Genomic DNA, 111,677 nt, shown 5'->3' with positions numbered 1-111,677 from the left:
AGGACTGCCTCCCAAGGGACTCTGCTAACCAGACTCCTAAACAATCCAAAGTCCACCCTTCTGAAGTTCAGGGTAGTGGTTTTGCTGGCCCCCCTCCTTACTTCTCCAAGAACTGAAAACTCTGTCATTTCATGGTCGCTGAGCCCAAGACAGCCTCCGACCACCACATCGCCCACCAGGCCTTCTCTGTTCGTAAACAGCAGGTCCAGCAGGGTACCTCCCATGGTCGGCTCGCTTACCAGCTGCGTCAGGAAGCTATCTTCCACACACTCCAGGAACCTCCGTGACTGCTTCCTCTCTGCTGTGTTGTATTTCTAGCAGATATCTGGTAAGCTGAAGTCTCCCATGAGAACAAGGGCTAGAGATTGTGAGACTTCAGCCAACCGCTTGTAGAATACATCGTCTGTTTCCTCATCCTGGTTGGGTGGTCGATAACAGACTCCCACCAGGATATCTGCCTTGTTGGCCTTCCCCCTGATCTTTACCCATAAGCACTCAACCTTATCATTACCTTCGTTGAGCTCTAGACAATCAAAACACTCTCTAACATACAGGGCTACCCCACCACCTCTCCTTCCTTGCCTGTCCCTTCTAAAGAGCTTGTAGCCATCCATTGCAGCACTCCAGTTGTGTGAGTCATCCCACCATGTTTCTGTGATGGCGACCACATCATAGTTTTCCTGCCACGCAATGGCTTCCAGCTCCTCCTGCTTATTGCCAAGTTGTAATACCAATTTAGGATGTGTCAAAATGCATCACTGTATTTAACATGTGCTATGTGCAAAACTGTCTCGAGTCACTTAAGTACATATCATAACCTCACTAAACGACAGAAAACACATCTGGAAGGTGATTACTGAAGACTGATGGGTACATCAGAATTTTTGCCTGTGGAGTTTTGAGCTGATGAATCTTCTCAAACTCCCTACAGGATTGTTCATCATTTTATCTTTAACCAGTGCTTGCTGGGGGGAATAAAAAGTGAAGTGGGACTGGGCAGGGAGAGTAATTTGAACTGCTAACTCCTTTTAATGTTTCATTATGGAAGTTGAAGGTGCAGAGGGTATCAGTCAGCTAGGCTATCCAGTGTAATGGGGAGTGGAAGAGTTACCTGAAGAAGAAAAATATTTGCAAAGGAAAAGAAGAAGAAAAATACATGCAAATGAGACTATTATAATAGAGCATATTTGACCTATTTACCTTTGAAAAGGAAAATAAGAGGCTAATGACTACAAAGGGGAAAGAAAGGGGTGTTGCATAGCATGGTGTGGCATATCTGCACCCCGGATACCTTGCAGGTGTGCGTTTCAGCAGAATACTCACTATAGGGTCTGTTGTGCTCTATGCAGTGTACACATACCGGTATTGCTGATGGATTCATCAGCTGTCTTCTCCACCTAAGGTACCAAGGGATGTGTTGATATGTACCTCCAGCAGTAAGGAGAGCAGCATAAGCCACATTTCTCCACATTCCTAAACCCACAAAACTGGGTGTGGAAATGCCTCGGAGGTGCCCCCACAGGTGTGTGTTTCAGAGAGCTACTTCCACAGCGTCTGCTCTGAGTAACAAGGACCTGCGAGCCCCTGTCCTGTTCCAAAAGTCGGCGCAAATTGTCTCCTGCAACTGGTGATGAATACACTTCACAGCTGATGCCACCATATTGGAGATACCTGTGAAGCCACTTGCTGTTCCAGTGGATGCTTGATTTGGCTTTTGTCAGCAGCAGCATTAAAAAGTGTGTTAAAAACTAAATTAGCTCAGCAAAATGTAAATGTCGGTGTTATCTTGCCTGCTTATCGCCTCCATCAGCAGGGCTGGTTCTGATCAGGCCGGGGGTGTTGTGCTGCTACCATAGGTTTTTACGTGATCATTCAGCATCCTATTAACAAGCAGGTATCTGCAGAGTATTTTTATGCTCGTCTTTTCCCGAGAGCGTGTAAATGAATCTTTAAATGCTTTTACTGCAAGAAACCATGCAGAAACCATAACAGATCTTAGTCTGCTGCCCAGGAAAGCTCGTTTCAAGCACAGCTTGCTGCGAGGCCTTTCTATTTTTAGTGTCGGCCCATGCAGCAGCCTGGGGACCATCTGTGGTCCCTAGGGCCTGGGTGCAGTGGGGGCTGCAGCAGGGTGACCCCCTTCCCGCTGCTGATGGAAGAGGGACGCTCCTTTGGGAGAGGGTATCCTCTCATATTGTTTCTCAGGGCTGTGCCTTGTTGGGTTTCCACATACTGGTGGATTATTTTGCAGAGGCAGCGGTCAGATGGGACTCCTGGTCCTGCCGCCGCCAGCCTCAGCCCCCGCCGCCTTTCCCCTGGAGGCGGGAGGGCTTCCCCTGCCCGCCTGGGGACCCCGGCGTGAGCGACTTGGCACTGTCCTGGGGGAAGGAAGCAGCTGCCTGCTTCTCCTGGAAGAAATTTGTATTCCTGCTCCTGCAGGTCTCTGGTTTCTTCTCCGTGAGGCCACGTGCCCCAGGGCCACGTAGCAGGCGAGGAGCTGAAATGCAGTTCCTCAAGTGAGAGAAACGCAGGCCAGGCTGTGGAGTAATGAGAGTTTCAAGTTTGGTGTGTGGCACTTTGTAGGTCTGAAATTCAGCTTACGATAAAAAACAAAGAGGTTTTCCGTTGCCATTGCCGATGTCTTTCTAGCTACTCAGGAAAGGACTATTTTGTCAATGAGCCTACAAGATGATGAGAAAGCGTGAGTCGCACTTGGCGTGTCACTACTTGGGGTAGTAAAAACAGAATTGCCCAGCTAGGATTAAAACTTCAGCTATGCATAGCCAGAAACAGAAACTAACAACCCCTCACAAACCCCTTCTGGGAATACTTTATTAACCTGAGACCTCATGGATGTGAGAGAGAGGGGAGAGGGCTGCCCTGGGAGAGAGGGATCTTGTGCACTGGGAACCGCTGGTCCAGGGACCAGTTGTTGAAGCTGACGGATTACCAAATCCCTGCTCTCTCCCTTGGCTCGGGACTCTTTTCTGCCTTTAATCTGAACTGCTAATTCGGCAGCCAGGCCCTGAGCCTGTTGGGAAGCCAAAGGGGGCCTGTGCCCGGCGCCCCTGGGCCGGCCCCGCCGCCGCGGGCAAGCGCCGCTAGGGGGCGCCGGGGGCCCGCGGGGCCGGCGGCGGGAGGGGACGCCCGCCTGCCGCGGGGGCCGTTTGCTTTTGCTTCAGGCGTTAATGGCCGCAAACGGCTGCTCGGATCGTTTGCCTTCGGCAGCCTGGGGCTCCTGTGCGTTACTGCTTATCCGCCTGTCTTTCCGTGTCCCTCTCCCCCCCGAAAAGCTGCGTTTTCTCACATAGACTTGCCAGCAGACAGGCAGCAGCCGGGCTCCGGTACAGCTGGCTTGTCAGAGGGCTGAAGCTCCACTAGCCTTCTTCAAGTTGCCAGGTGGTTTTCTTCCTTTAAACGTGTTTCTATTTTGTACAGGTCCTTCCCATCCCACAAACCTCTTCCCCATCTCCAATTTCAGAGGGGACACTTCACCAGGTAACAGAAAAACTGCCTTTGGCCTCCTCAGCGCCGAGTGCACAAGAACGCTGCCGGCTCCTGTCCGCTGGCCCCAGCTCTCCCGATGCACCTCAGCAGGCCGCTCGCCTTTTCCGCGCGTTGTTGGCTCGTGCAGAGCCTCGTGTCCCCCGGAACCCCGACGTCCTTTGCTGCAGGGCTGCTGCTCAGCTACTTGGTTCCCAGACCGTCCTGATGCACCCACCCACCCATGACAAGAAACCCTACGGACATTCTTCGGGTGTAGTGTCGCTGGAGACTCCCCTGATGCATGACCTTTATGAAGTCACTTATACAAAACCTTCAGAATTTGTACTTATGCTATAATACCCAACTAGCTTTATGGCTGTCATGCAGAACAAGGGCCATTTGTCACAAAGAAATGCACCGGGAGCAGATCCTGTGTGTGCCTTTCTATATCATATGTAAAGTGGTGACTGTAAAACTCTCCTATCCCACAGGGCTGCATACAATTGAATCTTGACATTAAAATATTGTGAAAAGCTGCATATTATATTTCTGAATAAGTACCAGAATATTCTCCAAGGCACTTTCCACTCTTTATTTAAACAATTTTTTTGCAGGAAGATACTTGGAAATGTCACAAAATTTAGTATCTTTATTTGAACTGCAAAATAGCAGTAGAAGATGCAGAAAGTCAGACCTGTGCAGTGGGTGAATCATTATCAAATCCACTCATAGGTGAAGCTTTGAGACGTTTTTCTCTCATTTCCAGCTGACTTGTCTCCATTGATCCACAGACACATGAGCAGCACGAGAGAGGTGGGAAGAGTCATTCCTGATGAGAAATGGATTTTTTCCCCCCACGCTCATTATTGTAGAGGACTGTCAGTTTCCCTTGGCAGCCCGTACAATGGGCTTGCTCTCTAATAAATGCAGATAGCATTAAATTAATGTTTCATTCCCATGGTGACAAACAGTGGCATCCAGTTCCAGCACGGGATAATTCAATGACAATATGGCAGCAAACAAGTACCTTGCCTGTTATGGGCTAATCAGAGATGCAGAGTGTTTGAATTGGACTCAAAGCATCCGCGTAGCTTGGAGTGAGTTTATTAACCTGGAGACACACTGGTGAAAATGAGCTGGGAACTGGGAAATGAGAGAATGTGCATAAAAAAAAGAGCCAAAGCGCACAAAAATAAGCATTAAAGCACGGTCAATTTTAATAATCATTTTCCTTTTACTTTTCACCCAGCTCTAACCGGAACCTGTGCAGGAGCTGTCAGGGGAGGAGAACTGTATCCACACCCGAGTGCAGGTGCGTATATATGTGTGGAGATGAAGAAGAGGATCCTTGGTTCATCTGCTTGGTTGATGAAGCTGGTAGAGACCGGGCTGCCAGCCTGGAGAATGGTGGAGTTTGGCTTTGTCATGCTCTTTGGTCAGAGTTTGGCAACCTAGGATAAGACGAAGTTGTAGAGAACCAGACCCAGAGGTGTTTGGAAACTGTTGCATGAACGCGCTCCAACAGACAAGATCAGATACCCACAGCAGAGAGACTCTAAGGGTCGTTGAAGCCTGAAGGGTGACCTGAGCCCTTCAGCACCCTGCCACGCTGCTGGGAAGGGAGCTGCTGGCCCTTGGGCAAGACCTGGCTCTGAGGCTCCTCTCTCTGCTTCTCCTCTGCTGCTTTTGCTCCCTCCCGCTGGATGCATAGCTGGTGGGCCTTCATTAGGCCCAACAGTGAATGCATCTTTCTTTTGAATTTTTAATACATATGGGTAGATACTCTAGAGGGAACAAGATGATACTGAGATCTAGAGACAACTTGCAAAGACGGAGAGATTTTGCAAGGACAGGGAATTCAGCCTTCATTATTATGACTTGCCCCAGGGTTTTGTTCTGCACATCAGCAGTTCTGCAGGAGGGGAAGGACCGGCAGCAGCCTCTTAGAACAGAGGGTTCCCCTTTCACTTGCGCTCAGCTGTACGTGCTGCATGTTTCTGAGAGGCTATTTTGCTGCATGTATTCTCAGTGAGAGCAACGCTTCTGTTAGTGCCTGGGATAAAATTTTATGGGTGCTAGTTGCTTTTTTCTTTTCATCAGATTAGTTCTTTAAAAGCATCTCATTCGTGTCCCCTAGAATTATTCTACAGATTCTCATCACACTTGTTTTTTTATTAATGAAAGCTCTTGGAGCCACATCTGGCATGTTTTATTGATCATAATCTCATGCCTGGAAGCTCATCTTGGTAGCTATAGCAACGGAACTTCTTTTTTTCAAATGTCAACATAACTCCACAAAAAGTGGAATAAGGGGGAGCAGATCATTTAAATTACTGAGCAGCTAATAACTCTTTTTTCTGTAACCAATTCTGAGTTTTCTAATTTGATACAGTAATTAATGGATAGGAACAAAATCTTTTGACAGCTACATCTGCTGTGGAAGCTCATGAAAGAGAATAACATGGATGCACATGGTGTCTCGAGAGCTCTTTTTGCTGGTCATGCGTTGCTGCTGTCCTCCGCTGGGCTGTAGGCATCCAGGCAGGCTGAGGGCAGGGACCCCAGAGGAGCGGCACCACGGAGCACATATTTGCAGCCCTCCCTCTGCTACCCAGCCAGGCAGGGGTCTCAAACACTGCCCGTGGCAGCAGGGCTCGTTCCAGCTCTTGGAGGCAGGAGGTGCTCCCGAAATGTGCCGAAGGGTTAAGGTGAAATGTTATAGACTGAAAAGATAACTTTCTATAAGTGCACTCTGATGCCTAAAGACCCCTGTGAGGTTGGCACCACCAAGTTGTTCTTATCAGAGATTTTCTCAGGGACGTCTGCTCAGGCACAAGTCACCTCTGAACCAGGGGACCCGCAGGTAACCTGGCCTGTGTTGTGGGATGGCTTTTCCCTCTGCTTCCAGCTCCGATGTTTGGCTCTGAGAGCATTCGGAGTAGTGTTTCTTCATCCTGCCTAATAGCGGCATCCTGCTAGCACTTGAAAATGGTGATGCTGGGACAGTCAAATGAAGCAGTGGGTGGATGCTGTTGCCTCCCTTGCTTTCCCTTAGGGCTTTCCAGCAAGGCAAGTGGAGAACCGCCCTCAGCCTCCAGCCGGAGCAGAAAGTCAGATCCAGCTGTGGCTGCCTGTCTTTTTCAGGTCTGCAAGAAACTACATACAGGTGTAAACGGTATTTCTAAAAAATTTCTAGATTCAACCCTTGACATCATCTTTTCAGCAGCTGAAAAAAATAGCCCTTTGGAAGTGCTTGAGAGCACAGCCCTGAGAAAATCAGAGAGGGCCAAGGGCAGGCTCCTTCCCCGAGGCCCCCCACGGTCCCCTGGGTAGGTGCTGGAAACTGTTCCCATCAGCTCCCCAGTTGGTTGATCAGTGCAAAATGCTTTGGTGGCCTTGACGTGTTCCCCTAATTGGCGCTTGTGTTCCTCAAGTCCCACTTCTGGTGTGAGAGGTCTCCGTGGGGTGCACAGCCTCGGGCAGGGCTGAGGTTCTTGACAGCACCCCACAAAGGGCCTATATTTATTATTATTATTGAAATCAAGCTCACAAGTCATCTGGGGCCTGTGCTGCTCTAAATATCACCTGTTTGACTCCCGCTTCTGTGCAGCCCTCCTCCTCGCAGCCCCACCAGCTATGAGGTGCAAGGCTTCCCTGCAGATGTCCTTTCCACCCGAGAAACCCCATAGATCAGTCTCTGCTTTTCATCTTGCTCAAAACCCAGGGTGGGTTGAGTTTGGGGGTTTTTTTTTCAACTTCTTTCCTGGGTTATGTTAAATCTCCATCCATCCCACTGGATGGCTGCGGCCGGGCGTGAGTGGCCGGGGCAAAGGCTGCCTTTGCCCCGGCCACTCACGCCCGACCGCAGCCCTGGCATTTTTTCCCTGTGCAGATGGCGCAGCCGCTCATGTGTATTAATCCCAGCGCCAGGTCACTGAGCGGGAACAAGGCGAGGATTGTTCCTCTGGAGCCCGGGGGAAAGTGGGAACGCAAGGCACAGGGAGGGGAGAGGAATGACACGCCGCCCCGTCCCAGACAGTGGCAGAGGGTGAATTGTGTCTCCGTTTTGCTCTGGGTAATACCAAGGGCTGGTTGCTGGAAGAGATGCTGGAAGAGATGCTAAGACCTTGTTGCTGCTGTATAACAGGTTGAGCTGGCACGAGTTGGTGCTGACTTGGTGAAACATGTTTCCCCTGTGCTGCACCCACAGAGCACCCTGGGGAAGGAGATAACCATCAGGAAAATATGTAGCTATGGCGCTGCCAGGGATTTGACACAGCAAAATACTTCTGCCGTTATCGGTTTCTGCTGGTTGAAGCTCACCTCCCTGCCGGGGCAGATCCCTCGCTGCTTTAATGTTTAGAAATTTGGTGAGGCGAGGTGGTGGGTACAACGTCAGCGGGAAGGACCAGTCTGCTGCGGGGTTAAGGATGGGCTTCGTGATGCCCTGCTTTGAGTTCAGCCAGTCGAGTGCATCGCTGTGAGAAGTTTGCAATTTTATGTGGTGAGAGCAGAAATGGAAGAGTAAAGTACATCCATCAGAGTAGACAAAACCAATGGGGCCGGAGAGAAGTTCAAAGAGAAAGTGGCTCATGTGGTTGGGGGAAAGTCAAGGGGACTTCTTCAGAGAAGTGGGTGTTGTGTTGGGCTGGAAAGGAATAAAGGTTTGTAGAGCTTTTCTTTCCTCAATTTCATTTCTTCCCCTGTCCCCATATTTCCCGAATGCTATCCCAGGAAAAGCCTTTCACCTTAAGCAAATATTTTATTCTATTAGCATAGCTTAGGGCTTCTAGCAGAGCAGAGCTGCAAGAGTTTGCCTGCTGCTGTTACTAGCAATGGGCAGCATCATTGGCAGGATCATCAACACAAAATTCAGTGTCCGTGGGGAAGTTTTGGACCTTCATAGACCTTGGATATTTTAGACAAGATTAATGAGACCACCTTTTATTTTAATTCCTGTTGTCTCTCAACAGCAGTGCAGATCACACGTCACCAGACACATGTAAGTCGAGCCTGAGACAACTTCATAACCCAGCATTTAGGTGTACTCACAGCAACCTGCCTGAATCCTGTAAGGATCTAGTTCTGTTACCTCCTGCTTTTCCACACCCGAAGTCATCGGAGTCCCTACGCGTCTGTCGCTGCAGAAGTGCGTAGCTCCTCAGCACTCACGGGCAAAACCCAGTGCCTCCCCGCAGCCTGTGCCCTGGTGGATGTCACGGCGCAGGGGCACATCTGGCAGGTTGTCTCACAGCTGGGGCCAGGGAAGGTGCTGACCCCTCTTACACACAGATTAGGAAGTCTTGGTGGCAGGGAATGTGCTGCAGGGAACATTTCAGTATTTGGTATTCAATAATTATAGGAGCAAGGATGGGAAAAGGCTTTTCCACCTCTGCTGATGAGTGATGACCTCTCAACCAGACACTCATGCTGACTTGACCAAATAAATATTTCTGGACTCAGTAAAAAAAAGGGAGAGCTGAGAGGTGGAGAGAGGGCAGTGAAAGCCTGCAGCTGCTCTTGGGTGGAGGAAGGGTCTGGACCAGGGTTTCCCACATCTTGGCTGACTGTTTTAACCACTAAACCAGTGGGTGAAAGTAGCAGCAATGAAAACCAAACACAGCACCTAAATGAACCAAAACAGAGAGTCATGATTCGTGTATGGGTCTATAGAGAGGATTCCCTACTCCCACTTCCTATATACTTTCAAAAAGCTGAAAAAAATCCCTTTCTTTTTTTTTAAAGATGGGATTAGAAAAAATATTTGCAAAGAAGTGTTTAAGCCCTCGTGGGGAACAGGGCTGGGCTCTGCCCTCCCTGCCAGCTATTCCAGTGGCTGCCTGGGGCATGCTGCGCTCCCTGCACTGCCTTTTCCTCTTGCGGGTAGGTACCTACCTGTTCCATGTCCACTGTGTAATTGGGAGGTTATGAATGCTAGCCAAAAAGTTAAACAACACAGGGTGCTATTGCAGCCTAAATCATCCCCATGACTCTCGTCTGTGTTTGTCACTAGTTGTGTGTGATGATTGTAGCAGGATTGTTTTCTAAGCTTGGAGCCTGAAAATGCCGGATAGAGAAGGAGAGCAGGGCAAGGCATTTAGCTGAGGAGTTAGGTTTGTCTTCTATATATATATTACTGATATGATAATTTGTATTTGACTCAGTCAGCATTCATTTAATACACATGCATTAACAAATACTCCTTAAAGTCAGATAGAAGCTGACTGTTGTCTAATACACCAAATACCTCAAGCTACTCACAGCACTACACAATGTATGCAGTATTTATTCAGGTAAATATATATATATATTAAAAAAACATATGTATGTGCACATACATATGCGTGAATGTATGCATGTATATGTATGTTTGGATTTGTTATTGCTCGAGACATTTCTGTTCTGCTGATCCTTTGATACAGAGACAGCCTTGCAGATGCTCTCTGGTCGAAATGACCTAATTCCGTTTACACCATGAGTGTGGGGTTAGGCAGGGCGGTTCTCCGCTGCGCATGCAGCCCCAGCCCACGCAGCCTGAAGTCACCGGCAGCCCCACCGGTGCCCGGGGAGGCTGCGGCCAGAGATCCCCCTGCTCCAGGGAGCAGAGCAGCCGCGGCCGAGCATGCCTCCGGCCAGCGGGAAGGGAGCAGCTGCCCTGCTCCAGCAGGGCATTAGCTGCATAAACCAACTCAGCGCAGATTGGGCCTGGTGCCAAGTATGAGAAAAGCTCGCGTTTTATTTAATATGGCCACTTCCAAGGCAGAGCCTGAGTTGGCAACAGTCCTGCGTTGCGGGCTCCCTGCTGTGAACTTGCTGCCCACTCCACGGAGCACAGTGAGTGTTCACGAAGGAGCACAGAGCTCCCTGAAAACGCAGCGTGTCATGCTAACGCTGTGGCTGGTCGCACCGCCATTGCTGGCGGCAGCAACGCGCCAGCTGCTTGTGCCGGGGCAGGCGAGGGGGCAGCCAGCAATTCAGGCACCTCGCTGTCAGGCAGCACCGGTGGCTGCTGCCACTTCTGCACCAGGGGGCTGGTGGTAGGAAGCTGCTTGCTGCCACCTCTCTTTCTGCACAAGCATCCCCAGAGCATCAGTAAAGTGGAAGGTGTCCTGTACTCTGATATACTTGGAAAAAGATATGTCACTAAATATTGACTCACTCTGCAATGAGACTAATACTTTCCAAACAGCTGCAGGTCTCTCCTACCCTCTAAAATATTCTTGTGGGGGAGTGACGTGGAATATGTTCCCCTCTAAAATGTTATTTTCATTTGATGTGTGTGCGCTAATGCGTGTGCAATACTGTCACTGAAACTGTACAGTTTGTTTCTGTAATGACACTTCTTAATGCTAAACATTTTAAACTATCTATCTTTAAAAATGAAAAGCAGACAAACAAATATTGGGAAAGCCTTGCTTGAGACAGGGAAAACAGCTCCTGGGGGAAAACCATTTTTATTGCTCTTAGTTTATGAAACACTTCACAGAGGTCAGACTTCATTTCTGTGTAAAGATCGCATATGGAGGTAAAGAATGATTTTCTGAAAGTCTCATAGTATGTTAGTAGCAGCGGTAGAATATCTGTTATTAATTAGGCATTAAATAATTAATGTTAATAACTGAGTTGCTGATGGAGGGGATGAGGTGGTAGGGCTGTGTTCAGAATAAAGCACCTTGCTCTTAGTCTGCCTCTTAAACTGCTCTGAAACAGATTTACACAACGTGTTGCCTCTCCCTGTATGATTCAACTGTGCTAGCTGAGCGGTGTCCCAGCCTTCCCTATCTCGCCTTGCAAAGGAGGGCAGGCTTTTGCCCACAGGAGTGGGAATTTAAAAGAAAAAAAAAATAAGCCCATCCCCCAAACCCCAGGAAAGGTCATTGTGCTTTGGCGGGAGGCAGCCTGCTCACTCGCTCCCGGTGACTCACGTCCTTGGTGGCTGTGAGCAGCAGCCATGGCATGAGCCTGAATCAGGATGCTGATGGATGCCACGGGCAGCCGTGGGCATGTTGAGACCGAACAGGAGGTTTGGGTCTCGGGTAGCAGAGCTCGGGTGCACATCGCCATTCCTGTCGCCAAACAGGCACATACCAGACTCGACACAGGCGCTTAGGGACACTGCATTTGCTCTGCAGGCACTTTTTGAGTGCTCCTGGCTGTTTGCAACAGGGTGTCACCTGTGCGAGAGCCATAACTTTAATTGCCCGGTGGCTCAGTAACTCCAGAGGTGCAGGAGGAGGTTTGCGGAAGGAGGTGTTGAGCAGGGAGGAGCCCGTGGCATCGGGGTGCTACAAGGAGCGGTGACTCAGTGGAGCGTGCTGCCGGCCCCGCGGCGCCCGCCCGCCACCCAGCTGCCCCACGGCAGGCGTGGGCGCGCGCCGGCCGCCACGCTCCTTCCTGGAAGGAGTCCCTGCCGCCCTTCCTCTTTAAAAGTGATGAAACTAGGTTGTTTGGAGGAGTATTATTCATAGTCATATTTCACTAGATAAACCTCTAAGTTAGGTGTGATGCCAGGAAAGGCGCGAGCTTAACAAGTCAGGGTGTCAAAATCCGCTCTTCCTACTTGACGGAAGCACGTATGAATTTCACTCTCGCACCATGACATGGGTACGTACCTCCAGCTGGCCCTCAGCCCTTGGCTGGCACTACTTGCCTAAGATTCATCGTAATTTTATACTTCTTGAATGACTGACTTGGATAGATCAAATCTTTAATGTATTCCTACCAACCCTGTGTGTGCGAAAAGGAGGAAGTATAGAAGCACTCGTCAGGACAACAGTAATTAGTTGCAACTCCTGAATCGAAATGCACAATTAATGCTGTGTCACATGCCGAGTATCAGTCATGCAATGAGAGGGTTATGACGGCAATTAGGAATTCCAGAGTTTTAGGGCAATTGCTGCGCCAAAAATCTCGTTCAGCTTGTACAAATTGTCCTTTGCAGTATTAATCTATTGTGCAGCATCAGGCAGAGGGACTGTTTGCAACTCTCAGTAACTCTTGCAACTCTTGTCCTGGAGCACACATCTGGGTGATAAAGTAACCCTGAGCCCATGTGAGAGCCAGCTCTCTCCCTGCAAAAACCAGCCAGTGAATACTGGAGGTCCTCCTGTTCACCTTTCCTTGCTTGAAGTCTCCTCCTGTCCAACCTCCCAGAGCCCCCTCCTTCCCTCATCAGCCTCTCCCCTCCCACGGAGAGCAGGGAGCAGACGTGCAGCAGGCCAGGGCTCCAACCTGCCGACCCATTGAAGAGGAAGGGGATGGTGGCAGCAGCACCCGAGCAGCACTTCCCTCCACTGCAGTCACCCCCAGGTTATGCGAGTATTGCGCACACTGACAGTGAGTGTCTCTGCCTGACGGCACCTGGGAAGAGACCTCCTCACCTGTCCTTCAAACGCGGAGCATGGAGAGCCCTGCAGGTGCTGTGCTCTGCCATGCCTGGGGGGCTCAAAGCCTGAGAGCTTCACAAAATCATGTTTTCTTGCTCTTGGAGTCAAACACAGACAGGTTTACAAATGGCAGCAGCCCTTACCTGCCACCGACCAGTTTGGGGAAGAGATCTCAGACCTGCCTGTGCCATTGAAGATGTGTGAACAAAACTGATCTGTGCCTGCCTCGGCGCCCGCGGCTCAGCAATGCTGTCCACTGCAACCACTGGGTTACACAGTTTGTCCATGGCTATCCTACCTTCACTGTTGCACATCCAAAATACCTGTCCCAGATCTGAGGCACCTTTGCAATGACTAAGCTTGTGACTCGCCTACCAATAATATTTGCCATTGCAGACGACATCCCGAAGGACAGCACTGCCTGGCTGATGCCATCGCGTTCATCCTCTGATCCTGTCAAATGCTTCTGGCATCACAGGGGCGCTGCCAGACGTGTTTGGTTTGGGAACCCAGCCTGGGATTTTCTGGTGTTAGGGTTTTCTCAGTAATGGTGAATGTTGGGGCATTTTCATGGTCACCTCCGAATGCAGGGAAAGGCCAGACCAGCTGCCTACTGAAGAAGGGGGGGACAAACAAGTGGGGTCCCCACTGAAGCTGAAGTTTAAAATCACGCCGCTTTTAATATGCTAAGGCACTTAATAAAAGAGGGAGCGCGGTGCCGGTGCAGACAGTGCAGCGCCATGTGCCTGTCAGAGGGAGGAGAGGCAGGGGGACGGTGAGCTCCCCAGCTTCCCCATTAGCACTGCTCCTGATCTTTCTTTTTGATTTGCAAGAAAGCAAACTTGTTTTTTCACCAAATGTCTCCTGCCTCTATACCCCAGCTCCTCATGGCCTGTTACTGTTTTTCCTAAGCATTTCGAACTAAATGCTGCTTTCAAACCCGTCCCCAAGCCCTGCTGGTACTGCTGGATCAGCTTATTTAAACTTCCGCCCCAATGGTCCTTTTACAATATTTACTGCTTGCACTTTGAATAATGGGAGATTAATTTAATTCTGCATCTTTTTCACATAGTAATTGTTATTAAATCTCTGAATTCTGATGCAGTATTGTCAAGCAGCTTCTACCAGCTGCTACAGCAGTAGGGCCTGAGCCACAGACCACTGATTTCTCTCGTTTTGTGGAAGTAGTACAGGACTCATGAAGAACCAAATATTATTTTCAGTGCAGACTTTCCACAGGTCACTAAACCGATGCCTGCAAGTGCCGTTATTATTCTGAAGAGGGAGGCAGCCCCATCCCAGCATTATGAACTGGTTTGAAAAAATCACTGATTTTTTTCAGTTCAGCAGCTGAACCAAAATGTTAATTACAGAAACAAAGAAACAAAGATCAGAGTGAGCAGTTTTTAAAATTTGCAGGTGTTTCGTTTAGGTTAAAAAGCTTAGTCCACATAAACCATCCCATCTGACCCAAAGCAAAACATTTTCTTTCCTTGCATTTATAAAAACAAAAATAAGGAGAGGCTCCATACACAGATCTGTTCCTACACACCCAAATTTGTTCCTCACCAATAGTGCCTCACACAGCAGGTGGAAAAGATGGCAAAATAAGGGAAATTTAAACCATTTAGGGTCAGTAGAGACTTCCCTGGAGTGGGCTGGCCCAGAGGGGTTGAGGACAGCAATATATTTGGGGGCCACATGCCTTGGGAGAGACAGTTGTTCCTCCGGCTCTTCTCCTCCCGCCCGAGCAGGTTTCCAGGAAATCGTGTGAATAAAAGCCTTTGTAAGGAGAAGGAGGGAGGGTCACGGAGACAAGCTGGAGAGGACGGTGCCAGCCAGCGCCCGCTGACCAGTCCGCCCTCAGAAAGCAGCTGTGCCCCCATTGTGCCGGGTGAATGACAAGGCTCTGCCAGGATGTCACGCTGACCCAAAGCCTTGCCGCTGTATCCGATTGACCAATAAATCATGTCTTGTTTGGCGATTCTCTCCTGAATAGCTGGGTCATCACTGCTCCTTGACTAAACGCTCCCTAATGGGTGAGGTTTCATTTGGAGTAGATGTGGGTCTCCGATGCCTAGGGGTGAGCGTTTTTCAGTGGTGCAAACTGGAAGAGCCTCCGAATGAGCGAGGCCAAGAGCATCCTGCAGCATCCCCCCCCCAGTGAGAAGAACTGTCACCAACAATTAATCATGGTTTTGTCTGGTTTTTTTTTTTCCTAGAAATAACTATTTGGGTTAAATTTATGAACAGTTTTGGGATGACTGAATTACTTTTGGGTGAGAATTTGCAATTTCCTTCTAAGAAACTGCTGAGCTCTTACCTGTTAATTACTGTTAGCAGCTCTGAGGATTCTTTGGGCAGGTGGAGACCATGCAGAAGAGACAGAAGTGAGACAAAACATTTTCCAAGCAAAGATATAATTAGGGATTAGAGAGACTGATCCTACTGCATAGTATAATTAGGAGATTATGGCATGGCATTGGCCTGGATTAGACTCGACAGAAAAATCTCTACCCTGCTATATAAAACCTTTCAGGTTTTGAAATGGAAACCTGTCAACAAAAGGTCTTCACTGTCTGAAACCTGTGTCCGACAGCAGCCTCGCGCTGCTAAGGCTTGCATGTTGAGGAGTGAATAGAAACTTGTGCGGTCTCCTGGGTTAGAGGCAGCGAAACCACTGACAGGAGGTGACCGCCAGCTCTGTCTGCTGCTTCCCCTTCCCTGCAGGGAAACGGGTCCCAGCTGAGCCTCCTCTGGTGTCCCCAGCCCTCCCTGGCCAAGCCTTTCCCTGAGCCCCTCCTGGGTGTCAGCAGCACGGGGCAGTGGGCTCGAGGACCCTCTGCTCTGGCTTCTGGGCAGGTTCCTGCTGGGATCTCCCCTAGGGTTTGGGAAGAGGGTTGAAGGGCACCCGCCGCCCCCCCAGCCCTGGGCATCGCGTGGGAGGACAGGACTGCTCCCTGTGGGCAGGGTGAGAGGGAGAAACCCGCCTGCGCACAGCCCCGGTATCGCAGAGCTCCACATCAGCCAAGCCAGCCCCTAAATCAAACGAACACAAATAAAATTGTGAGAATCACCTACACGGGTTACATTCCCTTACCTCCTACCCTAAAGTATTTCTAAAATCAATAACTCCAAAAAAAAATGAAATCATACCTCTAAATGGACCACCAGCAGGATAGGCTTGGTGTGCTCTTGGTACATTAGTTGATTAATTCTTGCTGTAAGTCACTAAAACACTCCAGTGAAGCATCCCCCAAATCAAGCAGTAAGACCAACGCTGCCATTCAACTACAGAATTTTTTGTGGTGCCCAGAGCCGTAGATTCCCCAAGGAGAAGAGAGGAGCGGGAAGCGCAGTGCCCTCCCGTCCCTCCGAGCACTTTGCCATGGGTTTCTTTGTCACCCAATGTGGTTGCAGCAGCAAGGCTGCCCAGTTCCCACAGCATCTTCTTCTCCCCTGTACCACTTTTTCCTTTCATCCAGTATTAATTCTTCAGCACAGAAGCCATCTTTTTACTGTGTTATATCTATTACTTGGTCACGGCAGTATAGATTGTAAATGTGAAGAACTTTGAGTACTTCACTTCCCTCATTATGTACTCTCCAGCACACAGGTGGATAATAAAATAATAATCCGCATCTCATGGTCAATTAACACGAATAAATCCATGGATGAAGCACATGTGACAAAAGCCCGGTATGAGAAGGCCCTGCAGCCTCTGCAGATCCATTTTCCTGTTTCTCTTTCTGATGCTCAAAAATCAGGGTATAGTAAAGTTTCAACAGCCTTCACATGTAAGTGCCAGATAATGAGAGATGATCTTGACCAAATCAAAGGCTTCTTTTACTTTTGGGAGCATTGATTTTAACAAGGTCATTTGTCTTTCTCTTGCTGTGCAATCACAGAATGAAAAATTGCAGAATTTACAGAAAATAGATAGTCATCAGCACATCATCTTGTCAGACTGTGATTTGTCTGGAGACAAATGACTGTCAGATTTCCTCAGCCTAGGAAGCTAATCTGAACGCTGCCTGTGGTCTAGTAATTCTGCTAAACTTCCCAGCACTCACACCAAGCCAAATATTCAGGATACTAAAATGAAGATATTTAAACATGTGATTTTAATTAAAAATTATTGCAAAGCAAGTGCTTGAATTCTCAGATCCATCCTCTTTTAAGGTATTATTTGGAATTGTTTTGCAATTTTATCTATGACATGAACTAAATCTTTGTCATACACCATAGGCTTGTATAGTAAATGTAATTGTCTCCCCTCTACATTGTATTTTCCTTGGTCAGGGTTATTAACCCCCTGAGTACCTTACTTAGCCTTTTGCTATCTGACACCTCAATTAAAAAGTTATTTGAAGTTGTAAGTAAAGAAGTAGAGGAAGATTTAGAACTATAAAAAGTAATCTGTATACTTCTATAAAAGCACCTATCTGGGGGATATTAAATGACTGCAATGTACAGTCAGGAATAAAAGGTAACACAGCAAATTGGAGCTGTCATTTCATCTCCCATTAAGAGATTAATTAATTTTCCTTTGACAGTGATAGCAGTTGAGCTTCAACATAACGACACATGATACGAAAGCATAAAGGCTTCTTTTAAAAGCGCATATTGATAGTCATCTGCCTGGGATCCTACAAAGTACAGGAGATTTTTCCCCCCCCTTTTGGCCCAGCAGGACCATTAGGCGGTTCGTCAGAGGCCGCAGAAAGGCTCAGGAGCTCCTGAAATTGGAGTGCATCCCTAGTCCCAGAGTGGTTTTTTGGTTTTGTAAGATGTTGAAGATCTGTTCATAAAATAGTGTTGCTTGCTTAGGGGAATTTTAAATGTGAGTCTTCTCACCTGTGCTTGGGATTAATTAACCCTTGAGAGAAAAAATTCTTCTTGCATATCTAACAAAATGACCTGAAAAGATCTGTATTAAAAAGAAAGCCTGTCAACTGTGTGACAGCCTAGTTCTGCGTACTAATCCTGTCACTGCTGCACGGTGGTTGCTTTGGGGTTCACCCAGAGCCCCGGGGGCAACTTGTTGCCCCAACGCCCCTGAAGAAGCCCCTTGCGCCGCAGTGAGCCCCAGCTCACCGCTCAGCCACCCGATTCAAGGGGCCTGACTTCACTTCCAGGAACCGGGGTGAGTTTCTCTGTCCGTCCGTCCATCCACCCTGGTTTTCCAGCAGATGGCAATAACCCATAATGGGTGAGCGGGAGGAGCGGGGGCCTGCGCACCGGTGGGCCAGGAGCCTCCCCACCAGCCCTGCCAAATCCCGGCGGCGGGAAGAGAGGGGAAAAGCAGGGAAGAGAGAGCAAGCCAATGAATAATAGATTACTAAAATGTAGCCAGCTAGAAAGTGCATACACAGGAGAGGGGAAGAGTGCATAATTCATCTATAATTGCTTGGGGGGGGATTTTAAATAAAGAAGAGAGATGGGTTGCACATTCCCTTTGTTTCTTTTTCAAGTTTTCCAGCGGTGGAAGTGTGTTCTTGTTCACCTGCCTGGGCCTCAGGGCTGAAAGGTGACCCAGCTACCGTCCTGCCGTCTGCCAGGTGATGTGGCTGGTCACACACGGGATGCCAAGGGGTGACTGAAGCATGACCTAAAACTGACCGTCACCTGTAATACTGCGGGCACGAAGCAGTGAGCGTAGAGGATGCATCTTTAAAAAGACAGGGATAAAATCCTGGTACCATCTTGTCCATGGCTATTTCATAGCTCCTGAAAATACCATGGAGGAATTTCTGCCTTGTCATTCACGGTTAATCATCCTGCACACTTCGCAAACCATCGAATTTATGTGAGGTTGGCTTTTGTCACAGCAAATGGAAACCTGTTTAACTTGCTTGTGTTTCTCCAGAATAAACAAGGGAACAGGGTAGAACAACACAGGTTGGCTAACCTGGAGTCTATAAATGATGTTTCCTTGGGAATCGAGCATGTTTGTGTCTAGAAGTGATGATTTTATGTGATAAACTTACACCCTTCACTTGTCAAGATTAAACACCTCAAAATTCTTATTGGAGTTACAGAAAGCAACATAAATATAGGCCCATGCTGTCAGCTCAGTGGTCTGTTTGTGCCGATATCCCATCTCTAAAAGCCTAAAAAATCAAGCTCTTCTGGAGGAATAGCAAATGAGGTAACACACCCTGGTTTTCTGTTCACCGGGGAGAGGTACAAAAGGCTGGTCTACGCTGTAAAACCTGAGCGTTTATAACCGCCGCTGTTCCACGGCTACCTGCGTAAAGCTCCTTTTGTTTTCTCACCTTGGCCTCCGTGAAGGACTTTGGCAGCAAGTATCGTGTTCTAGTTTGTGTGAAAAACCCTCAGTTCCTACTTTGTAACATTTCTATATCGCTGAATGGTCCCTTCTTTTTTTTCTTTTGTTTTTATTGAAAGAGCACAATTAGAAACTTTTGATCTGTGTTCTCCTTACCATGACGTTACATTTTTCTTATCGTGCTTCCAAAAATAAATTTTGTCAATCTCTTAAAAAAAGGCATAATAAAGGGAGAAGAATGGGGAATACCCACTCATAAAACATGCAGAAAAATACTGAGCTACTCTTACAAGAAAAAGCAATTCTTCCGTTTTTACGTCTCCCTTGCCCTCTTCCAAGAAGCAAATTAAAAGGGCTGAGGAAGATAATTGTTTTGGGTGATTGAGATCCTAATAATAACGTAATTGAAAGAGCAATAGTCGAAGACCTACATCTATTAAAAAATAATAACTTTTTATCATTTACCTACCAGTGCATCAGCAGACCTGTTTTAACTTCTGCTGGCATGACAGCTTCTCAGCCTCCACAGCAATGACCTGTTTCATGATTATTTTTGAATTATTGCGTTCAGCACCTAATGAGACACTCAGTTTGTGGCATGCATGGAGTACGTGGCCCAGATTACCAGCTCCACGTTTATTTTACTATTCTGTTCTGACGAAGCTGATGCAGGGAGGCGAGTCCTAGCGCATCGTTCAGTGCCAGGTGGACTGGCACAGAAAACTGCAGTTTGAGACACCTGCTCGGAAGTAACTGTCTTCTGCTTTATTTTCTGACCAAGAGCCAAGATGCCTATAAATACCATGTTTGTTTTAATGATAACTTGTGGGTATTAATGCACTAAACAATTTCCATTAAACAAGGAAAGAGTAGGAATGGATGATATATTTCCCAGTGAATAGTAAAATCACAACAAATACAGTTTCACTCATTCCAAAACTTCATCAGTTTGATCTGAAGTCATTTGAACGATGTTGCCTAGGGAGAGCAAAGGAAAAGCAATGTCACCGCATTCCCATCACGGAGCAGGGGGAGGGAGCTGTCTCTTTGAACATTCACTCTCAGCGTGAAAGACGCAGGTTCGGTGTCTGCTTGAGGGGATTTAAGCCCCCTCCGCCACCTCTTTCTTAGTCCTTCATCGTTAACCGCCATGCCATTAAATATTCTGGGGTGCTTGCAGTCCTGTTGCTGCTGTTCCACTTAGCATTAATAATTAAATCTTCACTGGCAGAGGGACTGAGCTTCAGATATCTTCCATCCTCGAGGAGCGCTCCAGGCGGAGAAGCATTCACGTCCTTTGTTGAAATGACTGCTCATATATTTTCCGCACCCCGGAACGGTGCCAGCCAGAGGGACTGAGGGTGGCCCACTTTAGAGTGACTGTCTCATGGTTAGGATGCTAATCTGGAGGAGATGGTAAACATGATTTTAAATCCAGTTTCTGCTTCATTTGAACTAAACTACAAGGTCTTTGTTTTGCCATTAAAACTCTCACATTTAAATTTGTTGTGACCCAAGTCGAGGCCTGTTTTTAATTTTGTTTTCCCCCTTACTTTTTTTGTCTCGGCAGGAAGCCAGAGACCTCTCCCTCCCTTTTCATTAATTGCAAACATAACGATAACAAAACACTGAGCCAGTGAACACCTCTCACTTGGCTTTGGAGTTTATTCATCCCTAAGGTATAGCTATTATTTCGTAACTGGAAGCACCTTCTAGGTATTCTTTTATCAGTAGTATAATAGATACTTACAGCTCTGCTAGTACTTCCTTGTGAACCTGCCTTGGTGGCAACAGCTTTTACCCGGGCTCAGCTGTTTGCAGCAGCTCTGGGGCTCCTCCCTTCCAGGACACGGTTTCATCCTGACCGAAACCAGCATCCTACACAGCGTCCCTCTGTCGTCAGGGCAGACAGGTGCCGCGCCATATTTCTTCCCACTCTGCAGGAAGAGATCGTGACCTCAGTTATGTAAAACAGCAGATGGAGCTTACATATTATGTACTGCTAAAGTCATGACCTACTATGCAGAATGCTTCAAGACTTTCTAATTAGGGACTGAGCCAATTAGAACTGGCTAAAATGTCCATATATTGGACATGTTTTTATTTCACAGGCTTCAAAGGAGATACAAGCCTCTCCCCCTTCCAAAAATGTTTATATTTGCCATCAACAATTTTACTAAAAGGTTTAGCATTTATTAAATTGAAACCTGACTTTTCAAATGTAGTCTGTGATTACATGAATCAATGGTTTTGATGAAAAACAAGAGAGTTTGGGGACTGGCTTAATGACAGTGATGCAGGTAAGAAGTTTTCATGAACACTTTTGGGAGTGCCAGCACAGGGGATGGTTGAGGCTGGGGGAAAAGGCATTAGACAACAGCTATGGTGAAGAGGTGCGATGCAGTGCCACAGCTAACATAGCCTTTCTTTTCCCCCTTGCTTTTTGGTGGAGCAATCACAAAGTCACGCTATGATCTAGCCCAAGCATTCCAGGGCATCCTTCACATCAGCCTGGGCTGTAAATCTATGCTGGTCCAGGCAAAATACTACAAATTTCCATTCTTTCTAATGACACATCAATTTTACTATTTAAAAACCACATACAAATAACGAAGACCCTGCCAATCCCTTTTTATGAGTTTCTCCCATAGTTTGCTCTCCAGTGAAAAACCTGAATGACTCATTTCTGGCTAGAAGCAGCTGAGACAACAGAACTAATGGCAGCATTGACCGCGTCGCCTACAGCGTCATTGCTACGCCAGCCTCAGAGCAATGAATACCTTCTAAGGGCTTCTTTTCCTTTTTCAATGGAAAACAATTGGGCAACCAGAAAGAGCAAGGAAAACCAGCAGAGAAACTTGCAGGAAAGCAAACATAAGACAAAATGTGGACTTGGATTCCTGAAGATATCTCTATTTGAAGAAGGAGCGACAGGATTGGAAAGGGTTTGGTCCCTGAACTCCAGTGACTCTTTGGGAATGGCTATGATATGCTGAAATTACTAAGAACTCTGAGCCAGCACATAGTTTCCTTCATACCAGCCCACTCAGGGACTTGAAATAACTTTTTTTGTCAGAAGCAAAACACAGAACTGAAAGAAATACAGCATGTCATGGAAATGTCATAACCTTCTACCTGACTCCTCCTGCAGTAGCCACTGGCGCAGAAAGTTTTTTTTCTCTTTTATGAAGCAGAATTAGATAGAGAAGCGTTGGTGCAGTGGCTATAATGGAACAGAGGAACTAGAGAAGGAAGAATAAAAGGTGGCATCTGTACTAGTAAATTAAACATGGTCACAGGCACTGGAACTTGATCACCTATACTGTGAAATTGTTAGTACTGTCCTTCCCACGGTTTTGTTCAGAGGCTAGCTTGCCGTCTCCCACACACGTCCTGCGATGAGACCCTTCCCAATCGGTAGTTTAGACGTGAGCACCAGATTTTGAAGAGTGAGAGTGCTTAATAGTATGGCTGTGGGCCCTTCTGGGCTGGCTGGCCTCACTCTCCAAGAGATGCTCAGGCCTCTTTAACTCACCGGTATAGGCACAGCCATAGAGAATTAGGGACCTTCATATCCTCCTTCCTTCAACAAAAGCAACCAAGTCACATCTTTTCTCTAAATGTATCTAACAGCATCTTGAAACAAGTTAGATTTTTCCTACTTCTAGTGCTCTCTCTGAAGCCATTCAAAATCTCCACCCTCCTGATGGCAAAGAGCTTTACAAAAAGGCCAATTTGCATCCATTTCGCTTAGAGAGAAAAGCTTCTGTTGATGTTTCCCCTGATATATTTACAGAGAGGGATCAAAATCCCTCTTCACCTTTGTTATGTTCAACTAAATGTGAAATATGGAAATGGTTAGGGACCTCGCAGAAGATGGAGTGCACTGCTCACGTATTTAAAATAGTCTCTCCCATGCTAAATGATAAAAAAAAAAAAGTATGTTTTACCCTTGCTACTACTGGCTATTCCTATTCCTATTTCTATTATGGGTAGAAAGCACCTCCCAATTTCCAACTCACATCTGTTCACAGCTCAAATAGGAGAGCCACGCTGCACATACAGTATTTCATGCAGCAATAGCTTGCCCAGTCACATAGGCAGCCCTGGACGCTAAAGCTGTGCCTGTATTAGCAAATAAAACAGGCTAAGGCTGTCCTCTGGCCCTGGTGAACTGCCAGCATTTGTCAGTTAAACTCTTGCACCCTCAAAACCAGAGTGGGTGCATCCAAAGTGCCTGATGGGAACAGCCTCTGGGCCGTGCGAAGTCTCAAACTGCTTGAACACGGAGAGATTCAGTTTGGCCAGAACCATGTGCCCATGCCACGCCAGGGAGCACGCTAACCATCTATCAGGGTGGGTGGCCCCGTTTGTTTACCAGCACAGCCACAGCCCTAGGCTGTGATTTGCGAGAATGTTTACTGGTCTGGTAACTTTATCACAGTTACCAGATGAAATACTTTTCTGAATCGCTGGGATCCATAGGGTGAAAACTCTTCCATCAGGATTGCTCTCTAGCTCTGTTCTCTTCAAGGCCAACCCCATGGTGACCAAGAAACATCTTTAAGAGAAAATATCATGCTTATAGAACAAAAGATTTCAGAGAAAAACTGAAATATAACACATGCATGTCTATTTTTCTGAGGATAGGTAGGATTAAATTCACTTCAGGCAGCTGAAAATTACAATTCTAAGTCACTCAAATTTTTCTCATGAATTTGTCTAATTCTTTTTGAACATGAAAACTTTTGGCATTCACCAGTTCCAGTAGCAATGATTTCCACTCTTTAACTACATCAACAGCCTCTAGAGTGCAGTTGATCTGATCACAGATGCCTACTTTAAGATGAGATGAATTGTTCTCCAGGCTCCTTCGTAATGAATACAACTCTGCCTAATATCAAGGGAGCTTAGACATCTGCCTTAGATGCAGATACGTACTAATAGACACCTAAAAAACTTAGGCAGGATGAATCTCTTCCCTGCCTTTTAGCTATGCCTGTTAAGCAGAGATGAATCCTGCCCAGTCTATCAATTTCTGCTGTTTCTCAGAAATACATTCAGTATAAACTGGACAACCTCACATAGCTTCACTTTGACCATCTGCCGGGAACCTTATTGGACCTTGAGAAGCCTCGGGGGTTGCATGGGATCAGCAACGCGCAGGGCGAGTTTGCACTTTCCGGAGCGGCTGGGAGCGAGCACGTTGCTCGCTGAGCCACGCTGGGCCCTTGCGCTGGAGCGAATTCTGAACTTGTGTGAGCTGGGGAACCAGAAACTCCCTCGTCTATCTTCTCTAAGCCTGAATTTTGTGCAGTATAACAAAATGAACTTCAATACAAATAAAACATGTAACATACAAGGTTTTATTTCATTCTTTTTGCACAGGTATATAATATCATAGAATCATAGAATCGTCAAGGTTGGAAAAGACCCTTAAGATCATCGAGTCCCAACTGTTAACACTGCCAAGTCCATCTATACCATGTCCTATATCTCTACATTTCTTTCGATTCTGCTCATCCATGGTTCATAAACACAATTTTTTCCTTTTCATTAGACAAAAAGTAAGCTACTTAGAAATTAAAGACACTGGTGCAGGACCCTCCTTGATTCTCCAAGGTATAAATGGACATTTACATTCTGCTTTTTGAGTATCAACACCTGCCATAATAAGTTTATCCCAGGAAAGGGATATTGTTATTTAAAGGATTAATTGTGCCTTTTGTATGTTTTGCCTGTTAGCTCAAACCATGGCTAGGTCAGGACACAACTAGCTGTGCAGAGCTGACTACGATTTAGCAAAGGTCGTAAGTCAGGGTAGCACAAAGAAATGTTCTCCTTCACCCACTGTCTGCTGCAGCGATTCTGCCAGAAAACGATTCGGTACCTTTCTCCGCTGTTAATTCTCTGCTGTGACTCAGAGCTATCTTTTCATGCTCAACAGAGAAGTGATACATTTCGGAATACTATGCTCAAAAAGAGAAAAGTGATAAACAATTTAACTTCACAGGTAAGCAGTGAGCCTGGTCTTGGCAAGAGCAGAATTAAAGGATCTGTTTGACCAAAACAAATCTCACTTTGTTCTTTGGTAATGCTGACAATCAGATAGTTGTAAAAAATTGTTCTTTCCTTGCAAACGGAGACCGCTAATACAAACAATAGGCACATTTGAATTTTTGTCACAGCTTCCCCTGGATGATCTCAGAGAGAGATACAAATACTGAACACCACAGTGACCGTGTGGCCAATGAACAGAACAGAGTAAAAAAGCATGCGTTGACCACAGCCCATTCTGGCTAATACGATTTACAAAAATAATCTGCTGGCACGGTGGAAAAATCTTACAAATTCCTCCCTGATTTTTCACAGTAAAACAAATGATCTTTGCCGAACTGTGGATAAAAGTTCCACCTTAAGGCAGAGAACATTCCTTTGTAATGTCATGGTGAAAGAACTTCTTCACTGAACTTCTGAGAAATCTGGGTTCCTTTTTCCATATTCTTTACTTTATTTGTTCACTTTTAAATTGATTTTCCTTATAATGCTCAGTAATATAAATCAATATGGCTCATCTGTTAGTTGAGTCAGGAGACGGGGAGTAAATTGACAAGTTCATGCAAAAAGCCCACAGTATCTGCACTGTTAAAAAGTGCTTTTGTAGTAGTGAGAAAGAACAGAAAGGTGGAATTGATTGTATGTATATGCGTAGGTGGTAAAAGTATGTTTAGCTAGAGGTGAGAGGCTAGAAGCTGTCAGAAAACTGAGAGTAGGAGCAGAGAAGACAGGAGATGCCCCAGGTAATGTGCTTTATATCAGGCAAGTTGAACCATTTTATAAAATACACTTGTAAGTAGTATTTGAAGTAAAATAAAAATATTTTCTATTTATATCAGAGCTGTTTGCTTAATTAAGTGCATTTCTTTCTCTAAATTCTGAATGGTTTCTCCAGTGCATATCACTACTGAGGCTGTAAGACCAAACACAGAGCAAAAGTCTCTGAAAAAAGGAGTGAAAACCCAAGGAGACAGCAAAATGAGCAAGGTGGATATTTGCAGTATCTGCCTGCTAGATACGAGAAGGCTTTTTCTGTTTGCCTCCTCAGTCATTTCCAAAAGAAAGAATCAACACAGTTCATAATGAGATTAGTCTGTTTGGAAAGGGGCGGGTGGCAAACAATGAACAAACAACCCGGATTTAATACCGATCACGTTTTAAGCAGCACATTTCTGTTGGTTACCTAACATCAGCATTATGAGTAACAGGATGGCAATGTTCAATCTCAGATACGCTTCTCAAATTCATTAAAACATGACACGCATCTAGAATTACTGTGACTGAGGCATAAAATAATGGACAGCTGAACTTGTAGAGATCTGAAAGAGAGGACTCGGAAGAAAAAAAATCGCAAAAAAGTAAAATGGGATTTTGCCCTTCAAATTTAATAGGCTCAGATTTTTATACACAACACTGATATTTCAGATCTTTGAATCTAAGGAGAGAAAGCATCCTTTCTATGTCTAATTTAAACACCAAAAATGGATTTTTCCAAGACTGGATTTCCAGAACTATGAAACTTGTTTTCTATGGATTTGTGTTTTATGATAGATTGTGAAGTACTGGGTCAACTTTTGCTCCACAATGTGGCATTTATGAAGTCACTTTCTTATGTGGCTTCTCCTGCGCGTCTATACAGCTGCCTGCTTTCACAAAACTTGCGGGACCTTAATTACCCTTGAGGCAACTCCCTTTTGGCAAACACAGTCAAATTTGGACAAAGGTTTTGAAAGATATGGCATAACAGGACAGACAGACACAGTTCAAACACTGACTTTTCATAGGGAATCAGTTTACAAAGACAGAGATTGATGTCTCTGTGTGTGAGTTACGACATAAAACATCCAGAATGCAATAGACAAATGAATTAAGAGTCCTGTAGTTTCTACCATAGCTCACATATGCTACATAAAGCAATTGGAGGTGGCAGTTCTTTCAATCTGAGATTCATGAGGTCATTATGTGTACTGGATCTTTTCACCTAACATAGACATACAGTCCCATCTGAGGTGCCAGTAGGACAGCCATCCTGCATCTCCAGGGAAAACAAGGCATGGGGAGTAAAGGTTGCAAACTCTAGCTCTTTCTACTCCAGTGAAACGACAGGGAAATCCTTCATAGGCAGAATACGCAAGAGATGCTAAAATTGGAATTTGGGCTGGACAGTTTATTTGTAATGTGGAATCTTTCATGACTGCACTCGGGCAGGGACTCAAAATTACATATCTTCTGGCACCTTCAGCTCTATTATGCATGTTGATATTATGTGGGACCATTGGTTCAACACTGACTCAGAGGGAAGAGTGCCTCAGACTGAATCACTAATGCCATATCCTGCAGCACTCTTGTGAAGCCTTGGCAGTAAAGAAAGATAATTACAATGTGGTTACTATGACTGATTTTTGACACACTTTTATGTATACCTCAGGCATGTCAGTAGGTAAAATGCAGTCAGCTTGCTCAGAAATACCCAAGTGTCCCAAGTATATTATTTTCTGCCACAAAAGTGGGCATAGAGACAGAATCCTATTAGATTAAAACATCCAACTGAACATCATACCCTGAATCACTCTATATCTTTTTCATATATATATATAATTTACAAAAGAATAACTATGAATACAAAACTACTTTCCTTTTACATGTTTCTTTTTCCTTTTAATGATAAATAATGGACGTCTACATACAAGATGTTGTTTCCCTTGCAATAGAAATACTAGTCTCTAGTCTGTTTTTCCAGACTCGGTGAATAACTGTTGAATGAGTAGGTGTGACAGTGGTATCAGCTTTACTCCATCGACAGAATTTTAATAATGAGGTTTTGTGGACAGACAGCCCAAAGTCAAATGATCCTTGGTGTCAAGGGGACATTTTCACAAGTATTCATGCTAAGACACACAGAAGCAAAGCTGTAAGGTGTTTGCAGCGTTTACTACTTGTCTTGCACGTTGTCACATACCACCTGATAGGAGGCAAATACCGATAGTGGAAATACCATTCAATATGAAAATGTGTCCACGTGTCCAGTTATACCTATTGATGCTATTTTTATCTTTTCCTCAAATAGTCTCTCTTTCTCTTGCTTGCACTCCTCATGTCTCTTCCCATTGCCTTTCCTTCCCTGCAGCAAACCTGTTCTTCCCAGCTCTTGAGGATTATACTGTCTCCTTCCTTCTTCCGTGTGTTAAAATAATCAAAAAATAAGTTAGGGCCAACATTAGTCTTGATTAGATTAATAGAACGCAGACAGTTTACACATCTCAGTGCCATTGTTCCAGGATGTTTGCAGATTCATTTAGATACCACTGTATCCGTTACGGCCAATTCATGCTTTCAAGGTTATCTTTGCTACCGTGGGGACTAGATACCATTTTTTAAAAGAGAAAGGTAGGATTACTTACAATTTGAAAATGCTGCAAAGGCCACATAAATGTTCCCAAACTGTTCGACAGCTTTTACTAATATAATGCTAGATACCGAGCAAGTGAGCTTGGAACAACTGGACTATTTCCTATTCTTTTTGGTCAGACTATTTAAAAATTGTGGTTTCTTCAGTTATCAACTATTAAATACTCAGAGAGCGCCCTGATTGCAGCGAGGAAGGGGTGTAGCTTTTGTTTTCCATCTGTTCTTTTTACCACGGCCGGAAAGGCCCCGGTGTTTCCCATGACCGTGCACACGAGCGGAGGGTCCCACCGAGGGAGCGGTCCCTGCGGCAGACGGTACCGCAGAGGCACGGCGGGCCGGAGGGGCGAACGCACCGCGCACCGCGCACCGCGCTCACGTTACCAGCAGCACCCCCGCGCCGCTCGCCAGGCTGCGGCTTCCCCGTCCCCATCGCCGCCGGGAGGCTGCTGAGGGCGGCTCGGCGGCCCCCGCAAACCCGCCCGCGCTCGCCCCGCAGCGGCCCCGGCGACCGCAAAGGGCGAGGCCCCCGGGCGGGCCCCGGCCCGGGCCCGGGCGCGGCGCCCGCCGAGCCCCCAGCCGCGCCGCACGCCCGCGGCGCCGGCGGGCCCGGCTGGGAGCGGCGGGGACCGGAGCGGCGGGGACCGGGGTGCGCGGCGCCCGCCCCGCCCCCACCACACCCCCCACCTCCGCCGGGCCCCGCCCGCGCGCCCCGCCCCCGGCACGTGACGGGGGAGCGGTGACGCCGCCGTGCCCCGGAGCTGACACTCGGCCGGGGCGGGCGCGGAGGGGAGCGGAGCGGGAGCGGCCGCCGTCGCCGTCACCGGAGCGGGGCTCGGGCCCGGCCGCGCCGGCGAGTGCAGGTGAGGGGCTGCGCCTCCCGGCCCGGCGCGGGGAAGGAGGAGGAGGAGGAGGAGGAGGGCGGGGAGGAGCGCGGCGGCGGCGGCGCCGGGACAATCGGGCAGGGGCGGGAGGGTGGCCTGCGGAGGGCACGTCCGGGCCGGGGCCGGCTCACGGCGCCGCCCGCCCTCCCTCCCTCTCGCCTGCGGGGCGCCGCGGGGAGCGCCTCCCGCGCCCGGCGGGGGGTCTGGGCGGCGCCGCCCCGCGGTGCCCCCGGCGGCGGCGGCAGCGGCTTCGTTCCCCAGGCGCCGCCGGGAGCGCCGAGCCGGCGGCGGCGGCGGTTTGGCCGGGAGGCGGCTCCGCACCTGGGCGCCGCCGGTGGGCGCGCGGTGCCGGGGGCGGCGCGGAGGCCGGGCAGGGCCGCCCGACCTGCCTTGTGCGACCGCCGCTCACCTGCGGCGGCCGCGGCCGGCGGGGAACAAAGGGAGGCGGCGGGCGGCGGCGCCCGGGCGGCCTCTCCCGGGCCGGGCCGGCGGCCCGCTCTGGACTCGAGCGCGGCACCTCGGGGGGCTGGGCCGGGGCGGGCCCGCCGCGCCGCGCCGCTCGCAGCCGGTCGTCGGAGTCCGCAACTTAACAAAAGCCGGCAACGAGGAGCGGGCGGGCCGGCGATGCGCCGGGGGCTCGTCAAGGTGTGGGGTGCTGCAGCGAGCCTCGGAAAGTTGTCCTGACAGTTGTTCAAAATGCATCGCTTATTCAGTACTCTGAGTCATAGGCAATTATTAAATGGTTACTTATTACGCCTTTAAGTTTTACGGAAGTGGGAGCTCTGGGAAGCTGGTTCACCTGGGAGTAGTGCTCGATTTCTGACCTAGGTTAGCAACCTCTGAGGAGACAGTAAAGGATCAAGCTTGTTTTCATAAAGCTTATAAGTTGTCTGTGTTTTGTCTATATTTGTTGTTTGCATTTGCATCTATTTTTGTACAACTTTTGCATGCTCTAGATGCACGCTTCGCAGATGGTGGTTTTTACAGGCACTGGCAAGGGCTGGTTGTCTGCATGAAAATATCGGCTGCGGAGTTAGTGGTGCTGGATAAAGAGTGGTGCCCCGTGGGAAGAAAGGTATGAATAGGGCTGAATTCTGACAAGGTTGTTGTGGGACCACTCTCCCAAGCAGTGGTCATGCAATAAATACGGCTTGAACCCCTAAGCAAGCTGCCCAGGGAGAAGCAGAATCATAGAATCTAGAGAGCTGTAGCCAGGGTATCTCATCTGGCCTGAATTGGTAAGAATTTATCCTAATTTAGCTTCAGTAATTGAGTTTATTTCTGTATCAGCACTGCGGAAGGGTTCATTTAAGTAGTGGGTGAAGTTTGATGCTGAAAATGGAAAAAGATTACACAAGTCAACTGCTGCTGCTTTGTAGGACACTGTGAACAAGGTCACACGAAGAATTTTAAGGCGATTGGTTAGTATCCTCAGTGGCATTTTTAATAACTTATCTGTTTGTATTATAAAGTAAGTAACAATTCCATAGCTATAGTGAGTAAGGTTTTTTCCAAGAAGAAATTAAAAGAAATAGCAAAAAGTCTTTTTAGTATATCTCAAGTCTCAATTACCTGATTCTAGAAGATCAGAAGAAAATACTCTATGCCTGATAATTTCAAAAGAGAGGTATGAAACACCTATTGAGTACCTCCCAATTTTTTTTTTTTTTGGTCTTTAGTTCTAGGATAATGCTGAAGTTAGGGGTGATCTTTCCTAATACGATGTATGATCATGTTATATTACACATCATATATGATTACACCTATATACACCTCTCTGTGTGTGTCAGGACCTTATTTCTTTCAAGACTGTTTGCATGTGCAAAATTTAGTGAGGGTTGTTCTACAGTTAAGATTGAGTGCTGTGAGGAGGTGACCGTGTTGCCATAGGGTTTAAGTTGCCCTAGGAAAGGCCTGCCTACCTCTGAGCAAACCTAAAGCTCTCCAAACCCAGCCCACCTAAGGGTGGCTGAAGCTGTCACATTGGGATCTAATCAGAAAAGGTTCTGATTTGTGTGGATGTACATGAAATCCAGCTAGAGGCCAATGTTTGCATGCAAACCCCCAATGCTATGTTTGCATCCTGTGGTGGGGAGAGGCTGTGGAGGGGCACGGTGCGGCCTGGGGCAGGGGAGCTGACCTCTGCAAACACCGAGGGGTGCCGGCCTTGCTCAGCCTTAGCTGGGTAGGAGGTGGGAATGGTTCCCATCAGAAATCGGAGCCCAAAAAGATCTATGTGTGGGTATTGAGTGGAAGATCCTCTCGTTGCTTGCTTCCTGAGCGTGGCTGCTCTGGGTCTTGCGCCCAGGGCTGTGTATATAGTCACCAGTGTCCTCGCTCTTGAAGGCAGCACGAGTTCTCTGTGAAAGGGTGGAATGTATTTCCACGTGGGGAATCGGGTATTGAGGCTTTGTTTAAGGTGTTAAAGCTTACAGATGTCCTCTGTGGAAGCAAATAACTTTTCATGCTTACCATCCTGTAATTATAATTCTTCAACCTTCTGTACCAAAGAGGGTGCCATCCAGCACTACAGGTGATGGTAAAGAAAAAAAATACAGTGAGGTTACAAGGTGTGACCTGCTGTATCGCTTCAGTTGTTGACTGGTAGCACAGTGAAGTCAGTACTCCAAATGTCAATACTGTGCATTCACATCTGAATTACTGTAAGCCCCTTACAGTAGAAGTTTGGCCAAGGCTTCCATGGCTCTTTAACCCGAATTCTCTGAGACAGGTACATGGACCCTCGAAAGGACATTACAATTAGCTATCCCCTAGGCTGCGCATAGGGTACAGGCAGTCTACCTTCTCTGGCACAAAAGCCACTTTAAAAAAATTCAAACAAAATAGAACTTAATGCATTTGGTTCTGTGAAATCAAGGCCATGGTGGTTGTTGCAGACCTACAGGGTTAATGTTGATACTTGTTAAACTTGCTGAGAAAGGTTTCCCACCTATACCATAGGTACCTCTGGCTTCTCTCTACTGAGGTGGAGAATTAGAGCCTTGCTTGATCCTGATGATGTGATCTGTTTATAAAACTGCTTTAGTGTTCTGGCCAAACACAGGACACAGCCTGTCTCTTTGATCGTATGTTCAACCTTACCAAATGTTTGCTATTGACTTGATAATTTTGCAGCTTGGTTGAAAGAACAAAGAACCATGCTGCTTATTTTTGTTGTTTCTTTTTTCTTTTTTTTTTTTTTTTTTTGGAAAGGGATGAGGCTGCAAAACTGACTTCAAAAGTGGATAGAGCTATTGTTGTAGCTACTGTATTTTATTTAACTTGTATTTCTCAAAATTCTCCTATTTTTTAAGGATAAAATGCAACTTACTGAGCCTGTCTGTCTTGAAAAAATGTTAAGCATACGTTCTCAATAAATAGTTATATGGAATTGGCAAAAGAGAAATGAAAAATCCAAGCTTTTAAACACTTGGTAGCTCTGTGGGAAACCATAGGGTTATGTTCTCGTTTTGGTTTCTGTGTGGGAGAAAGGAAGACAGTGTGAATGGGTCCTCGTCCCACATTTCAACTTCCAAGGCAGCAGACCTTAGAGGTAGACTGTAACTCTGAAACACTTGCATTTTTCTGGTATATGACCTTGAAGCCGTGAAAGGGGTTGGTAGCAGCCTCGAAGAAGTGTTGGGAGGAGTCAGGTTTAGTAACAAGGAAAAAATAACATTTGTATGGCAGAGCTTCCAAAACTAGGAAGAGAGTGGGAATGGCTGCAATTTGTTCATGTTTACCTTCTGCTACAGTTACTAAACAACTGCAGAGCTGCACTTAAAAATACCTGTTTATGTAGAACAGCAGGTAAGCAAGTTGTTTTGTATGGAGGCTCTAAATAGACTACAATGCTATGAATGTCAATGTACCATTTTATGGTAGAGAGAGTAAACACCAGAATCCTAGCATTCTTTTCTACTGCTTTATGTTCCTACTGTCAGCTTTGTTGAATGTGGTACCATCGTTCCTTCTGCCAAGTCCTCAATAAAATTGTAAGTCTGACCTTGTGATTCCATTTAAAGTCTTGTAAATGATGGTAGCTTTCAAGTTACCTATAGGAAGTGCTTCCTGGAAGTAAAAGAAGATGGACTGTGGGAGAAAGACACAGTTGAAAGATGGGCACTTCTGTCTTGGCATCATACTTGAGGTTTTCAGCTTCTTCCTTTTCTACCGAGCTATGTGGGAAATGTATTTCTCCCCCCTCCCCCCTCCACCCCCAGGCTCAGACCAAATAGCAGAAATGGTGAAAGAAAAATTGAAGAACTGTTAGAGGTTTCTGCTTCAGCTCTCCCAGAAGTCTTTTTTTTTTGTTGTTGTTGTTTCTGTCCTTAGTCCTGTTCAGGGTAGCTGAGTTCACTCTGCATGTGTGTGCCTGCATGGAATTGCATTAGTTCCACTCTGTGGCAAAGTAAATGCTACAAATCTCATCACAAAATCTTAACTTGCAGAGCTGCAAGTTCCTACATAATTTTTCTCATTCGTGAAACATGCATTTTTTAAAAAAAGATTCATTTGTTAATCCTTATAAGATTAAACGTGGCAGCATTTTACTTGAATTCTCCGACATTCTATTTGAATGCTGGAGATCTTCCCCTTTACTTACATGCTTTGATTTTCAAGATTAAGAAATCATATCTTTCATGTTAATTTACTATGTCGTGTTCAGTGTAAGTTGATAAGACTGGTGCTTATCCACTCATGAATTGTGACATTGATGCTGTATGATTAAATAGAGAGAACTTGCAATTCATGAGTGCGGATACAGTGGTGGTTGTCTGGATTATAAGATGCTAAAAGTCCTTTTCAATATTTTTGTGTATTACCCTTTACATTATTATCCATTTTTGGTTTTGGTTTGTAATCCTGTTTCATTATTGTTGGTGCTTTTGTTTGTGTTTTCTGTTTTAGCCCTTAAACTTTTGGTTAGATCAGGTTTTCTGTAAAGTAAATACCACAAAAAGCTCTATTAAGAGCAAAGGAAATATGTAGAATTTAAACGACTGAAACCAAAGTATCTTGGAAATGTTAAATACTACTGTGGTTATAGATGAGCTTCTATGTTGCAGTTACACTAGCAATTTAAAGAAATAAATAAAAAAGTGGTTATACGGCATGTTTTATAGACAACAGCGAGAGGCAGAGGCAACATGATCTGCAGCCTCAGCCAGTGTGGGTTGCACAGCTCCCTGGTCACCTTCTGCGCCGGTGAGGGGAAGGTGAGCAGGCTCTGTGGAGCGTGCAGCGCACGGGGGTCAAGGATTGCCAGCCCATGCTGGACCTGATGACTGAGGTGTAGCATTGGAGCAAGACACAAGGGATTTTAAGCACTCTGAAGAAACTATCGAACTGAAAGAGGAATCAAAATAAGCAAATAATAATAACCATCTCCTTTTGAATATTTTGGTTAAAACCAGTGTAGTAACACAGTTTCATGAAGCAAGTAAGCCTGTGTGTAAGCAAGAGATGGACTAGTCCCCCCACCGAGCCCCTGGTGATCAACATTATTTAGTAATAGAAACAACAGGTTTAATGAGCAACTTGATAGCAGGAGGCTTGCGTGAATAGGAGAGTTAAATCGGTGACTAAGTTGTTCTACTGACTTTCTGTTTTATCAATGAGAAAGGTATCTGAACATCTTGCATTTTTCCATGAATTTATTACTCTGAGGTTGACATAAATTGAATAGGCAGGGTTATTTTTGGAATTATTTTCCTCTGAAGTGCTCTTAGACAATTACTTTATTTTTTCTTACAGCTCTGATTATTAACAGGAAAATAACACTTCTGAAACAGAATGTGGCTTATCTTTTGCCTGAAAAGGTGAAATCTCTTCAAATAGAAATGGCTGACAAAGGTGGGAAGATCCTTCCAGGGCAACTGTACATTGAAGTGGAGTATGACTATGAGTATGAGGCCAAGGACAAGAAAATTGTGATTAAGCAAGGGGAGAGATACATCTTAGTGAAAAAGACTAATGATGATTGGTGGCAAGTCAAAAGAGATGAAAATTCAAAACCCTTTTATGTGCCAGCACAGTATGTGAAGGAAATACCACGAAAAGCGCTGATGCCACCTGTTAAGCAAGCAAGCATGCTGCCAAATAACGCTTTGAAGTTGACACATGGATTACAGAGGTCAACTGAAAATGTGAATAAGTCACCAGAGCTTTCTAGTTTTGGAAAATCTTCTCCAGTTCAAGTGTCTTGCTTAGTTCGAGATGCCAATCAAAATCTGGGACTGAACACTAGCCCTGGTCAAACTCTTGGTTTGAGTCTGGACCTTACCCAAAACAATGGAAAACTTAACAATGAGTTGCAGTCTCCCAAGGTTTCCAATCAGTATAGAACCATCTCCACGGGTCATTCTCCGTGTCCAGAGTTCTTGGAAATAGAGAAGACCAGCTTTTTGCATGAACAATCTTGTGATTCAGCGGGAGAAGGCTCAGAAAAAATTCACCAAGATTCAGAGTCTGGAGATGAACTCAGTAGTAGCTCCACAGAACAAGTGCAGGTAAGCTAAAAATGGTCCCTGTAGATTTGTGTGTGTTTTTTTCTTTCATTTCTTTATTGCCATAATTGCTTGCTACTATTTTGAGATCTATTCCCAATAAATTCAGATTGTTTAAGTAAAAATGTCTTATCTCAGCATGAACTCGTTATTGAAGTCTAAACAGTTGATGTGTATAGCTCTATTCCTTGCAGGAATACTTTGCTTTGGTGATTAATTCCATTTACATTATCCTGTGATTGAATGTTACAGAAACGCTTTTTTTCTTTTTTTAAGATTGTTTTGAGATGACACTGAATTTGGGTTTTATTTTCTTCCAGAGGAAAGGAGTCTACTGCAGTAACTCCTCACTTCTTGGCTTGTTGAAATAATAGTGCTAGTTACTGTCAGCTTTTCCTAAGTATGTGTATAGATAGCGTAAGAGCTGTAAATCGATGTATTAGTGGGTTTAATAGTTTAAAAATGGTACACTTAAGATTTATGTGGAGTTTAATTTCTGGCTTGATTATTTTGTTCGTAGACTCTTGTTGTAATGAGTCAGCCTTGCCAATTCTGCTTCTCACAACTTTACTCTGGATTAAAACTCCAAACATGTGAGTTTGTTAATTACTATGGAAGAATCTCAGGAATTATGTACTCCCACTTCAGGCTAAAACTGAGCATTGATGGCCTTTTTCCTTAGTAAAGCGATTTCTCTCCCTTTTTAATTTTTTTTTTTTTACAGGCCTCCCCCACCCCCAACAAAAGATTAGCACTCCATCTTAGGTAATAAGGTCACTTCTTGTATGGGTAGCCAAGTTAATTAGTCTATTATAATCCATGTTTGTTCTTGAACTAATGATGTGTATGTACATATGTATAATTATGTATGTGTGTGTATATAGATAATTCCCCCCCCTCCCCCCATCTTTCTGTAGGGAGATGTTAAATTATATTAAAATTCTAAGGTTAAAAGCTCCCTAGTCTTGAACTTTCTTACTCTGAAATGTGAAACTGCTGTTTCTTGGGTACAAACTAATCATTATAGTAAATTCTACTTGCCAGCACGTATTCAGAGTACCAAAGGAACTTACTGAAGTGTGGTGTTCAAATAAAAGTTGATGCTAACTTTAGAAATAAAAATCTTACCATGGAGAGCTGTGAATCAGTACTTTGCTAATAAGACAAAATTAAGACAAAACTGCTTACTTAATGAGTGTGGGAAGATCTTAAAGATACAAGATGGGGTGATTTATGTAGTCTTGAACAGTATGAGCTCATATATGTATGTATTGAAAATACTCAGAATCAGTAGTTTTTCAGTATCCTAGTCTACTCTTGGCCTCATTGTGGAAATTCAGAGTTTCTCTAGTAATGGGACTTCATGCCTCTAATATTTGTATCTTTTAAGACCATTTTATTTTAACACCCGCCCCCCCCCCCCCCCCCCCAATAATAAGGAGTAAATAGGATTATTGAATTTAATTTTTTTTTTTTTTTAGTTATTTCTTGCTTATGCAATGTGAAATTTGACCAGTTTTCTTGCACTTCATTTACAGCAGTGTCCTAGCTCACGGTAGTTGATGTGAGCCACTTTGAACTTGGAAGGATAAAATAATTATTAGATATTTATTTTAGAAGCGTGTGTAGTAGCCCATCTACTGCCATAGTAATTGTTTGCCAAACAAATTATGAAAATACTGAGGAATGTTTAGAAAGTATATCCTACTTTAAATAGTTTACCACACTAAAGTTTATATTCTATGTTAAGACAGTTCCTTCTACTGTGTTGACTATAGTTTGATGCATCCCCTTCTCCAAAGTAGATGAAATTAATGTTGCATGGGTGTCTTTTGTCAAACAGTAAGAAATATATGGCCTGCTGCTCAGTTTCCACCGGGCTTTGTGACTGCTGATGGAGTGACACTTAGTCTTTTTACCTTTCTCCCTCCTTCCACCCCCCCAAATACACTCGACTCAATGCTACAACCTATTTATAGGTTTGGATTTGAGTGGAGCAGCTATGCACATATTTGTAGACTTCACTGGGTTGTGGAAGGTCTGAAGATGGGAGTTTTCACGGTGTTTAAAAAATACAAATCCTAAAAATGCCACATTTCAGCTGTGGAAAAAGCTTGGCAGCTTCTGACTGATGTTACTGAAGAACTTGCCATTATCATGGTCTTGGGCGACAAGAATGGGGATGCTCACTGGGCCTTGCAGTTGCCTTACTCTAAAACTGTGAAGTAACTTAATCTCATTGTGCGCAATCGCAAGCTCTTTAAATACAATGAAAATGTTTGACATTTAGTAGCTGTAGGGATTAAAGCAGCAGTAGCACTGATGTCACCGTTAGATCAGTCTAGATATTCAGAGTGCCAGCCTTCTTGCTGGAACAGCCTCGCGTTTTTTTTAGAATTCTTTCAATAATGAGCATTGTTTAGTAGAGATCAGCTGTGCAGAAATTAATGGCTCAGAAAGCTGTTTTTATTGCTCTTAGTCTGTAGTGAGAACATCAAGTTCCCTGCTTTCACTCACAAACAGGATTTCACTTCACAAGACTGACTGTGGTTCTCCCTCCCCTGCCTGCTGCGGGGTTTGGTTTTATGCAGTCTGCATTATAATAAACTCTAACTACAGGTGTCTTCTCTTAAATTTCTAAGATTAGAAGCTAGAATGACCTTAACAATAATACCTTTGTGTAGGTGATTTTGTGCAGGGCTTGAGGTGGTAGTATTCAGCCCTAGCCCCCCCTTCGGTGTGTTTTCAGTATCCTGAGTACAAATGTGTGCGATGCAGAGGAATGCTTCTGGTCTGAGATTCTTCTAAGAGGTGGCTACATTTATTCTCTGAAGATTATCCTCCTTCTCCTTTCCAGTAATGAAGTGCAGGTTCTGCAGCTGTACAGTCTCGAGCTCATCGGCTTGCTGGCTGTGGAAATACTGGAAGATCCAGAGTCTCCAAAGTAACTGCATAAAGGAAGGATTTTTTAGCAGCTGAAACATTATATGAAATGAAGGATAGAGAGTTGACAGTGTGAGCAGAGCAATGTGCTAATGAAGATGTAAGCAAAGGATCTGATCAAGAGAAAGATCAGGACTGGGTAATGAATATTCTTGACATTTTATGCAAAGAAATTTCAACTCTTGGGTGCAACTCTGGTGCATAAGGCATTGTAAGAATCAGATGTTAGTTTATGGACTTGAACTGTAGGAAGGCTGGAGGTGATTAGAGGAAAGGGGGCTCGAGAGGAAACAAGCTCCAGTGTAACCAGATTTAAATCTCTGGTGGCGATGGTAATTACAGGTAGAATGGGAGTTGAATGAAATGGTTCAGGAGTGCACAGCTGGGTGTGAGAATCACTGACACGGTGCTGGCACTGGAAGCTGTGAGAATCAATGAAATTCAATAAAATTTTAGGAAAATGGTGTCAGGTGTGATGTCCTGATCCCACAGGAAGGGCAGAAAATACCCCTCAGAGAGGCCAGGGATGGGGGAAAACAGAAAATTTTGGAAGAGGAGAATTCTGTAGCAGAAGATGGACAATCCCTGAAAGAAGCAGATGGGAGGTCCCAGCATTATGCAGTAGAGCCTGGAGTAATTGTTCTGAAGAAAAATATTAGCTGTTTAGGCATGCCTAAACAGGAAAGAAAAGTTGAAGCAAAAGTGGAAGACATTAAAAGTGGTCTTGAAAAGGAGCTTTGGGCAGTGTTTGCAGGTAAAATCTAAAATCAAGTTTTGAGAGAGAAGGCGTGCAGACAGGGAAGGAGTTGGGTAAGTTCAGAGATCATGTCAAGAATAGTTAGCTGTTATCTTTATGAGGGTGATACTTTGGAATCGTTACAGGCAAAAATTAAAATCTGCATGCAGCAATGCTAATGCATAACCTATGTGAAATAACTTTGTTTCTGATGAGTGTTACCTCCTCTGTCATAGGCGACATAGAATTTATTTAAAATACATGCACTGTCTTAATGTTACTTTTTATGTTTATTAGAAGTTACTTCTAGTAGCAGGCTGGTTTTAATCATTATAAATATAGACAGTGACCTATTTGCAAAGATTGTTTTGTCTTTCATCCTCTTTAGTAATTGACTATTGCATAAACTGTGAAGCACTAAAGGGGATTATCACTGGGATGGCTGTTTTGCTTTGATTAATTCTGAGTAGTAAAGATCTTGCAAGGAGATCTTTCTGTCTTACCTCTGCAATTTCTGTGGGATTGCTGTAACTTCTTTTAATTGAGAAAACAAAATTTTTTGTGTTTCTGTAGAAGATGTGAGAGTGCGTCTTCTGGAGATCTTAGCGTTCTTGACTTTGTAACTTAGTTGAAAGACTGGTGGCAAATCATTAGTATTAGACTGCCCTGTTGGTCAAACATTAAACCTCTAAAATAAATGGCTATTTCAGGTTTTGTGGGGCCCAGAATTAATTTGCTTCTATTACAAGAAATTTCGTGCTATCTTTTATTTCATTCATTTGGCCAAGGAATAAATAATTTGACAGTATGAAGGAAGCACACTATATATAAGAGGTTTTTTTTTTTAATGAAATTGAGCATGTTTGCAGATTCATCGTGGCATGTATAGTGTAACATTTTGAATTACATTTTAAGTACCATCTTTTTAATCTCCTAACTCCTTAAAATCAGCATTTGTTATTCTAATAATGTTAAATGCTGAAATATGCCCATTATAATGAGGTGAAGAATAACTTTCAGTGACAAGGAACTAAAAGCTTTATAACTTCAGGAATTTTGTAAAACATTAAAACAATTCTTTTGTGGTTTTGTTTTTGTTTTTTTTTTTTTTTTTTCCCTATAATTCCAGTAACTGCTGCTAGAACTTTGTAAACAGCTTGAAATGTTTCTGAGTTACATCAGTAACTCTGAATGTTGTCTGTCCAGAACCTTTCAGGAATACTTGTCCTGGCTTTTTTTTTTTTTTTTTTCCCCCTACCCAGTGACAACAGGTCTGGATAGTTTCACTTTACAGTGGTGGTGTTTGTGATCAGCTCTGTCCCAGTATTTTTAATATGCAAGTCAGCTAGCAGATAGTTGTGCCTCTTGGTCTGAGTGAGTAATTCTGGATGTAGGTGCCCTAGAATGAGAAGGCGCTGTGTCCCACTAACACTGCCTACAGCCCCTGTGCTCCTCTGAACTTCCCTGCTGCAAATCAGATTGACCTTCGTTAAAAAAAAAACAAAAAACAAAACAAAAACAAAAACAACAAAAAACCCACAAACAGAAGTATTATCTCTGTGAGGCAATTGTCGAAAATCATAACCTGAGAGACAGGTTGGTTTTAGTTGACTGGCTTGTTCCAATACTGGTGCCTGACTGCTCGGCTGAGCAAGCTACAGACCTGCTTGGTACCTGCAGTTGTGTTTAGTGCTTTCAGAATTGAAACAAACATCTAGAGCGCTGTTAAAATTCGCTAAGTGCCAACACAGCCATCTGAGTTTTCACCCCTATTTACTTTAATTTCATGCAGAAAATGATAAAGTGGAACTTCCAAGCCATCAACTTACATTAATAAACCTGTGTCTTTCATACTGGTAGAACTACTTACTAGCTCAAATGAAGCTCAAGCTGCAGTGCTTAAGTAATAACAGTCATAGTATGGAAATTATTTTTTTTTTTAATCTAGAAAAGTGTAATTTCTAGTGTGCAATATGAGTTTTGGTGCCTGCTGTCCCACCTGCCTTTTCTTTTGAAGTAGTGTAAAATACCACCCTCAGCAGGGGTGACAGCAGAACCTTTATGGATGGTGGAGTAAATGCTTAAAGAGAAAAGCAGCCCTAGGAAAAGGAAGGGGGGTTTGTCTGACTGCTGCCTAAACTGAAAGCAGCTGGAGATACCGGGGACTTGCTTGTTCTCTGTTGGCAGTGCTTCTGTAGGTTTTAAGTCAGGAACCTCCAGACATAGAACAAACTTAAATTGCTTTGTAATAAACAAAAACCCGTTTGAGCATATTTGATCATATCTTGTTCTTGCACATAACTGAATATAAACAATTGCATTTGGTATGTCTTTACCTAGTTACTATCTAGGCAGTTGTTTAATATTGCAGTGCTTGCCTATGGAATAAACGTGCTGTTATTTTGTAGAATTCTAAAGAAAGTATCATTTGTGTCACAGCAGTGTGACAAAACGGTAGGGAACGTATGACTCGGTAGAATAAAATGCAGAACACTTTTTCCTTTTTTTTTAGGCAGCTCTCTCTGGAATAGTAGACATTTGTGCTTAAAAAAAGGAAAGTAAAATCTATGCACATCTAGTGCCCAAACAGCTGATATTTCTCTGACGTACCTTGCTAGATATATTTGGTTTAAAAACGATAGAGAGAAACAGGTTTTACCCTTACGCGGGGTTTGTTCTAATGCTAAAGGACAATACTTTTGGACAGAACAATCTTTCTGGATAGTAAGAATTGAAGATTTTCAAAAGACTTTTGTGATGGTGAGTAATTGGGCAGCATGGTGTTAGATTACATTTATCATTTTTTAATTTAGTCTATCTTAATATGGCTTCTGAGCTAGTTCTAGGGAAAGACAGTAACTTTTCAGTAGATTGTTTTGTGAAAGTGCTAGGTTAATGCAGAGAAGCAATCAAACAAGCATGGAGAACGTCAGTAGTAGGAAACGGAGCAAAACAAAAATGCAGAACTCTAATTCCATGGTATTTCTGTATTTTAAATAGTGTGTGGTTGCTGGCCTTTCTCATCTTGAAAAGGAGATAATAGTGCTGAAAATATCATAGAAGAGGTGAAGAGTATGAGCAGAGACATGGAATAGTTCCTGTGTGAAGACTTTGCAAAAACCTTATATGCTAGCGGGTGCACATTTGGTACTGCATACAGAGGACTCCCGACTTTTAAGTTGGTGTTGTCATTATTGATGCTGAAATGGCTGAGAGACTGCTGGGAAGTAAAGCAACCTTAGTTTTGGTATTTTTTTTCCACTCTTTCAACAGTTTTTATTTGCTTGTCCTGTCTTTTCTTTTGTAAACTCTTTTGACAGAGACTTAGAGCTTGTGTACGGTCCTGCTCTGACGACTGGTATAAGTGTTTGGAGTCTGTATTTCAATTTCAGTTCTCTGTCTGATAAAACAGTTTTGTAAATGAAAGCTAAAAGTTGAGGAGATGTCTGAATGAACTGAGCTTATTGCTTATGTTGGGTTTCGGTGTTACATTGTCTGGCTTCAACTTCTGTTTGTAATCAGATTCATGATTAGAACTTACTGGCTCCTATCTTAAATCTGAAATTACATATTACATTTCTTAATTTAATTAACATAGTGTTAATTGTTCCCTTTTTTAATGGTTTGCTTGGGGCCTCTGGATGATCTTCAGATCATCCAGTTAAATTAAGTAGCTTCCCTGTGTTATGTTTAAATGCAGTGCTGAAGAGCAGTGTCTTACATATGTTTTCTGGTGGTGCCTGGCATATGCAGTTGCCATCTCTCTCTTGCTTTCATGGATTATCGTTCAGTTGAATCACTTTGCTGCTCTAGTCACCACCTGGCTCTACAAATATTTACTTCCAGTCCAGCACTGAGATGGAGCGGTGCTGGCTTAAGCACTATTGTGATCAAGTATGTCAATAGCCCATGCGTACTCCTTTATTGCAACTTGAATAGTCATAAATAGTCTAGTGGGAAGTCTGCAAATCTGATGGATTGAAGGACACACTTGCCTTATTGGTGTCATTGATGTGATGGGAGTTCTGCAACAAATGTGGTAATGTAAAGAAATATTCTAATACAATATTATATCTGATAAAAACAGAAATACCGTTAACAAGCTTTCTGGACTCACAACTGGTTGTTCAACATATCTAATAGTGTTGTATACACACTTCTTTTCTAGACAGCTTGATGGATTTCCAGGATATTTTTTAGAAATGATTCATGCTGCAACAGAAACTTTACACCATGTTGAACATAACCATTGTTTGTTCTTTAAGTATTTAGAAGAAGCTTTATCCTGTAATAAAGTGTTGTGACACTAAATATGAGGTTCTTGAGTGACTTTGATTTGACTACTTTTCTTGTTGAAATTGAATAAAGGTGCTTCCCCCCTCCCCGCAGATGATCTGTCAACATGCTTGGCGCTATCCATATCAATTCCTGGTTATCTGCATCCAATTCAAAGAGCTAATAGATGGCTGTCATGCATAAGTTTAGACACAGGGGACTATAATGTGTGTATATATGTATATACATATATTCTATATATGTCATTCTATATATAAAGATATAAAAAATCAGGGTCCATTGTTCTGTTTCTTAATAGTACTTTGATCTTGATTTGCATCTCATATAGTGCAACTACTAACTTTAAAGTGTTACAAAAACTTAATGAGACGTACTCATCAGTGTTGCTTTTTTTTTTTTTTTTTTTTTAAATCCTCCAAATAAGTCCATTTGTCCTGGCTCTGACTTTGTCCTTATCTTCCCTCCCAGGTGCTGCGCTCTAACTTTTAATGGCATCTTCATGCTACCCTAAGGCCCTGTACTTTCCATACATAGCGCGTGTCACTCCTTAGCGCTCAGGCCCATGGGCCATGCCGGAGGACTCCATCCCTTCCTCCCGGGCGTGCTTTTCGCAGCCGGGCTCTGTGGCCGCCTCGCTTTAGGCGGGGAGCTGGAGCCTGAGCCCCCCGGAGAAGAGGCAGCGTGGCCCTGCCCGTGGCCCGGCTGTCACACAGCATCGTCCTTCCCACCCTTCGCTCATCGCTCATTCACTCGCTGAGCTCAGCCGCTTGCGCTTGTGCCTGTGGCAGATCCTAATCTGTCATCCACCGCGGCCTTCGCAGTAACGAGCTACAGCCTTCAGCTTTACTTGCTTTCCTTCCGCTTGCCTTTGCCAACCTGAAGGGTTCTGTTTTTCATGTGACTGCTGGAGAAGAGAGGACATTTAGGGTGAGGGAAGTAAAACTTGAGAGATATTTTTTTTCTTCCATGCTCTTCTCACAAGGAGAGACCTGTCTCAGTTCCTTCTCTTCCCAAGTTTGAGAGCAGTTTTTCCTACAGCAGGTTGTGGTGCACCAAGATGTAAATTTTCCTTTAAGTTTGTTTACTTTTCTGTTAACTGTATGTGTAAAAACTGTATTGCATCCCTTTTTGCTTTTTCCTACTTTGTAAGTTGCTATTGTAACCATCAGTTGAGCAAAACTTGGATATGTGCTCATGCTCAATTTTTTTTTTTTTCTTCTATGGAAAACCAGAAAAACCCAAATCCCAAGTGCTTTGCTAAAATCTAGCTCTGAACTCTTTTACTCTTTTTTTTCTTGCTTTGTAAAGCTCTAAAGCCTCAGCAGATTTTGTCCAAACTCATGGTGTGATGATACCCCATACAGCATTTGTGATGGCTGTAAGACAGAGCACTTTCTAGCTGCTGCATGCCTTTGGCATGCTGTTTATTAAAACAAATAAAGGGAACGTTGTAGGGTAAGAGGGTGTTACACTGGCAGTTTTTCTTTGCAATTGATTTTTCTGAGGAAAGTTTTTGACTGTAGCTTGAAGGGCTGTATTTAAATACTGTGTCCATAGGTAGTCTCAGGAATTCCATACGCTTATCCTGCTCTCACTTCGTCTTCTCGCAGTGCCTGCTTACTGTCTGTCCAGAAACTGCTGCTTTGCTTCACCGTGTATTATGTTGAACCGTGATTTGAGCACTGAGGACCAGGCTTCTGTGTTGTCCTTGGTACAGTTGGATCTGGCCTTGAGTGCAGCATCAGAATTGCTGTAAAGTAAATAAAATTCCACAAATACAAATCTCTTTGTATCTTCTTAACTGTCATCTGCAAAAAAAAAAAAAAAGTTGGTTTAATATCTAATTTTATTGTAGTGAAGTGGTAGTTGCAGACTTACTTTAACATGTGTTTTAAAGTTGAAACACAAAATTAAGTGACAAAAGTATACTTATTTATTCTGGATACAGAATTGCAGAAATAGCTGTTCTTAAAAATGAAAGAAATTCTTGCTAGTGTAAGGAAAATAAAGGGGAAGAAAGAGTGCAGAAATGCATGGCTGCGTGTTTCATGCTTTCTGCCCTGAAACTGGGTGCCAACAAACTGTCGGCAAGTAGAGAGAAACGGACTAAGAAATACAAAGGACAAATATGTCTATTTTTAGTTGTTTTAGGGGAGCAAAAAGATACAACCTGGTTGAGATTCCCATGAGAATTTTACTGCTTTGCTTAGTTCTGCTGTAAGCAGTACATATAGCCTGTTGCTGAGTATTCCTGGGATTTTGAGATAGTATTTAACAGTATAATTGTGTACTTGCCTTTAGCATTTAAAAAAAAAACCACCCTCAAAAGTTATCTTAAAAGAGCTCCAACTTCTTGAAGTTAGGCATGGTGGGTTGGATGTATTTCTAAAAATATTCATCCTACTGTTCGGTATGCTTTTGCAAGATGGACTCATGATGTTAAAATTAGAGTGATTGTAGCCTATTCTAGCTCAGTTAAAAGTTGAGAATTAAAAAATATCTTAGAAGCACCATGGCATAATTAATTACAGGCTTTTTTTGTGTGGTCTTAAACAGCTACTAAAGGAAATATTTCAAAATTTGAGCAAAGTAGGACTAACTCATATAAATGTGCCAACACTGACTTTGTTCATCCTATTACATCTTTTAAGGCAGAATTTTAAACTGAAGTCTTGACTTAAACTGTTGCATGTCTTGTCTGGCTGGCTTTCTACTTTATCCTTCCTTACCAGAAAAAATGTTATGCGTGATGTAATAGTAGATGTTCTTTGTCTGAAGTCATTAAAATACATGAGTTTGAGGGGGTTGAAGCAGCCCTAACAAAACTTCAAAGTTCTGATTGTGTGCTGGAGCACGTACATTGTGGAGGCAGCATCTTCTGAATTCAGAAGGACTTGTGACATTTCGTCTTAATTCTTCATATCTCTCCCCTCCAATGTAAATGATTGGATGGTAATATATGTGGGATTTTTATGGTTTATTTGGAAACTTTAACATGCAAACTAAATAGCTGAGTAAGTATGTATACTGGAGGTGACAACACACAAACAGCCAGCTTCTGGTCCTGTTAAGAGCCCAGCTTGTAATGGGAATTTAATTTTAAAATGCTTTTCCAGTGGAGCTGTGAACTTCATTTCTGTAACTGCCAAAATCAGAAGTATTCTTCCTGGTGAGAGGGGTTTTAAGCACAAAACACATCTAGAGTATTGGAAAACCAATAGGTGTATTCATTTTAATGCCAGACATTATTTTCCTCTTTTGCTTTTTGCCTTAAGGTTGGTTTGTTTCAGGCAGGGTGGTGAATGTCCCATTCCAAGGTACTGGGAGACAGTAAGGATGTCCAAGAAACTCAGTATCCTAAAATACCAAAGACTCCATGAAAATTAAATTGCAATCTCTGCTCTAAGTTGTTGTATAGTGACTTTGTCTTGCACCTTGTTCAAAATCTTGCTGTCTGTCATGGAACCCACTAATTATATTCAGCGTTACACAGTAAATATGTGAGAGAATACTGATCTGAATGCAGATTTAGTAAAGGATAATCTAGTACAGGGACTGGTTGTTTTTAAAGACGGGAAAGTCTAATCTGTTCACTGTTGGTTGAAACCTGCCAGGTGAAGATGAGTTTTGATGTTAAAATAATGACATTTTAGATAATCTATTTTAATAATGAGCTAAATGAATAAGTGGGAGCTTAACATCTAATTTTAATCTAACCATTTAGAAGGTTACCTGTTAGTTGAAATTATGTTTACATGTGTGAAAAATGATGAATAGTGTGTGAAAATGGCTTTTGTATCATCTGTAAGCTTCAATGATGCTTGAGGGAAGGTTTATGCGGAGAAAGAAGCCTACAGAAACAAGCCAGCAAAACCATATCAAACAGCTTCTTGTTCCAAATCCTTTTCAAGTTGGGGGATCTTTTCATATTAATTTATTATGCTAAGCATCTCAATAAAGGTGTGCTTTATGATGAGTGACTTTTCTTTTTAATTGATATTTGTAACTTCTTGCTGCTACTAGATCCATTTTTTTGTGGTATGCCAGTATGGCCAAAAGGTCTGTATTGCCTTGGCAAAAGGTGGCATAAACCTTTGGTTTCTGCTCAGTATAGATTATTCTATATGCTAAAATGTAAAGTATGCATGTGTTCTTAGTTTACCAGTTTAACATCTTCCTGTAACTCTTGTCCTGCGTTCCTCTGAGAGGACCGACGGCTGCAAGGCTCATCCTACCTCGAGGCCTCGTTGTAGGTTCTGTTAGGATTGCTGTACTGTCGCCATGCCAGATTGTTTGCCCATCCTCTAATCCCCCGTTTCAATGGCAATCTAAAAAGCACAGCTATTAATACTTCCAGTGAGTGTTATTTAGAAGATACAGCTAATCACCCTGTATGCTGAACTGCCGCTCTTGTGAAGGCAAAAGCATTTGGAGTAATCTTAGCCTAAAGCCCATTCAGGTATTTAAAGTTTCCCAATAAGCTTTATATTTTTAATATAGCTGTTGTACTACATGTGACTGAACAGCAGTCAGTCATCAGGCGGACTAAGTAGTGTGTATTGCCAGTGGTGCTGCAGAAAGCTCTCCGGGCAGCTGGCTGATCGGCTTGCAGCACCGCTACTGCACAGACCCTGGTGGGACCTGGAACCTGGAGCTCCTACAATGCCTGTGGCTGCCATAATTCACCTTTTCAGAGTTGCTCAATGGAAATGTCTCTAGAAAACAGCATAGAAATCAATGGCAAAGTATTCTTGTATACATTAATTTTATATATGCTTGTTTTTGTCTGCTTTATTCATGGCAAATTATTGTTTTTGCTGAAATAGTAATGCTTTAAATGTCACTTGTTTGTGATACTCCGCTTTAGCAAAATCATCAAAAACAAGTGCAACAGACATCTAAAGGTGCATCATTTACTGATGACCATAGGAGAAAAATAACACGCCCTTTACCCTAGTATATATTTTTCTTGGAGACTCCTGGGAAGTTCAGCTCCCATTCAACCTGTGTTTTCTGCAGCTGAACAGCTGCTTTCTGTTGGCTTTCAAGAACAGCTTTATGTGCTGAGCTTTGCTATATACTTTAGCATAGAGATTTTTAATGCATACATGTCCTTAAAAGCATTTTTTTTTTTTCAATAGCTTGGCAGATAGTGCTGCAATACTTGATTATACTTGTAGTTTCCATGAGAATGTTCTCTGAAGGCTGGTGGCTCCAGCTGATCCGCTGAGTGCTGAGCACAGAATTATAATTCAGCAGCATGGGGGAGGCCACGTTTGCCGTAGCGAGCGGCAGGGCACCGCTTACTGCGTGTTGCTTAATCAGCATGAAACTATTAGCAAATTCTTGCCATCTCAGTTATAATGTACTGCTAATAGGTTTGCTTTATTGCATAGGATAGTCAAAAAAGCCTGGAATGTTTTAGTAATTTTAAGTAGCATAACATTCCTCTTAATGAAGTTTGACAGCATTTTCTAAACTCCCTCACATTGTTTAACAGGAGTACCATAAATGCATTCCTGTGTACTAAGTGCTGGTAACTTATTTGTGTCTTTTCCTAATGAAAGTTTTCTTACATGAAAGCTTTTGATGTGATTTTAAATTCTAGTGTATTATATAAAATAGATTCCTCGCAACAAAAGCATCTGTATTTGTCCATTTTAACATACTGTCTGAATTTTGTCAAAGTTTTATATTTGTCAGAAGACTTTGTAAATCTTCGTTCAGTCACAAAAAACCCCAACTAACTTCTGTGAGGTCGTGTGTGGTGTGTGGTGGTTTTTTGTTTTTTTTTTTTTTTTTTTAAATTACCCCCCACCCCCAGTATTTCAGACCGTACCTTGTAATCTGGGGTGCGCAATGCACGGGGGGTTAGTGTGGCCTCTTTCACTCAGACCATCAGCAGTGCGTTTCAGATATCTGAATCTGACTTTCTTTTCCCTCTCTGCCTTTTGCTTTAGAGGTAGTATTCATTTTTCTTTTTTTTTAATGGCTGTTTAATTTCTTCATTTTACTGATAAATCAGAACAGATCTCTGATATCTAGGGATTGGGTTGATTTTCATTTTTAGTCATCAGCGGTGAAAAATCGTGTTGCATGGCAGAAAACCAATTCAATTACGTCAGTTTATTTTACTTCTTTTAATAATTTGTGAATTTGTCTTATGATCATGGGTGGAGCGGGAGGGGTGGCTGTGTTTCCCCGCTGCCCACCGTGGTGCCAGACAGACCGCACGGGCAGGCCGCGCGGCGGGCAGGGACCTGGCGCAGAGCGCGGCTTCCTATTTTTATTGCAGGGTCTGGTTCACTTACAGCTGCGTTCACTCGTTTCTCTCTTACATCTGAGAGTCCTATCTCACTCCCGGAGCCAGACTTCGAGAGAGGCTTTTACAGTCTTAATCCAGCAGTGCTGCTCACAGTCAGAATGGCTCTAGTTTGAATGTAGTACTATACGTGGGAAGACCAGATGCCATCTTTATGATCGGTGCATCTTTAGCAGACCCTGTCTGGATTGATCTAACTGTGACAGCAGGCCTGTAGATGAAGCCTGTACTTGAAATATCAAAATACTTGATTTCACATCCTTCCCCCCCCCCTTTATTTCTGGCAGGCTGTACCTCTTTGTTTCAGCTCTTCATAAGAGGTCTTTTATCCTATGAAACCTTTGCTTGAGAAGGACCTGCAAACAAGCTGGGGGATTTCTGTGAAACACTTAATTACGATTAGTTGTTGATACTTGCCTGAAGGAATGAAATCAGCACAGAAAGCTGGAATAAGGGGGGGGGGGTGGGGGGTGTGTGTGTGTGTGTCCTGTTGCTTACGCAGTTGGCTTCCACAGCAAGCACAGCATTTTATGTTGAACAGAGTTCCAAGCATTTAAGTGAGAAATTTCAACTTAGGTTCTCAAATGTCAGGTAGCAGGCTAATTTTGTTTTCTTTTCTTTTTGAGTTATCAAAGAACTCCAAGCTATCACAGTCATGGATAATTGTAGTGACTTCATAGTCTGATTTATACTGAAAGTTGTAGAAGAAGTTAGAGTGAAACAGAGGAAATATTTCTGTTGACCATGTTAATTATCGGTCCAATCTATAAATGTTTTCACCTCAATATACCCCCCTAAAATGGGTGCTTAAAAGAAAAAGAATATCCTGAACTCTCTTATGGGGAACTTGGCTGGCATGCTGTGCTGTTTGACCTTCCTTTGTATCAGTTTTTGTACCAGTGTACATTTGAAAGTACTAAAATGGAGCTGCTTCCTATTAAGTAGATCTGAGGAATCGGAAAATAAAATATGTATTTTAATTTGATTACTGAAGGCTTGATGAGATGCTAATTCTCAAAGCACCTAATTTCTTATTTAAAATCAGGTAGCTTTTCTATGGAGTGGGCCTGTAACCTCTTGATTCTCATGGCACTTGACCAGTAATCTGTATGGCTGCCCATTCAACAGTAGTCGTACTAGCCTGGCAGTGGAGATGCTTTCAGTGCTTTATTTGTGGTTTTCTCCTTTGTCATAATTTCTAGTTGAATGTTAAGGTTTGATTTATTTTTATTTTGAATTTTTTTAACTTGAATCGCTTAATGCTTCATATAGGACATAAAGATACATTAGAACCTGTTCTGACACCTCTTTTGTAACGCATACCAGTGAACATCATACAATAATTTTCTGTGTGAAACCTGTAACTGTTATGTTTAAAGAAGATTGCTGAAGGAGGGGAGGTACTCAGATTTAGTTTTGGCATTTGAGGGTGGATGGTTGTGCTGAGCTTCTGGGGATAGGCTTAGTCCATTGTTGAGGAACCCATTCATTATTATTCTTTGGCTGTTCTGGCATATGGTTTTCTGAAAAAGAGTAAGTAAGCTTTTAAACCACGTGACACTGCCTTAGTCCCTTCACCAGTTCTTAAATTTAAGATATGATAGACGTACTATAGGCTGTATGCACTGGTGCTATTTTGTAGTTCTTTCTCAATTACTGTAGCATACAATCCACAGATTTTTTTTTTTTTTTTTTTTTAATCGTAATGGCCACATTGATCTTATATTTGAATTGCCAAAATTTATAACTAACTGCTTCTGAACAGATAAATATTTAAGTTAAGATTGGACTGCAGTTACTCAGAAGCTTAAAAAAGCCCCAAAGCCTAGTTCACTTAGTTTGCAAGACCTCTATTTCATATTACAAAATGCAACTTGTTTCATCATTTGCTTATTTGCAACTTCTCAGGGAAGGCAAGTGACTTGAAGTTTCCTGTCAGTGCTGCAGCTGTGAAAGCAAACCAGGGAGAAATGGCCACAGGTCTCAGTAAAACTGCTTTTCATTAAACGTGTGGGGTTTGCCCTCTAACTTGCAACATTTTTTGGTTGTTGTTTTTTTTTTTTTTTTCTTTTTTTTTTTTTTTCAAATTGGAGCTGGTAAGTCAATTCCCAGCTCCATTTCTGAGGGCTGTGAAGTGATAATAAGGAAGAATAATCAAAGCACAAGCATTTGCAGTTGTCTGGCACATTTCAGGATATTGCTTTGGGTAACTTAAATTCTGTGCTGGAAAGCTTTTTAGTATAGAGGTGATTTCATTGCCTTTGTGATCGTCCCTGAATACAGAAGTGGGTTTGTCCAACTTACCTGCCTTGAAAAATCTATATATTAATCCCAAAAAGTATAGCGTTGTGTATATTCTCCTGTCTGGTTTGTTTTGCATCTTATTAATTTTTTGGGTTAACCACCTTGGTGAACAGGACAGGAGCCACTACAGGGTTGACTTGACTGAGTGAATGGGGGCATGTCTCTATTTTTCTGACATCTGAGAAGCTTGATTCTCCAAAACTAATCTCTTGGATCTGTGGGAATGTCTGAAATTGGAAGCATGACTAGATCCAGTGGAAACTTCTTGCTTTGTCAACGTTGGTTTTGCTACAGGTTGAAGAAAATTGTCCTCAGCTTTTTTTTTTTTTTGAGTGGGCAGAAAAATCTCCTGTTTCCTTACTGATGTGTTTCTGAATGTTTTATAACTCTTCTGGGTTCTAACTTATTTTAAGTATTGATATACCCCAGAGGTTTGCAGAGGAGAGGAAAATATAGCATCTTTTCTTGCTTAAATTGATTAAGATATTCCCGGCATACCTGACCCAGGTTTTTCTACTAAAAATTAATATTACAGGTTTTAATTTTGCAAGAGGTGACTATAAGCACTCTGAACAATGTACCGTTCCTGTTTGTCTTAGAGAAAAATAAAATAAAAATTGACAGACACAGCAGTCCAGCATAGCTAAGACTATGTATTAGTCCTTTGACTACACTTCCCATTCCATTTCATTTGATGACAACTGTGGCAAAAGTATCCCTTTTCTTTCTAATTCTGTAAGGTAATATATTCGATGCAGGGTGATGGGCATTTTTTTGTGCTTGTCCATGCAGACTGGTGGAAGACCTTCAGCATTGCCAGATTTGCTGAATGCCTCGCTGGTAAGCAGGCAGCTCACACCCTTGTCTGTGCAACAGCCGAGTTCCTAGATGTGCTTATTTTGCAGTTACCTTGGTTTACTTGTTGCCCGAGATAGCCATAATGAGTAAAGCTTATTATCAAGTTTTATCTTGTAGGTGCATCAGCCATCAGGACGATACCCTTTTTCCTGTGGTTGGAAGGGCTTGGGTGGCTGTGAGCAAAATGTTTTATTTTATATTGCATATATAAAGTATTGCATGTGTTATATTTTATGTTAAAATGGTTCTTCTCGAAATATTAACAAAACCACTTTCTTCAGAGATCAGTTTTTTCACTCCAAGTAGAAGACTTAAGCTAGGAAGCAAAATTGTATTTTCTCTCCTCACGCTTCTCATTCATACTACTACTGTGTTCGGTACTCTGAGGTAAGAGAGGAGCTGTCCTTATTCAGCTTAAAAATCTTTATTATTCTGTGTCTGAGCTACTTGGGTTCTTCTTTCTTCCTTTGATGGCACGAGGCCTCTTCTACTAAAGATATGTTCTTTAATGCTCCAATCACCATGGTACCATATTGCTCGTTCTTATAGGCTGTTGATTTTTCTTATGAAAAAACAAGGACTTAAGCCCAACATTTCAGTTTTGCCTACTTGTGCAATAAAACTGCTTCTTACTGTGCATTTTTAATAGCTTGCTCCATTTGTTTCTAACTTCAGATGTGAATGTGCTGCCTTTGAGGATGAGGGTTACAAATGTGTGAAGCTATACAAAACCTTGTGAGAGTAATAAAAATGGAGAACAACCCCAATGTGGTTCTTTCTCCCTGCATAGGGACAGAAGCAAGAATACCAAAAGTGCTATTGAAAGTTATTGACTAACCTGCACTTAAACCTTCAAGGCAAGTTCCCTGTTTTCCTCATCAGGCTGTTGCAAGGTTTCATTCTTTGTACCGACCTTCTCTCCATACATAAGTAACTTTTTTTTTTTTTTTTTTTTTTTTAAATTAAGCCAGTTGTTGGTTGATTGGGTTTTTTTACCCTCCTGTCCCTGGCAGAAATAGACAACTCTTTACTTATTATTGTCTCTATAACTGATTCCATTTTAGATATTTGAAGAGAATTCCTTCTCCCAGCCACCTTTGGAGTTTAATGATGCAACTAAACCTCCTTAAGAGCTAACAGGTTCTGAAAGAGAAGGTCCAGCTCTCCTGTCTCCTCAGTCAGTCAGACACTTCAAAGGCATCTCTGACTGACTTTGCAGTGAGCTGCAAACACCTAAAGGGTCTAAATATGTTTTTTTTGTTTGTTTTTTTGTTTTTGAAGTCTCAATGGGGTTAATTTACTGCCATTCTAGTTTCTTCCATCAGTTTGCTTCAGGGGCACATCAGCATCGCGGGGCGGAGGGGAAGGGAGATGGGGTTGATCCTCTTGGTAACGGGTGGCCAGTAGACCAGCTTAGCTATATCTTAAAACTGTATCAGTAGTCTTTTATTTTCTGAAATAAATAAATTCGTGTTTTTTCTTGTTTTCTAAACATTGCGTTGTTGGCTGAGTCCTTTGACCTGTGTGCTTTATTAATTTGGTGACATGAACTGAATTAGCAAAAGCATTTGCTGAACTTCTGGTGTAAGCAGAAGTGTCAGTGTGGCTTCTGCCTTTCTGCACAAAGGAAATTCTTTGCTTGTGTGCATGGGGAGTTAGGGTAACTAACTCATTCAAAACAGCAAATTACTTTTCTTTTGGCTTCCCTTTTTGCTAAGATGAGCAAACCAGTTTTTCCAAAAGGAAAAAGAACAAAAAAGAGGTTGTTTCGTGTTTTTTTTTTTTTTAAATAGTAGATATTCTGATGTGTTAAAAAGGATAGCTGTTGAAAAATTTGCCAGAAATTAGAAATATGAAAACAATCAGGACTTTGCATGTATAGGCTTAAGAACAGTTACGTTCTGAGATTCCTATTTCTCTAACGTAGGTCTGTTTTATGTTACAGTATGAATGAATTACTTGATGAACAGGTTTTGTCATAATTTTTCTAGACTTTGAGTGTATAATTTGATTTTTGGTTTGTAGAGGTATAGCACTAGCATGACAGTATGTAAAATGTGGTTCTTAAAATCATATATTTTGAAATTGTGTAGCCAGTCAGGATCCCTAGAACGTACTTTTCAGATGTTGCTCTCAGTTTATAAATTGGGCAGTATTGGAACTTGCTTCTCAGGTTTTTAATGTAATGTTTATGGAAGTTAATGTAAATAGCTACACTGGCTGTTTCCTGAAGGGATTGCTTGTTTATTCCCAAGTGGGACATTCTAATCAAGGAGACTGCCCACTGGAGATTTGGGGCACGAGTAGCGTGGTACCGTGGGAATAGCAGTGGCAAGTAGTTAAACTTGGGGAGAGCTCTGAGAAGCAGATGTGGACGGTAGCAGCTGCCTATTAAACTGTGTGAAGTACAGCTGCCTGGGTGTTCAGGAAAGGATAGAGCCTACTGGTTGCACGACAGAATATATTCTTGTTAACATATTTAGTAAGGCAAGCCAACAGAAATTATTCTAGTATCTGATTTAATACTATACCATGGTTGCTTCCTAGGCCAGTTAGCTGTGTTATTCACTGGGGTTTACCGCCTTAATTTATTCCCATAACGTATTTCCAGTATACCAGTAAGTGTGCTGATACATTAGCATTCTCATACTCTTTGAATACTGGTGATGTTCTGCAGCTGCATATGTTATTAAAAACTTTTAAGTGTTGCAGTTCATAAGCTTAAGAAGATATTTTGAAATTATTCTAACACCTAACAAAGAACTACTAGCATAACAAATGCCTGCAGAATTTGCTGGCACAAGCAACATTTAGTGAAGCAGAGTTTCACACAAGTGAAATCTGCTTTTACAGCAGAGTAAAAGGACAACAGCTGTAAGTTGTGTGGGAGTTCTGCATTTTCTTGTCAAGTGTTTGGAATTAAATACCCTTTCTGACAGAACACAGATTTGATGACTGCTGTGTTTTAGAACTGTCTCTTGCAAATTGTTCTTTTCTCTATTTAAAAAAACCCAACACTTTAATATTTGGAAAGTGAGCCTTTAATAAACACATATATAGTTTTCAAATTCTTAATGACTCTGGCTTTTTCCGTCTCTTTCAAATAGTAGAATATTACAAATTTTGTTCTACTGATTCATGGGTTTTTGGTAACTTGCATGGTAGTAGTTAGATTTCATTCTGTTTGATCAAGCGGTACTCAAGCTATCTTTTAGGCTTTTGAGCTTGACCAGTAATACAACTTCAGTGACTTTTCAGTAACTTGGGAATCTTATCAGAGGTGATGTTTATTTTCCCATCTGTACTTTCTGTGGCTGCTCGGCTTTACACTGCTTTGTGTAAGCACTGGACCCTCAAAAGTACACTTAAATGCTATGGGATCTGTACTTTTGAAAACATAAAGTGTAGAAAAAATTGCGATTTGTTTTGAAGTGACTTAAACTAATGGAAACTTTTTCTTGACCTTTAAGCTATTAGGAGTTCAAATAACACCATTCTACCCCCCGAATTATATTTCATGGGAGCTAACTTTTTAGATGTGCTATGGTACTGTCATGGCGGCAACGTAGAAGTGTTCCATGAAGATGTTAATCTGTCTTTAAAAATACTTTGACCTCTCTGAGGCAAATGGGATGTATGGCTATACATTAAATCAGTTAAAACAGCCAACAGCTTGTTAAATGAGGGCTCTCCAGTACTCATGAAAGTTTAAGAGATTATTCTGCTGTATCGGTTGTCCTGCTGCAATGTTTCTAAAACAACTGAAGAACTTGTTGTGCTCTTGTGATGTTGCCCTTCTGAAAAGCAGTAACTGTTGGCACATTACAGGGCAGTTTTCCACTGGAAAAAGCAAGTTAGGTTTTTCTGGTGTTTTCTTAGTGTACTATCTTAGGTTTTTATAGAAAATAATCCTTGAGAGACATCACAAATAATTCCCAACAGCTTTATTCTTCACAAATGTGCATTCAGACATGTACTGTGGGTTCCCCAGAGGTCAAGAATTGACAGCAGTTGAACGCAGATAAACTTGGTATTTCTAGTAATGTTGAAACATCCTTATTACAGAACCAAGTTGATACCACTTCCATGAAGGTGGAGGAAGAAATAAATGTATAATCTACTACTGCATGGCATGTACAGGTTGTTCAAGTTGCTGGCTAAATTTCTGAAATAGGTTACAGATACTATATTATGTCTGCTGAAAGCATCAGTGTTTTATATGGTGAAGTGGACAGGGTAAAAAAATGAGTGAAGGAAATTTACTGGCTGACTTTTAAACATTGTTAAATTTGGACACTCTTTCCTAATTGGGGTAAGCTTGCTGTGTAAGCATGTATGAAGTAAAGTGTTTCATATGGTATTTAAATTTTCTACTATAGGAAAAGCAGCTTTGTCTATATCCTTGGACAAAAGCTTTTTTATGGAAGGGAGAAGCTAGATTGTGCAAGTGGCGAAGTACAAGTACGGTAAACACTGTCATCTTTGTGCATGTTTTACAAAGGATCCCATTGTAAGATCTTATTTCCGTTTTTTAAAATATTTGACATCACTGTTGCAATCCTTCGATCAATTATATACTTTCTTTTATTGCTATAAACTTCCTAAGCTCATATGTAATACTTTTGCTCACTGAGATGGTCATGAGCACTACTGAAACGTGAATGGGAAATCTGTAAAGGCTACAGGAGAAAAAGGTTTTCCATCAATTTTCTTTGATCGGTCACTTACGATGGGTGATCCGGGAGCGCTGTCTCTGGGGCTCGGAGGGAGAGGCAGCGGCTCCCCGCTGTAGCAGGCCCGGCGCCCCAGGGAGCCCTCCTGCTGGAGAGCCCTCCTGCTGCCCCCGCTTCCCACCGCTCTTCCCAAGCGCTTGCCAGCGTCACGGAATAGGCCCCCTCTCGGCTTTCCCTGCTGCAGGATTTCTGCCGTACAATTTAATGAATCATTGTCTTGATGAGTATGAAAGTAATTTAAGTCACTTCTTTTGGGCTACTGAGAAAAGGGAGTGTATTTAGTTCTAGAGGCTTTTTGCTATGCATCTAGATTTTTATTTTTTTTAATTGATAAGGCATTACAATATCACCAGATAAAGATTTATATGTTTGGCAACTTCGGGAGGTTTTTGTTTTTTTTTTTTTTGTGCCATGGGAGAGCTAAAGCAGAAGGGAACTTAAATGGCTGAAATAACACAAGCGCATTCTGGCAGAACTCGGTGTCCTATGTACTAAAACTCTTTGTTTTATGATCTAGTTTCATAAAACAAAATATTAATAGATGTATTTATATTAAAATGAATTGTATGTAAATATCTCCAGAAACAGAAGAAAGTAATAGCTCAGCCTGTAATTCAGTGTAAGTAAAAGGCAAAATTTACCAATATAGAATTAGCAAACGTGAATCAGATGTTTAATTTTACCGTTTTCAATCTGATGGGAAGTTATTGGCTAGCCAATTTAAAAATTTACTTGGAGTGTATGTGCTTAATTTTTAAATGGGATATTTTAAACATTTAGCTGTTGAATGGCCTTTACTAGGCAAATACATTTGAATGATTTGTACAGGATGATTTTAATTCTGTATTGCTTTGCAATGTCATTTATTTTTTCTTATCCCTTTATAATGGCAAATCAACTGAATATGAGAACTTGCAGTTAAATAATATTTGCACTACTATAGCTTGTCTGAAATTTATAGTTGACTATTAACAAGCTTATAATATTTACTGTCATCTTTTTATGCGTTTCTTAGACTTAGAGTGAATTATCCAGTTAAGGTTGGAGAACGTTAGTGAATTAAAAATTGCTTGAGTTCCCATTTCAATTTGACTTGTTACATTAGTTTGCTATCTTCACCTCTGAAGTAGTAGACGACTTGCTGAAATATCTCCCTTGTGGATTTTTGGGTATTACAGTAAGTTTTAAATGTGCCTGAATATGTTAGAAAGAAAGTAGGGTCCAGAATATGTTTGTAAAATCATAAGCCAAGAATAGAAAGAGGAAGGAGGAGATGAGCTAATTATTCCTGTTGAAGCTGTCACTTCGTGAAAACGAAACTGTAGAGTTTTTGAGATTTCTTTTTATATCATTCCTGTTGAATAAAGCTGGTATTGAAGTCCCAGGCCTTCCTAAAAGGACAGTGGCAATTCTTTGGCAAGAAGCGCGGTTGTTGAGGGAACTGGGATGCTTCATTCCCTGTCTTGGGATGCTGTGGGCTGTGCCTGCTCTCCTTTCCTCGTCTTGCTCCTGCAAAGAGCTGGTATTCCCTTGTTTTCCTTCAGTGCAATGCTGTGCTTTCACATGAGTATGGACAATCTGTTGCTTGCAATTTCATAAAGAGCATTAAGATGAGATTTGCTTTTTTAAATTTTTTTTTTCATTATTTAGCAGCTAGTTTCAGCAATCCAAATGCCGTTTACTGAAATGGAAGCTTTTAATTTCAAGTTCATAACACTAAGAAAAGCTGCAAACAGAGGCATGACAACTAAAGCAATTTATTTGTAAAGGAGCGAAAATCACGTGTGGTAGGTCATGTTTTGCAGGCTAGCATTGCAGTTGTTCTTTAAGCAGTTGTTATGTTCTACAGGTTTTTGTCTTGGATTTAAGTGCTGTAAAAGGAAAAAAGTAATTGCCAGTTTCAAGGAGACTTTGTTTTCTGTCTTTTAATTGCTGGCATCGTCGATGCAGTATGTTCTCATTGCATGAAAATAAACCAAAAGCATTTTTAGGTGGTGTCTGGGGAAGAGATCTGTAGTCCTTGTTCTCCCAGAACTGCAGACTTACCCTCTTGGAGTGCACTGAAACTTTTTTTTTTTAAGTTTGCTTTAATTTTGAATGCTTAAACAAATACTGCCATCTGAAAAAAGCCGTTTGTATCAGGTAACATTAAAATTTAAGGTATCCTCTGAGAAGCTGATATGCATTTTGGTAATGAAAAGTACCTTGTGAAGTATACTGAGTTTGCTTTTCCTTGCACTGAGTTCAAGTGTTCAGAGGCCCGATAGCGTGTCTGCTGCCTCTGTTGAAAATGTTGACTGTTCATTCATGAATGATTAACGGGTTGTTTTATTTAAAGACACGTCTCTGCTTCCTACTGTGTCAGTATAAAAACTACGTTCTGAAAAATCTGTGTGCACAGTCCCTATTTGAAGAATGTCAGGTGTTGATCCTTTGTCCTGCCTGCATGAAACTCTCCTCCTTATCAGTTTGCAAGGATTTAGTGCTAGCAGACTTCTCTGTGGACTGAACTTAAATATGGCAGATTTCTGAAGTAGTAAAATACAGAGCATTACTGAGCTCAGGGAGAGGTCCTCATATTCATAAAGTTGTCACAGTGCTTAACGGGCTGTCCCATTTTCATTCAAGTTGCAGCATCATAGAAGTATTTCTGCTTTTTAATTTTTCTTTATCACTTTTCTAACAAGAGTCCTTCACTGTTCTTAGCAGAAAGCAACATGAAAAGGTCTGAAATCCATATCAAATAGCAAATGAATGTTGAAATGTTTTGAGTATAAGGCATTTTGTGTCCGCGTGCATGGGCATGTTGAAGGACGTGTTGTTGTGATTCTGATAGTGAGAAGACAAGGAGTTTCTTTTGGTAGATTTAATTAATTCCATGTTTATGAGCATTCGGAGTTTGTTAGTGCAAAAATGAAGCTCAGGGAGTGAAGGCTCTAGCTGGAAGTCCTCATGTACATACAGAGCTGTTTAGTGTTTAGCATATATTTAAGTTTCTGGGAAAACAGCCGTGGGAGTGGTCAGAAACTATTTTGATCTAGGTAATGCTTTATTTATTTGGATTTATACATTGGTAATGAGTAATGGGTTTGGTAAATAAATGGAATACAGTTAAATTAATATGCTTTTTTGACTTGAAACTATTAAAGTTTTTTGCAGAACACTGTCTTGAACTTAAAACAGTCACCTTAAAAGAAACAGCGAGGTGGTGCAGGGCCCGGGAGCTCTTCAGGGACATCTGGTGCGACCTGCCTCTCGCAGGACTCTCCTTTCCAAGCTGGGCAGGGGAGAGGATTGACCTTCCTGCTAACACTGATGTCGAAAGTACACTAAAGTTAATTTCGGGAAACTTCGAGCTTTCTAAAATATGTTTTTCTCATCAATAAATGAGAAATTCTTTACAAAATTAGCCTCGATTACGTTGGGTGCTGTTGAACTGGGCTTTATTGTAGACACAACAACACACCTCGTTGCGTGGCTGGAGGTATGAGGAAGTATTATTGTATGCTACGTGGTTATTTAAAACAGTTCCTGATAAGAAAGTCGTATCTCTCAAAGACTTACTTATGAGCTAAGCTGTGTGTTGTAGTCAGATTGATGGCTTTGCATTTTTTTATGCTTCACTGAAAGCAGTAACTTACAGGTGCCTTTCAAAAATCTTGCAATTCTCCTCGAAAAATCTGTCTGAAGAGAGAGCAACAGGGAATGAAAGTAGCTGGAGGCTTGGTTGGCAGGGCAGTTAGCCGTCTTGTTTGTTGTTCAGGACAAAAGTTCTGGCTTTCCCTTGAAAACCAGAAATTGGTATATTGAGTTTGGAAGTACTAAGCAATCAGAAGAAAACCCCTCATTACGCTTTCGTATCATGTTACTGTTTTAAACTTAACTAGTATGGTGCCTGAGTTATGCGGCAGCATGTTGGCTGTGAGCTTCCAGTATTGGCTTAGCACATACATGTCCTGCAGTTTCACCTGGAGTTGTTCTGGTTATAATGCTGAAACCGTTGAAAACCTTGGTGTGAAACCTCTGTGTTGCTTGAGAAAATGTTCCAAAACCTCTAGCAGGCATTCTGTGTCATAGGCTTTCTATTTGGAAAAGTTCTACTAACACACAGAACTGCTCTTTTAATAATGGCACTTTGCTGTCTTAATTAAAACAAAAAAGCAACTAGCAAATGCAGGCCAGACAGCAAAGCCTTCTCGTTGTCTTGTGTGGAAGAGCAGTTTTAGGAGGACGGGAGTGTTGTGCAAGCCGCCGGCCCCCCGCCGCAGCAGCCAGGGCGCTCGATGGTGCTGGTTTTGCCACTTCCGTGAAATAGAGGAAGAACCTGAAGGTTTGTGCGTTCCCTGGTGCAGGTGTATGTTGCTGCTTCAAATGACGAGCCCGCTGGTTTAGTGGCAGGACGATTTACGTGGGCAGTGCAGCTCTGCAGGCCGACTGGGAAACGAATGCAGAAGCTGCACTCTTGAATGAGGAGACCCCAAGGTTACTCTCCCAGCATCCCGGGGAATCGAGGTTCATCCCTGAAGACAGTGGGGTGATGCTTTGTTCCTAGCAGCGTTCTTTATGCTGTTAGTGCTCTCGAGCAACTCTACCAAAGGCAGCCACTCGACCCTCCTCAAAAACAAAAACAAAAACAAAACAACAGTGGGGAGGAGACTTGGATAGTAGAAAAATACTCTTTTACTGTTCATCAAGTTTTGTAACAGATTTTTTTTTTCCCTTTGAATTAGGAAGGATACTAATTGGTTTTGGCGCTTTGGTTTTGCCAGTGCTGTAAATTTTTTTTTTTTTTTTTTCCCCTCCCCCTTGTGGTCTGCCTTAAACATACTGTACTTGCTATATCTAGTAAGCTGTGCTTTCTCTTTTAAAGGCACACAAAACAAGTCCATGCCTGTTTTAATCTCATTAAGTTCCTCTCTAGCTGTTTCCCCTTTTGGTTGTGGATATTGCCCATATTTGGTTCTAGCTATGGTGCAATCAGTTTATATCTGATTGTGTGGTATGATATGCTGTCTTGCCTGAGCAAACCCCAATAATTTATGATTAGATGTGGCCTAGATTAGCAGCTTATGATTTTAATGCTTAAAAGTACATTATAAAACATCTTTTATGTAATGCAGTTTGTTATTTTTTCCTGTGAAAGAATCAACAAGAGGCACAAGGACTTGCCTGCAGTAAAGCTTCTGAATTAAAACCAAGCAGGGGGAAGGGATGGTATAAATTATACAGTTGCTTCCTTTAGAGTGCCTAAATAATGTGCCCTAAAATACAGAGATGGCAGTGCATTACAGGAAACTATTCAATTTGGTTTAATAACAAGCTGCTTTCACAATCTCATAATCACAGCTCTCGTGAAAACACATGCTTTTATATTCTGCATGGTGTGTTTTATATACTTCTAAAATAAAAAATAAAAATTGAACATCTGAAAGTGTATTTCTCTCCGAAGCACTTTAGTGGCTTATTTGAAAGTATTTATGGTTTCAGTGAGTGCCATGGACTTTTCACCATGCTTTCTGCTGGCCTTCGTGTTGGCAAACTATTTATTAATGAGAAATTGTCATTAGCGTTTTGTTTTCTTGTAGGTATTTGTTGTTCTACTTGTGTACATGTATATTAATAAAATTAGGTGAATAAGAATACCCACTTAATTTCTATAAGAAGAGAGTGGTAATCAGAACACTTGGTGATATTGCCTAAAATATTTTTAAACAAGTATCTGTTTGGAAAGGCACACAGGTAAACCATCCAGGTATCTTCCAGAGTTTCTTAGTCACAACATCGTGCTCATCTTTCCAACTGAACTGTCTGTTTAGATCTTGCTGAGAAGATACAAGTGCTGCTTCACGTTCACCATCGCCTGTATTAGCAGTGAGGGGGAAAGGTTGGGGAACCATCTTTGCCTAACAAGTGGCATCTTGGAAATGCTACGTTTTGTCTTGAACAAGATCACATTACTTACAGTTCCTGAGCAATACTTGAACTGTAAAGCTGAAGTTTTTCAACACGGCAAGCATATAATTATTTTGATGATGATTCCAGTGTATTTCAAATCCACTGTAAGACATAATTATCAGCTGTCATCTGGAGAAATGCTGAAAAATTGTTTCAGTATTAAATAAATATAGCTTGTGATATCTACCTTATAGTTAACAATCTAGTGTTTTCACGCCCCAGCATCTTGTGGCTGTCCTTTGTGCTTTTGTACTTAACAACAAAAAAGGGAGTTTGTTGGTTTGTTGTACTACTGTAATATATTCTGATTTGTAAGGGAGCATTCTAAAATTCATTTGCTCTTTAACAATACATTTCTTCTCTCAATAGCCAACTACTCCACCAAGCCAAGGGAGGCCTGATTCACCAGTTTATGCTAATTTACAAGAACTGAAAATATCTCAGTCTGCACTTCCACCACTACCTACAAGTGCTCCGGTCCAAATAAATGGGGAATGGGAAACCCATAAAGATACAACAGGACGCTGTTATTACTACAACAGAGGATCACAGGAGCGAACCTGGAAACCTCCGCGGTGGGCCCGAGATGCAAGCATTAATAAAGGGGATTCCCAGAGCCATGCAGATCATGAGGTAGTTCCTTCTGAGATCACAAGCAATGAGACTGTAATGCATGTGAATGCTGTTTTGCTGTGGAATTTGGTATCGCTGAGTTTCGAGGTGTCGAGGAGTGTCTTCATTTGTCTTTTTGGTTGCGTGTCTTGGTATGGAGTAGTAAACAGTTGAGTTCTTCAGTTGCTTTTGTGTGCAAGAATGCATACGTGAACTGTGTACAAGAGGAGTAGGTTGTAAAAATGCCTTACAGTCCCTCAGCAGGTATTGCAGCTCTTCTTTTAAAGGTAAAGGAAAACTAAGATATTTTGAAACAAATAGGACTATAAATGACAACAGAATAAGACCGTGATCGTAACTTCTCTGACATGGAGTGTGTTCTCTTTCCCAGTGTATTTGCCTCATTTTTGGGGTAGAAGAGGGGGAAAGGAGGGAGGAGTGTGACAGTGCTTCTAGAAGCAGGATCTATGGGGATATGTTGAAAAAAGCAAGGGGAATTATTTATTTTTATCAATATCAGTTAAATACACAGTAAAACAAACGCAGGGGATATACAGGTGTTTGCTACTGCTTGGTTAATGCTGTGGCAGTAAATTTATATATGAGATGTTTTTCTTATAGAGGAAAATATTTTTGCAGAGAGAAATTAAGATGGGTTTAGAGATCAAGATGGATGTAGAAAACTCGTTCTGGAGTCAAAACCAGACTTAATGGAGTTCCACTTTCCACCCACATTAAAAATACTGACATAATTGAAGCTTCTATCGAATTTTTATATATTGATTTTTATTTTCATACTTAGATTTATACATACTATTAATAATTCTCTATATTCTATGACGCTTTAAAAATGTTCATTTTTTTAAAAAGGGGCATATGTGACTGTTCAAACTCTAATTTTATTCATGAATTCTTAAAGAGGTGGAATAATCATAGTTAATATAAAAAGCAAGTTTAGCTGGATAATTTGTTGCAGCATTTTGTTTAACGTTTTGCTTAGGAGATTTGAATTTACACACTTGTCAGTGATTTCTGCCTTGGGTAGCTGGAGAACAAACTAGGAGAAAGGGCAGTTAAAGGAGCAATATTTTTGTTACCAAATTGTGTTAACTTTGAGAAAATCCTTTTCTTCATTCTGTGAGTGATACCTTAAAGAACAGAAGACGAGAACATTGAAATTATCCTGCTAAAAGTTCTGTGTAGCCAAGTGTCTATGTCCAAGGGTGGCAAATGCTGATGGGGGGAGGAAATCCACCCCAGCTTTTGGCAACTAGCCGTAAGAGCTTTAGACTAGATTACATTCAGGCCATAAACATATTCTTTAGATGTATCAATGGATTTTTTTCATTATGCAAACCTTTTGGTTTTGCAAAACCTTTTGGCAAAGCCTTGCTCCAGACCTTGCTTAAGGGAGTTGAAGCTTACCATGAAGTTATTTATGTTAAAAGATGATTTGGGCTAATATTTGAGGTGCAGATACATTCTGTGCAGCCAGTGGCTAGGGAGAGCCAAGACCGTGGTGTGTGTTTGAATGGCAATGGTTCAGATAGAGCAAAGGAATAGCTGGGAGATGGATGTTACTATTTAAACATGCTTAAAATAGTGCTCTTGTATTCAAATAGTACTTAGGTTAATCAGTTTCCTGACTGAAAGAAAAAGCAAACATCAAGAAATGTTCTACATATTTCACTTTTATATACCCTTTTCAAATATATATAGTTTAGGTGGAATTGCTCCTGAGCCTATTACAATGTTTAGTTTTAAAATTTAATTGTGGACTCCTCAAAAATTTTAGGTTGCTGGAAGCCCTGTCGTAGAAGTCTGCCTCTGGAATGGTAGTGCTAGAAACAGGAGAGAAAGGAAAAAAGGACCCTTTCATTGCCTTTGGCAACGTCCTTCATAGCAGCCATGACATCCGCAAGCATTTAAACAGCCAAATTTTCTTGTTGCAGGCTAGTGGCAGCAACAGGTAAACTGGTGAAACGTTTGTGGCTGTCACTTTGGTGTCTGTGACGATGGTCTGTTAATTTCTCACTGGCTGTCCTTTTGCTGGATAAGACTCTGGTTTTAGTCTGGAAAGGATGATTGCTTTTTTGAGTAGTAACTCTCCTTGTAGTAAGTGTAGCTGGCTTTCTGTTACCATAGTTCTTCCTTCTTTTCATGGAAGGACCTCCAATAATTCTTTCTCCTTCCCCACCTGCAAATGATCCCTCTGACTCTTACTCATACCTCTGTACCACGACTTCACCACATGGTTGCATGTTCAGAAAGCTTGATTTTAAAAAGATCTTTTTTATTGCCCATAACCTATTTCAGCTCAGTTCTTCTGTTTATTTGTGACGCTTGTGGTATCACAGATTGGCCTTCAGACAGTTAGATCTATCAAGTTTTCAGTCTTTGTAAGACCAATGGATGATGCATGTTTTGATTAATTTTTAACTAGACACAAGTTCATATTTCCAGTAGCACAAGTTCCTTAAGTAATTTGTGTCCTCTCTGACTGTGTTATCAAAGTTTGAGCCTAGGGAGATACATGTTGCAAGGTCATGTCAATCCACTTTCTAGCAGTCATGTTGATTTTGAAGTTGCCTTTTTTTTTTTTTTCTTCCTTTCTTTTCTGTTCTGCATTTGGGAGTCTACTTTACACTCCACTGCTTGTGTTCACCTTTTCGTTTATGGCCTCTGAGTACTTAAACTGAAATACTTAGGGTAAAGGTTGAGATCTGAGCCTAAGCTACAGTAAAATATAGGACATCCCCAATTTTGTCTAATTATGAATACTTAGAGCAAGTATGTCTTAATGATTATTAAAACCAGATTTAATTTATTATAATGAAGTTAAGTTGGCTTTTATACACTAGTCTGAGTTATGCACATTCTCTTCAGATTTAGTAATAAAAGAGCATATGCAGGAACATTAAATGCTACTTGTATCTCTACTGATTTGTCCTCAGAGGCGCTTTTATCATATTAGGTAGCAAAATGGCAAGATGATGTGAAAATGAGACTGTGAATGATCATATATACTAATATATGTGTAATATATTAGAACATGAAATAGCTTATAGTTGGTGTTACGACTTTGCGATTAGGAAATTGAATTTGATTGGATACTTAAAAAGGGGCAAAATTGTACCTAATTTGTCAAAGAAGTTGGTAACAGATATGGCAGTTTTTTGGATGGGGTAGGGGGAAGCAGTGCAGTCCTATTGACAGGGCCTCTAGGAAAATGTATAAGATTTTGGAATTGCAGATAAAATTTATCAGAGGTAGCGACTTGTTAATGTATTTGAGGAAGGAGTGCATAACAGTAACTGGGAGAAATTTGTCAGATAGTAAGTGATTTAATTAAGGTGGACTGTAAAAGGAATGAGATGTCATCATATCAGAGAAAGGAAAACATCTAATACCTAGCTAGGAGACAATAATGTGAAGTAGAGAACAACAAATTAACCGGCAAGCTGTAGGAAAGCAATAGGATTTCACTTAAATTGAAAACTACATTTAAAATATATGGCCGATACGCAATTTTATTCCCTGTTTTTTGTTTCAAAATAAACAAAGGATAATAAAGGGATGCTAGCTTCTTTAATTAGTCAGTGTTCTTTCTTATGATTTTGATTTTTAGAAGTAGTAGTAACTTTCAGAACTAGACTGGTTAAGTGATAAAAGAGAGACCGTAACTGTTCCTATTTTTTTATTAAATGCAGGTGATGAACTAATCTCTGCCCTCAAGAGTTTTCCATATAAATGGAAAAAAGCCAAGAAAGACAGTAGAAGCAATGATGTGGGGGATCTTTTCTGTAATTCCCTTTAGTGTTACAACAAAGTTCTTACAAGGTGTAAGGCTGGGCAGCTGTCTGCTTAAGATGGCTTTATTTAAATGTGGTATAGTATAATTGGGGATGGGACTGAGAAAAAGCATGGACAATACCTAAAAAGCATATAGGCAGTTAATACTGAAAAAGTGTTGAAAGTGAAATTGAAAGTTGCTGCGCCTGGTTTGGCCAGTGGTCTCTAACCCCTCTTGATGCAGCTTCAGCAGTTGTTGGTACTAGCTGAGGGACAAGGAGTGCCTTGGCTTGTTAAACTTTGTAACAACTCAAGAATTTTGTTTTAAGTTTAGGTCTGCAAAGGCTAAATTCGTATGCTGTGTTGTATATGAGATTAGTTAAGCCTTGAAACGTCGAGGCTATTATTATATGGGTGTCTTACAGATATAGTATCAGGAATTGCTTGGAAAGAGGCAAATACAAATGCATTATGTTATTCAGTCATAATTCCTGTTAATAGCAATAATAAAAATGTCCAAAGTCTACTACTTTGAAGAAATGTCAATGCACTTAGTATTTAACTATTAAAACATAATGTAAACTTAAATATATGTATAAATATAGCTATCTTATAAAATAGTAGTTCAAATGGAGCCAATAGCACTTTTATCAACTCATCAGTCTTAATTCTTAAAGTGTTAAAATAGGACTGAAGACTTTTTTGCGCAAGTGGTTAGAAATTGGCACTTCAGAATTTCATGTTACTCCATGTGCAAGAGAGGCGGCATTGTTTAATCCATGGTTTAGATGCTCGCATTCTGTAGGCTGTAGAGGGCACTTTACATTTTTCATGTTACCTTATTGAAAATCAACCTGAACATTTCCCATGGGTTTTGCTGTGCTTGGTAAGCTGGCTTGTGTCCGTGTATGGGGTTTGTGTCACACAAGTGGCAAGGTACTCAGAAAGGTAACACCAAAAACCTATGTCATGATCATTTGGAAACATCACTGAACACGTAGACTCTAAAAATACTGACTTTTAAAAACCGGTGACTTTCTGATACCTGAGTATTTTTTGGTAAGATTTAAGCTTTTCAGGAGAGGTTTTTTTTCCTAGCTTAAAGTCGAAATTCTGCCTTTCTCCTGCTTTATAGTTTTCCTCAAAACCCTTTGTCGTGGTTTAACCCCAGCTGGCAACTAAGCCCCACACAGCCACTTGCTCACTCCCCCTCCAGTGGGAGGGGGGAGAAAATCGGAAGGGTAAAAGTGAGAAAACTTGTGGGTTGAGATAGGAACAGTTTAATAATTGAAATAATAATAACAACAACAATAATAAATTGTAATGAAAAGGAAAACAACAAAAGAGAGAGAGGAACAAAACTCAGGAAAAACAAGTGATACAACTGCTCACCACCCGCTGACCGATGCCCAGCCAGTCCCCGAGCAGCGGTCACTGCCCCCCTGGCCAACTCCCCCCAGCTTATATACTGAGCATGATGTCGTATGGTATGGAATAGCCCTTTGGCCAGTTTGGGTCAGCTGTCCTGGCTGTGCCCCCTCCCAGCTTCTTGTGCACCTCCTTGCTGGCAGAGCATGGGAAGCTGAAAAGTCCTTGACTTAGTATAGACACTGCTTAGCAACAACTAAAACATCAGTGTGTTATCAACATTATTCTCATGCTAAATCCCAAACACAGCACTATACCAGCTACTAGGAAGAAAATTAACTCTCTCCCAGCTGAAACCAGGACACCCTTATACTTGTGTTATTGAACCTTAGTCAGTATTTAACTATTATTCTGAAGAGCAGGATGTGTTCCCTTTTAAGTGTTAGGCCTCCTACTAGCCGAGGATCCAAGATAGTGTGAAAGGAAATCTGCACTGAATTCCTCAGGAGACTATGGTATAGAGATATTGTTGTGGGAGATGAATGCAGGGAGGTTTTTTTTTTTTATGCATGGAATGGATGCTTTGAATAATAACTACAATATGTTAGCAAGGAGATGAACAACGTGTATGAAGGAACAGAAACTGCTTGACGTGTGTGCAAAGTCTTTTTTTTTCTACTTTACACCTCAAACTTGTTCTTTACATTATAATTCACTTCTACCTTCAGAAAATAATCTTATACCTCAGCTAGCTGTGCCTGGTAGAAAGCCTTGCATTTGCATTACTCATTGTCACGCGCATCAGAGCTGGAAGGAGGAGAGTGGAAATTCCTAATATTTTAGGATGCATTGCACAAGTACTGTAAAGTTCTGGGACCTGCCAAGGTGCAACTGGAGATTCAAGTTGTCCTTAACAATTATTGTCTTTCCAGATACTATTTGGAAGGGGAAGAAAAGGATTTAGTTAAGAAAGCTGGGATACTGCCAGAAAACCAAGGTAGCAGGTCTCCCAAGTTTTTTGGGGCGATGCAGATTACTAAAGCTAACTCTCTTCGTTATTCAGTAATGTAAATCTGTGGGAATAAAATTTAGATCGTCAAAAAAATCAGTGTTTAAATTTAAGTTGCTGAAATCTGGTATAGTAGAATTAAGAAAAATATATCAATACAAACCAGCTGTTCTGAAAATATTTTAAATTGCCTAGCCATTATCAAATATTTCTGTACTGTAAAAATGCATCTCTTATTCCTGATGTAAGATAAAAATGTGAACTCCCTGCAATTTATTACTGTTCTCTTTCCAGTCAAATAATCTTTGATCTTTCAGATTTTAAAGTGCTTTCATTCTCAAAACTGCCTTGTATGTTTCTGACTACTTGTAGCATCTTTCATCAGAAGAAAACGACCACAGTTCTTGTTACAGCCAGTCAGATAGTCAGTATGGTTCTCCTCCAAAGGGTTGGTCAGAAGAGTTGGATGAACATGGTCAAACCTTATATACCAATGACTATACTAATGAAAAGGTACTTTTTCCTTCTTCTCATCCCGTGTTCTAAGTCATTTCCACTAATTCACTGTTAGAAATGCAGATTTCATTTCTAGAAGTGAAAAGCATACCTCAGCAGTATCTCCTTTTATTTTTTAAATATGCACAAAACTTTAGCAACTGAACTGACTTTTTTTTTTCTTATGTATGTTCTTCACTATTCAGAAGAAGTTTTCTTATTTCCAGTTGGGTGTCAGATTATATTAAATGAACATATCATGTATAATTTTTTTAATTCCCACCCTCCCTGATCCTCTTGGTTACACTTCAGGAATGAACTTCATGCCAATTACTGTCTTTTAGGAGTTGTTCTTGTCTCATAGGCCTTCCAGTTAGGATGGTTTCGAACTGAAAATAATGCTGCTTTATCAGTTTCATCCTTTCCTTTACTGGAGATTTTCAGTACTGCTTTCAGATGTAGACAAAATTCTTAATTAAATTACAGCCGTATCAGTAGATTTATGTTCTATTCTAATTATCTAATTGCTAATTTCTGTGATTCTGGGCACATCATAAAAATTTCTCCCATGTAGGATAAATGACAGTATTTGTTTATATTTGTAAAGCAGTCCATTTTTCTAATTGTTTACTAAAGTTGCATTTTGGTTGGTTTTTTTTTTTTTTTTTTAACTTCAAAAAGTGTTCATTGAAACAGTAGTTTGTTTACTGCATTATAGCACCACCTCTTCTCCTGTTGATGTATGCAAGGTTTTTTTGAAAGAAGTTTTTAAATAATTGAGTTTTATGTCAGTTTTGGAATTTTATACCGCTTAATCTATTTCTGCTTAAACATCTGTAGAGCACTTACCTATGTTTTGGCAAATATGTGAACTTTTTTTTTTAATTGCACTGGGATTGATAGAAAACAGTGTTTCCTATCACAAACAGTTTATTGGAAGGTAGTCTTGTGAAACCTGCTTGACTCAAGAGTCTTGCTGTGAGTGTTTCTGTGCATATTTTTGTGCAATCTTCTTGTAGACTTTTGCTCATTACAAGTCTTTCCTTTCTGCATACCTAGTCACAGTTATCATAGTTTTGCCCCTTTGATTGTGGGAGTTGCTTATAGAGGTTACAGAAATTATATGATCTTCTTCATGGTTTATTTAGGAACTGCATCTTATGTTTCTGTTGATGTTTTAAAAATGGAGTTGTTCAACATGTGCGGTTATCTCTTAAATTATCAGCAGTTGCTGGTTGAGCTTCTTGTAATTCTGTAATTTTATGTATAAAATCCTTACACAGATCTGATGCAAAGATTGTGCTTCCTTAAACTGACACTGTAATGTTGATAGGAGTAAAATATGCCATCTTCAAAAATATCTGTTTGTCACAATCTCTTGTGTGTTATTGCAGGACTATTTTCTGAGGAGTTACAGAAGGAAAAAATATTAGTGAACCCAATTCAGGAAGCTGAAGACCATGTTGCTCTCATTGCTAATTAACCTAGGTTACTTAATGGAGGTTGTGCACTAGACACTGCTGAAGTGGATGGCACTTTATTAATAATTAACTTTAAATCCCAAGTATAAGATATTTACTGTGTTACGACTGTCACTCTGATTACATTTCTTACCATCACGTTTCTTTCTACAGTGGATAAAACACGCAGATGAACAAGGTAGACCATACTACTACAGTGCTGATGGTTCCCGATCAGAATGGGAGTTACCTAAGGTGAGTGACCTAAAAACGAAACTTTGAGAACTTGAGGCTTTCCCCTCCTCCTCGATAAGTGTTCTATGGGGCCTTTAATGGGAGTTATTCACAACAAGAGGACTTGTATATTGCACTTGGTTATTATTTCTTGCATTTTTGTGCAATTTCTGATTGTGAAGAGAAAAAAATACACTCAAGGACATGAAAAATGGATGTATGTAACTATTCAAATGTCAGAGAAGATCTTGTATCCTTGCTGAACTGAGCTTTTCATGCAAGGCTGCGGAATAAGATCTGTGATTTTGCTGTGATAAAGAAAACTTCTATAGGAAAAAAGAAAATAATTTTTTTTTACTACAAAATGTTCCTGAGAAACTGTAGTCTATTTTTAGTACCCTCCAAAATGCATTATTTTTATGTCATGAACTTCTACATTTAGGTGATTTAGGTGTTTTTCAACACCTGTCTTATGGAGACAGGTGTTGAAAAACAAAAGTTTCAGTAGTGTTTTGTCATATCTTTGAGGATGACACAGTTTCACTAGAAGTGTGTTCTGGTATTTATTAATTTTGTAATGAAAACAGGAATTTATAGGAAAGTGACAGAGCTAGGGACACTTTGTAGTCTGAGGATGTACCTAATACTATTTAATTCTCATTTTCATTTTAAGAGACTGTAGGACATTTGTAATAATGATATAATTGTATATGTCTTCCCTGCTATTAGGATATTTGTTCAATCCTACATAGTAAGAGGACCATAAAAAAAAAAAGTTTCACACAGAATTGCGTGCATAAGTATATGAAGGAGCATGTTTCTCAATTATTATTTCATCAGTCCAAAAATCGGTGTCCTAAGTCACTTCCACTTCGAAAGGAGCAACCTTAATAGACAGTGCTTTCATAATATTTGTGAGAAAATATTTACATTGAAATTTATGGATGAAGCTGTATACTAGACTGTTTTGTTACATCAGGAAAATAATTTGTATTTGAGTCACTGAAGAGTTGAGTTAGCTTTGTGAGTTCTCCGATGTTGGTCTGATGTGTTAGATAAATTTTGTAACATACATAAACCAAACAATATAATCTATAGCTATTGGTTTTAAAAGCTACTTATCTATTGATCAGCTATTAGATAAATTAGAAGTCTGAAAATCTGCTAGACCAGGTTTTACCAGAAGCAATTGTTAGTTCAGTATATATAATTGAAGTTAATTTTGGGGAATAATGCCTTGGGTACTTCATTCTATGACTTCTGCAATGCAGAAAGTTTTGACTGTGAAGAAGTTGTTTTCCACTAAAATAGGCTGTGTTTGGATTTGAACTAAATAGCAAATTAAGTTGGCTTTAATCCAACTACAATAAGTCACAGATAATCCAAAACTGTTACCTAAGGCATATTAGCATAAAGGGATGGGGTCTAGTGTTTGTGTGTTAGTACATGATATTCTAGTGGTTCTAAACAAACATCTGAGCTCCGTTGTATCAATAGCCACCTACAGAATGAAATGTAGCCTCTGTTTTGGTGTTTGTGATCTGATATACTTTAGTTCTTGCTTATATGAAAATCATCACATATTGCTGTTACAAATTTTCCTTGAAAATTACTTCTCATGAGCCGTTTGGGCAGCATGTACTCTTTAATTCCTTCTTGAAACTAGTAAATCCTGGGTGGCCGCAAATATAAGGTTAACAGAAGTCAATGAGCAATTGACTCTCGGATTCATGGTCCGAGAGCCTCTGTATCTCTAGAAATCCTTAGCTTTTAACTTTAAATGCTATGTAATGGATTAAATATTTCAGCAAAATGTTTAGCTAGTTTATTTAACTATAGATCTGAAGAACATATAGCAGAGACGTTAGACTTTTGAGTAATTGAAGCATAATTGAAAATTATTAGTCTCTCAAAAATCTTACTGAAGCTGGTTCCAAAAGTGTTTAGGAACAAGTGAACTGGGAAAACAACATAGACCGCAGAACTGCTTGGAAGAAAAATAATCTATATTGAAAACTCTAATGAGTGGTGACAGAAAACTGTAGAAAGACTTCAGCATTGTAACTCTTGCTTAAATGAAAATTAAGTTACTAGGAAAAAAACCCTACTCTTGGTCAGTTTTTTCCCCAGTGTATTTAGTTCAAATATTGCCTTCCAAAATTTTGTTGTGAGATAAAGCGATGGAATAGCATGGTTGTGTAATGCTGTTAAACAAGAAAAAAAGAAGAGAATCCTTTTGTTAGATGGTTCTTGATAATCTGAACTTCATTAGAACTCAAAATCATTCCGAGGTTTCTGGAAATAGCACATTAGCTGAGCTAATACAATAATATTAAAAATCTTCACTGTTACAGCATTAACTGTAAATGTGAACATGCTTGGGAATAACGCACATACAAGAATACTGGAAGTGTTAAAAACTGTGACAGTGTATGTTGGGGGGGGTGCGGCAAGTGCAAAACAAATTACTTCAGACAGTCTCCTAAAAAGCCCTCTGGTCATGTATATTTAAATAACATCTAGGAATAGCTGAATGCCTCTGGCTAAAAGTGACGTCTTGGATGGAGTAGCTTTGACAACTGCTGAAAAGTCTATTAAGACTCATGATGAGTGTGACCCAGCTTTTTGCAGTGGAATAGAGGAACATACAGAATTATTTTTTAAAATGGATAATAATCTTCAACTATAATTTGTACTACATCTTGCAAAAGACTTTGCATTTTGTCCTATGCGTTCTGCTGCATTCAGTTGTTGGTTCTTGCCGATTACAAAAAAAAAAGTAAACCAGCAAATAAAAGTTCTTTTCTGCATAGTTCGCTAGATAAAATATATTTATTTCCTATGTAGTGAATGAGTAATATCTAAATCATGTTGAGAAGGGCTACAAATCTACTCTAGAAACCTAGTGGTTTTCTAATGTAAGTTTTATAATTCAAGCAAATGAGAAATCTGTATTAAGGGGGGACAAAAGTTCAACTGATCTCAGGAATGAGAACTCTAACGTCCAAAGTTTAAAAAAGGTAATCTATCAAAATGATAGAAGGGCGAAGAAAACTATGTAATAAATATTAAATAAGTAGCTCAAAGGGGAGGAAGAGAGGTAAACCTAATAAAAATTAGGGATACCAATTAACGGTATCTCAAATTTTCAAAATGTGTTCCTAGGCTGGTATCTGGCGTAACAGCACGAGGGCTGGCCATCCTCTGACCAAGCTCTCTCATCCAAGAGTAGACTTAGAAAGAAAATGCTTATACTATAAGCGTCTGGAGTAAACTCATAGTTTTGGTGTTCGTGTTTACAGACTGATACTGCAATTACACTTTCTCTTCTCAGAAGATCCTGCAGCATTGGGTCCCCTCGCTCTATCCAGAGAGGAGTCGCTAGGTAGAGGAGCTTCATTTTTGGCTGTAGTATGAGACCAGCAGTCTGTCAATGCGCTCTGTGCACGGTCAGCAGCGAGTTGGAGCTCAGGGGCCTCAATTCTGATACTCAGGTGAATGATTTTCCTACTGGAGACCTGAATGCTGTCAAACAGAGTGTGCTCTATCAAAAATTATAATACTTGGAGCTCTTGGAGCTCTTCTTCAAAGATCAGCAGTCTTAGTGATCCTGACGGTTAGAAGGTGAAGCAGTGGATGTCCAGGGCAGCAGAGTGAACGAAGTGGGTTATACCGAGGTGTCTTTCAGTCACTTCCACATTTGAGATCCAGCTGCTTGTCCCAGTGGTCTCCTCGCTCTCCATAGGTTCTGTTCCTTCAGTGCGGCCGATGCCTCCAACTGCTGCCACCCAGGTGTCCTACGGCAGAGAATGAGGAGTCGTCTTTCTCGAAAGAAAGAAAGGGAGGTGTTAGGGATGAAATCCTTAAAGACAAAAATTCTTCCTTTTCCTTAATTTATGTAGGTTGAGTGCGTCATTGATTTAGTTGATCACAAAAGCAAAACCTGTAACAAGCGTCAAGTCAATCACAGCACCAAAAAGTGTATTCAAAGCTAATGGCAGCAGTAGCACTGGAAAGTGGTTTTGTTCTGAGGCAACGTTTGTTTTTTTTGCTTTGCTTTGTTTTTTTTTTTTCTAAATCTTCGATTTCAGACAGTCTGTTGGAACAACTGCAAATAATATGAGTATATAAAGGTACTAGGAGTTCAGAATATTTTTAAGTGCTGTTTTAATCTCTGACTGCAAGAAGGTAGAGTAAAATGCTTAACTTCTGGTCTTTACCAAGTTTCACTCTTTTCTCCCTTAACTCACCCAGTTCCTTTCATCTGGCTGAGGATGTTGTTAATGCAAACGAAGAAGACTCTTTTTTTCTGTTTCTTAAAGCTGACAGATCTGTGTCATCCCTGTAAGAATGGGGACAACTGCTACAAATAACTCAGAGGTGTTATATTTATTTCGGTCACAATTAGGCTAGGACAGAGCCTTGAGCCATGCCATATATCAGGTTAAAATTAAATATAAATCACTTGGCCAGTTGAGAGGGTTAGAAATTTTTATACCAAGGCAAAGGAGGCTTTTAAGTAGCTGGTGAAGCCACTGAGCGCATTCAGCAATGAAAATAACCCCGTGTGACTTAAATTTACACCACTGGCATCCTTACCCTACGCCAAGGGCTGTTACAACAAGAAGCCTGTGTTACTTGGTCCATGCAGTCAGAGGATGAACAACTTGCTCGTGTCCTCCCTTCCCAATAGGAGATGCTCCTAATGAAATGGGGAGCAAACTGAGGTGATGTGCCGGAGGGTTTAATGTAATGGGACAAGTTTGAGTTTGTGGAGGACTTTGAAGGAGCAGTAGTGTGCACGTTTGGAGTTCTGTGCTATGTTATCAAAAGCTTTAGAATTAAGAATTGCATCTCCTTTGGGTGCAATGTTAAGGCACGTGGTGTCGCAGAGATCGTCCCACCAGGCAATATGTAGTCTGGAATGGGTGGGTTTTACTGGACTGTATGGTTCTTGCCTGATCTCTGTCTTCAAGATTACACCAAGGTTTAGGCATAAAAAGCTTGCTTAGTTATGTAAAAATATGATTTTGTGTGAGGGAAGGAGAGCCCAACCTAGTTGCTTATCATAGCTGATAAACAGTGGGAAATATCATTGCAAATACCTGTAGGAGAGACAACAGCTCTGCAGGTAGGATTCCTTCAGAGTGTCAGTAAGTTAATCTGACCTGAAACTGTTGTGCAAGGCTTTTTGAACTAGGAGGACTGGGGGGGGGGAGGTGGTGCTGGTGGAGCAGACCGAAGAGTAGCAGGGGTGCAGGCATCTGACCTGGTCACTGAAAGCTCTGGCTACTTCTCGCTAGCCGGTGGACTCTGCCCAATCCAGAGGATGGCTAGTTCAGCTGGATAATGCAGAGTCTGAAACAGTATCTGGATCTCACTGTGATTCTCTTCGGGCATCACAGATCAATCCATTTATTTTAAAAGTAGAGGCTTGTCTTGAGCCCAGAAATATGCAAGCTTTCTTTTTTTTATCCCTGAGCAGTGTGTTCTACTATTTGTAATGAATAAAACAAACACCTCACCAACCCCATAAATGCTTGAGCGAAAAATGTTTACTTGACACCTCTGTTGTGAGAAAAAGGGGCAAAAATGTCAAATGTTCCCTTTAAAGACTTGTTAGTTTACTAACACTATTTGTATCACCAATGCAAATTATTTAAGCTGCTAAGATACATGGCTCGGAGTTCTGAGTTGTTAGTAGTGCTTTGTTAATGAGATCCACATACTGTTGCTTTGCTTTCTTGTTAAATGTTTTGTAAAACTAGAATTTCATATTACTTTACAGGTCCTTTCTTCTTCAAGATGGGATTGTCTGTTAGCAAAGCTGACTCCTTGTGCCTGTATCCTGACTCTTTAATATAGGTTTAATTCAAGGAAAATTACTTTAAAATTAGTCTTTGACTGTTTAAACTTAAATTCTTCAAGTTACTCAAATGGAAAGTGCGTGGAGGATTTCCATAAATAATATTCACGAGTGTCACTGAAGTGTGTGTATGTATTTCTGAAATAAGTGGTTCTGTTTAATAGCAAGAAATGTATTTGAATTGCTCACTTAAATGCTTTAGAACTGCTGCAAGGAACACGGTTTGTGGCAACCTTCTGTGATTTAGACATAGTTTCATTTAAAATTGTTTAGATTTTAGTTGTAATGCAGGCAATTTTGGTGCATATTGCTTGGCTTGCTGACACAGGTTGAGTTGTAGGAGCATCTGCTGAGTGGATACTTCCAAAACAAGTAAGCTGGTATGAGATGCCTTGCAGCATGAATGATGGTTCAGCTTTGATTTAACACGGGAACAAACTGAGGGTTGTTTAATCTCACCATTGTAAGGAAGTGGTTGTCATGTGAGTGTAAATGTGCCAAACCCAATACAAAGTCAGTGCAATCTCAGAAGTGAATCTCTACAGTGACAACCAATTCATTTCTGTCTGTGCGTGAACTACCAAATTTTATTCTCAGTACTGCAAGATCCATTTACTTGGGAGTATTTTACTACTGTTGTGCATACTGAAATAATTTAATGAAACACTGAAGCTATCATTTACCTTTTAAGCATCTACTGACTTATTGGAGCATGAACTCTATTCATAGTAAGATACAAAGCTAACACAAGCATAGTGTCTGCCGTGGCAGTAATAATGCTGATTCTTTATTTGAGCAATAAATGTAACTGTGTTATGCAATTTAGCTTAAATTTAGCATTTATGTTATTTAGGCTAAACCTTGCCATGCTTTGTTGGTATGTGTAGGTATAGGTTATTCTGTCTTTGAAGACCTGTGGCTCTGAGCTTCTAGTAGGAGTCAGTAGCAAATCTGTACAATTCAGTGGGCTTGCAAAGATTATTGCTTTAGCCTTGTTAAATAAAGAGTGCACTTTCCTATGTTACTTCTTACCTAGTGGATTCTAGCCCTTTACATGACTCTGCAAATGCTGCCTTATGTTTCTTACTATGCGCAGATTTTACTCTTCTGATGCTGAATAGAAAGAATGAGATTTTTAATGACTTAAAAAACCAACCAAACAAACAAAACCGAACCATACATTGATGTTGTCTTCTCTTGTTTATCTTTTCAGTATTAAACTTTATTTGAAATATTTTTATAATTCTTTATAATGCTACCTCAGTGGTGTTGGTAATGATTTACAATGGCAATGCCACTAATAAGTATGCTGCAATGCTGAGATCTAATTAAATGCTGGGTCCTTCTCATGGCCTTCACGTTTTCTCAGCCTGCGCATCTTTGGATGCTCTTGAGTTTTATTAGAAAACCTGTGTTATGAGAAATCCATTCTCTCCTTGGCTATTACAGCTCTGCTGAGTCTTAATATTATTTCCTGCTAAATACTTATTTTCTGTGCTTATGTACATTCCACACCAGCAAATCCTTTTATAAGTAATTTGATGTGATTATTCTGAAAAAGCAAGTCCTCATCCCCATGTCTCATCTCCTAGGCATCCCAAACCTCTGGGTCAAAGAGGATTGTATCCAAGCAATCATAACTCGCCATCTAAATGCCTTACTGCAGGATAACAGGGTTTTCCTTTCTTACACAAGAGCTGGACAGGTGGTATAGTACTGTCAGTGCAATATGAAGAGTGAATGTTTAAATCTTGTATATATTCTGACTCCTTGGTGGTTCTCAATATGCTGGTGGGTTGCAAAACCAGCAGTAATCTGTTGCACAGGAAATCAAGCATCGATTTGCCAAGGGAAAGCGTTGTCCTGACAGGCCAGTCTTAGTTACTGCCTCAGAGAGGACTGCGGCAAGAAGGGCAGTTCTGAAGACTAAATGCAAAATAGAACCAAGGCTATTTTCACACCCTTGGGTGACATCGGGAATCTGAAAGTTTGCACTGTTAAGGTGTATGAATGGTATGTCCAGGTCTTCTTTGCATGAATTATATTCTACTTATAGTTTGATTTTTCTCTTCTTTAGTATAATGCTTCACCACAGCAGCAGAGAGATATAATAAAGAGTAGGAGTCTGGACAGGAGGCTACAAGAACCAATAGTTTTAACAAAATGGAGGCACAGCACAATTGTGTTGGACACCAACGATAAGGTAGGAGCAAGTTAAACAGCATGCTGGAATACCATTTCTGATATGTGAAATATTTAATCTAACAGAAATGAGTATGCATGAAGTTCTGAAATCTCATTTTTCTTCTGTTCTGTCGTATCATTGTATATAACATTCAGTGAAACCAAGGGCTCTTTCATAACTTTACTACTGTTACTTTGTGAGTAGTGGCTCTTTTCTTGTTATCTTTCAAGTATTTTAATAGTATTAGTTCAGGGTTTGGCCTGTACAGCCTTTTTACTTATAATTGGGAATTTCCCAATTCCGTTTAGGCTATGGAGTATAATTAGGGTTTGAATTCAAGAATTATGGATGTGAGTGAGGTTCTCCTGTAAGGTATAGTGATATTTCACACCTGAATGTTCTAATTGTAGGAAACACCAAGTAGGAGTACACTGGAAAGATTGCAGATGAATAATTGAAATATTTGTAGAATTGAAATAAAAGCTGCACTTGCTGAAGTAAAAATTATGCTTTAAGGACAGAAGTAGTGCTTTAAAGATAGAAGTAGTAGTATTATGTAGTGGATTTATCCCTTTAATGACTCTTCCGTTGATCTCTACTGTAATATCTCAAGTAAAGAGGAAAAGTTGTGTGGTTACAGCAGGGTTGTAATGTTGTTATTGGAGGACAGAGGACAGTACTGAAGGTGCTGAAACGTTTGGTGTTGATCCCCTCCAGGGCTGAGTTGGGAGTTTAGTCTGAGAAGAGCTGCGGGTCAGTAACAACGAGCTGTTTTCTGCCCGTTCCTAGGGCACGTTCTTGATAGTCTGCTTTCGGCTGTACAGTAACAGATGCTGTTCAGGCCAACACGGAGACAGAGCCTCTTCCTTGCTCTCCCTCTGCCTGTCTCTTTCTTTGGTTTGATTTTTGTTCCAGTTGTTTCTGCTTGTGCTGGGACGTTCTGCCCGTAGGTGAGGAGAGCTGATGTGAGCTGGGTGGGGAGGAACTGAAACGGCTGTTGTAGGGTGGTGACCGGCTGGTTTCTGTCGCTTCGCAGCAGTCCACCCCAAGATTCACAAAAACTGAAATACTTTGTAATGCTGAAATCTTAGCACGGGCTACTCGGAATGAGATACCAGAAACAGTATTGTAAGCTCCTTTTTCTGAAGATACAGGGAAAAATGAAATGAATGTAGATTTGGGAGCACGGGGAAAAGCCTATAAGTGGGCCTGGGTAATCGCAGATGTCAAAGACAAACTTAAATGGACAAAACACAGTAGTTGTAGTGAAAATGGATCTGCTGCCCAGACTGTTACTTGCCTCACCTGTTGTTTCTGGTACATTTTAATGGCCTTCCTTGTTGAAATGGAGTATAGGAGAGTGGATTGTCATGAGTTGACGTAGTTCCTCAGAATAGGATTTATTGGATTTGATCTTAAGCTTTTGAGCTGTCAGTTTAGAATATATCATACGTGGTGCTGAGGAGGCAGTGGACCTTGCTTGGCTGGAGACTTTGCACCCGTACGCATTAGTTTAGCACGAGCGATTCTGAGGTCCCTCTTCTGCTCCTTTCCCCTCCCGACTCCTCCTTATGCATCCTTCGGTACCAAGTGTGTTGTGGCACTGCGCGAGAGGCAGCCTAGACCGAGTCCTGGTAAATCAAAGCTGAGTGGACACTCCCAGCCTCATGTGCAGTTTACACTTCACAGGTATGAGCAATTCTGTTGGAGATAGCTTAAAGTCTTGACCTCACTTTTAAAAGAAGACTTATTTTTTGGCATAAGATTTACTTCTGTTTTGGAACGACCTTTATGTAGTACTGCACTGAAGGAAGAAGCTCTTGTAAAACATTGAATAAGGGAAGCTGTTTACTTTTCTTCAAGATGCAGTGTTCAGATACCAAGACCTTAAGCCTAGTGAAGCAGACATGCACATGTACATATGTCTAGTGTAATAACAGAAAGAAACTGTCTATATGAGCCACATTTGTAAAGTGTAAGTCAGTAGGTTAAAGGTTTAGTTTTTGTGGTTGGTTTTTTTTTTTTTTTTTTTTTAAACAGCTTCAAAACATGCAGGGAGCATGCATTTGTTGGTGTTGAGGAGACTGTATAGTTCATATAAAGCACAATGTTAATGCTTTGAGAGAATTAAAAATGTGTAGTGGAGCAATAAACTAGTGTTTTGTGGAAAGACAAATTTTGTTTAGTGCATTGATGCACCTGTTTTATTACCACTGGCAGGACACTGTTACATATACTGCTTTAAATACTTTAAATTAGTATGTGAAAAGGGAATAGTTCATGATCGCAAATACTAGATGTCTTGTTCCAGAACTGCTTAGTGTATGAAAGCTATCTGAAATTCAGAATGAAATAGAAAGAAAAACAACTGATATTTAGCTGGATAGGCATATCACCCCAAGTTGGCTTTTTAGCTGACTCCTGGGTAAGCTATTTTCTTTTTCTTATTTGTTTTTCTTGGAAAAAACAACACAACTCAATTCTATGGAAATAGGCCAGTCAAAGTGCTTGAAATGTGTCAGTGAAAGTATGGGTCACCATGGCTGGTGAGAATTTGATGATACCAAATGTACTTGTTAACTGTTTATTGACTGTGGCATGTATCTGTATATAGCCATCAACTAAAACATTTGGTAAGCAGAGGAAAAAATACCTTCCTGGGAGGGACAATGCTGATTTCCTGAATTTGAACATTTTTTTTTTCCCCCGCCCAGGACATCTGAAAACATGAAACATTTAGGCTGTTCTTAGGAATGCTAATGTTCTCTGTTATTAGGCTACTAAAAGAAGTAGTGGACCACTTCTGTAGGTCGATTTACAAGTGGATTTTAAAGCACGAGTGTGCAGAGCATTATGTGATGCTGGAAAAGCAAAGGGAATTTGGGAGAGCTGTCAAGGGAATTAAAAAAAGGCGGGGGGGAGTGTGTTAACAGTAACAGAGAACAAGTGATGTTTTTCTTCTGTTTGAAATTCTTCACCAGATTTTCAAGCAGTGTATTTGTGCAAAGCAATCATTACTTCAGAGGAAACGCGTGTGCCTTTTTTTGTTCCAGATGGGCAATTTTTCTAGTTTTCAGAGATTTAGTACTTTCTTCTTCTGATCCATGGTTAACGTCTAGTTTAAAACAAAAACCTGAATCTCTAGAAATTTTCAATGCTTGATTATAAGGAAATTAATGATCTTGACTCACAAAAATTGATAGACCTGGTATATGCTTTTCTACATGTATAACAGTTTATCATACTAATCTTACATTTACTATCGTACTAATCTTACATTTACTATCTTATATTTACTAACCACACAGAGACATAATCTATTCTTTAAAATCTTGTTATTTATTACATGGTGCTCTGTAATAAGTTAGTATTATAAATGTGCTTCATAATTTGACAGCAATGTCATACAAAAAATCTGCCCCTTAATCAGGATGAAAGTTTTACTTTAAGCTGATACAATATGTATTAATATTTTTCTAAAATGGATGTGTCCTAATTAACCCAGTTTGAATTTCTGTAGATCTTGTAAGAACACTGCTTAGTAAGCAGGTTTATAATATAACTATCTGAGAATATCATGAATGCTTAAAAAAGTACATTTTTTGTAATGTGTGTGTATAAATGGAGAGAAAATGTCTTTAGGGTGAAAAAAATTAAAAGAACTGTAAGAAAGATAATAACTTGTGTTGCCTATTTGAATTTTACAGGAATCATCAACTGCTTCTAAGGCCAGTTTTCCTGAAAATGAGTCCTCTCCTTCTTCACCAAAGCATCAAGCCACAGTCAGTATGCAAAGTGTTTAAATAGATAAGTAGATGTTGTAGCAACTGGGCTATTCATGATTAGAGAATTGAGGGTAAGCCTGCTTGTTATTGAGAAAAATAATGGGATAAAACTATTTGAAGGCTTTACATTTTAAAAGGAATACATTGTATCCAACTGTGCTTTCAGAAAAAATATGAATGTCTTTGGTTTAAATACAGCTTGGGGATAGGAGATTAAGTTAAAAATGCACTGTGGAGTAAAGTTATGTCAAATTACATAGCACTCAGTTTACTTCTTCCAACAGTTGTGTCTTCCCACCTAGCAACTTGGAAGGTAAAAGCAGAAACAAACTCCCCCTTGCCACAGAATCTCTCACTGTTAGTAGTCAGTAATAGTTTGTAGTATTTGATATCTTCATTTTTTTTTTATTTTTTTTTTTACTTGTGTTTCAGTTTCCTTGAAAAGAAGTAGAGGACCTGGCATAAATAAACTATGTCTTTTTGATTTAGTAGAATAACTACTAGGAGGAAAACTTAGCTTGTTAAACTTGTTATGAATGTTTAACAGATTTTTTTTTTTTTTGCTTAATTTTTTCTTTTAAATGTGACCATTGCTTTTTAAACAGTGGGAAATAATTAAAAAAATGACTTTTTTTGGAACTGTACTACAACAGCATTGAAATATGTGCCTTGATCAATTTTAGCAGGACTTCAGTAGGTAGCTCAGGGCATTAAAGGCACAGCTTCTCCTGTTTCATTCTTACTCTGCATGCAGCGAAATAGTTCTCTGGCTTATTCATGCTAATCCAGTCTTACAACTCTTCAAACAGTTTTCCACAATAAAATAAACATTGTTTATTAAGCAAGTATAGTTGATAGCCTTACACACAAGCAATTATTGCTGCATGCATTCTAATTTCTTTAAATATGGCTCAGACCTTGAATTATTAAAATTGTATTTTGTAGAAGAACTTACTGCTGCTTTAGATAATAGAAAAAAAAAATCTATTTTCTTTAGCTGTCCCCTGGGATTTAAAAACTGCAAAGAAAGCTGGTGAATGTTTGTGTATTTTGATCCTTAACTTGCTTTCCACTTACTTTTCCCTGATTACATTAATTTTCCCATTAGTACCCCCTAGCGTTGCTGCTAAGTAGGGCATTATGATACTTTTTCTGAATAATTCTTCTTTGGAGCGTTCCCACCGGTTCCACCATGAGTAATTTATTAAAACCATAATTTATTTGAGCAAGTGGGTGTGTGTTGCTCAGTCACTGTGAAAGATGGTGACAGGCGGTTCCACTTACTAAAGCCAAAGGTTTGTTAGAAGGCTGCAATGCACAGGACTGTTAGTGGTGGTCTGCATGGATCTCAAATAGTGATCTAAAGAATGGGCTAATAAGGGTGGGGGGAGGGAAACGACTCATTTCTTCTATTGAAAATATCAGGTTTGGAAAATAATGTATATATCGCTGGCTTGGGAAAGCATTCTAGCCCAATGGGCATACTAAATTAAGAGTAGCAGTTGCCATTGGACTGAAACAACATCTGAACCACCAGCTAAACACTATTCTCCTTGAAAACATGTCTTTTTTGTATTTTATGTGCTGTGCTTGACACATGTAGGCAAAACTTTTAAGGTTCATGAAAAACAGAACTATGTCTTTGGTAAGAGTGTTGTCACAGTATTCCAGCAAAAAATTTCTCTTTGATACTGTATTCTGCAGTTATGGTCCACTTAAATTTGAGATTTAGAGGAGAATGCTGGAGAGAATATATCTTCTATTTTTGTTGGATCTAGAATTGAGGACATTTTTGTTATGATAAAACTAATTTGGATCCTTTCCCTAGTTGATTGTTTCAACTAATAGCTTAGTTCTTAAATTAGGAACTGTTACAAGCTGTTACTGAAAAGGAATTCATTAGAAAAAATAATTTAACATTCCTCTAGCACTATTCACTGGTAGGGCAAGGCTGGGGTGACAGGAGAAAATGATAGAATTTGTTACCTCATCTTGAGAATCACAAATGGTATAAATTGATGGTTTTCCTTTTTATCCTAGAATATTTTTCAAACATTCCTTTATATTTTATTATTTTTGCACACAAACTAGAAATGTTAATTCCAGTACCTGAAACTTGCAAATACCCTTCTTGTTCAACGGTGTTCTTTTTCCACCATTCACTGACTGATCTCCAAATTTGTACAGAGGCTAACAATATAAATGATTTTCATCAGCAAGACATAACTAAGTAGTTTTAAATTCTAATGTTTTGCTTGGGGATAGGAAGAAATAAGACATCAAAGAAATGTTTCACTCATCTGTTTTTGAAATGAATACGTTAATATTTTTATGCATTTCAACCATGTTTTATTTAAAATACGCAATTATGGTAAAATAACTTGGAAGAATTTTGTCAGAGAATTTAGGCTGTTTGTTTGTCAGCCGTCGCCTTTTTAAGTAAAGGACACAAATGTGAATGTGCTATTACACAAATCATTATAAATTTACATTTAAAATTTCCACTATCTAGTACCACAGATGATTTAGTTTGGTTTGTCCAAAGAACCTAGGCCTTGAAGGAGGAAAGCTTTTTACCCTCTGAATAGTAATGGGTACTTTCCCAGAGGAATTTTGATTTTGCTGATCTCTGCATATTTAAATATACTTATGACAGTTTCTTGAAGTTAGAACATGAGCAGAGATGGCTCTTTGCCAGAAATTGATTATTTGGGGGATTGAATTCAGTGCTGTGATGGCAATAGAAGCAGACTTTTTAATATTTGTTATGTCTTACTGTATCTTACAGGGTCAAGAGAAGTATGGGTTATTGAATGTGACAAAAATTACAGAAAACGGGAAGAAAGTTCGGTAAGTCTTGGACTTCTAGAAGTACATGTGCATACGGGTTTGTGTGAGTTATCTTTTATATTAGGACAGCATACTGGGTTTTGCAATTTCTTGCTTTTTGTCTGGATTTGCCTTAGAGGTTTTCCTGTAGGACACAGCATTTCCTTATCCCAAAGTATGTGTTTCTCCCAGTGAGCTAGAGATATTGGACCTCAGAGAGCCAGAGGCTCGTGTATGCCAGGGCTCCACACAGGGCAGTGATTTCATGAAGGTGTACTGATGAGAGACAGCTTCTTAAAATGGGATTGATTGATTTATTTAAGAGAAAATCTATATAGCTTATAGCCTGTCTTGTTCCTTGGATAGAATTGGTGTAAGAGGGGCTTTCAGACTTCCACTTTATCTCCTTTAATTTCCAAGGAGCGCACATCGTGCTCCCTAACTCTTCCTTCACTCTACTTGTGAAGGGTTTGAAGCAGAATGTGTCGCCCAGCGTTGGTCTCCCTGTAGGTGAACGACCTCATTTCTAACTTCTTTCTCTGCCTCACAGGCAGGCATTTATATTATAAATCATAATGTATAATCAAGTAATGCTGTCTAACTTACATTTCTGGTGTTTCGCAAAGAGTCAGTGTTAAATACTGCATAAGTGTGGCACGTCCTCAGATTTAATTTAGGTTTACTTTTTACCGTTTTCTTTTTTTTTTTTTTTTAATTTAATCTTAGGAGTGATCCCGTGTTATATCTAGTTCAGTGTTTCCCAGACTTTTGATACATGAAGCATGCTTTTCCTGAGGATTAAATAGTCAGCACCCAGCTGATATTCCAGAGCCACCCTGCCCTAGTCCAGTGCAGCTGGGCAGCATGCCTGACCCCCAGTTTGGTTCCCAAGAGCTTGGTAGGAAAGGGTGGACAGCGGCTGATGTAAGCTGCTACTGGTACAGTATACTCCCACCATTTACGTTGCATCTATTGGAATCATTGATCTGGATTACTGGGCTGCTGTGCAGAAGGGTGCGACGTGTTACTTTGAGAGCTGTTGAATAATAATTCATGTTTGGGCAATGGGAATAGATTGTCAGGGCTTGTCAAGACTTCTTTTTTTTTTTTTTTTTTTTTAACCTCAAGAGGATGGATACTCAGGCATAAAAGCAAATAGACAGCTGGAACAACTCATTTGTTCTTTTTCTGCATTTTTAAGATGTGTAGCAAGTATTTTATTGCCAATGTAAATGAGCTTATTACATAAACATGGCACAGTTGCATCCCAGTTAGATGTGATCAATCAGTTTCACAATTATGCAGTACTTTGGCATAATCTACTAAGTACACAGTAGGCTGAGCGTTCCAGATAAGCCCCTTTGAAATTATAATTGTATGGTGTTTCTCCTGGTGAACTGCTTCCACTACTAATTAGCTGTGTTTGATTTAGACTTTGATGGTCAGGCTGGGACTGTTAACATATGTTCCCTTCTACAAATATGATAGCAATTAAGACTTACTGATGGCACTAATGACCATATATATGGTTAAGTATATTAACATGCAGGTCAGCTGGGCAACAATGATTGATGGTTTAAATATCTACTTTCAAAGTCAATTTATCTTATGTTTGTTTACAAATATTTACAGAAAGAATTGGATGTCATCGTGGGCAGTGTTACAAGGTTCATCACTGCTTTTCACTAAAACCCAAGGAAGTGGAACTGGCTGGGTAAGCTCAGGAACAACCCCCACCCTCATTTAAGTGTTAATCATGTAAAGCAAAATGAATTAAAGCCCTCTTATTTGTAGGGCTTAGATACTGATATACACGCATAATTTAGAAAAAATAAGTGTGCGTAAGTTAGCAAGACATTAGTTTAATGTAACAATTATGATGTAGAATGAGAAGAAAACCAGTTGTACTTTCTTATATTTCAGAAACGTTTTTATATTTGGTAAGTAAGAAACTGAGAGAGAGGTATTCAGGTGCCCTGTAAGCTTGAAGTTTTTGCTCCAGGCCAAATGTTTTTGTGTTCCTTACTAATGTGTTTGTCTAAACTGTTTGGTTTACTGTCTTGGATATTTTTTTCATAAACTCCAGGTAATTTTGAATGTGATACATGTAATAAAGAAAATAGTCTGACACTTAGCTTGTTGCATTGGACTATTTGAATAATGTAGCATTGTTGCCTTATCATTTAGTCTTCGCCTTGCTGGATTCCATATTTTGTTTTATATCTGCACAGTGCACGACAAGTATTTGTGTCTATGTTGATGTCTGATGAAGACCTAAAGGGAGACGTGACACTGAGGATGATTATTCAGTTTTTATATCATCTCTAGTTTAATAGCACTATAAATAAATTGGCTATGTTTATTCAGCTGCATTGCTACATTAATAGGTATAGAAATGGTTCTTTATCTATGGCTTACTTACCTACTTTTGGAGGTCTGATGTTAAACTGTGTGGATCTCCTGTAATAACTGAAGAGGTCAGATTCAGTATTTGTTATTCCAGTGTATTATCATGCAAATTCCAGCAAAATTGCATCTTACAGATATATGATATCTTGCTGTGCTTTCCTGATCTTTCTACTTGGCTCACTTTCTCCTGCTGTGCTTCTTTTTGGGTAGTGAATTGGTGTTGACAATTCTTCTCTGAAGCATTGAGTTCATTTCAGAGCTGTAAACATCTTTTTGGCCCTTCTGCTGCTGTAGAAGGGGTGGTTGGAAAAAAATGGGTGAGGACAGATAAATAACAACATTGGGGTAGAAGAGAATGGAAAGAGTCAAGTTGGGCAAGATGGTCAAGCAGAAGGAAAAGAAAAGGGAAGGAAAAAGAATAAAGATTAAAGGCATGACATAAGGTAAACTGTGCTGTCTGGTAGAAAGTGGACTGGGTGACCTAAGGTCTGCTCACACCATATATGCGGAGGGGAAGAGAATGTGATGCACATCAGAGACAAAGCACAGAAAAAGGAATAGGAGCTTGCATATATCTGAAAGTTACTGACTGACTTTCCCACCTGTAAACGTTGCAACACTAGGTAAATATAATAACCATTATTCTTCAGTGAGAAAAATATTGCCAATGAGAAAATGAACAGAACTTGTGAATTTTTTTTTTTAATATAACTTTTATAACAAAGTATGTTGAAGAAATATTGAAGAACCTTAAAAGGTAAGCTTTGAAGCAGGAAGTACTGGGATTTGGAAGGTTTTAAAACTTGTTCCCTTACTTTCCTTCATGCCCTTCAGCCATTGTCTGTTGTTTAGTCAAGTTCAATTTCATCACCTTACTTCATAAAATGGAAGATTCCTAACCATTCTGAGATGAGCTTTGATATTTAGTCTCAGTGCACAAAGAATACCATTATTTTTACAGCACGCTAATACTGAAACTGATAACTTTTGCAATTTACTTTTATAGCTAAGGATCCAAAAAGTAGTTTAATTTTATAGGTATAAATATGCATGTTTGGAAAGTAAAACATTTTGCCTGAGTAACGAATTAAGTTCCAAAAGCTTGATTACAGCTACTAATACTCTTAATACAAATGTAGCTGTAGATCAAAAACCCCATTATTTTAACTACACGTTGATATCTTAAAACACACAGTGCTAAACGAAGATACTGTTTATGAATGTATGATACTGTTATGAATGAATGTATGCCCAGATGAATTATCCATAAAAGATAGGCATGCAATGCTGCTTATTTCTTAGGGATACTAGTATAAGTTGTATTACACCTTTCAAATACAATCATTTGATGGGGGGGAGGGGGGGGAGGCATAAATTCCTTTGATAATATAAGGTGAGGAAAAGTATCATAGTCACAATATTTCTGTGTGAGACTGTCAGGTATGTGTACTGCCAAGTATTGGGGTAAGGTCAGCAAAATAAGTATCAACAGTATGAACAGAACAAAGTGAAGCTGGAAATATTAAGGGAGAACATCTTTCAAGGGCTTTGTGTTGTATACCTGCATACATGCAGTTGGCTTTGTAAATACATAATTAAATACTCAGCACATGTTCTTTTTCCTCTCTGTGCAGGAGATTTTTTTGGAGGTGTTAAAAATTCCACTTCACCTCTCAAACTTTGATCTGTATCAGTATTTTAATAAGGTGAAGTCAAGTCTAACAGTTTGAGAATTACATTTCTTCTTCATCTTATGAGAAGAATATTTGTTTAGCATTCGTCTAGTGATTGATATAACCATATCTTTTTTCTTTGTGCATTGTTTTGTGACTTCATCACTTTTCTTCCTTTTTCTCATCAAGTCATTTTGCCAAGGGCGCTCAATTCCTGAGCTCTTGCTCTCGCTGCTTTCTTCTTGGAAAAATGCTCTCAGTCGTCGACCTGCTGTCACCTATGTAAACTCTGCCCAAGTTTCAGCTATCACTGTATGTGTTCTTGTTGCATGCCTCTTGTCACTGTAAGGCTATTTGCCGCTAACCTTGAAAGTAAATTTGAATTTTTCCAAGGTTTAAGTTTTGTCACTTCCTATAACACCTTGTGTATCCTGTTTGCTGTTTTCTGAAAGTGATCCACGGTGCAAATTAACACAAATGTATTGCAATAATCCTGTAATTGTTCTAATGGAACAAAGCAGAAAGAGTATCTGGTTCATCAGTGCCAGAATTATAATCCCAAATTTGCCTACTACTTGAACTACTAGTGTCTTGACTAATAAACAGCATGATGTGGTCAGTTTTTTAACAGATATTTTATGTCTAATTCTTTCTAATGCAGCTAATTTGGGATGCTTGTAAGGTGCCTGTGGTGCCTTTGATACAATGATGTACATGCTGTTGATTAATTCTAGCTATAATTGTAATACCCAAAAATGTAAATGTTACACATAAAAAGCTGAAAGGAAAGGAGCTCAAGGATGTTCTAGTTATATGCCACATACAGAAAGCTGATGTAAATTTGTAGGACTCATATTTTTTATATATATATAAATATATATATATATATAAAAAAACTTAAGCACCTGTGTTTAGTCATGTTTTGAAGTGTAGATGCCAAGCATAGAAATGCTGCCTATCAGAAACTGATAAAATGTTGGTAGCTAATATGGTAGCTTGTTGCTCAAGATGGATGAGCAGGAATTTAGATAATGATACTAGTTTTAGAAGAAACAAACAGGCTTGACTGGTTGTATAATTGTTTTTTAGTATCGCTTTCTCAGCACTCTTATCAGAATCAGACTAAAGCTTTCATAGAGAAAAAATCATATGCTGAAGACATTAAAAGTACTGTTTCCATAATTTGACTTCTTGAGGATTTTAAAGTGTTGGTGATGTTTAGAACTATTTTGGTATCTTGGCTTGTATTTCCTGAAGAGTGGAGAGAGAGCTTATATGTTTTGAGTTTAGTTAAGATTCGTGAGGCTTCTAGAATGACCATTTTGATGACCAGTACCTTAATTTTTTCTTTTTTTTTCCCCTGTAGAGGGGAGTAACTGTAGGCTTATTCAATTAACCTTGTGCTAAAAATGAGGCAACTGCCTTTTCTTTGTCTGTCAGATTTATTGCTATTTATGTGGAAGCCTGGAAGAGATAATTTGTACACAGTTTGGTATCCTGTAAAATGTTACTTTTTATAAGGAAATCTGGATTATTTTTTTTTTTAATATATCTTTTCACAGAAATTTAAATTTGCAGCTGTTGAAAGAAGGTCTCTCAACTTTTGGTGTGAATGAGTTGTAATAGCTATTGCCAAATTTTAGTGCTGGGGCTTCATAAAGCATAGCAAATGGTAACTGCTTAGAAAGATTCATCTGTCAGCCTCCTGTAATAGGCGCATGTCCTCAGTGTCAGGTACAGTGGTGGTAAACCAAAAGTGGGTGAACTTCTCAAACATCAAGGAAATAAATGCTCTTCAAGGTTCATCTGGGCAAACTCTTGTTTACTGTGTTATACCACTGCGTTTATAGCCAAGGATGTTACATGTACATTACTACAGTTCATCAGTATTGCACAGCTGATTATACAGGAGCTCAGATGATTGTCATGAAAACTATTTGGAATGCAAATACTCCTATCGGAGTCTGGCTTCAAAAAACTTCCATCATTTTGCTATGACGATAAAGAATATATTTTTCTGGTTTTGTTAAAGGAACTTCAGAACTCACAGCTTTACCAGCCACAAAGGAGCATCAGTCTCCTCAGCTCTATTTCTGCAGTCCATGGGCGGATGAGGAGGACTTGAAATTAAAATGTTCTATCCCACTCTAATTAGAAACAGAATTATGAGAGTGGCAGGTGTCACTTGTACATCCAAAGTCTTCCCATAAATAACACCCAGTTCTATTTCCAAAAAATGCTGGAATATATCACAATACAGACTGCGTGGCTTGTCCTGTGGAGGCTTCCAGGACTTGGAGAAAACTCCTGAAAAGACTGAAAAGGCCTTCTATTTATTGGTGTCAGCACACATCTTCAAGGCAGTCCTTAAGCTACACAGCATCTACTATGTCTGAACTAAGCACCTCCCCCTCCATTCTTTCAAAAAAAGTAGAAGTTATCTCTGCCATAGAAATATCATAAGCACACCCCATGACTACGCTTTTTTCGTAGAAAAAGCTGTCAGAAGTGACTCTAGGACAGCTTCATATCTAGGGCAGCTGGCAGTGCCATGTGTAGACCTCTCCCTCTTTCTGTCTTGTGCTGCTGTCCTTTCTATACTTCCCAGACAGCTCAAAAGAGAAATCCAGTAAGAATAAGGTGTCTGCTCAGTAAGAACTCAGTTTATCCCGACTAGCGCTGACTTGGCACTGCACTCTGTTTTGAGAAAGCAGACTTTAAGTCTAGGTGGCAGCAGATGCTAAAGGGAAAGGTTTTCTTTTTACTGCTCCCAACCAAACCTACGTGCTTGCAGTATGGTTTGATTGCCTTTAGCTAACCTTCGCGTGCAGGGCGTCTGACCAGCCCTGTACAGGACTTGTGCCTCGAAGGTTTCAAGGAGGGAAATGGCTGCTGGCATCTCATTTTCATCCACGCGGGAGCAGAAAAGAACCTTGACAGGAAAGCTCATAGGAGAGACTGAATGCTAAACTTAGAATTTCCTTGAACAACGAAGTTAACTTTGTGATGAGTATATAATACCTTGGTATATCAGAGGAGCTTTCCAGAGAGGCTGGATTGTTTGCAGGGCTTTCCTCATCCTTGGATCTCACATGGCGGTTTGGGCACTGCTTGTGCGAAGGAGTGGGGGAAGACTTTTTTCCCCTCTGAGAAATTTAGCTTCTAGTTTTTGGTTTGTTCTGTGCTTCTTTGAAATGATGAAGGGATTCAGGCCAAAAACATGGGTAGAGTGCAGAGGTGTTTGAGGTACTACTGTGATCTGTCAGGTGGGGAGTTCAGCAAGCTGCTGTATTGAAGTGTTCTCCTTTTGGTCAAAACAGCAGTGACTGTTACGTTTTTTTGTTGTTATGTCTTGATTTCATCTGTAACAGGTCATCTCCTCTGCTTCTCAGCATCATCTGGGTGGTGTTCTTAAGGAATCCCCTCTGATCCTGCGGAGGACTTTGGCACTAGCCTCCTGCTCTCTCCAGTGCCAAATTCTATAAATTGATCCCCCCCCAATATGCAGCAAGATTGTTGTAGGCGGTCCGGAAGCGTGTGGCTGGGGCACTTCGGTTGTGTGTGAAGCAGTTATGTGAATCTCTCTTAAACAGGCAGCTGCTGCATAGCTGCCTACAACTGCAAGAGCCATAACGGCCCAGAGGTTGTTCCCGGTCCTGTGGACCCCACTGCTGAGCTGGGCCTCTCTCAAAAGCTCTGCTATAATTAATAAGAAATGTTCTTGGGTGAGGTATGTGAGAATTAAGTTAGAAAGCTGAAGGTTCCCCTGTCCCCCACCACGTGCTAGTTGGCATTGGGTAAATTAGGAATATTCCTCAATTCTGATATTTCACGTGTAAAATAAAGAAGTTAAGATTCTGTTTTCCATTCAGAACTTAATTGCCCTTAGGACTCAAGGCGGGGAGATTTTCCAGTGGTAAACAGCCTTTCTAAAACACAATTAGCATTAATTAACATCCATGCTGGGAATTTAATCAGAAGCAGCAGATTAGTTCTGTTTTCTGAACCGTCTTTTCTCCCCTTGGATATGGCTGTTCTTGTACAGGCTGGAAACTCATGTTCGCAGCAAGGAGCTTGTCCTGGGGCTTTCGTCCCCCAGAGCTGTCACACGAACAGCACTCGCACATCAAAGACTTTTAAAGAAACAGAAAAGAACCTTTCTGACGGATCAGATGCTACAAGCTTCCCCTAGAACTACAGCATTAAATTTCTATGCTACAGCCAAGTGACTTACAGCTTTCCTTGTTCTGTGTTTTACTTATTTTGCTAACAATGAGAGCTTTTATTTTGTATGGGTCACTGAATTGGTTTCCTTAAGGAATAATATTTCAAAGCTGTGTGGTGTTGGTTGAAACCCCAGTAAAAGTACTTTATTTTAAAAATTGTGATACCTAGTGTAAATGTGAAAGTAGTAGGTAAAAATAGCTCCCTGGTGTTTTCCTCCAAATTGTTTGAAGGGTTGCTTGTGGGTTAAATTTTTTTTTTTTTGTTCTAATCACTTTTTCATTTGCTCTTTGTTTAGTAGTGAGACAGTGAAATTGAGTTCTGTTTGCTTGCTAGGATATGCTCCTGTATTGCAATAGAAGCACTACAGCAAAATATAAAATAACGTGAAAAGCATTGTTGGAAGTGTGTGTGTGTGTGTGTGTGTGTGTATACACACAAAAAATACATATGAAAATGTTAAAACTGAAAGTCCTCTTTCAGTGCAGGAGGGATGTGATTCCTATCTAGAAAAGCTACTATTTCTGGTTTGATTCTTGGTTTTATATACAACCATTGATTAACTGACAGAATGGGGTTTTTTTGTTCAGTTACTTGTTAGCCAGTTTTATTTAAAGTTTGGGACTATCTTGACTAAAATCAAGCTACAATCAAATGCTGTATGGACTTCTGCCATTTGTGATAGGGGAAAAAAAAGCTCTGCTGGAATCTGGTTGGCATTTAAAGTTACGGAATTTTAAGGGCTTTAAGCTGAGCAGCTTTTAATAGGCATGCTTAAAGGGTGTTTTGTTTGTAGTTGTTGTTTGTTTTTTCTTTTCCTGGTATTGTGCCTGTTGATTTGTGGCAAACTACTGTATTTGGGACAAGTTGTAGAGACTGTAAATAATGTATGTTATATTTAGAAGATTGTAAGACTGTGTACCTTTTAGGAGTTTGTTTGTTTTTAAGCTTGTCATCGTTGTTCCTTTTTTTCCAGAAGTTTGGTGTCAATCAGTCTAAGCCAGAATTTACAGTGGATCTCAAAGGAGCATTGATTGACTGGGCCTCAAAGGACAAATCCAGCAAAAAGAATGTTATTGAGGTGAAATATTTTATTTAAATGCAGAATTATATGTACTTTCATTAATGACTTAAGAAATTTTCCTTAAAATCAGAAACTTTAATTGAATTTGACATTTCTTCCTGCTTAGATGTAGATGTATCTTAGTACCTGCAAGAAATGTCCATTTTTCATATGTCTGTAAGGGATATGCTTTTAAATTTTAATCAGACTGTTACTTACTGTGTTCACTGCTAAGTGTTCTTGAGTGGCTATATATTATCTAAAAGTTATGCCAGGGAGAAGTTTAATTTGATTTAGGTAATTTCACTTTTTAATTCCAGTGTGTTTATCAATTCTGATGATATCTGTTTTTATTTCTTTAAAGCTAAAAACACGCCAAGGAACTGAGCTCTTAATTCAATCTGATAACGATGGCTTTATTAATGAATGGTATAAAGTTCTTAACTATACCATCAACAATCAGGTATGTGTTTGAATCATGAAGGCTGTATTTTCAGGGTAATGTTATTTAGTAAAATAAGTGATGTAATGACTCCTAGTGCTTCACGTATGTCTTAATTTCCTGATTTTCTTGAGCATGGGCAGGCGGTTGAGGATATGGCAGTTCCTGGTGGTGACAAGTGAAATATAATGAATAGTGGTAAAGGAAGAAGCATGGTCCACTGGATTAAGAACCAGGAGATGTGGGCTGACCTCCAGCTCAGAAATGAGCTTCCTTCTGTGGCCAAATACTTGTTCTGTCTCAGTGACCTGAAAGGTTCTGATAGAGAGGGAGTAAAGGGGGAAGGACAGACAAGGGAGAGCATCGTGACATATCTTAATCAGCATTTGATACTGCTATTCACTTAATAAGGCTGCACTCCAATGCAAATTAAAAGCCCTGGCAAAATACTGTATTATCTCTTCTTATCAGACAGCATAATGCCAGCTATTTAATCCACAGAAAAGTGGTCAAGCATTTGCTCTTGATATTGCCAAACAAGATTTACCATCTTTGAATTCAGAAGTTGGAGGAGATCTTGGAGAAAATATGCCTCATATCAAGTTGACTTCATGTGTATTCTTAATTTTTATAGTTACATGCCTGGCTGCTGCCTGTAAGCTGCATTTATGTTGCTTTCGATGTCAGTCAGTGGCCTTCATTTCTCTTAGCTCTGATAGTGTTTTCCACATATGGGTGTTTTCCACTCAAACACAGCGGGCTAATATGAATGGTTTAGTTTCTTTCTGAGTTCTAATCTTCTGGTATGAAAATGTCATGACCTTTATAACCAGGCAAGGCAGTCAGTCAGCAATACCCTGCTCCTGTCTGCCCTGTGTAACGCAACTGAGGCCACTTCTTCCCTGCTTAAATATAAACGAAGATGGAAAGGCTGAGATATAGCTGAGAGTGACGTATTACATGTTAGGTTGAGGAAGTGAGTGGTGGAATGGGGAGAGTTTATCACCACTCCGGAGCAAATGGTGATGTATGACTACTGGGAGCTGCTAGCCGAGAGGCCTAAGATTACAAGGGAAAAGTTCAAAATGTACATTATTACACTACCTGATAATTTGGAGCACTGAAGCTTTGGCTACAAAAATCTATCAGATCTGAAGCAAACTTCTAATTTTGAGAACTTTATGATAATAGTAGCTGTGAGTCTCTTTCCCAGGACAGCTATGGCTAGTTCTAGTGTGATGAGATCTTCCTCAAAAGAAGGTACAGCTTAGATTTGGTCTCTTTGCTCCTTCAGGCTGCTGTTGTGGTAATATGCTGTATAGGAGGAATAGCTATCTGTGAAGGATGTGGCTGCTCTTTTTTCCATACAGAAATTTCCAAGTTATTAGATTAGACTTGTTCCATAATACAAACTAGATCCCAGGTGATTTTTCCAAACCAATTAATATGTTTTAAATTTAACAGTCTTAAAAAGATTTGAGGCCTCTTGAAGAGAGCACTGTCCAAATGGTCTCAGTGGCAGAGGGATCCTTAGTGGGGACATTAATCAGGTGATGGAATATATTGATCTTTGATACGTAAAAAGGCTATCCAAAGCTTTTGAAAAGCAACAGGGAATGAGAATTGTTTAAAGCCAATGTTAGCCCTTCAAGTTAAAAGTGCAACTTAGTCGATGAAGTCATGCTTCTGCTCATTGCCACGCTGGAGTACGCAACCTTGTCTTATTTTTTTAAAATGTCCTTCCTTGTAACAAAAGACTCTGTACTGTCAGATTTTTGTAACTGTATAGAAGCCAAGTTCACTTTAGTAGAAGTAAAGTAAGAAACGTGCAGTTTTGGAAGGGGGTATGTTGCACTGAGACCAGAGGAAGTTTCTTTTCCTGTTTATTGATATGTCTGAAGTCGTGTGTGTAGCATAGGTATGAGGCTGCAGGTGGGCAGTTTCACAGACTCTGGTATCTGCCTCCGCCCACATGATCTACGTTTTCTCTTGGCTCTGTTTAATGACAATATGCTGAGAGCAGTAACACAGGGCAAGGATTTTAGGCCCTGGTGTATTTACTTTCTCAGAATGAATTCAGTGTATGTTTCGACAGTGGTGAAATCTTCCAACTAGCAGTTCCATTTTCTGTCACAGAAAATTCTAATTACAGAAATTAGAAATGGGGTAAATGCCCTAGAAGTGTTTTGTAGACCCTGTTAATCAGGTGCTTCTGTAGCAGACCATGTAAATGAAATAGCTGATGTTTGTCTACTGGACTTGAAAAAAACATTAATATTGTTTATTAGTTGATGTAATGAACTTCTATCATTAAAGGCTGGTTGTACTTTGTTCAGTGTCCAGCAAAAGTTTCTTTATTGGGTCTTACGATCAAATAGTGTTTCTCAAAGTTATTCACTCTGCCAGTGAGAATGGTTTTATCTCTGAAGATATTTTTAGCATCTAGATTCAGGAAAGAGCCAACTGAGTATCATTATAGGGGAAAAAAAATGTATATTGTAGAACTGTCTACAGGAAATGTGTTCGTTAATGCTATATTCTAGGAATTGGTAACCTGACCACTGTATCTTCTTAAATCTAATAGGTAGTAGAGTCTGATGAAGCATTAGAAGATGATGTACCAGATTCCCCTGGGGTGGAAAAACAAGACAAAGAGAAAGAGAATAAAGACTCTAAGAAACTTCGTTGTGAGTTGAAAATTTTCCATGAATTGATTTTAGCAATTCCATTTTTTTGTTTTTTGCATCTCGAGTATTATGTGTAAATAGAGAAGAATTCAAACAGGCAGTTAAAAAATGAAACTACTCAAGTTTGGAAACAGGCTTTGATATAGTTCATTCTGCATCTTGGTGCCAGTTAGTAAGTTTTCTTCCATGTTTTATTAATCATACTTAAAAAAAGAGGGGGGGGGGGGGAAATCACCAAATGTCTGTAGCTCCTGCTGTATGACACATGAAAAACAGGAGAAAATAGGCAGTAGTGAAACAGATCATTTTCAAGGTATTGTCAAATGTACAGAAGTAATTAGGCTTTTTTTTTTTCCCCTCTGACTTTTTGTAAATGGTTTTGTATAAGGATCTTTTGTCCTTTTACATGTTCGTGCATAGAATTATTTTACTTGTTTTTTGTGTGTGGTACAGCACTATTAACTTAAACTGCAATTTTGCTAAGTTGCTAATGAGGTTATATTGGCTCATTTAGAGAAACTAAACATTTTTACTTACATATTGAGAATTTTAGAGTTAAATTTCTTTTAGCCACAGAAATTGCTTCCTATGCACGGAAATATACTAATCAGACAGACTATTTTGTCTTTTACTTCCGGGCCTTAAATGTAATTTGCAAGAAAGTATTTATTTCTTTTAAAATAGTTAAATTAATGGAAGGCAGGACTGGTTTTGAAACATAGCTATATCTTTAAAATTCTACATCAATTACATTTGTAAACTACCATTTAGTTAGTTTTGCAGGTAAACTTGGTTTTACAAGTTTTTTTTTGTGACAGGGTTGTTTCTTGGTGGTTTGAAAAATGGGTGGTATTTACAAGGAGTTCCAAAAAGTTAAGGAAAAAAATTTGCATGCAATGCAAATTTGAATAGTGGGTTTTTTATGTGGTTTTGAGTTTTACTTTTTTTTTATGTCGGTTTCTTGGCAAATAAATGCAGCGTTGGTTCTGTGGGTATTCACGCTAAATGCATTTCTCCTTTCAGCAGTGAAAGCACCTAGCAATATAGATTCTACAGATCAGAAAAAGACCAAAACGAAGCTCAAGAAGTTTCTTACACGGCGCCCTACGTTACAAGCTGTCCGTGAAAAAGGCTACATTAAGGGTAAATGAACCTTTTTAACAAAGGAAATAATTTGAAAAGCTGAATTTAGTAGTTGGTGTGTAAAATGGGGTTAAAATGGTCTAGTTTTAAAAACATGTATATAGCTGGTTTAACAAAATGTATAGTGGATGTATAGTGGAACTGGTGATTGATTGTCATTGTTCTGAGCACTGCTACTAGCCACTAAACTTCATGAAGGATGTCCTCTCCTTCAGCTCATTACTGGCAAAACTGCAGTGAAAATTGAGGGTCCAGGAGCCTGTTTGGGCTTGGAGTGCTTCTTAGCTAGAGAGTCCATTTGGTCTGCTGCTCTGAGCTGGAAACTTCAGATAGCTGATAATCATTTGTGCATACAAGGGAAAGAAAAGTCCTTTGGGTACAAAGCTGAATGCATGTGCTCATCTGTTTCACAAGGGTGTTTTAGTCCGAGTGGAACCAGACAATCATGTGCCACCTCATAAGAAATGAAATATTTAAGCAAACCAGGGTGAGGCTAAAGGAATCTTAACTTAAACATCTTTTTTCCCCATAATCTTTTTTGAATGTATACTTTTTTTTTAATTGTTTGACAAACAATGAGTCTTATACTCTTGAATCAAACTTACAAAAGACTTGATTTCCATTTGTCACACTTGTCGAAACTTTGAGAGAATAGTATTTGCACAGGTTTAAGTTAATGTGTTTGTGTAAATTATTGACTTGATACTCACTGTAAAACTTCATTTATTTATTTATTTGTATGCTTTAGCAGGACTTGTAGATGGTGCTCTTCTAGGGTCAAAATAGCATATGGGTAGGCAAATATCAGACCAAATCCTACTGTGATTTGCCTAACTACATACTTTAACAGGTGTGCTTCTGTTGCATGTGGCGTTTGATATATTTGTGTATCTGCAAATATAATTTAACTGTAAATGATGAATCTTTTTGTTTGGGATCAGGAGGCATTATTTCCAGACTGACGTTTTGCTCTGCTTTACAGCTTAGTATTCATGTCATGGCTCAGTGACGTAACTTCTGACATTAGCAACAGTGATTGCTAAGCCGAGTTTAATTTGTACACGTGCGTGCTGATGATTGGATTTTTAATAAAGATGTTAAGGAATGGAGAGTTTGTTTTTATTTAAAAGCATGGTGTAATGTTTAAAAGTTGGACCAGCGCTGTAGAGTTTTTTATGTTTACTGTATGAATGAAAAATACAGAAGTCTTTATTTAAAAGCCCAGCATACTTTTGTGGCTGCTACAGAACAAGCTTAGTAAACAGAAAACTTGACAAACCTATATGAGCAGAAAAATCAATTAAAAGTTCTAGGAAAAAAACCACTTGAAACAGCATGCACTAAGCAGAGAAGTACCTGTGCTAAAGTTTTATTACATGGAAAAACAAAATTACGAAAGTTACTTAAGATGAGAGGAGAAAATAGGATTCCTGTATACGTGGAAATTATTAGTCAGAGGCAATTGTAGCAAATCAGTTCACCTGCTAGTATTTTCCTGTGCTACCTAATCTGCATTGCTTTACCTGCTACAGCTGCATGCTAGCCTGGCTTTCTACTGTGTGGGCTTTTTCAATTCCTTGCTACTGATTCTGCTTATACAGCTGCTGTGTGAGTAGCAGCAGCAGGACTGAGGTGTTTTGGGGCACTGGCCTTGTACACATACAACTAATAATACCATTATATGCCAGCTTTCATACTGTATAATTGATTTGGTGTGCTGTTTGGATTTCCCAAAGCAGTAGTCAGATGCAAGTGTTGTTAATGAACCTGCTTAAATTACTAAACATGAAAAATGGGCTAGATGCTATGCATGATGCAAATGCAAGAACCCTTTCCATCTTGCATAAGCTCTGAAGTAAGATCTACTAGATAGTGCGAAGATGGGCACTTACATACCTTATTTAACAGATTAAAAAAAAAACAACTCACCACAGCCTTTCTTCCCTTTAAGAGTGTGAGCTTTGCCTCTCTATCTCAAGACCCTATTTCAGTCTCATGCATCTGAACAGGGGAGGTCATCTATTATTTGGGCACCTTTGATGAAAACCATAGAAATGGGTCTGAGAAAGATTTTGGTGATAACGTAACCTGAACAAGAGGAGTTAACATGTTGCTGAAATACACTGAGACATTACAAGAATCTGTTCTCTGCCCAAGCTGATTTTCATTTTTGCACCACTTTGATAGAAAACACTCCCCTTGGATTGTGTAGTTTTGAAAACAAAAACCAAAATAACCTTTGCCCATAAATAACCTGTATTTAGATTCCAGCCTTGCAGCCACATTGCCTATGCATAGTCATACTTGCATCCATTTAGAGCTCTGTGATATAAGGGTCTTTCATTTACAAATTCATGTCAGAACTTAAAAATGTTAGAAGTTAAAGGCTCTACATTAAAGTAAATCAATATGTAATGCTGGGTTAAACAGTAGGTGCAACGAAAGATGAAATTTTACGTGTTTTTTTTCCCCAAGCAATGCCAAAAGCTTTCACATTGGTTAAAGTTTATCATCTCTGTTCAGATTTTTAACAAAGATTACAGTAAATGTATTTTGAACTCAGAACAGGAATGGAGTGTAACAGGATATTTGAATCCATTAAATTTCTCATTACAGTAATGACTATATGACTCTTACAAGTATCTCCTGATGGGTTAAAATAATTTCAGCAGCAAAGTTCCATACTCGGAGACTCACATTTGGGTAACTGCTGACACTCTTTCTTACTGGGAGCTTTTTCTTGCTGGGAGCTGCTGAGAGCTCTTTTCAAAACTTTCTTATTTTCACTCTAATACTGTGACAATTGTATCCAGTAGTCTTTGGCCTTTGTAGAGGTTTGTTTTAACCTGAACTAGTTCTGTCACTTGAGTCCTGTTCCACTGTAAATCAGTCTCTTTACTTGGTTCCAGATCAAGTGTTTGGTTCCAATCTCACCAGCTTGTGTCAAAGAGAAAACAGCACGGTGCCAAAGTTCGTGAAGCTGTGCATTGAGCATGTTGAGGAACATGGTATGGTGAAAGTTTTTTGTTTCCAAATCTCTCTTGCTCACCAAGCTATCTAATTTTAAATGTTTTAATCCTTTAAATGCTGCAGATTTCTTTGTGGAAAATGATCTGAAACCTGTATCTGTAGATAGCAATGAGTTTTCAAGAGTGGGGAGGCAGGTGGGATCCAAAATGGGGAGAGGGGAGGAAATCTTATGTGAGACATTGATCTGCTTCAATATTTTTCAAGCTGAGGAGAAGGCAGGACAGCCTTCTGGCAGCAAGGCTCTAAGGAAGGAGAGATTACAAGCAATAGAAGAGCTCAGCCCATTGATATCTTTTTCAGATGAAAAGAGAGAGAGAGACTGTCAAAATGCGGCTGTTCATTTTTGGACGGTTTAAGCACACTAACAAAATCATTTATGTTAAAACTTCCTTGAAACAAACTTCTAGGAAAAAGTTGTGTTCCTGCTCTGTATATGCTTTGACTGCCATAAGACAAGTCTATCAGCTCGATGCCCTTCAGCCAGTTGCACCGATTGCTATGTGAAATTTTATGCAATTCCGGAGATTGAGTCAATATGTGGATGCTGAGAATTTTTGTTTGCTTTCATTGAAAATAAGTCTGTCCTACCTAATAACTGCAAAAATTATGTTTGAAAGCTACATGTGACATTCTGGGTTGTCTAATGTGAAGGACATCTTTACATTTTTGTTGAAAATATGTTGGTTGTAACTCCTGACTTGGCTGTAGTCTGCTGGTTTTCCTGCTTGTTCCTTGCTGTTGTCATTGCCCTATCTCTTGGAAAAGATGACTGAGAGGGGGTTATGGAATCTCCATAATCATCATTCAAAGATACCAGTCTGTTAATCTGAGAACGTTCTCTTGAGAATCAGGGTAAGTGTTGCAGGGGAATACTACATGTGAATTTTAAGGCATCTTCCATGGGAGCTTCATTTAGGATTTTGTTGCAGCCCGTAGTCCTTTCTCAATGCTGCTATCATATGGCCTGGGAGGGGAAAAATAACTGCTTCCATTGCCTTACTCCAGTGCGACAAACTGCCACCTTGCTTGTAACTGCAGGCTTTATTCCATTTGTGATCTGCAGTTTGTGAGAAAGGGGTTATTTTGCTTTGTTCTCTTTTTATTTCTTTTTTATTTTAAAGGCAGGACTGCAGTGAAGATAGTGGTGAAGTTTTCCTTTTTTAAATACCTGAGGGGAAGCTGACAGAAATGAACAGCTTTTTTTTCCCCACTTCTCCAACTCTTCTTCCTACTGCCAATACACCTCAAATCAGTTCTTTCTGTAAAGGAATGACTAGTGGATTATGGGGAAAAGGGATATGTCAGATGGTGCTGGTAACTGTGCTGTGTTGCATCAGAGAACTCCTTGAGGAGCTACAGGGACTGCAGGTATTCTGGCAACACTCACCCTCTCAGTGGCACTGACTCACATGCTGCGTTCAAGTGGCGTTTCAATTAAATTCTTTACCTCCTAATCACTTCTGAGTAACTGCGGTAGCAGCCACAGAGACACAGTTTTCTTCTTTTTTTGGTTGAGTGTGCAATACTGTAAAGGCAAGGGCTACCCATTTTAGTTTAGTAGGCTGTTGGGTAGTGATGAGTGTGCATGCACATCATTCCTTCTCCATGCAAACCTGGTCACTTGACAACTTTGAGATGCTCTCTATGCATGACTTGGTTTGATTTTTCTTAACCATACATTAAAAAAATTGAACATCCACAAAATACTTGGTTCTTGCATGTTGGACTCCCATATACCCCCTGGTCACCCACCAAGAGCATCTTAAATGACACACCTAGTCTCATCGGGGAAACTTGGAGCTGTTGCCTCATTACTACTGTTCTACTGTGTAGGAAGTTGTAGAGGTTACTTTGAGCTTCATGCTACCAAACTTGTGTCAGCAAACTAAACCTCCTCTGGTATGCCCTGCCATCAAGAAAGCTAGTTTAACAACTTTGTTGTTGTTGTTGAACCAAGTGTTCTTTGTTACAAGGTGGGTTTCTTTTGTTTTTAATTTTGCGGAGTAGATCTATAAAGAAGCAGCCTAATGATTGCAGAACTCATACATGTGTAAGGTACTAAAATGGATTTATCCCTTTGTTTTAGGTTTAGATGTTGACGGCTTATACCGAGTTAGTGGCAATCTTGCAGTGATACAGAAGCTAAGATTTGCAGTCAATCATGGTAAGCTTCCTTCAACTATATTACGATTGTGTATATTTTCAGATTGTTGAAGTTCATAGAAAGCTCAGGAAAAAAAAATTTCTTAAGGTGTAACTGCAGTCTTTCATGAGAAATGATTGTCATCTTCAAAGTAAAATTTCTTCAAAATTGCAGAACTTAGTGTGTAATATACATAATTTGAAAAACCTCGTATCCTGGAGGTTTGCCTTTATGTGGAGCATAGAGGTATTGCTAGCACATAATTCTAAACAAAGGTGGTAATAAAATTTGAGGGGGGAGAATTATTTCAAACAAAATAACTTCATACCTTATGGATAAACAGTAAGCATAGTAAGCTTCCACTAGCATTACAATTGTAAGTTAATGCTTTTAAAAAGCAAGATTTGCTAGTGACTTTTAGTATGGGGGTGCTTAGCTCCTCTTCACCATACTCTGCGTATAAAACCCTTTCATGTGGCTATATCTTAGCGTTTCGCTCAGTGGGGATCAATAGGCAGCTTGCAACTAGGATCAGGACAGTAGCTGATCTACAATCTGACCTAATTTCCTGATTGAAAGGGTCTAACAGTAAATTTTGTGTTATGTCAGCAGCTCCTGTTCCCCACTGGAAGATGCCCTTGGTGTAGGGGAGCTGCATGTAGTGCAGCAGGGAGAGTTTGGCCATCTTCGTCTGTAGTGGTTGAGTTTTTGTATCCCCGTTTACACTGCTGCAGCTCTGTATCCCAGCAGAGAATGGGCTGAAGTGGAGTAAGAGTCTTCACTGCTTTAAAAGCAATAAGTAAAGAAGAGTAGTTAAGTTTATTTTTTAAAAAAAAGCTTTTATAGTTAAATTATTAACACTAATTATTTGTTTTTCTCTCTCAGATGAGAAACTAGACTTGAATGACAGTAAATGGGAAGATATACATGTCATCACAGGAGCTCTAAAGATGTTTTTCAGAGAATTGCCAGAGCCGCTGTTCACTTATAATCACTTCAATGACTTTGTCAATGCAATTAGTAAGTCTGAAAAACATGCCCGTGCTTTTTGTATAAATTCTGCTCAATATGTATGATTTATTTTATTTTGGACAGTAAGAAGAATGTCTTGGTTATGAATGTCTATAAGGCTTACCTAAAATTGCCTGTCAGTAATGCACGGTCCGGTCAGGAGGTGGCAGTATTTTATCTAATATTAGCACTGCAAAATGTGCGCTTTTATTCACAGTCTGTTAAATTTTTTTTGCTAAAGTTTTAAACAAAAATACTGAATTTCTGTTTCTACACCTCATCCTTTTGCAGAACAAGAACCAAGGCAGCGCGTCCATGCTGTTAAGGATTTAATCAAACAGTTGCCAAAACCAAATCAGGACACTATGCAGGTACTCTTTAGACACCTGAAGAGGTAAGTAGCAGATAAAAGGAAAGGCTTTGTATTGCTGATCCTCCCTTAAAGCTAAATAATCCATGAAAAGTACTAGGTGACTGTTCCCACTGCACTTTTCTTGCCTGTATTGGACTTGATGAAAGCAATATATCGGTCTGTATTTATACAAGCTTGCAGAGCACCAAACGGACTTTAGACAGCATGTGTCATAGTTGTGATGTTTACTGCCAAGTCCTTATGTTTAAGGGATTGTGAGATGATTAGGAATAGCATTTCAAAACAAAACTTTGCTGTAGAGAGGGGAATCACAGCAGCTGTATGTCCTAGTAACAAGACTACTCATTAAATAAATGTTGTGAATAGTCATTTGCTTTGGACTGTGTCTTTTTCCTGTCATCCCATTACTCTAACACTGATAAGTCTCTTTTTGTGTATTCTTTCTCCTCTTTCAGAGTTGTAGAAAACGGAGAAAAGAACCGAATGACCTATCAAAGTGTAGCAATAGTTTTTGGTCCAACCTTATTAAAACCAGAGAAAGAGACTGGTAACATAGCAGTCCACACGGTATACCAGAATCAGATTGTAGAATTAATTCTACTGGAATTGAATTCCATCTTTGGACGCTGACATTTTTCTTGGAGTAGAAACTGGAAGTGATGGGTTGGCAGCAGTACTCCATCAGAAGGAAAATCTCTCGCTGTACGTGATGTATTACGTTTGTGGACCAAGCAGCAACTTGTTTTTTGCACTTTTGGGGAGGGGAGAAACAGGAGAAATGTTTGACCACTTTAATGCAAATTAAAGACAACACTTGGATTTCTTTGAAAAGTTCAATGTAAAAAGTGAATTGAAAAGTTTATAGTTTGCCTTTTTTAAGTAGCGTTGGAATAATGTAATATAGGTTCATACACTGGATTTCTTGGAGAGTAAAGCTATTAATCTCAAACTGGATAATCTGGAATTTAATCTTAAATTTTTTCCACTTGATAGGGAAAAGTCCTACCAACTGGTATGGAAAAATTCAGCGAAGTTACATCTTAAGCTCGTGTATTACAACCTACTCAGATCTGTATGATGCTTTTCCAAGGGGTTTCTGCATGCAGTGACTGTCTTAAACTTGTGCTAACAGTTTGGTTAGTTATTCAGATCTAATTCCTCACTTGATATCTGCTGTCCTTTTTCCTTTTTTTCCCTTTTTCTTTTTTTCTTTTCTTTCTTTCCTTTTTTCCCCAGCAACCTTTCTGGAACTTCTTAGTTGCTTTATAGAACAGCACACTATTTCAAACACTGAACTTGTAAGAATATCCAGCAACGGATATTTGTCTTGTGGCATAATAGAAGTCATATGTAATAAACGTGTTCATTTTTTTTCAGGGTATTTCCTGAGCTAAGTTTTGCGTTGTACTGATTTAAAGCTAAAATCCTAAGTAAATACCAACTGTAACACTGTATTGAGTTCTTGGTATAATGCTGTGGTAGTGGAAGTTTAATGTAAATACAGGCTGTCCTTTTGATTCTTGTATATAATTCAGTTCCTGTATAGTTTAAGAACATTATAGTCACACATTTCTAATCATGGGTAGATTAGCTACAGTAGCATAACGTTTCCAGTGGATGTCTGGGTTTCAGCAGGGAAACAAGTTGTGGGGAGGGAGGGGGGACCTAACTGTGTGCACTTTTAGATGTTAATTACATTTGCGGGCAAATAACTGTAATGCAAATGGTACTGGAGAAATACTGAGTGTGCTTGCTAAATTGTTAATGCACTACAAGAGGAGCCTTTTAGGTTATTTAATATGTACAGGATACATTAGAAAAACGTATTATGAATTCTAACATCTACAAATAGTGAAACTCATGTTTTGATAGATAGATGTTTGATGGAATCCATGATGCTAAATTTAAGAATTTCTTTTTACATTAATGTAGAATAATTTGTAAAATTGGTTTTGAAAGATTTTGTTACAGGGAGCATGGTCTGCTGAAGATTTTTTTAAATGTATTTTTCTAGACTAACTGCTGTATCTGACATATTTGTTATGTCTAACCTGAATAAAGAAAACTTAGTTCCTTTGGAGTTTGCCATTCCCGCTTCAGACAACATGAACCCCCTTTAAACAGCAAGACCGATGTATCTTGCCGCTTAGCGTGGATACTACTTGTGGCAGAGTTGTCATGCTGGATTAAGAGACAAATGCTTACTTTATAACCTGACAATTTTAGGAACTTCCCAGTCCCTTTCTTTAACAACTTAAATTCTAACAGAAGGTTCAGAGAGGGCAGAAGTAAATTTGTGGATACAAATTTGCGGTCTTTAAAACATATCCCAGCTTACATGGAACCTACTGTACAGAAAGCAGGTACGCTGGGGCAGTAATTGTGCTTCGCCTTTGCTCTGCCGCATGCCTTTCACAACACGGTTCTGGCTTACGGCGAAGGGGGGTGTGCTGAGGTACTGAGGTGTAACCAGATGAATGGTACGAGAATTTCACAAGCATAGGGCTTGCACGAAAAGCCTTCGGAGATAAAAGAGAAAATGAGTTACCTTGTGGCTTTCTCACTGTCTTCTTGTGGTAATGGCGAAGTCTTGTGGTTTGCTGTAGAGCGACCTGGGTGAGAATTGCGATAGCTCCATCTCGGCGTTGTGTTGTCGGCCTCCTGGTAGGCTGTCACACCGGAGCAGTGCCGAGTGGCAGCTGTGCCCCCAGCTACTAGAAAATATCAACACAGTTGAAATCTGTTGCTGTAGATTATTCGAATCCCAACTTCAGCTGTAAAATAAAAAAGAATTCCCCCTGCTAAATGAGAGGGCATATCCGCAGGTCACCTTTTCTGTATGAGTGTTAAGTTTTTCAAAGAAAGAATGCCTTTTTAAAACAATTTGATAATGAGGATGTCACACTTTTCCTTGTATTCCCCCAAAATAAAGAATTTTGTTATTACAATATATAGTATGGTTTTGTGCAGTGAAGTTGTCATATGTTCTAATGTTGTCATTTTTAGTTTGGGGAGGGGAGCGTATTCTTTTTAATTGAAAGAGGTGTAGCTGAACACTCAGAACATTCAGGAAGAGGAGGCTGTCCAAGCTGATGCTGTGCTTGTCGTGGCCAGCTCAGGTATGTCAGCACATTGGGTTTCTTCGCTACTTGAAATACCTTGTCCTGTGTCTGCAGTTAGCTTTCTTTTAAAAAATCAAAACCAGATTTTTGCACAAACACAGCAGGGGAAAGCTGTTTGTATTAGATGAAACATAATTAAATTTATATATTCCTCAGTTTGGACTTTAAATCAGATTTGGTTCTGGTTTAAATTTAAAGACTGAATATAAACTTTTGCAGCCATAACCACTCAAAGATACTGGAGGTCCAGTATTATGTATCAGTGCCAGCTGAAATTTTGTTCCAGCACTAGAGCCGTGTTCAGCTCTATAGTTCAGCTATACAGTGTTAGTACTAAACAACTATGACGTGCTCGATCTATACCAGATACAGGTTTCTTCACTTTAAAGCTGGAGAGAAGTGGAGACAAAAAAGACAAGGCAAATATACACAGTCATTTCATGTAAACGAGTTCTTTTAAATCAATCGCATGTAAATAAAGCTTCCTGCCTGCAAGCGGATAGGGCACGCTCGCTGCCCAGGCCCAGCCTTTCCTCCCCAGCGTCACAGAGAGCCA

General features: G+C 40.5%; 1 protein-coding gene across 7 annotated transcripts; it reads left to right on the top strand.

Annotated features, from left to right (window-relative positions):
* The first annotated feature begins 29,412 nt into the window (after positions 1-29,412).
* Positions 29,413-108,778, top strand: ARHGAP12 (Rho GTPase activating protein 12). Of its 7 annotated transcripts, none has more exons than XM_082305413.1 (17): positions 29,413-29,489; positions 35,268-36,022; positions 64,536-64,799; positions 73,077-73,157; positions 81,080-81,205; positions 84,895-84,969; positions 87,761-87,822; positions 89,434-89,515; positions 97,084-97,188; positions 97,535-97,633; positions 100,197-100,299; positions 101,323-101,442; positions 104,352-104,450; positions 106,559-106,636; positions 107,501-107,635; positions 107,918-108,020; positions 108,455-108,778. In XM_082305413.1, exons 2-17 carry the CDS (start codon positions 35,354-35,356, stop codon positions 108,627-108,629), a joined length of 2,376 nt encoding a protein of 791 aa, XP_082161539.1. In that variant the 5' UTR covers positions 29,413-29,489; positions 35,268-35,353; the 3' UTR covers positions 108,630-108,778. The 7 variants fall into 7 exon arrangements, with proteins under 7 accessions (XP_082161539.1, XP_082161540.1, XP_082161536.1 ...); XM_082305414.1 differs by lacking the exon at positions 29,413-29,489 and adding an exon at positions 71,320-71,460 and having other exon boundaries at positions 35,274-36,022; positions 97,087-97,188; positions 101,326-101,442; XM_082305410.1 differs by lacking the exon at positions 29,413-29,489 and having other exon boundaries at positions 35,274-36,022; positions 97,087-97,188; positions 101,326-101,442.
* The last annotated feature ends 2,899 nt before the right edge of the window (positions 108,779-111,677 follow it).

The sequence above is a fragment of the Platalea leucorodia genome (assembly GCF_965183815.1).
Source record: "Platalea leucorodia genome assembly, chromosome: 1".
In the NCBI taxonomy this organism is placed as follows: Eukaryota; Metazoa; Chordata; class Aves; order Pelecaniformes; family Threskiornithidae; genus Platalea; species Platalea leucorodia.
Note: the sequence above shows the minus strand (reverse complement) of the source record. Positions and strands in the feature narration are given on the sequence as shown.

What these genes read in the sequence shown, in the direction of transcription:
- ARHGAP12 (XM_082305414.1), top strand. Translation starts at nt 35,354, where the DNA reads ATGGCTGACAAAGGTGGGAAGATCCTTCCAGGGCAACTGTACATTGAA. An exon ending in AAGATTTGCAGTCAATCATG is followed by an intron (nt 106,637 to 107,500) that starts GTAAGCTTCCTT and finishes TTTCTCTCTCAG; the next exon opens with ATGAGAAACTAGACTTGAAT. An exon ending in CTCTTTAGACACCTGAAGAG is followed by an intron (nt 108,021 to 108,454) that starts GTAAGTAGCAGA and finishes CTCCTCTTTCAG; the next exon opens with AGTTGTAGAAAACGGAGAAA.